The sequence below is a fragment of the Pholis gunnellus genome (assembly GCF_910591455.1).
Source record: "Pholis gunnellus genome assembly, chromosome: 18".
Lineage (NCBI taxonomy): Eukaryota > Metazoa > Chordata > Actinopteri > Perciformes > Pholidae > Pholis > Pholis gunnellus.
The window spans coordinates 15,186,122-15,294,313 of record NC_136545.1 but is presented as its reverse complement, the minus strand read 5'-3'; the positions used below and the strand labels follow the sequence as shown (position 1 = coordinate 15,294,313).

At 41.7% G+C, this 108,192-nt stretch overlaps 1 protein-coding gene across 1 annotated transcript; it reads left to right on the top strand.

The window, feature by feature from the left end:
* Positions 1-29,008: 29,008 nt before the first annotated feature.
* Positions 29,009-88,965, top strand: hcn1 (hyperpolarization activated cyclic nucleotide-gated potassium channel 1; the record flags this gene model as incomplete). Its single annotated transcript, XM_079179676.1, has 8 exons — positions 29,009-29,358; positions 35,670-36,093; positions 56,233-56,394; positions 65,642-65,860; positions 71,210-71,356; positions 74,917-75,157; positions 81,026-81,190; positions 87,842-88,965. The coding sequence occupies 8 exons, from the start codon at positions 29,009-29,011 to the stop codon at positions 88,963-88,965; spliced, it is 2,832 nt and encodes a 943-aa protein (XP_079035802.1).
* Between the last annotated feature and the right edge of the window lie 19,227 nt (positions 88,966-108,192).

The window sequence follows — 108,192 nt, the reverse complement described above, 5'->3', positions numbered from 1 at the left end:
TTTATTTTTTCCAGACTTTTATCAAAGATTTTATTTCTTTTCTTTAATGAAATATTGCATATTTTCCTCTTTGAGAAGCATCTAAAAGCTCGTTAAATTAAACAATCTGAGAGGGATTTATTCTTATTATTTAACTGCTCAAGTTCATTTCCACACGAAAGCTATTTCCTGTGATGAGGTGTCACATAAGCAACTATGCTAAAAAAGTTGGGAACTATACAAAGCCTGTAGTTTTGTATATCCCCCCCCCCCCCCCCATTTAACATCTACACTTGGACTTGAGTCACTTACTTTAAACTTTTGAATAAGATAATGGTTTGAGTTGTTGTAGATATAACACAAAAGATCACTTTCTGAATGATCTTTGATTAAAGACCAGGGTAAGTTTCATGTGTGTTGAACTTCTAAGTCATATTTAAGATTGTCTTGAGGTGAAAATATTGATCCGTTTCTAGGTAATTTGCTTTTAGATAACTTATTCTTTATGTTATCTGACTTTCAGGATGTGAAAGAAAGGCAGAATAGTTCTTGAGATTTGTTCACACCTGAATGCTTACATTTGGTTACATTGCTATTTGCTGTGTCATTGAAAATACAATTATTAAATAACATTGTATTTAATGGAAACTTATTGTTTAAAATAATGTCAGCAGGAACTGTTGGCCCTTGGGCATTTTCACATGATCAAATCTGGCCCTCTTTGAAAAAAGTTTGGACAGCCCTGGTTTAGAGAAAAACAAAATACATTAGAGACTTGGTCTCACCCCACCTTTAGCTATTAGAGACAGGTGATGCATTCACTTATAAATGTTTTAACTACTGTTAAAATGAGAAGAGTATTTTGAGGACTTTTTAGTGTTTATTCAGTGATTATTCAGTTATTCTTCGGGCTGAGCCGACCGGGCCCCATGGGCGAATGCCACCAGACACTCGCTGACGAGCTCCCCTCCTGGGTCTGGCTCCGGGAGGGTGTCCCGGTTTCTCTGGTCCGGGCGAGGTGGCTGAAGTCTGTGGGCTGCTATTATTATTATTATTATGCCATCATTTTTGAACCGCTCTTAGTCTGGGCTCTCCCCTGAGACCTGTTTGCCTTGGGAGACCCTACCAGGGTCCCCAGACAACATAGCTCCCAGGGTCACTGAGCCACTCAAACTCCTCCACCACGTTAAGGTGGCGATTCACGGAAGAGTGTGTGTGTGTGTGTGTGTGTGTGTGTGTGTGTGTGTGTGTGTGTGTGTGTGTCAGTCTGAGTCTGAGTCTGAGTCTGTCTGTGTGTGTGTGTGTGTGTGTGTGTGTGTGTGTGTGTGTCAGTCTGAGTCTGAGTCTGAGTCTGTCTGTGTCTGTGTCTGTCTGAGTCTGAGTCTGAGTGGTGGTGGATAGGGTAGAAGTGGGGATAGGATAGATAGAAAAGGGGATAGGTTAGATAGAAGTGGGGATAGGATACATAGAAGTGGGGATAGGATAGATAGAAGTGGGGATAGGTTAGATAGAAGTGGGGATAGGATACATAGAAGTGGGGATAGGATAGATAGAAGTGGGGATAGGTTAGATAGAAGTGGGGATAGGATAGATAGAAGTGGGGATAGGTTAGATAGAAGTGGGGATAGGATACATAGAAGTGGGGATAGGATAGATAGAAGTGGGGATAGGTTAGATAGAAGTGGGGATAGGGTAGATGGAAGCGGGGATAGATTAGATAGAAGGGGGATAGGGTAGGTAATCTTTTCTACTTCCTCCCCTTCTCTTTGTTCTCCAACTCTTCTTTCTTTTGTCTTTTCTCATTTTCTTTCCTCTCCTTCTTCTGTGTTTTCAATTCTTCTTTTTCTGTCTTCTCATTCTCTTTCTTCTCTTTCTTCTCCCTCTTCTTCTTCTCTTCTTCCCTCTTCTTCTCCTCCTTCCTGTCTTTCTTCAGCGTCTTTTCAGCCTCCTTCCTGTCCTTTTTCAGCGTCTTTTCAGCCTCCTTCATGTCCTTCTTCAGTGTCTTTTCAGCCTCCTTCCTGGCCTTCTTCTCCTCCTTCTTAAACTGCGCCTTCTCCTTGTCTGTTTGTTGGGCGAGCTCTTGAAGGTGGAGGTTATGGACTTGGAGGTCAGTGTTTTGCTGTGTCAGGAGTTTGAGTTCCTCCTTTTGGTTGCAACGCCACTCCTCCAGCTCTCTGCTCTGTCTCTGTAGCTCCTCCAGCTCTCTGCTCTGTCTCTGTAGCTCTTTCTCTCTCTGGAAGTTCTCCTCTTTTGCAGCAAGCTCACTTCTCATCTGATCTTCTTCCGCCTCGCTGTGGATGAGCTCGATGTCTTTCTGAGCGGCGTAACTCTCCAGGTCCAGGACGGTCTGCCTCACCTTTTTCTCCTCCTGTTCAAACGGCCTCTGTTTCACACTTTCTAAATGCAGTATATATGTAGCTGCAGACGTTAAGTCCTCTCCATTTTGTTGGGCGAGCTTTTGAAGGCTGAGGTTATGGACCTGGAGGTCAGCGTTTTGCTGTGTCAGAAGTTTGAGTTCCTCCTTTTGGTTACGCCACTCTTCCATCTCTCTGCTCTGTCTCTGCAGCTCGTTATGGAAGCTCTCCTCTTTTGCAGCAAGCTCGCTTCTCATCTGATCCTCTAGAGATGTGAGTTTTATTTTCCACTCTGCCTCGCTCTGGATGAGCTCGATGTCTTTCTGAGCGGCGTAACTCTCCAGGTCCAGGACGGTCTGCCTCACCTTTTTCTCCTCCTTTTCAAACTGCGCCTTCTCCTCTCCAGCTTGTTGGGCGAGCTCTTGAAGGCTGAGGTTATGGACCTGGAGGTCAGCGTTTTGCCGTGTCAGGAGTTTGATTTCCTCCTTTAGGTTGCGCCACTCCACCGCCATCACTCTGCTCTGTCTCTGCAGTACCTTCTCTCTCTGGAAGCTGTCCTCCTTTGTAGCAATCTCGCTTCTCATCTGATCTTCTAGAGTTGTGAGTTTTATTTTCCACTCCGCCTCGCTCCGGATGAGCTGGCTATCTTTCTGAGCAGCGTAACTCTTCAGGTCCAGGACGGTCTGCCTCACCTTCTCAAGGTCCTCTTGCTGAGTTTTCAGTTTTGCTTCAAAGTCCTTCTTCTCATAGTTCTCTCTCTTGGAACTCTCATGTTGCTTTTCTTTCCCTAAGACGTCCTTGATCGCCTTTAGTTCTTCCCTTAGTTCTTTTTTACGCTCTCTCTCTGACTTGAGAGCCTTCAATATCTTCTGCTTCTCCTGGTCCGATCTGAACTCCTTGGCGGCCATCTGTTCCTTCAAGGCAACAATTTCTGATGCCTGCTCGTCGATTTTGTGTAAGTCCATGTGGGCTGTTCTGAGGTTCTGCATTTTTACTGTGGTTTGAGAAGTTGTGTTACTGTGGTTTGAGAAGTTGTCGCTCTGTTGGATGTCAGATGATAAATGATTTTACCAGTGGATTCCAGCTACCTATATAACCCTCATCAAAGGCAAACAAACATTCCTTGCATCACCAAGGCGATTAATTCTAACAAACCATTCTATTACATCATCAAAGGCGCTGGAATGTCAATGACTGTTCCGAATGGTGGTCACATGACTTCACTTGGTCACATGACTTCTCCAGACTAAAAATAGCAAAATAGAAAAACAAAATGGGTTGCTTAGTGACAGAGAAAAACAAAATGGGTTGCTTAGTGACAGAAAATATATTGAATTAATAAAAGGTTTGTCTTCCTCTATAATCTTCCTCTATATATTCAAACACACAAAGTTTTACTTTTCAAACTTAATTACAACACTGCAGGCCATCTTTCTCTCTCTCTCTCTCTCACACACACACACACACACACACACGCACACACACACACACACATCAAATTTGCTTCAAAATGAACACTTACAAATCAAAGTTTACTAGATTATGGGTCAATAAATTTGGTCAACACACGTCTCTCACTTGTAGCACTGCCTGGTGACAGGAAGTCCCTGTCATACTGGAGAGAATTTATTTGTGAACTTCACAATAGTTGTACAGAACAAAATAAGCATTGATAAGAAAAGGAAAGTCCTCCTTTTTGTGTCCATCGCCCTCCTCAAAGCTGCTAACCGTGACTTGAAACGTCCGCTCGCAGGGCTGATAGGGCCGCTGGACACTTGGCTCGCAAATTGCTCCAATAATAGCTTGCTCCCTCCGTGTGTAGGTAGTATTATTATAAAATGCAGAATTTAACTGCACAATAGCAGTTCTCAAATTCAGTTCTCTGAGACACATCTGCAGACAGGACGCAGTTTTATCATTTCAAAATGTTTTTAAAATCATCAGTCTTGGAACAATAAGGGAAAACTTTGACCTGCTTGTGGCACTAGTATTTTTCTATAATATCACTTCTCAGATGTTAAACCTTTGCAACTTTGGTAGAATATAGTGAAAACAAACATTTAGAGGCCTTTTCATTACATTCCCATTTACTGACAGCCTCCGAATGGAAGGCAAATAACTCACAAAGCAACAACTTCCCTTATTACAAAACGAGATCTTAATTTGATTCTCCTGAGTCTAATGTTGTCCTGAGTCAGCACAGCTGGTGCGTCTGCAATTTGTCTGTGCTAGTGAGAGATGCGTCTGCCGTGACCTTATTACCCATCTGTTTCCCTGTGAGCGGTGTGGCCAGTAACGCAGAATTCAACCCGCAGTCAGCAGCCCTGCAGCTGAGAGAGTGGGCGCTCTTTCATTAGAGCCCTCGTTATGTATACATATAGCATCCAACAACTTAACAGGTACACATAGTTTAGAAATAGGCCAAGGCAGAAAAAAATGATGTCAAGAATTTGTTTCAAATATTTTGTGCGGCTGTAGTAAACTGAAGTTTTGCTGAAAGTGTGTGAATTCAGGTGTATTATAATTTCACGATGCAATTGCAAATGTGTGTCGACACATGATTTAGGGAGACTGGAGAGGACATTACCACACTAAGATATCCAGCCACACACATACAACCACAAACACAAATCCTGGCTAGAATTATATGCTGGAAAAATGCATTATTTGTGTCTGATTTAGACCTCGTTGGGATTAACTGGACCTGAAAAGGAATTTTGAACTCTCCGCTTTCACTTGTGGGTAAAAGGAGAGTAAGACATTACAAAAAGCGGATCTGGTTTGGATTGCTGGGAATAAACTGTAGCTTACTTTGAAAATAAACAAAATGAATCCTCTCCTGACAAATTCTCTGCCAGTGGTATCCAAATTACAGGACGTTTTTTTTCCCCCTCATTCAGATTCACTGAACAAAAGCACTGACATGGACAAGTCTTATAAACAAGTGGTAGCTCCTCACACAAGCCAAGGCCTTATTATTCATATTTTCCATAGACATATGCAATATTTCTGCCGCTGCAAACCTTTACTGTGTCTATGAGAGGCAGATCAATACTGTTGATGAACTGTAGGACTGGCTTTAGACTTGATTATCAAAGTGGGAACAGACCAGGTCATGATTATGCAATACTTCCTATTGCCACAGGAGGGCAGTCTGGTCGTTGCACTTTGATGTGCCGCTGCACAAAGCAAGTTCAAGAGAACATTGAGAATATAGGCAGAGACCACACACGCACACAGATCCTGTATTGCTGATGATGCACATCACTGTCAGCTAATCTCTTTCACCCTGTTTCTCCCGATCAGCTAATTTGATCTGTACGAATGGATGTCAACATACTGGATGGCAAACAGCACAGCACGTAGTCAAATTACTCCAATATGACACCTCCTTAAAACCTGAGAGCATTGACACATGCATTCTCTCTGGATTGAGATATGTGCAGCTGGCTTTAGTTTACATCATGAACTTGAAAAAAAAAGAAGAAGCAAGAACTGCTCGCGTGGCACCACTCTAACTAGGCCACCTAGGTTTGTTTCAACCCAGGTGCAATTCCCCCAAAAATGTGTTTGGGCGGTTTCAAAGAGGCACATGGGCATCTCCTAATTCATCCAGCGTCTTTCATACATTTAAAAAACTGCAGAAATTCGGTTTGATGAAGCCAAGACTGCAGGATGATCCTTGACCTGCATCACAGGGAGCAGTCCTGTAGGACGACATGTTTGTTATAAAGTAGGCTGCATGAATTAAGGCAGCACTGTGGAAAGAGAGAGAGAGAGGGATGGGGGGGGGTGGGTTGACATAATAATTGAGCGTGCTGCGTGGAAGCAATTCAGCATACGGACTCAATGAGAGTGAGTATGAGCTCTGCTGTTACACTAGCATATGTGAAAATTAATTTTCATGTCTTTCCTCATTTGCCATGCAGATATTCCTAAACCTGCATATTTCTACCCTACATCTACCACAGTGTCATCACGAGGCAAACAGCATGATACTGTGGCATTACCATGTTAAAGGATTAGTTTGACATTTTAGGAAATACGCATCTTTGCCAAAAATTAGATGAGAAGATTTCCACTCATGTGAAGCTTCAGCCAGACGGCGACTAGCTTAGCTCATAGCATAAAGACTGGAAACGGGGAAATGGCCAGCTTGCTTTTGTCCAAAAATAATTAAATCTTAGCACAGCTAAAGGTCACTAATTAACATGCTATTTCTACATTTGTTGGATCTGTACCATCACCAAATTGTAAAAATTCAAAGTGGTTTTAAATTGGGTTATCTGTTGCACTATTTCTTGGCCGGGAGCAGTGACTTCCTGGAGTCTCTGCTTGTTTCTTGTAAACCTCAATGTGAAAACAAGACTGCACAGGGTAAGGTACAACCTCAAATTGATATTTAGTCTCTTTGGTTTTGTACGAAGTGAAGAAAAGAGATACAATGTGATGATAAGTAAGCTTTTGAGGTGCTGGTAGGCCGATTTCCTTTTGGACCCTAAGCCTTTTTTTAGGCCTCTTCTCGAAAATTGTAACCCATACAAAAGAGACTACAATTCTGTAACTACAAGGTCTATTTTAAAAATGTTGATGCTTGAATAACACTAGGGATTGTGAGATTTGATGAGATGAGTAAATATTGTGTATATGTTACTGGTTAATAGTAGCTGAACACAGCAAACACAGCAAACAGGGAAAATTCCCAGGTTCGTCTGAAGAAAAAGCACTGTCATTTATTAAATGAGGCCCTGGCTAGCCTAAAAACATTCCCAATTCATAGCACAAAGGGTGCAGGTGCCTCACAAAAAGATTTGGTGTAAATAAAGTGAAGCAAACCCCAGTTATAGGTGTTTATCTAAAAAAAAAACATGCCAAATTCTCATTTTCGAACCAGAATTTGCAGCTGTTCCATTGTACTTTTATATACTTTATAATTATATATTTCACAATATTTCACTTTGTTAGTCACTCATATTGTACAATCTATCCTAACAGAGCTGTTTGGCATCATTTTGACCCATTTTGACCTCTCATATCTCGTCTCTCGTCTCTGTCTGTTTGTATGGAGCCCCTGCTCAGGCTCTGCCGGGCGGATCTTGTCATGTGACCACTCGTTACAACCAGGTGCTCAAAGCGAACACGCCCATGTGTTCCATTAAGTGATTGACAGAATTTTCAGCCAATAAAACTCCAAAACCGTGCCGCGGTCAGCCCCCAAGTCCCAAGCCCCGTGTATGATTCGCCGCCGGCATTCTGACCACCATTTTGGCTCAGATGAACGGAGAAACACCATTTTAAGTTCCAGATGTACCTATTTAGCAGACGAACACATTACTAATAAGGAATAATTGCGGATTTCACCGTTTTGGCCCTCAAAACCGACTCAAGGTATGATACAGTTATAATATTTCGCAGTGTGGGAGTTGTGCTTCCTGTGGCTTGTTGGCTGTAACTCCTGAACGCTTTGACGGAGAGTAATTTGGACGATACCGTTGAACTCTGTGTGGAATGCTAATGTTGTTATCGGTGTGCTAAGCCGGGTAAGACGCTATGGCCGAGATTTACGAAGCAGTCTCTGAGTTGTTGTCTTGCTGTAGAATAGTTTATAATGGTGTTTGCCGTGTGTAAAATGGTTAACATGATTACATTAAGGAGACTTTTTTCGATAAAATAAAAAAAATAAAATTAATTTCTTTTTTTAATTTCTTTATGAACTTTAATTTCTACGACGCTCTCTTCGATTAAAAATCTCGCTCTGTACCCTAAATGTACATGGGGCTCGCTCGGGTCCAAGAGGTCAGCTGAGTATTTGCTCACTGTGTCAGCTACTTCAATCTCACAAAAATAATGTCACACAAAACACATGAACTTGTACTAATTAAATCCATCCCACATTTAGTATTTCTTAAAATGTGACTGTACTCTATATATTTTAATGTTTTTGCATTTAACAGCTTCCCCTCTTTCTCCTGTGTTTTAGTTGTCTGATGAACACATTCATGCATTAACACAAGAGAACATCACATGTTCACAGTTACTCTCTTCTATTTCGTAAACATCTGACATCTTCGACTGTTTGCAATGAAAAATAGCCCCAGGCTTAAAAAACAGAATTGAGCTTGCTTCACTGAGCCTTCTATTATCTTTTGGATGTCCAGAAGAAATTATGCTATCACCAGAGGAAATACATTTCTATTTCTCTTTTCTCCCCCCCCCCGACACTCTATTGTTCTTCAGCTCTCCCCAGAGGATTTTTATGGAGAGAGAGATGGATCATTTCTTTGCATTCTTCTATAGACTCGATTGTCAATTTGACAACGACAAAACAGTTTTATGATGAAACAAAGGTTAAACAGTCCTTTTATCTGTAATAATGTGGGAACTGAAGAGGAACACTATAGAATATAACAACGTGCCGGTACAATGAAAGATTATTATGGAGAACCATAAAAGGTAACAGTGATTTTCTAAACTGAGCTCCACAGTTTGACAAATGTGGTCACTTGTGTTTTGTGCAGATTGTGGACCTGGACTAATTTAAAATGTCCAACAATATAGTGACAGTTTCATTTTCACAAAAAAAAAAGATTATATCTTTTTTTAATTGTTGTATAAATCATTTTCCATGCCTTCCGGAGAAAGAAGCAGGTCTCTCCATCCTGAATTTTTAATTGGTCAAAGAGGGTGCGACCTACATAGTCTCGCTGATGAGGGTTCCCGTGAAAAACACAGTGGATCGCTGAGGTGACACGGTGATGTGATGGGATGTGTGTCCGAGCTGCTAAAGGCTTGTTTGAGTGTCTGGGTGGCACCCTCGCTTCTCTTATTACGGGCCGGGACAGGCTCAGGCAGTGTGTGACCCGTGTACCTCGGAGACACCGAAGACTCTGGTGCAGTTTCAGTCGGTGATGTGATATGGACGTGTTTGTCTGCCTGCCAACAGGCATTCAGTCTGTTGTGATGAACCAGGTAGACGTCAGGAAGGATCTGAGGACGTGGTGAAAGGCTTTAAGTCTCAAGTGCGGTTTGCTAAATGTGAGTTCTTGGAGGGTTTACAGTCACATCCTGCACAGCTTATAAAGAAAGCATTTACAGAATACCTTGACATTTTGGGAAATATTGGCTTTCTTGGCAAGACTTGCATTACGTATTGATACCAATTTCAAATCTGTCCGTTTAATATTAAAGCTACAGCCAGGATTCTTAGCTTAGCTTAGCTTAGCTTAGCACACTGGAAGCAGCTACGGAAACAAGACTGAAGCTGTCTTCACGCAGGAATAAAAAGCTAATTTTAGCTTTGCATCATTCATATGAATATGACAGTTGAGCCTCCTTTGGGTATTCACCATAAACTGCCCATGTGCCAATTATACAGACGTTAGCCACTAGTTAGCTAGCAACGGACACACCTACCACATCTGTGGAAGCATGCCTGTGACTAAGATACAGCCCTGCTAGCAACTCAGTGTCTTTCTACATGTTTTTAATAATACATCTTGATTCATCTATGTTGTTGTTTTTATTGTTTAGTTGGTTTATTAGTTACTTTACATATATTTTCAATCTGTAGGGGAATCGTTTTAGAAAAGTCCCAAATAAATAGCCTTTATTAATTCATGTTAAAATTACTCTCATCTAAAATGACTGTTTTAGTCATGACTGAATAGATGTCGCTGCTCTTTAGTTGTGGTTCCCCTCCGACGGCCTGTGGAGTAAGAAGCTGAGTTGTGTCACGAGACTTAACCTGGTGAGACTGCTCTGGTTAATAATGCAACAGAGTCTGAAGGGGCAACACAATCTCCTTATACAACTGGACCTTTCTGGGATGGATTAAAATAGACTCTAAAATGCTTGCATCAGGTCCACCTGTTTAATTTATTAGGTTAGGTTCTTTTAATTTGTATGTATTTTTTGTGTATTTTCTCAAATACACTTGAATGCATCAGCTCTTACATTGCAACATTTACGGTACATTGTGTTTATATTCGTCTTTTCCCGCTCAATTCCATTACTTATGCTACAATCACATTTCTTTCCATGTGGGTTGTCTGACTAATCTCATCTAAAGAGTGCTGTTGCTCTGCCCCACCACTTCGGCTCTAATTCAAAGGCAGAGCATGAAACACTGGATGTCAAATCAAATGGTTAAACTGAACTTTAGTCTTGAGATACAAAATCTAGATTTATTCAGATCTAACTTGTGGATGCAGCATAAATCTTTTTTCTTTATTAAAGGTGCTAATTACCAAATTGAAAGCAGCAAACAACTATGTTCTATGTAAAGATATAGTGGCATCCTGAGCAGAGAATGAACTCACTCTCCCTCTGTGTGTGTGTATGTGTGTGTGTGTGTGTGTGTGTGTGTGTGTGTGTTGTAATCCGACTTTCTCCGTGCTTTGCTTATCATACATCATCAGCTAAATGTGTATGATGCTGAAGCTATAGTTGTTTAATATCTCTGGGCTTACAAATGTTGCACAGCAGAGTGTCCTTCCATCCTCCGGCTTACAGACAGTACATCGTCAATGGCTGCGGCTTTACCTCCGAGGCTGGCAATGGGCATCGGCTCAGCTTCATGCAGCCAAAGCTGGCCGGCTGCTCCCAGAGGTTGGAAGCCAACGCTAAACAACAGCGCTTTCATTTTCAATGAGCTATTGCGCAACAGCATCTGGGCAAGGGACCTTGCGAGACCAGCCCATCTAAAGCAGGGGTGATTACATCAGTACCCCCCCCCCCCCCCCCCAGCCCCCCTGTTATGGGATCAAAACATGAAGGGTATTCCTGTTTGCTTTGCTGATTCAGAAAAGGGGATTTCTCCCCCCCACACACACACACACACATTTCTCTCTAATTTTTTTATTTGCTAATGTTGTTGAAATCGGGAATCATTTTGTATACTCAGTAATCATGAACATCTGGTGTATGCCATCTGTCCATGTTGTTGTCCGATGAGCTTGACCATGATTATTACTAAAAAAAAAGAAAAAGAGACGTATAAATGTACAAGCTGGTTTAGGCTGAGCTATTTTTGCAAGATTAGTGACGTACTAATATCTCCAAGCACAGGAGGTGGCGTGTTATATGAATGAATGAATGAATACATTTTCTACTTTTGTTTGGTGATTTGCATATTTTAAAAAGTTTTGTTGTGTCTTGATTATTACCTGTGGGCTTAACGACCCTCATAGATACATATTCATGGACAACATCAGGCCATACATCTCCGTCATAACACACACAACCCAAAAGCTCACACATGGTAGGTTCGGGAAAAGAGACATGATGACGCAGGGGAGAGGGAGGGGCCAGATGTTGGTGGGGGACCTAGTTAGACTCCTTAAAATACCAAAAAAGGTAGGGCTGTATCATACAGTACTAACCTGACACCTGGGGTGATGCACGTGTAGCACAGACCCAACAGTATGCTACAAACTAACATTCATAAACATACAGTGCAATCAACTGTCAAGCAGTCTGCACCATGCAGGCCAATCACACAGACCAAAATAGCTGTGGCAACCTTTCTCATCATTTATATTCCTTTACAATCTACACCAGTGACTTACCTCTCAGGTTTATTACCTCAAAGACACCTTTTCTCTTCTGTCCCTGTGAGCACACTACTTGATCCATGAATTTTTGCTTCCTCATGAACATAAATTAGCAAACAAGAGTGACGATCAAAAGGAAAACGACAAAGTCTAATCACAAATGAAGCAATGAACCTCTTTCAAGAAGTGAATATCAAAGGCTTCGATGGGGAGGAGACGGCAGAGTGTTGCAATGCGGCCCGTGTATGTGCACACATGCAGCACCTGTACGGTCTGTGTGTGGCTCACACACAGACCGTACAGTATGTACTGCATGAATACATCCGTCACTGCAGGCGAAATGCAGCCTCCTCTGTGCTGTGAAAATACCTCGGGATCTCAGAACGAAAATGTTAGTAGCAGTGATGGTCTGTGTGTATGAATGTTGTCACACATTGTGAAATATTTTAGGCTAATGGCTTCATGAAAAGGCTGTAAATGTACATGTCTCCTGCACACAGAGCATCTCAGGCAGATGAATGGGTCTGCACTGAGTATTGGTGCAGAACACACAAGTGGCTGCTGCATCGGGCCATTAGCCTGAAGTGCAGGAAAGCAGTGATTGTCAAGAGGGCTCGAGATGGGCTGTATATTCACTTGAATGTGCACCAGCCAAATATTACCAACACAACTGCATGTGTGTGTGTGCAGCACAGAGGACGTCTGAGAAGTAAATGTGGTTGGAGCAACGTACTATAGGTAGAATAAATGTGATGGCAGCTCTGCATTAGTACTTAATGCCAATTCACACTCCACGTCCAACACATAACACAGTTTACATAGTACATAGTTTGGAGATCTCATCGGGGGTTTCCAGATGAAGGATCTTGGTGTGTGTGTGTGTGACTCCCTGTATGTGGAGTGAAAACCACAGACGTCAAGACAGCAATTTGTGTAGTGTGAACAGCGATCTTAGTTGTGATCGAAGTTGTGAACTTATAACGTAACTAATTAAAGCTGCAACCATCCACGAGGTGTTGCCCCCCCCCCCCCCCGCTCCACTGCATTGGCTCCACAACAAATGGTTGCCAGTTTGTTGCACAACCGGCATATTCCATGGTCAAGTGGAGTGAGCCTCAGACAGTCATGTCAAGTGATGAATCATTATGTGATGAATCATTATGTAGCTGTACGTTGGCTGTAGATTCAGCTTGCTTTGTGTGGTGTTTCAGGATTTATGTAACGCAGTCTATGGTAATCTCAGGATATGGCTAGCTAGCTTGAGGTAACGTAAGCAGTGACGTTGTGCAGGGTATACACAGATATACGGCATATATATATTTTTTTTTTTTAAGACACTGAGGATTTCTACACCTTTTTAAATGCTTCAGTGTTCTCTCTTTTGGAGAAATTAGATAGACCAAATGCAGACTAATATATTGCTGCCCCCTGAACTACCTACTGTGCAAAGGTACAAACCTTGGCTGATATATTGGATTGTTTTAGTTTGTGAAATAATTCCACTTTATTCCTCCAGATCTGATCTTCTACCGCATGTTAAATATCCATGAAAATACAATTTGTTAACCTGACCTACATATACGTCCTTGTGTACGGTTGTGCTAACATCAAAGCCTTGAAGATTATATTTTAAGAAGCGCCTGTGATTTATCTTCAGCTTCTTGGTTGAATGCAATATTAATCATACAGCGAACTGCGCCTGTGTATTATCTAAAACCGACAAATGTAACCAACTCTCCCCATGCCTGTGACGTTCTTGTTTTTGTTCGGGCAAGATAAAGACAAAAATACAGTGAATAATTCTCACGTTGCATTTACAGCTGATGTTACTGAAATTGTTCAAGGTACAATTTTTTTTTAAGCATTTGGCGCCTTTGGCTCTTCTAGGACAAATAGACCAACTCTAGATCAGAGGAAATGTAAATGATAAAATAAACATCATAATCCCAGACACTTAGTCTCGGATGGATTGTCCTTTCTTTGCACTCGAGTCGTCTGTGATCAAATGTTATCCTGCAGAGCTGGTGTGAGTGTTGTGGGTGCTGTTCTAGTGTTACACACAAAGTGTCAGGTGCCCTGGTTGCACACTTGTAAACACATCCCTGTTCGCGGACAAAGACTAGTGGCAGTGTGAAACTCGAGAGCTGGTTCTGCCCACCTTCCCAGAAGAGTCGTGAACGATTCTAGCTCACAGAGTTAAAGCTGGAGTGCGCGACTTTTACAAATACATTAACATCCTTTACATTTTAGCCCTCGCCAAACAAGCTCACACTATGCTGAATATACCCATCGTGGCCAGAAAAAACTCTCTGTGTGCGTCCGGGTGCGTCTCATACGGATGCTAAAGGGGGCTTTGAGTGTCGGTATCAAGACGCCACCCCTCCGATCCCCCTGAAATCGGGGGAGATGCGGCTAGTTTACCTGCAGTCGTACGTCATAAGCGGCTTCAACAGTGTGTGTCTCCCTGTTTAAAAATGAATTTTAAACAAGACAGACATTAACATTAACGCATCATGTAAAATGTGTAGTTTTATACTTAAAGCCTTTCACACTGTATGTAATGGAGAGAATAGGAGTACACTGATGCACATTCACACGAAGGTCCAGCGTGTCCGTGGAGACAGGAAATACGAAACACTTGTGATCATTAGCTCCCTCATTCATATTTAAAAAGTTTTTTTTACTGTGCTGTAAATAGCATTTCTTTACTGCCATAAGGTGCAGTACAACTTAAACTGTTAATTAAAATGGACACATGCTCAACATGTGCACATAGAACATATTCCTCCATCCACATTTTGTAGTTAGGCTAATATTTGTGCCTATGCTAAGATATATCTTTATACTGCCTGTCCATGCCTTATAGCGTGTTTTCTGAGCGGCAGCAGCTGTGGCTCAGAGGTAGAGCGGGTTGTCCAGCATTCTTAAGATTAGCAGTCCGGCCCCATGGTGAAGTGTCCTTTGGCAAGTTACCAAATCCCAAAACTGTTCCCGAAGACTGTGCCACCAGTGTGAATAATTAATATTTAGTGTGTTGGATGCCAGTATTTTACTTGGGTTTAATAATACGTCGTAGCATCATATTGAATACACATAGCAACTGAGTTAGATCAGCATGAAAAATCTTTTATATCTCTATTGGAAAAACCCGGAATCACCCTGAAGCATATTTATAGCAATAATTGCATAATGAGATGAGACCAGAGGAATGGTGCACAGCTGACCTCCCGCAGTACGGATGCTGGCAGAGGGAAGGTAGGAGGAGGAGGGGGAGGGGGAGTGGCTGCATTTGAACTGGTAGCTGGACCAGCTGTCCACCACGTGTTACACTGCCTGTAAAAGTGATATCTGTGAGCCACAAAGGGAAGAAAAGCTGTAGAAATGGCAGTAAGCAAAGGCAGACAGCAGGTGGACAATGAGTGCGTGATGTTTATTCGTGCATAAAGTACGTACAAACGTGTTTGTTTGTTTCGAGCTGACATTTATTGCTGGCACATTGTGTTCATCTAAACGCCATCGTTTGGGCTTTTCAATCACGACATAGCTCGTTCCCTGTGTGGCGGCCGCTCATGTCCCAGGCTCCAGACAGCTGCTGTTTACTTTTTTGCTGCTGCTCTGCAGAACATCATGTCGGGCGAGTTCATATCATCACTTTGGAACCCAGCATTTTGCCCTGGGATCCAAATGTGCAGCTGTATATGCACATATCTGTAGACAATCGGGCGCAGGCGCACACGGCACGAGACACGTGTCACTCTTGATTGATGTTACTTCGGACTGACCTTCTGTTGGACCATCTCCTGCATTGCGTGACAAGGACAAGGAACAGGAAGGAACCCTCCGCCCTGATGTCCATAAAGGTGGAAAGTTGAGAGCAATCCATCAGTGCCGATGCTCTGAAAGCTAATTTTCTTGAAAGCCTCCTCATGGTTATAACATCAGTTAACTGTGGGACGCTGCCAGCTTCCCGCAACTGCCGCCTCTGAAATACAGTGACAGTTTGTATCCACTCAGCTGGAGCCTTTCTGTATTTCTTGATAGCTTTCTGTCAATGAGGTTACAGCTGCAGAGCCAATGGTTTTTCTTTTTTTTTCAAAATATGATGCAAGGCTGTGTGATGTACTGGACTGAGTCATCCACAGTCTGTCTCGCCAAAGGAGATTTATTGCACGCTTGGGAGAGAAAGCAATAGATAATGGGAAAAAAAAGGAGCATCCACTGTCCTTAATAAACTGATATATTATTAATTATTACTGTAACAGTTTGGCACAGTGGTGAAACTGAAAGCTGGTTGACTTTCCTAAGATTACTTGTTTTGTATTATTGCTTCCAGGAGTAAGGACATTTGACCAGAACTGTATTGTTCTTTTTAATGACTGGGGGCCAACACTTCCTAATACCTCTGCACATTTTTAGATGGCAGAATATTTTGACCATAGAATGTCTTCAGACACTGAATTGGCGAGGACGCTCACAATTGTCGGTGCCGTACAGAGCAGGTGGAGGTTATAGCAGATGATATGACGCGGGAGAATGAACTTTTTTTTTCTGCAAATAAAAAAGAAGCACAGTTCCTGGACAGAGGAGGTGAAAGTATTAGTAAGAACGATTAACAAGTTCTTGAATGATTTAAATAACACCCCCAAAATAATCTAAAAGAGCATTGCAATGGAATGCTCTTTCTCGCTATCTGCTCAACGTTAACGAAACATTTACTGACAATTAAGCTCTGGTTTTGTCTGCCAACTCCTAGGAGTCTTTCGCCTGGCTTGATGTTCGACTATCTTCACCAGCCACTTGTTTATCTTGGCGCTCTGCCATTTCGTGCCGTCCAGGTAGAGTATAATCAGCTTGTATGAGCTTGAGGGCGGAGAGTTACTGCCCACAGCTTTATGAAACATTGTTTTGGTTTACCACAAACTCATATTTATACTGTGACCTCTCATTTAGGGGGTGGAGAAAAAAAGAGAACATCTCTAGAAGTAGCTGGCACTTCTCTGCGTGCTGCAGATTCACTGTAGAATTTATTCTACAATGAATTCTACAATCATCACATGACCTTAGTAGGCCTAACGCGGGATGTAATGTAGCTCATTTTAAAGTTGTATGTCAGCAAATGTTGCTACCGTACACGGCCACTGTTTCATCCCGTCATCCCCCAAATAAGTAGTTTCTCCCCGCTTCATATCCCTGTGCTAATCTATAGGTTAAACCGACCTGGACCACCTCATATCCTGCTGCCTGCTTCTCCAGCTCCGCTGTGTTGGCTCATTAATCTGCTTATAACCCGCTCATGATATTAATAGCTGTCGGAGTGCAGGCTTGTGACAATGACAGTGTAAGGTGTTTAGCCTTTTTCACCCACGCTAGCTGCATGGCTCTGGATGTTTGTGTCGTTCTGTTGGTCGGTCCACCACTTTTGGGCTATAGACTGAACTATTGTAGGGATCACAGTGATATTTGGTGCAGACATTCATGTTCCCCTCAGGATGAATAGCTGTAAATAACGTAACAATTCCTGCGATGCTAATAATATTCCCGTCATCCTCAGCTGGACTTTTTGTTTGGTGCTAATAGACAATTGTTAGAATGCTAACAAGTTAAACTAAGATGCATCAACATGTTAGCATTGTCATTATGAGAATGTAAGACACTGTATCAATGCTTGTGTCACTTTGAGATAATAATGTGACATCGGAACTTAATTTCTTCCACAATTTAATTTCTTATCTTGTATAAAAACTTATTTGGCTGCTTCTTTGACTTCCCAGCAGCCGATGTATTGGGTGGTTTGTATATAGTTGAAAACTCACTCCGGTGCAGAAAAAAACATGACAGACAGAGAAAAGGCTAAAAACAGAGTCGGCATTAGGCACCAGCAAATTACAGTTGACTAATAATGACACATGTAACAGACGAGATAAATCCACCGAGAGAGAACAGGGATTAAAAAGCAGTAAAAACAAGATTAGGTCAGTCAATCCAACCTCCAGCCTGTTAAAGTCGCAACATATTTTTCCCGGAATGAGACAAACGGGAACTGTTCTTCCTCTGGGGAAATAAAAGTTTCTGGAGATGACACCCAAAAAGCAGCTTCGACACCTCCAGCTAACACTTCAAGTCAACAGAGTCTGAAGTGCCGTTGGTTAAATGTTGCGTCTCCTGATATCGAGCCCGATGAGCTAAGTGAGTCATTAGTGACAGATTCATTAGCTTGAGATCGAACTGGGGCACCTTGCCATTGTGGCTTCTTAATTATTCATAAGGGTGAGCTCAAAGGTCTTAAACCTGGATTCAAAGCTTTGTCCTGAGTCTCTTTTGGTGCTAATGAATGCTGACAAGATACAGAGAAACAATGTAAAAGAACATTTTGCTAATAACGAATCAGATAAATCCCTCACAAAGAAATGATACGTTTAATCCGGAGTGAACTTGATTCCTAATGATCAATTAAACATTAAGGTATGGCTGTGACCCGCAGGTTACTGTCACACTTTCTGATCCCGGCACAATAAATAATGCATCGGTTTAGACTGCTAAGTAACACTGCTAGACAGCAATCCAAACTAATTGAATGCGTCAGTAAGAGATTAAAAGAGATAAATAGCAAAATAAATGGAATTCTCTGTACGTCTGCTTCAGGATGTTCTCTGGACCGATGCTTTACAGCAAAATGCAACTTTTCTTCTGTATTAAGCCCCTGATAGCAAGCAGCATTTCCCTTTTCACATTCTGGGACATAATAAACCAAATAAAGTCAAGTCATGTTTCAATATGGCAGCAGCATGTGTGTCACGTACACCATTGTGGTTACTCTGCTACTGATGCAGCTCATCATCGATTCAAGGCACGCAGAGACACATTGCACATTCAGGTCTGTCATTCGGTTTTCCATAACAATGAAAATGTGTAGAACGTTTACAATACACACTGTGGAACTTGTAAATGTAACTTTGATAGACAGCATCGAGGCCTGTGTTTGTGAGAGAAAATCAAATACATGGAGGCTGACTAGTAAATGTATTTATCAAACGCTGAGCTGTTATATGTTTATTGATTGTTGATAGAACACATCAATGAGCCCAATATAGTGAAGCATTTAAGATGAAGACAATCAGGAGATTGTGACTTTCTTGTCACAAGTTGAGCTCACAAATCCTGGTTTCTCCATGAGTCTTTACCCTGAAACGCGATCATTTCACTGGTGGTGGGGGGATTAAAAACTGGATTGAAGGCGAGACATTTCACAGATGAAGAGACTTTGTCACTGTGAAATGACCGCGGCTCCTCCTTGACCGCCACTGAGCCGAACACCTTCACCCTTATCACACCACGCTGATCTGCTGCAGTGCATTTATCTCGGGTTTGTGCCCTCGTGAGACATCTTTCGATTCAATCTCAACTAACCGCATTCATTTTACATGTATTTTTTTTCAATGCTTCCTCTCGATTTACCCTTTTTGTGTGTGATATGTATAATCAAGGTGGAAAACTGTCAATCTCCCAAGGCGAGAGCACCATGTGTGGTAGTGGATGGATCTGCAGGGACCTTTTTCTTTTTTTTGGGGGGGGGGATTTAACCTTGCTGTGCTGCTGAGGCAGCAGACCAAAACACCGGGATGCCTCACCGCCATGACGAAACGGGGAAAAAATATAGAGCGCTGAGTGAAGGGTCGGGGTTTAGGAAGGACAGATGACGAGGTAAGAGGTAACGCTAGGATAAAGCAGGTGGGAATAGGGGAGGGCTAGAGTGTCAGGACTGAAAATATGGGTCGGGAGGAGTAGTCGACAGGGAGGCTCAGTGTTTGGACAGGAAAAAGGGGGATAAGGCAAGAGGATGGATGAGGGAAGAGGTGACGTCACCGGTTACGTATTTGCGCCTGTAGAGTACCCTTCACTTCATTTCCTCAGCCTTGGACTGGGAACACATCGTATCCTCTTATACCCTAAAAGAGCTCTGTATTCATCCAAAGTAATTCCCTCCTCTCGTTCCCTGCCCCAAATGCAGACACACACACACACAGAAGGACACTTGTCTGTCTACAGCTGGCCGCGGTCTGGAAGCTAGAGTACTTCAGATCACCGTAGATTACTGTGGGATTTTCCCAACAGCCTCTAAAATCTCTGGCTTTCAACGTTTAGGCGATTTGACTTTTTGGAGCCATAATTAACATTTAGATTCCTCTCCTACTCGGCCAGCCATGACGTAGCCATTGTTTTACTCTGGGGTTTCTGTCACGGGGCGTGATGGAGGACTCAAACGCAGACCAGGCAGAGTAGCGTGAAGAAGGTATCTTTAATGAACAATATCAACCGACAGCAGACTTACAGGACACGATGGGGAATCCATGGACGAGACAAGAGACGAGGGGGGGGGAAATCCAGATGGACAAGGCAGGGTAGGCAGTGAGCCGGGAATAAGACAAGATGTGACTGACAAGAGTGACTGACAGGTAGAGTGAGGAGGGTGGAGTAACACAAAGACACACAGAACACAGAGGCAAAGCCTCATCGTGACAGTTTCAACTCGCTCATAGCATGGCAGACATGTATACACAACATTTCAGACACGATAAGGTTGAAAAGCCGAACCACATATATTGTATGTATCCTAAAAACAGAAAAAGTCACACTGTTGAAATAAAGTTCGGCAGTTCTCACTACTTATGGATGCGATACAAGCCACCGCTTAGTGCTTACATATTAAAGTCTCATTTATACCAAGAGGTCATTAGGACACAGATGATGACATCAAAATAAATAAAAGGGAGAAACATTTATACATTTTTCCAGCTCGGTTTGTTCTCTTATTATTATTGTTGAAAGTAAAAGACTCTTTCAGTAGTGAACTACACAGAGCTGCTTGGTCGTATAATAGTGAGAACATAAAAGCTTTTTTTCTTTTTATGACTCTTCTTATGTAATTGCTCCACAAAATTGTTTCCAAAGATTTCCACAGAGGTGGATCTTGATTTTCTGGGCAGAAACACAAAAGGCTGATGGTGCGAGCTATTACTGATGCATTAGCACTTTGAAGACAGATCCGTCTCGAAATAGGTAAGTGTACCGCCGTAGCCTGAGAAAGGTTTTTCAGATATTTTAAAGGTGGAATATCTCGTAATGTCTTTAATGTGTAAGTCAAATGAGAGTTTCTTCCCTTTTCAAATTGTGATTTCCTCAATTTAGCAAGTTGATCAAGCTAGCAACTGACAAACCTTGGTCTAAAATCAGTTTCCTACTACAGCATTGTGAACATGAGAAACGCAGCAGGAAAGCAAACTGGGAAGAGGAAACGACCGTCTAACAAACCAACATCGCTGAACACAACAAGGGAATAACCGTCAGTGTGAGGAGGTCCTCATCAGATTCTTTTTTGGTTTTCATTATGATGAGTGTTAGATAACGGCAACTTTCTTAGCCTAGAATGGAACAAAACCTGATTGCATTGCTCCAGAGGGTTTACTCTATTATTTAAGCACTGTGGTTGGGCCTGCAAGACGCCTGTGTGCGCACACACACACACACACGTATACGCATACTGGTAAATATTATGCTCAGCAAGGCTGGGGTGGTCCATGGCTGTTCTGAAAGACGCCTCCCATCAAGGGATCAACGGACGTCAGTAAATCCATCACTAAAAATACTTGCCAATCCTTTGGGATTACTACGCGTAGTGGACACTGTGTATTCCACAAATCTGGAATTAGGCAGTGAAAGGCTGTCAATGGGGCACCAACACCTGATCCACTGTCTAGGCATATGTGTCCTCGGCGGCGAAGGTGCCTGTAGCTGCGTCACGTCAACCGACCCGCAGCATATGTTGCACTACAATCTGTTATAAGAGTTACTGCATACGTACACTTTTATTTGAAATGTAATAGGCAACATTATGTGCAGTCAGAGGACTTACTCCAACAAATCTGGCAGCTTCTCCAATATATATTACTATGTTTTTGGAACATGCAACAGTGTTTCTAATTGGGCTGCATCTTCATCATGAGATGGGGTCCAGATTCCAGGGTATTGTCACTGAGCTCCTAAATGATTTACTTGTTATAGCCAACACTTATTAGTCCTCTAAGGTAATGAGGATCAGGTGTTTGGCCACTCTATTGTCTGAAAAAGCTGGGTCTCATCAGCAGCCCACTATGGTATCAGGACCTAACTCCTATTGTGTCTCAATTCCATTCTACATGGTACTAATACTATGCAGTATTTTACACATCTTTATTCCCCAATGGATATCAATTAACCTGCGCCCTCAAAGACAATCAAATTGCACAAACAGAAATTCAACTTGACTATCCAATTAGTTCAATTCATTTGGTTTATTTTTTCCTGGAGCTGTTTCATCATCATGAATAAATCAGTATCATTTTTTGCAGTTGTGAGGAGCTCTGCCATTTTCTTCAATCATTGTTCACTGTGGAATCATGACCTTTCTTTTCAATATAATTAAGTCACTTTTGTGAAAACGCTACATACTGCAAACCTGCTTAGAATTTGAATGTAGTGTGGAATTAGGGGACACAGCACTGCCATGCACACCACACCATCAATCTATGTTCACCAGTGTTTACAGTCCAATGAAAGTGTTTCACGCACTGGTCAACTTTTAAGATATTCCCCTCCCACCAAGCAACCGCTATAGCTACCAACTTGGCTAGGGAGGGAATAATCTAATACATCGTATTGCTGTTTATAGGCAAAAACATGGTTAAATTAGGGCTGTGTGAGTGAAAGTCTATTAGACGTCTCACTATAGCCCAAGTGTAGCCTAGGCATCAGTTAGACTGTTGTTGAACAACTGCATATAAGTCTCATAGGGCCCAAAATAATATCACTTTTTACTCAAATTGAACTGTGTCTGATAGCAATGTTGCGTCTAAAAGACATCTAAGGGCCGTCTGTACGTAGACCTGACGTCTAGGCTAAAATTCAGATATATTTTTGGCTGTCAGTGAAAGTTTAGTAGATGTCTAACCATTGCTTAAGTATTGCCTAGCTATCAAATAGACAGCTATTGAACGACTTTGTCTAATAGACATCAAGATAAAGGCTATAGGAAACTCTTTTTACTCAATGTAAACTGTGAGGATAATAATTACATCCATGTTGTCTCTCTCACTTCATTTCTCACTATGTTTCACACTTTTTTTACTCCAATTTAACTAGATCTGGTAACAAATATTATAGCTAGGGAATAGTCTAATATGGTAATTCTGGCTATACTAAGCAACTTCAGCCACCGGCAATGTGACAATACCTCGTTAGCGCTGAGGAACACAAACTCTCTTATGCAAGTGTTGATAAGCAGTAGATGACCATTAATTCATGTTACGAGCTTAAAGGTTAAGTGCAGCTGTAGACTCGTGGCTGCATAATCTGTAGAGGTTAAACAAGAGCTCAGCTGTGTGGATCTAATTATGATATGGTAATGCCAACTGTCACATTAACCCCACTGACATGGAAGTGGTTTACTAATTTGATTGATGCCTTAAGTCTCGTCCCCGCTATCCTGTTGCAAGTTAAGGACAGATTTGTTCTGCAAATGTTTCATTCCAACTTTGGACTTTCGATGAAATATTGCAAATTGTTTTTATATCGTGATGGTAGCGCTAGTTGACATATTGGTTTGTAGTTGGGGTTCATAGATGGGTAAAAAGACTCACTGGTGAGGAAGAGCAACAATGGGATGTTGTGTTTTTGTACACTCCATAAATTAGGTTGCTTGTTTTGATGTTTTTTTTATTATCATAATCATCTTGTTGACTAAGCTTGGTAACGCTCTCATTTTTTATTTTTTTTATACCAGTCAGTTTGCTGATTAAGTCAACCTTGGCACTCGGCTGGTTCCCATCCAATTCTCCCGCCTCATCCCTGAGGTCCATGATACCCTGATAGTCTCGGCTGGAAACGGACCAAAGCTTTCAATCCTATTACAACACTACCATCTTCCCAGCCCCAATCACGGTTTAATTAAAGCAGTCAGTCATGGGACAAGCGTCCAAAGAGGACAAGTGAATTAGTAGTCATGTCTGGCCCAGGAGGTGGAAGATTTGTCTTTTTAATTTGTGTCAGTTATTGAGCTCAGTCTCTCGGATGTTTCAGTGACACGGGAGGTGATTTACAACTTTTACCTCCAAAAATGCACTCTGTGATTGATATCACAAGACTTCTTAAACATTGGACACTACAGAGGATGTATTCCAGTATACTTATTATAGTATAAAAAGTAAACTTGGTAAACATTACTCTCAATGTTGCAGAAACAAAGACTCTCTGAATGAAAAACTCACTATACATTAAATGACTTGCAGAAAATGAAAAGGGGCCAAGGGGGGCATTGTAACACAATGCTGCCATCCTGGCTGGTGCTATTTGTGGCATAAGCGATGGCTGGCAGAGCGCGGGTATATAATGCCTCATGTCCAGATGAGGTATTGACTGTAAGCAGAGATGACTGGATGTGATCTTAGAGACACAATGCAATTTTCAGCAGGGCCAATGAGACCATCATAAGCAATCAGGAACACATTTTATCATGCAGGATGCAGGATATTTGGCTCACCATTTTCTGGATATGCTGAACTATGATATAAAGCAGGATTGACTCCCACTGGGATCAGCTTAAACGTGATACAACATAACGTATATTCAACTGTGTATTGTGAATTTCCAAAATGTGGGAGCTTTGAAATCTCCACTATAAATTATAGAGCATCACACCTTCCACTTCAGTGATGATATTTGACCAAACCTAAAATAAAGGGCTGCCCTACATTAATCTGTCTGACACATGTTCCCCTTCCGGTAAATGTATTCTTGTTGTATTTATTCCCTGACATCTGGGACTTTGTTCAATATCAGTATTACTTTAAGCCATAAATCTTATGCAACGTTTTTTTTCTTCTTCTTTGCTGTCAGTACCCTCCCTGCCCCCATTAACTGTGTAACTGAAGTTACACAAGCATTGTGTAGTGGGAATTGTAATCCAACCCAACACAAATCCAGCTGAGATAAAACAATAAATGCAAGGGATGTCTGTTTCACTTACCATACCATTTGGATCATTACATAATAATCCGCTACCAAACATGTAAAATATCTGAGCTAATGTCCTCTCTCGTGACGTAGGTTTTGTGGTTTTGTGTCGCCATGAAAAGACTGAACATGTGGGATCAGTGTGGTGATGCCGGCCTAACTGAACGGTGCTCTCTGACAGACAAGGATTTGATAAAAGCAGCTTCTAAATGGTTCAATATACAATTATTTAAAAGCAAGCTGGAATGTTAATGAAATAAAAATATACACCGATAAAGTAAAAGTATCCGTGTGTACCCTCCGACAGTGGTTGAACAAGTATTCAGATTCTTTAGTACAGCAATGGAAAAATACTCCATTTACAAGTAAAAGTACAGAAGTAATAAAATTAGTTCATTTAAAAAAACAATGCTCATTCATATTGTTCAAATGTTGTTATTGTATCGTCACTGATGCATTCATTTGTAAGCAGCATTTCATTTTAGTTTGTCAAGATGGAGCTAAATTTACTAATTTGTATGCTGTTGGGAAGTTTAATCTACAACTATGCGTTGTATTTTATGAATGGATCAAATGTTTTGTCTACAAAATCTGGAAAGTAACTAGTTAAAGCTGTTAAATAAACGTAGTGCAGTAAAAAGTGCAATAATTCCTGAAGAAATGAAGTGGAGGAGGTTGCATGAAATAGAAAGTCAAGTACACTTCTGTAGCCCGGACATTGAACTGTTAGCCGTGGGGATGCGTCCTTATTATTTGCCGAGGGAGTTCACGTCCGCCATTGTTGTGGCTGTGTATGTCCCGCCATCAGCTGACAGAGAAAGCAGTGGACATCATCCACTTCACTGTGTCTGGACTGCAGAGTCAACATCCTGGATTACTGGAGACTTTAACCACACCAACTTGGATAAAGCCCTGCCAACTTTCCACCAGTATGTTGACTGCCCCACTCGGAACCATAAAACTCTGGACCTACTGTATGCAAATGCTAAGGATGCATACAGTGCCACTGCCCTACCCCCGCTTGGCAGGTCTGATCACAACCTGATCCTGTTAACACCCAGGTATGTTCCCCTGGTGCAGAGGCTGCCTGTGACCACCAGGACTGCGAGGAGGTGGTCTCAGGAGGCTAATGACGCCCTGCAGGACTGCTTTGAGTCTACGGATTGGGATGTACTGTGTGGACCACATGGGGAGGACATCAACAACATGACGGACTGTATCACTGAATATATTAAATCCTGTGAACACACCACCATTCCATCCCGGAAAGTACACTGCTTCCCCAACAATAAGCCATGGATCACCAGTGACCTGAAAGCTCTTCTTAGCAAGAAGAAAGCAGCTTTCAGGTCTGGGGACATGAAGGAGCTCAGGACAGTCCAGTGACCTGAAGGTGAAGCTCAGGGAGTGCAAGGTCACCTACAGGAGGAAGCTGGAGGCCAAACTCCAGCAGAACAATGTGAGGGAGGTTTGGACGGGGATGAAGCAGATTACTGGCTTCAAAGTTGGAGGGAGACAACCAGGGGGCTCCCTGGAGAGGGCCAACGAGCTAAACTCTTTCTTCGATAGGTTTAGCTCACAGCCCTCATCTGTCTCCTCCACACACCACACCTCCCAAACACCTCCCCCTCTGTCCCCTCTATCCCCTCTGTCCCCCCTGGTGAGCTGCATGGAATCAGAGCCCTCCACTTCAAAGGGCTCTGCCACCACCGACACTATGACCACCACCCCCCCCCCCCCCTCTCTCTGTGACGACTGACCAGGTGAGAAGACAGCTGGAGAGACTCCACCAAGGCAAGGCTGCAGGACCTGATGGCATCAGCCACAGGGTCCTGAAGACCTGCGCCATCCAGCTGCCTGATGTCCTGCAACACCTCTACAACCTGAGCCTGAAGCAGGAGGAAGACGTCGTGCTTGGTTCCTGAACCTAAGAAGACGACACCATCTGGCCTCAACGACTACCGACCTGTTGCCCTCACATCACATGTGATGAAGGTGCTGGAGAGGCTGGTCTTGGCCCACCTCCAACCGCAGGTGAAATCATCACTGGACCCGCTACAATTTGCATACCAGCCTCAAATTCAACATCTGCTCTGTTATTTTATTGTACTGTATATATTGTGCATTTCCTTACGTTATATATTTTATTTGACTCTGTAAATTGCCGCTGCTAGGAACTAATCTCTCCCTGGGGATGAATAAAGTTTATATCTATCTATCTAGCTTCACTTGTAATTACTCATGCATTTCTCCCATGCCATCAACTTACTGGTGTTAAAAAAAACATGTTGTAGAAGCTGGAGCTATCAGGAATGTTTGGCATTTTCCTTAAGAAATGACTTAAGTAAACTAATCAATTATGCAAATAATTGCTATTTATTTTGCCATCGACTGACTAATTGATCTGTACAGTTATCTATTGTACATTCTCTGTTGCTGGACGACTCTCCTTTCTCTGTAAAAAATATCCCTTCCTCATGATCACTTCATTCCTCTGCTCTATGTTTTACTGCACTGCATTTGTCTGATAGCTTAAGTTACAATAGTTACTTTACTTTTGAGTTTGTTTATGTGAAAAAAATCATACAAAGTGCTCATGCTTCGTCATGAATAAAACTACCCAATATATATTTAGCTTAAAACGATAGTCGATTTATCAATTAGACTGATAAATAAATACATTTGAAATCTTTTGGTTTGGGAAACGTTGGGTTGGTTGGATAAAAACAAGCATATAGTAAAGGTGTCAAATTGGGTATTTGTGGTGGGTATTTCTCTTTTGTTGAAGTTTTACAAACCAAAGAACTAATCAATAGATCAATTGAGAAAGTAATTAGGAGATTAATCAATAGTAAACAGTTCAAAAATGAGCCTCAATAAACTACAGTAAGCCTTTGTTTACCTTAATGCATGAGTGATGATAATAGAAAGATGGTATTATGTGATAGTAACAGTCAAACGGGACATTTTTCTACTTTACTTTTATTACTGTGTACTTTTACTTGGGGAACATTTTTAATGCAGGTCATTAACTTGGAATGGTGCATTTTTAAAGTGCAGCTATCAGCACTTTTACTTTACTTTCACTTGAATCACCTCAATCCATTCTGACTGGTGCCCCTACAGGTGGCTGGGTTATCTAAACAGTGAGCTTCTATAATTCATTTTGTGAGATGTGTTGATTTAACAAAATGTTGGGATGTTTTAGGAGATGTATTGAGTTTGTCATCCCTTACTCTATATTTAACTGGTTTAATTGAAATGCACCATGCAGATGATTCTATTTAAAGCATGTTATCTCCTTACCATGCAGAAATGAAGTTTATAGGTTGCTTCTAAACAAACACGTGCTTATATATTGCATCTATATGGTCGGTGCAATGCATTCGGTGCATTCATGCTCTAAATGTTGGATCATATCTGCAACACCTTGTAAGGTGTGACTTCCACAAGATGTTCAACTAGTTTTCTCATATCACCAAGAGGCTCCAACTATGATCCCAATCTGTTTCACCGTGTTGTCTTCTATTATCACTACTCAGTAGGAAACAAACCTGCCGCCAGCCGAGCCACAGGAGGCACACATGTCTTGTCAAACGAATTATAAAACATATATATAACGTCTTTATTAATTTAAAATATATGCTCTGCTCCTATGATATGGGCTTCCTGCCGCCATGCCGGATCCTGGTGACAGGGGAGGGAAGAGGTATCATGAGCCACATTATGTAAATAAGGTGCAGGGGCATGTGCCAGTTAAACCGCAGTGCCGTGCGAAGTGAGACAGAAGCAGAGAGGCTTTGGACGGTAGAAGCCGGGGCCGTCGGTAGATGGCGGTAACCCAAGAAACCTGATCCACAGGGCTGTCGGGGACTCTGTCTCAGTTTGCAGCACTCCCACCGAAGGCAGAGGAGCTGAACAGTTTGAAGGACATAATTAAAAGCAGGCAAAAAAGAAGGGGAAAAAAACCCAGGAGAGCTCACAGCGGGTCCTTTCGAGTTTTGCGCGCAGCCCTCCCGGAGCCGGAGACGGAGACGGAGACGCTTTGCCACAAAGAAAAACGGGAAAACTAAAGACACCATGGAAGACAAATCGAATTCCTTCTCCAGCAACAAGGAGGAAAAGGCGGACGGGAATAATGTTTTTCAGAGGCAAGACTCGATACAGAAAAACAACACGGGGAGCCAGAAGGAGCACGGCAACTCGGTGGGCTTCAAGGGGGAGCGGGAAGAGGCCATGGTCGGTTTTGACGATCTGGACGCGGAGGCCAGGCAACATGGTTTTATGCAGAGACAATTTGGGGCCATGATGCAGCCCGGAGTCAATAAGTTCTCCTTGCGTATGTTCGGCAGTCAGAAAGCCGTGGAGAAAGAGCAAGAGAGGGTTCAAACGGCCGGATACTGGATCATTCATCCATATAGCGATTTTAGGTAAGGGCTGGAAAAGACACCTGCTCACCCCACCACCTCCTCCCTTTGTATCCACCCCTCCCGTCACCCGAGGGTCTGCAAGCTATACACTCTCACACATAACGCGCTGTCATCGGCACACGCACAGCCTGCCCCGAGGCGCATACGCTAATCTACCTCTGTATTTAGGCAACCGGGCTTCCGCTGTCTGAAGGCTTTACTGACATAAATGTGCCCAGTGAGTGTGTGTGTTTCATTGCGGCATTTTTATTATAATAGAGAAGGACGCGTTTAGGCTACAAAGGTGTATCCGTGAGATGTCCTTGGAAAACGGACGGTGAATGTCAATTTCAAAACACACACACACACACAGACACACACACACACACACAGAGACAGACAGACAGACACAGACACGCGCACCTTTTCTGATTGTTTCGCCATAACTGTACATCATGGTCCTCATCATTGCGACATCTTCCCGTGTAGGCTACTGCAGGGGCGACGGTACCTGGACACAACGTGACAATGCCATTGCACCATCCCGGTTGTAAACAATGTAGGCGGCGGTACCGGACGGCGGGCCTGTGTGCAAAAAAAAAAAAAATGCACAGAATGCGGTAAAAAATCGTGCAGCGAAACGATTTAGGAGGAAAATGGCCGTGTTTTGAATCGATCAGTCTTGCAAACATTTGACAGCACTAATGAATGAGTGGCGTGTTCGTTGAGGTGTGGGGGGGGGCGATGTGGTGGAATTTGTTTGTTTCAAAGGAGCCGATCATGCCACACTTCCTCCCGTGTTGTGCACTGCATGCCACAGTGACAGGATTGTTGTGTGTTTCTTCTTCGGCATGTCATTCTGTCACCTGCACAAGCAGATATCCTATTGTCCTAAAAAGAGTGAGGCTGCAAGTGAAAACTGCATTAAAAACTGATGATAGATGCATCCCCACGTGTGATAAGTAGTGCACATGAGTTGAGACAAACTGCTTCTAATTTGCTTTCATGTGTGTAATGTATCTGTGACACACAGTGCGTTCGGATGGTAGACAAATGAGAGCAGGTACAGCCAGGACTTGTTCTCCACAGGCTGCATGTTTACAGTTCACCACTCAACCAATTAAGCATGTCATCCTGCACCGCTGTCCCCTGGCACACAGCTTGATGGTGACAATCATCCCCGTTTTCCATTGAAGCTGTACGTGACGCGCCAGGACACGTTGATCCCGCCGCTCTAACACGGAGCTGTCCGTGGTCCTGAACCCAGAGCAGGCCTGAGTATGCAGCACGGTGCTCCGCTCTGCAGGGTTTATGCTGCTGCTCCCTCAGAGCTGCTGGAGTCTGCAAGCTGCATTCTAACCTAGACAACTGAAAGCTGCAATTGCGCTTATAACTGTGTAGCTTTTGCTTGACTTGACACTCACACAGATGTGCAATGACGGTGGGCAAGGATTAGTTGCACAACACAACAGTCAATGAGCTTAGCAATCTCTGTAAACAATTATGTAAGGAGAACAACCCGACCCCCCCCCCCCCACAAGATGGCCAAAGACAGGTTAGACCTAAACAATTCAAGTGATAGCATACCACCCTTTCACAGTTGGCAATTGCTTAGCTGTCTTGGGCTGTATTTGTGATCTACTTTATGCTAAACCTTTTTGAAAGAGATGGAAAATGTAGTGAATAATTGGTTTTGTCACTGTAGAATGCATACAGTATGTATGTCAGAGCATGTTCTTAATATGAGACATATTGGGCCATCAGTGGGGGTGTTTGCTATTTAACCTCTGCTCAAGGAGATTGGCCCTTATATTCCACTAACTCAGGCAGCCGAAGGTTCCCTAAGGTCCCTTCCTCCTGACATTTTCCAAAGGGTGTTTTTTTTCATAGGAAGTCCTTGTCCTCTAGCCAGTTTAACGACACAAACCCTTTTATGCCAGTGAGATTGCCTCATGGATTGTTCTGTGAAGTTATATATCCCCAGCGCTTCAAGCTACCATGCTGGTGCATAAATGATGGGGGTGCAAGGGTACACTTTGTTTGGCCAGGTCCCCTTGTACTGTAGCTTAAATGGTAATCTAGTCCTCTACTCTGGGGCTCAATTCATCCTCTTAATTATTACCAGCTGCGACAGTGTGTGGCTGGTTTTGTTTTCACCTTGTGTGTGTGTGTGTGTGTGTGTGTGTGTGTGTATGTGTGTATGTGTCGTCATGGCAAAATGTGGCTCCTGTAGCAGGAACTACCACAGAGGTTTTCAGTGCTTTGCCAGGTGTTTATATGTCAGATTGTGTCACCCTGATAGCCACACAGACCGTGCAAGATGCATTCACGAAACTTTACTGGTCTGTAGTTGGGAACAAAATGAAGGCCAACTGTAAAGATGGTTGTAGTCTGAGCAAGGGCGCCATACATAGGGTGATAGTAAGTGGGGAAGCTGGTGTGATCCTATCTGAAGTCGGTCTCTAGTTTAAGTTTGTCTCTAGTTTTTTGTATATAATTCTAATATATTTCTATACTGTGGCAGAACTTTGTATGACCAAAAAAGCAAACCCTGTATGGTCTTTTAATGAAACTCCTACATAGGGTCCATGAATGGCAGCACCCTTCACACAGGCTGTATATCGCTTTGTGGGAGTGTTTGAAACTCAATATCCAGGATATTCTTTGTACACAGTGGCTGCTTAAAGATTAATGGTAGATTAGTAATATTCATTATTCATAGATTTTCAGAGAGGCCTCATGCATGGCCTCATATACCTCGGGTTATGCTAAGGAGAGGCCTTTGTCGTAGTTTAAAAGACTCTCAGGGATGTTTCCTTTCAGAGTTTGTTCTAAAGAGGGTGCCTGTTTGGCCAAGGCAGACGAGTGCGCATCTGAAGTATCTGATGATCATAGTTAAAATGGCACATTGTTGTTTGTGCGCAGCATCATTTTTTCTTTTGCAACCTCTCCAGGTTATTTAAAATGACATGTTTACCTCAATTTGAGCATCCAGTGTAGCCGATTCAAACTAACATATTGGCCTCCAAGACACGGATCAATAGAAAATGATGTCTGGTCGACATTCTGTACTTATATGCTACGTTTTAATAACCTCATTGTCAGTCATAGATGACTTTGACCTCCATCTATTTGATCTGAAATCCCATTTTTATCATTGTATACATCAGTATACACCTCTTTGTAGCTTCTACAGCTCCCAGCTCCTGTTTTAGGGTGGTCCATCAGGCTATAATAGCCGAGTGTCAACTATCAACATTTGGCAAATAAAACTTACATGGCTTTCTGGTGTTGGTTTGTTTTGTCTTAAAGTTTTCTTTCTGTGATATATTAGGAATCACTCATTTTGTATTAGTTTCAGGGTGCATAGATTTGTCAGAATAAACCAATACTGTGTCTGCAGAGCCACGTTAATCAATCAGAACAGCAGTTCGTTGGTGTGTTAAAGAGCGGCTTGACAAATCGAAGAAGAACTCGGCACAACAAATGACTAGCAGCAGTGCAGGGTGCTGGGTTTATCTGGATGTTAATGCATACGGCTGGGGCAAAAAAAACAGGCTAAAGGTGAGTGTACTGCGAGAGCTCTGGGTGGATGTAAAGTAGGGGCACCAGTGGAGCTACCAAACCTGAAGCAGGAGTTTGACTGGTGACTTTAGTGCATTGCCAGAGTAGGAGCTGCATTTACAGCTGGATGCACATGCTCTCAGCTACTGGTGTAACAGGGGTTTGCGTGCATTCTCAGAGTTGGAGCATTGAAGCAAGAGCTTAATACAATGATGTAGCAAGAGGTGGATGCAGTCTTCGAGCTGCCGTTGGAGCTGACACTTTGCGACTGGATCTTTAAAATGAAAAGGGGGGCAACTCACTTAGTATTCAAACGTCTGCAGTGCTCTGTTTTTCAGGGATTCTTCTAACTTTGTGAACAACTTCTCTCTGTTGCAGTACATGTTGCCGTTTCCTGTTTTATAGTTTCTAATTCAAGAATTAAAACACAATGTTTTATTCATTGGATAAGTGGGTGTCTTAGAGGTCATGTGCAGTATAAATGCCACCTACACAAGTCATGAGAGAAACAGAATTATCTTCAAGATGTGGGCACTGAGTGGGTTTTTGATTATATTAATATGAGTGGAAAGAAATCACACATTTTCCATTATTTCAAAAATAGCAATTTAACAGATGTTAGTATTAAATTCTTGAGTGCTGTACGAATATTTCCGATTTTTCCTTTTTGAACCCTGATTTTGCATTTATTTCCCCCCAACAATTAATTTGATGCTGTTTTGTTAACACTCTTTTTTTAATATGAAAAGAAAAAAACTTTGTTCTGATTAAAAGCAGTTGCATTCTATTGATAAATGACTTAATTTTAGAGCTTTTATTTTTCTCTTTGTTCTCTTTTTTGACCACAGACTAATTGAGATATCTAAACTAATTTATGTTTTCTACAATGACCCCTAAAAGATCTTTATAATCACGGTTTAATCTTTTTTTTTTCAGTGTGTATTGTTATGAAGCATCTGAAAAGATGAATCATAGCGGATGTTGTCACTGCAGCCTCTTATTCTTAAATATGAATAAAAAGTCATGCCTCACACATATACTGTACTGTATGCACATTATCCTGGCACGTCTGCTGAAGGGGTAGCAATAGGCTGAAAGGTTGACAATAGTGTGTGTGTATTCAAAATGGTATGAATGTGTGTGTTTGTCGTAAGCTAAGTTAAACACAAATCTCACACCCAGTGTCATTGTTGTATAAGTATGTTTCTACCAATATAACTAAATGAATGAATAGCATAAATTAATCCAAAGTGCATCATGTTCTGTGCTTTAATGTCCCACTCAAGGTGTTAAGTCAAGGCTCTCCATATATGAAGAGTCCACTCCATAGCCCCCAGTTCAATGCCTGCTGGCGTAAAAATACCTACGGTGAATACAATGAACCACCTCGATGACCGCTGTTTAGTTTACGTAAAGACAATTATCAGACACATGATCTGGTGGATATTTATAAGACCAAGGCCGAGTCTTAATTCATTCAAACAGATCCATTACTGGGTTCCCAGCCAGACGGGCAGCCTGCCAACCAGCCAGCCAGTCCATTTCCATCCTCAACAGCAGCAATGGATAGGCAGCAGGGCAGGGCGCAGGCAGGCAGGCAGGGATGGCGTCAGTGGAGCGTTTTTAGCACGAGAGATAGGATTCCTGAAAGCATCTATTTTCATTCACGGTTGCTCGGCCTCTATCGAAGCCCAGGACACTTGGTGAAAAGAGCAGGGTGCTGATGAATCACTTCTGGCTCTGTTCGTCACAAGACAGAGGGCAGGGACATTAGGAGAGGGTCTTCTTCTAACAGGGCCCTGGATGCATACAGCAGGTGTCGGCAGCACATGTCTGGATGTCCTTGAATCATAGTTAGAAAATATTACATAAGAGATGTAGGTAACAACGCAAGCACATGTAGCTTTTAAAGCAAGTGAGGACTTAAGAGCCTCTGCACATGTACAGATCTTAGTCTTGGAAGTATTTCCCACTGATTATTGGTAGTTTTGATGATTATTGGTCGTAGCTGGTTCTGAAAAGTGAAGCCAATGCGTAAGCATTCTTTCTAATAGCCATCAGGGGGCGACTCCTCTGGTTGCAAAAAGAAGTCAGATTGTATAGAAGTCTATGAGAAAATGACACTGCTTCTTTGTTACCTCAGTTAACATTGTAACATGAGTTTATGGACCCAATCGCTATAGTTTCAAGTCTTCTTCAAAACAGCATGATGTTCATTTAATAAATTATGGTCCCATTCAGAGTAAAATAGACGATAAAGCAGGGTATGCCTTAGGGTGTGGCTATCTTGTGATTTACAGGTCGCTTCTAACGCGTGGTACGTTCTGGGAACTGAGCTGTCGCCCTTTCACGTTGTGACAATGTTCATCTTTCCAATATTTTGGTTTATGACCATATACGTTTCCAGGATTCTTAGTTGTACTTTGTGTTTAGTGCTAATAGCGAATGTTAGCAGGCTAAACGCACCAAAACTGAGATGGTGAACAGTCTCTCTTGTCATTGTGAGCATGCAGGACTTAGCATTCATCTAAAAGCACCGCTGTGTTTAAGTACTGCCTTGCAGAGCCGCTGTAGACCTGTGTATTCAGTCTTATACTTAGAGCCTTAATGGAGGATTTTAATGGACAAATTGGACAGCTTTATACTGTCAGACACTGTCAGTGGAAAAGTGAATACATCAACATCTACATGAATACACTGTCCTTGCATTAACTGTCTACAACATGTTGTCTACCATGCATAACTGATTTATGTGTGTCGCTTTGCAGGTTCTACTGGGACTTGATAATGCTCATCATGATGATGGGGAATCTAATCATCATTCCTGTGGGAATAACCTTCTTCTCAGAGCAGACTACCACCACCTGGCTGGTCTTCAATGTGGCCTCGGACACCATCTTCCTGGTGGACCTGGTCATGAACTTCAGAACGGGGATCGTCAACGAGGAGAGCTCCGAGATCATCCTCGACCCCAAGGTCATCAAGATGAATTACCTGAAGAGCTGGTTCGTGGTGGACTTCCTCTCCTCCATTCCAGTGGATTATATCTTTTTAATAGTGGAGAAAGGCTTTGACTCGGAGGTATATAAAACAGCTCGTGCCCTGCGAATCGTCCGTTTCACCAAGATCCTCAGTCTTCTGCGTCTGTTGAGACTGTCCCGACTCATCAGATACATACATCAGTGGGAGGAGGTGCGTATATGGATGTGTGTCATGTGTACATCAGTAATTGTGGTTGTTCATATTTCTCTGGCAGGGTTCTTTACCCAGCAGCAACGTTAACAACCTTGAAAGATTAGCGCTCAGATGTAATTAAGTGCACGTTAACCACTAATAGGTGCTGTCAATCACCACTGGTCAGAAGGCTCATCCATGGGAAACGAGTGTTAATGTCAGTTTTTAGCTTATTGATGAAGTGAAATTAATTCTAAATCAGAAATCAAAAGTAATTGCCTCCGTTCTTTCAGAAAGGTAAAGTATATTAGAGGGTCAATGAACTTCTCTCTTCATGTTTTGTTGGTGTGGTCTTTGCGAGATGACCCAGGTGGATTTTGTGTGAACAATCACACGGTTAGACCCCGCTGGACATAACGGAGAGTGACACATTATTACCCTCCATCGAGTCATCGCACTCCCTGACTCAGACTGTTTAAAACAAGCTCTAGTCTTCTCCTTCTCCTGGTAATCATTTCATTGCACACTGCAAGATCGTGCTGCTCCATATCACGACCGAACCAGCAGATGAATACATTTTTAGACATCGTGACCAAAAAGCACCGACATTATGTTTGATTTGAAATGTAGCTTTAGATATGCTGTAAGTGGCTGACCATAGCGCCGCCATTCAAAATGAGCCCGCCGCTCTGTCTCACCTCGTCCTCAACGTCCTTGCCCCTCCCTTATTGTCTGACTCCCCTGTTGTTATCGCTGCCCGTTATCCATGCCGTTTGTTACTCTGGGTGAAGCAAATTGTGTTGTTGTCAGGGCTCAACCTGAGCTTGCATTCACAGTGCGCACACGCACGCACACTGTATAGTTCAATGACATATCAGTAACAATGGCAGTGAGGAAATCGATTATTTACTAGATGCATTTGGCAAACATAGGCTTTCACAAGCACACTATCAGCGAAAGCCATGAACAGGATCCTGCCAGACCTTAGCGTAAATAGTACAGCCGGTTCCCAGCCCCCGTGCTATGGATCAGTGCACATTTATGGAGCAGGAAAACAGCATCCTCTTGGTTGTGTACCAATAACGGCAGGATACTTTTACAGTGTTTATGGTAGCTTATATTCTTCTGTCAGTGTGTGTTTTAAACTCCGTTATATTACCCTCGCTGCACAATGTGGCACTTGAAAAACAAAAGCATTATTCATGCTTCAGCAAAGCGTTATTCTAGCTCCAAATGTGGATTTACTCCTAAACACACGCACAATCAAGAACCATATTCTGAAAGTGAGCAGCATATGGATTGCAGTTGCAGGGTGTTATCTTGGCATGCACACTATGTGGGAAGTTGATTATTCATTTGTATATGATACTGCCGTTTAGTTTGCAGAGCTGCATGCAGTGGGAGGATGAGATGGTATGGACCAAGTTAAAAAAAAAAAAAAAACTCATATAGACGGTGCCGCAAGGTTAATGAAAATCTGCAGTGAGCATGCAGGGAGGCAGGGCAGTGCAGTATATAGGGATGTGTCATACTGCTCGGATACAACAGCAGACCTCACAGTCTCTCTCACGCTCACCCGGTCATTCTTCTTTTGTCTCAAATTGTCTTTCTGCTTATCAAACTCTGCCTGCCTGTTTCTTCTTCTCTGGTTCTTCTCTCTCTCTCTCTCTCTCTCTCTCTCTCTCTCTCCCCTCGACTGCCTTTCTTCACCCTTTCCACTCACGGCACATCGTCCTCCTTTAGCACCGTCTCTTTCTCTACATCTTTGTGGTGTCTAACCTTTGTATGCTTAAAAATACAGTACAGAATTGAAATAGTTATTCTGGTGTACCCGCAGTAAATTGACGCACTGATTAATGGTACAACAGCGAATCAGACACGTCCACAGGAGACGTGAGAGGAAAGAAAAGGCACTCGGTGGAAATATTCCAAGCTGTCGTAACATGTTAGGTTTAGGATGCAGGATTAGAGCTTTAATGGAGGGACAAATGCAGTCTCCTGCCGTCTTAATGGGTTTCAAGCAGTGAACCATCATTATATCAGCCTTAAAATGGACTCAGTTAGTTATTCAGACAGTGAGTTTTGACAATAAATCATCTTGCAGCCTGTATGTCCGTCATTCCTTCATCTGTCGTGTGCTCCCTGCCCCCCCCCCCCCCCTTTTTTCACTTTGTCACCATCATTTCCCTCCATCTGCGAAGTAAAGAGGGCCGTTATTTCATCAGTGCAGGCTGGCCCCGTCAGAACTGGGCTAAGTCAGATTTGTTGTTTCGCCAACACTATCTCTTGGTCTCATTCTGTGGTGTCTTCTTCTTCATACGTGCTCCTTTTTTAGCTTCACTTTTACCTCACGGGAGCAGAATATTCCTGCTTGGTGCGGTAGAAACCGGAGATGTAGTTGTTAAAAATATTCTAAAGAGTTCTCTCAATGCGCTGTTTCATGTCTCAATCTTCTCTGTGAATACTTTCCCTTGTTTAAAAGGGCTTGTGTCGAAACGGGAACCTACTTACGGACGGTAGTGCTGGGAAGTGGCTGCTGGGTGTCCAAGTGTAACGGCTGAGTGGCAACAGTATTAGTGCCCACAAAGGAACTGATGCATCTTATTTAAGCAACTCACTCCGATTGTCACTCATTAGAGAGGAGTAGTAGATGACTCCATCTGGCCGTACCAATTAGTCAGAAAAATAATGATGGCAAAAAAAGGGCTATATTCAACATTCAACGCAGTAGTTTGAATAAGCATTAGTACTATCGAAGATTAGCTATTTTTTGTTATACAGGCTCTGACCTCAGCCTGCTAGATGTTATTATTTCTATTTATGCATGTTTCTCTGTGTGTTTGTTCCGTCGCTTATTGATTTGTTTGCTCACACATAATTATTGCAACGCACGGTGCTTAGGGAAATTGCAGCATCCACTGTGAAGGTCACGCAGAGCAGTAAATATGCTTTGTACTCAAACGCCACAATTTCAACGAGCTACAACTAAACGGAGGCCGGTGCACTGTTTACACGTCTGGAAGGAACTCTTGTGATCATGTAATCACTTCAACTGCACATCTGAAGTGATTCTTAGTGGCATCAGCATGTTTTCACTGTATTGTATGTGTACAGCTCGACTCAAAGACGTGGAAGACCTTCACGCTACACTGAACGTGTTTTAGGCACTTTGTATATGCGCCGGAAAGAGAAATAAGAAACGTAGACTCAGTCACATCATGTGCCCAGGGAAATGCTTTTTCAAGGGCGTGTGGTTTTTGCCTCTTTGATTTTAAGCATTTTGGTCATTTGGTGAAAACATTTCTTTTACAGTCGTGTTTTTGTGTAACATTTTCTTTTTCTTTTTAGCTACAGAAAATCTAAGTTAGCGACTAACAGGTGAAAATAGTGCAGCATTTAACAACTTAAAGTTATACAGAGTTTGCCCTCAGGAGTTGGGTGGAGACTGTGGTGGAGCTTCGGTAACCGTAGCAGTGAAGCCTGGACTCGTATGCATCAGGTGGCCAAAAAGCACGACTTCAAATGAAACGCTTATGTTGCTACGCGTACGCCGAGTGTGCATGTATCCTCTCGCCATAGGTTCCTGCAATTCACTTATAGTGGCACACAGAAGAATTATATTTAAGGGCTGTGTATTTAATAACTCAATGAGATAATGAGACCAGTTCTCTGTGGCATTTTTTGCCCTTTCATCTTTAATTCTTCTTTCAAGGGCATTTCTGCCCCCTGCTACTGTTCATATTTAACCCTGCTTCCCTTACGTTTTTCTTATTCTTTCATGTCCTCTCAGATACAGAGATAATTATCCCAGTGACCTTAACAGCTGTTTTTTTCTCCAACCTCTGCTGTTACCTTTAGATACGTGCAAATGTTGGGAGAGATCTTCCAGGAATAGATTTAGGTACCACACCGTCCAGTGCTGATTTAGTGTCATTATGTAATAAATAAAAACACGCAAAAGCAGACTATGGAAAAGCACTTTTAAGCCCCTGTAGAGAATCCCCACAGCTCCCATTGCCACATCTGGCTCATCACAGCCACCAGGCCTCCTGCCAGATCCCAGCTCCAGCAATAGGGCTCAGGTTGGGCTTGTGGCAGCACACCAGCCCTCCAGGGAGGGTTTGCAACCTTTTCTGAGGCCCCGGGCAGAATTTATCTGTTACTCTACGATGGTTTAAAACTCAACAGTAACTGGATTACTTGACTTTATTTATGTCTCATTGTAAATATTAGCACATTTGATAATGTATTATTATCTAGCACTGCGCCACTATTTCTGTTACTGTGCTACGGTCTTTATAAGGTGCAATATATTCCAATTAAGTCGAAACATTCTCAGTGTTTTTAACTGACAAAAATACCAACATCGATTTGAATTCTACTTTACCATTTGTTTTATTAGATCAAGTATTTTTCCACAGATGCGTCATCAGTAATTGCTAAGACTTCTGTTGGGACTTAATTATTGTCTCTCTCTGTGATGCTGCATTGGAATAATGCCACTGATTACATTTTAATGATGTGTGTGTGTGTGTGTGTGTGTTCAACCAACCCCACTGTATTACACACTGTAACCTAACTCAACCATAACTATGAAATACCTACTCATAAAACATTGAATAGCATACGGTGGATGCATGTTTACACATTTCCCCTCCAATTTGTGGGTTGCTTTCTTGTTTATTTAAACAGATATTGAGGTGTATCACACTACATGTTGTCTGATCAGCTTGCAGAGTCAACTGTATGTTGATACTGCTTTAGCACACTGTCACACATGGTGAGTTACACAATGATTGACACCCCCTGTAGTCAGTATAAACATACTAGAGTAGCAGGAAATGAGGCGACGTCACCAGACTCACCGTATGATTATTCCTACCCAAAAGTGCCGAGCCACTACATTGATAAAGCATACAGTGTAGTTCCTGAGTGCACGTTTTCTACTTTGCATGTCACCCTGTGTTCGTGGTGATGAAACCGTGTCATCATCTCATGCCATCATGTCCCCACCAGAGACGGGTTTGTGACAGACATATGCCCTAAAGCGTCGTTTTTCAAGGGCCTCATGCCAATCAGATGCATGGCACACGGTCTTGATGTGGCTTCCCTGAATCAGCGTTGTTTGTTTATTTCATAATCTCTGGCATGCAATAACAAGCATTTCTTTTTTTTTTATGAGAAAATGAGCTGAATGTGCGTGAGGCACATTGCAACTGCCTGTAGCAAGCACTAGCCTCCCATGTGCAGCTCCACTTTGTCAACATCATAACAATCGAATGTCATGATAAATCAACATCAATGTGAGAGACTGAATCACTCCTTTAATATCAGATTGTTCTGATAATTTACCGCTAATGCCTGGAAAAGATACTAGTTTGTTATATATATATATATATATATATTTTTTTTTTTCTTTTTTACAAGAGATAGATAGTATCTGCAAGTAATCTGTTTAATTATAGCGTCTGTAGGGATGCCTTGTCCAAAGCAAAGGTGCAGGGTTGATTCACAGCTCAGGTGGTAAATTGATCTGAAAGGAGGGAAAATGTGAGCCAAATGGCCTGGGTGTCTAGTTCACTGTGCAGGAGAGGAGACTTAAGCTACGTTACGCTGACTAAATCTGTCCGCCACTGAAATAACCCACACTAGTCTACTGCGTGACAGTCCGACAGCAGACCTGTCTTCAGACACAGCATGTCAACAGACTGACAGCGGAGGTGTGAACGTTTGTCTGCACCTTTTCACAGCATCTTGTGGTCGTTTTTTTTTTAATCGCCATGTTGAATTAAAGCCAAGACCGAACTTCAAAGGTGTTTCTTAATATACATTTTTAAAAAGATAGCTTCTCTTTATGTACAGGGGAGATACGAAATTAGAGACATTCATCACATTTCACATCATGGTGACAACACAGGGGAAGGTTGATAATAGGGACTACGAGTAAGGATTACTTTCTTCGTGTGTATATTTATTCTTTGGCAAATACCCATGTTGATGCCTTTAAGTTGCAAGTCAAAGATTAGCAGTTATTTTAGACAAACAAAACTAAAAAAAGCACAGGCATCTAAGGAGATCACGATTAAGCGACTGTGAACTGTAATTTGCCACCTTAGAAACAGATAGTGTGATGTGAAAAGGAGATTAGGCGGCTTTGGTTTATAGACTCCTGTGGACTTCATTCACCTGTCTCTGAACAGGATACGCCAAGTCCTGGGTGCCTTCAGGCCTCCGCCCTGGTCCCATGCAGGGACACAGGTGCATACGCACACACACACACGCACACACACACACACACGCACCCAGACAGAAGGTGTGCTGAATCTTGATGTGCTGAGTCATGCGTCAGGTTGAAAGGGAGTGCTTGAAAGACAGATGGAGATGGAGAGAAAGAGAAGAAACAAACAGCGGAGGGCAGTGTGTGTTACATTTGATCCGTGTGTGTATCGCACAGCAGCAATAGTGATTCCTGTACTACGTTATACCCTGATTGATTTTCCACTGTGTTGAGCCTCTTTCTCTCTGTAATTACAGCTTGTTATTGGAATGACGACAAATGTGACCCGGTAGCGTTTTTTTTATTTTTCTCCGTTTTGCCTCAGTTCTGTTCAAGGCTGCACCTACATGCGATTTTCTCCCAGTTATTGCAGCGCTACCTCACACAAAGACGACACGAATCTGTAAGGCTACGGTGCATCCATCACAGATTACAGCCTACGACATTTATAGGAGGATAACTAAAAGGAGCCTGGCCTCATTACCATGTTCTCTCAAATGGCATTTAGTTGTAGGACACACATACAGTAGTGAGGAGGAGACCGGCTGCAGGACTCTCTCCTCTGCGTTGGAGCAGAGCTGTTGACTGACAACTGTTTCCTCTTATGTGATGTGATTTGATGTGAAGTAATGTGATTTGATCTGGTGTGATGTGATGTGCGAGGCTGGGGATTTTTTGCGGGAATGTGTCGTGTCTAAATATGTGTGTGTGGACATCTGGATATTTCGTACCCTGTAGCCTAGAGGTGACATATAGCAGCTTGTTAGCATAACCGATCTTTTCCCCTCCTGAAATGACTGTAAATAGCAATCTGCCAAGACAATGTGGGTGGGTTCACTGCAGCAAAGACTAAAAAAAATGAGAATAATGAGCCAAAATGAATATTTGAACTCTTAAACGTAAAGCACAAATGAATCAGATTATCTTCTAAGTGCAGTTTTAACGCTCCTTGAAAGACAAGAAATCTGCTTTACAGTAACTCTGCTGGGAAAGTTGAACAACCCCAGAACAAGTCGCAACTTCAGAGCAGGTGTTGGTTAGCCCAGATTCTGTGTTGCTGCCCCCGCACGAGGCACACCGAGGCTGCACAGCTGGTTGGATATATTTAATGTCCCCAACAGGGTGAACCTGGGACATTCAACGTTGTTTTGCAAAGCACACAAAGGTCTGGTTTCACTCGGGGGCGTGTTGAGGACACTAAAGGAACAACTTTCCTGTGCCTGCAGACGTACGTGTCATTTATCAAGCAGAGGCAGCAGCCTGTGCGTCACGGGGTGGAGTTTACGTTTCATTTAGTATGCGTATTCATTAAAGAAGGAAGGAAGGAGCTCTACAGATTGCATGAATGAACACACCGGTTTAATTAGATTTTCTCCACTTTTACTGAGAAGGTGCAAATGTTGCCGCTGCTCTAAACTTGATATGCAATTCACCGTGATATTTTGATGAGACATTTCTAGTGTGCATTAGGATACTTTTACGCGGGAGTCTGGGGAGACATCAATCATATCAGTTCCACCTACGTCCTGCATGCAGCTGTGATCTGAGCTTCTGTCTGGGTCACCTGCTTCTGCTCTGGTGCTTCTCCAACGTTTGAAGTGACTTTTGGCTGTTTTTATTCTGGGGGTTTTGTTCAGTATTTCAGATCATGCCCCTCCATCGAAAAAGACTCTTTAAAAGTTGAATGACTGAATAGATTTTACTAATACATTTATAAATACAGATTATTATTATTATATTGGGAATGGATGCCAAAGATTTCTTTAATGCTCAACACTTTATTAATAATTATCTATTTTTTCTGAGCCTGATGGACAAATTCAACCACTGGTCTGCTGACTTACCCCCCCCCCTTAAAAGAAGCAGACGTGTGTTGAACGGGCACTGCACTCGTATCTATAATTGGACAAACACATAGAAGCAAATGTGCTGTCCAGTTCCACTAGGCAATCGGCTACGGAACAGTGAATTCACTGTTTCCTCTTCCTCACTCTTGCATTTTTCATCAGCCTTCCAGCTCCATAGTGGTTGTTTGTGTTTGTGAATGCTTTATCCAATTTGGATGAGCAAGTCTCAAAACAGCAGCCCCCTATAAAGGAAAAAGCAAAGAAATTAGCATTTTCATGTTAAGACGGTTTGGATTTTTTTCAACCTGGACGCTATTTCCCATGTTTATGCGTCTAAGTTACTAATGGGGACAGCAATTTTTTTAAATTGATCTGGAATTGAGCGTGAAAAATGCTTCAGCCGTCAGCTGTAATGTATTCACTCAGGGCGAGTCCTCACAGTCGATGCATGTCCCCGCTATAAGTGCTTGTTAGTGGCTCAGTGGCTCAGATTGTGTCTGATAACATTATGGAAAAGGACCCCACAGAGATGTAAAATGTTGACATGTTTCTCTTACCTGTTGCTCGATCCATACTGTTGGTTGTTGTGTGTCACGAGTGTGTGTCGAAGCAGACCTTTTGTTGTACCTCGTGTGGGAGCTGCAGCCGGCGGGGGGGCTGAAGAGTTCTGTCACATGTCTTCATGTGTGACAATCTGCCTGTCGCACATTTGACATGCTGTGAGGAGTGGGGGGGGGGGGCCTTCCGCTGTGAATTAGGCACCCACGGTGTCACAGCACCAGCATCACTGGTAAACACACTGGACAAGAATCTGCTATTTTGTCAATGCGATAATTTGTGTAAGATAGAATACCCTAAAGATTTAGAAAATGTGCTTTTTCATTTCTGTTACCGTGCTCTAGTTGATTTATTTGAGCTTTAGATTGTGCGTTATCTTTCCCCCCCATAGATATTAATTTAGCACTGTTTTCAGATTTACACATTTGTTGAGGGTGCAGCTGGGCCTAAAGATTAATCTTTTCCAAAGACGAGCATTATCTCCCTTCTTCTCTAACCGTGGTTACGTTTGTATATTCACTGCAACTTTTCTTATAGGACGCCTTAACCGGCAAGTCTGTACGCTCCAAGATGGGATCCCTTCTATAAAAACAACTCCACAAATACTGCAAGGAAGAAGAGCAAGCAGCAAAAATATTGGGGGAATTTTTATTGTGAAAAAGGACATTACATGTCTTTATCCGCCGTTTTACAGCCACTCCTTTTTACCACGAAATCTATCCAACCACTATCCGACCAGGCAGGGTGCATTCACGTGTCAAGTGTGGACATTTGCAAACGCAGCTGAGTTCCGATCTGGTACATCCAAAGTTGCATTGGAAAGACAAGTGAAACCAACAGCCTCCGTCCATTGCTGTCTTTTCACCCTGACACACACACACACACACACACACACACACACACACACACACACACACACACACACACACACACACACACACACACACACACACACACACACACACACGCACACACAACAGCAGCCTAATGGACTCCTCCAGTCCAATTTTGTCTCGCAGACAAAAATGAGAGACAATGCTTTTTCCCCTCTCTCGTGCTGTCTGCGTTGTTGTCGTCTCTGTTTTAAGACACGGCTCTCTGACGATGAACATAATGTGCCTTGAATCGTGTTCTTGCTCAGCTCTCTGAGGGAAGCTCGCTCTTGGCCCGCGGGGTGGAAAATCCCAGACTCCACCGCCTGGAAGGAAGACTCCTCCTCATCCCCTGTAGATTTAACCCATTTTCCTCTTGCCAAGCCACTCAGCGCTCCTTCTGTTGCTGTAGTTGGTCTTGTTAACTGCGGTAGGGAGTGTTAATTGCTTGACCATATGTTTTAGACGACAGAGTTAATTGTCAGAACCATGGTGTTTAAGTACCGCGAAAAGTAGTAGCTTGAAATACACTGATTATACTGACACAGCTAGGCTTTATGTCTGTTTTGGTCAAATCAGAGACTGGAAGTCGTTTTACGCACACTATCAATAAGTGATGATAAAACTATTATGTCAACAGTGTTGCCTGCACAGCAGCTCCAATACACTGTTATATTCAAACGTATTGGTGAACTGAATGAACGTGTGGATTGGGGGAGGTGTGCAGGCGTTGCTCTTGATATATCAAATATTGGATGCACCACACATTCACTCAAAAAGTGCGTCTTGTAGATGCCTTCATGAAAAGATCAAACGAGGGAGACGAGAAAGCATTCGAGTGAGCGGAAATATAGGTTAAAAATAGGCTACTTTGTCAGCATCCATATGTTTCAAGCTTAAAATAAATAAATAAATCTCTTTGATGTGTCCATGTTGGGTCATTTTGTTGAAGGATCCAGTAAAGCTCCATTTTTTTTCTCCTATGTCTTAAAAAAATAAAATAAAAAATACTCTTTCACAAAATTTCTTTCACAGAGCTGATTATTTCATGAAAAAGTTGACATTTTTGGAGATGCATGATTTGGACAGCGACAAATTTACATTAACCAAACCATGTCCACCTCAATATACATCCTTTTTTTATCGTTTACACGCCTCTAGCAGTCAAACATATTTTAAATCTGCTGATTCAACGTTTGTCGAGACATACATAACTATTATACTTGATACTAGATAGAACTTGACGCATATTGTTAATGAAAAATGTCTTTTTGCCGATGTGCTAAACTCTGCTGTTGTAGCTTCAATTACAAAACTGAGGCCTAAGAGACATGCTGTATGCCCGTCCTGTATGCTGAGGAAGTTAAAGTAAATGAATACATCTATGTGATTCAATAAAAAAGATCACTTTGTGTCATACTGTCACTGGAAGCTGACGTATGACATTTGAAATGTAAACTCCTCCACTGGGAGTACCTCTATATCTCTGTCTCTGTGCTCTCATCTCTTGTACCGTCACTGTCAGTCTGTCTCTCAGTTCGGCCCGTTATTTGATACAAGATATAAACAGACGTGTCCGCACAGTAACGACAGACAGGCAGTGACACCGATAGGCGGACTGAGAAGAAGAACGAATCATCTTAGTAATAGTTAAGTATAGTTATAATAGTTTTTAAATCATGAATATTCTCTAAAAGGTAAATGGAACCAGGTCTTATGTGATACAAATGACTGAATCAGAGTAGTAAGCGACTGACGCACTGCCATATAACTGTTTCAGCAGCCCCACAGCAGTCAAACTAAATCAACCTCTGCTGCTTATTTTAAACTATATTATTTTGATATTCAGCAAAAATATAAATTTCAGGATTTGTATTAACCTTCTCCAGAGAGTGCTGAGTAAAAAAAAAAAAAAACAGTAAGCGAAAAGAAAGCGGCTTTGATGATCCGTCCATCCACTTGGGATATCCCCCCGCGAACACAAGTTGCCTTCTGCATGGTGTGCACAGTACAGTAAGCAGACAGATGACAGATATAGTCTTGGGAGGGGGCTGAAGTGATAAGTGGGGCGATTAGGCTAATCTCTGGTTATTTCTGTGCGCTGGGCTGTTGTTGCTGGTTGCTGTGTGTGTGTGTGTGTGTGTGAGGTATGTTGGGAAGGAAACCGACACATTGGTGATCCCTGGTAGTTAGCTGAGAAAAGCTCTTATGATCTGCGTACTATAGACTCTCCACGCTTGACTGACTCTCCATGAGGCACGTAATGATCCCTTGGTTACTTACAGGGGAGCATCATGGCAGGCATATCCCTGTAATGATGTCTTGTGAAAAAATAATTAATTTGTAACCAGTGAAGCACTTAGGGGTTCGTCTACTCTCACTTCCCAAGAGTTAATGTTGTAGCGGATGGATTTACCGAAGCACCCTTAATCCATCTGTCGTAACAGCAGCTGTGCTCATCTTTGGAAGTCTAGCTGTTAATGTGAACAATTTGTATTGTCTCGTATAGCGATGAGCTGTTGTTACGTCATAGGGAAGTGTTGTTATGGATGTCCATTTGTGACAACGGCACGGATTAGATGCAGCGTATCAAGTGTGGCTACTCATGATGCTCCAGCCAACAGAGTCAGAGGTATGTGAGACTAGATAATGCGTTGTCTCTCCACTCTGGGTTACATGACTGCTCATAATATCCTACCAGCCCCATATGGCTGTGTATTTACAGTATTACATTGCTACCGTTGTATAGCAATTAATGTTTTGCTGATTGTACAGGTTTTTTTTTTTTTTTTTTCCACATTATGCTAAGAAGAAACATGGCTTCTATCAGAGCCTAACATCTATGAGGCCATCTCCGTATTTGGGGTGAGCCCTCGCTGTAAAATGTGGCAGGAAGGTCCATCTTGCCGATGTTTGCCTGGACACAGCAGGTCACCCTGTGCAATCCAGGCAAATCCCTCAGCTGCTCTCACATGGGCGCTAATCTTCCCTGACTGCCTTCTTAGCGCAACCACAACTCCGGCTACAACACTCGCCCTACCTCCTTACACTCCTCTGTGACATTTAGAAAACTGCATCTCGCTTGCCTTCCTGCAGTATATTCTTTTGTAAATCGTTTACAAATTGCTTGTAAATTAAGCCTGTTTGAAATTAAAAAAAAGAATAATGTCCACAAGCAGTACAACACATTTCAAATGTTGATACTTGAACTCTTTAAAAGTCCAAAATGAAATGTAAAGTGTATTTCCAGAAACAGAGTTAGATGAGTAGTTCGATGTACCTTTTATGTGTATGTGTTACATATTGAGCGAGAGCCGGGAGTCAATTAGCTTAGCTTAGCATAATATGAAAGGGGTAACTCATAGTGATGAACCTACAGAGAATTATGGAGCTCCCCTCATCTTAACAGAGCTTTATAGTGAGTTTCAGCTCATTGTTTCGCTGTCTGATAACTACTGTTTTGGTTTCACTCTCACCGCTCTCACCAAACGTGAGACGCACACGGTTGGTGACTACATAGCCGGTGAACAAAGTGGAGCATTTCTCTGCTTAAGAGACAGATATTTTCCTCAGGAGATGGTAGAGACCAAAAACAGAGCAAACATTCATCAGGGGACCAGAAACACAACTCCAAAGCAAAGATGAAGTTTCTCCAAAACTGCATGATTTGAAAAATGTGAAAGTTCACCATATCGACTCAAAGGGTGACGATATGTCAGAGTTGTGTTCACGTTCTTCTGGTTGACGTATGATTCATCCAATGAAAGTGCCTGCCTTTTTTCTAATGACGGCTTCTCAAACTGGAAGGTCGCTGAATTCAAACACACTGTTATTGTGTATCTTTCTGAATATATTCAAGAGTTAACCTGTTTCTGTTTTCGGATAGCGCGCAGCAGCGCCTTGGATCGATGTAGCATGCCTCTCTGTTACCTCGGCTCCTCGCCCCTTTCCTGCTTTCCTCCATCATAGACCGACTGACAACATCATTCCAGGAATCAAAGGAGTGTCCTCAGTCCAACTGTCCTGATGAAACAGACTTGCATAACGAGACAGTTGGAGAGAAAATAGGTCATGTTTGGAAACAGTTGTTGTTGAGCCTACTGGCAAGTTTTTTGAACAATATGTCCCAACATATTCTTCTTTTTTTCTCAGAAGTGTTCTCATCGGAATGATGGGTTATCGACGCATCGGTGCTTGTGTTCGGAGTTATTAGCCATGTGTACATGTATTTCAGAGCTTAGCTGATGTTGATGCTTTGTTACCGCTGCTCAGGTTACAGGTACAAATCAATAGAACATTCAAACTCCTCCTCAGCCGTGAATACATTAGCTTGTTCCCCCGATGCACACTGAGCCGTTCCTCGCATAGAGCTGACTTTTATAAGCATTGAAAGACATTTCTAAAGAACGTGCATGAATTAACCGCATACATTAATCCCCATGTGGGAACATTATTTTGTTTAAAAAATGAAATGAAGGCTTAGCACGCTGTGTAGGTCACAATATATAAATACTGATAGAGGAGACGCAGTGTTGTTACACAATCCACCGATGAATTCCATGCAAAAACCCCACATAAACGTGACCCCTGTAGCTGTGCGAGCTTCTGCCCCAGAGCATGCTGCCTCCGCCAATGCAGCTCTGAATGGCTGAGCGCAGATTAAGGCAGAACAGTAGTGTTGAGGTTATCACGCTCACACGACCGAAATAGACGCAGAGCGGGTGAGACAGCGGGCAAGGCAGCTACGCTCGCAGTACAGTGTGATGTGATTAGTGGAAGAACCGGAGAATACTGCTGACGGACCCAGAAACGGTGGAGAACGGAGCGGATGAACTCCCGCAGGAAAGAGCTACTTGGGGCGGAAGGAGTCTTTATTTGAACTTGTGATCGACACATGACCAAGGGCTGACTTTCCCCAGTTAAGCGGATGCATTGATTGATGGTTGGTGTGGGCCAATCCAGTAAAGAACAGTATCACCATACCCTACTCTGCAACACCTCACCTTTTATTCATACATTTGTTTTGCGGGCTGGATATTAAATGACACTTCGGTGCAATAAGATTTCGGTGTAATGTGAGGTGTCATCGCTTCGACTCTATTCTTTGAGGCTCATTAGTGGCGGTGTATGTTTTATGGTCTTTGCAAGAAATGCTCTGAATTTGAGTGCTTGTCAAATGAATGTCGGTGAGCTGCTGAGATGTTGAACAAACAGGTCGCAGCAACTTTTAAATGGATCCAAATAAACAAGATGAATGAGTGGGATGGCCGGGGTCTGTGTGAAAAGCGGCATGTTAAAGAAATGTTTTGTACTTATGTCAACTAAATCAATACCGTGAGGAACAAAGCTGAGTCTTTTAGGTATTTATACTTTATTTATGCATGTCCATTTCATGCTACTTTATAAATCTATTCCACTTAATTTTAGAGGGAAATATACCTTTTTCTTACTTCATTACCACAGATTAGGCAGTATATAAAGTAGTTCATATTAACATCAAAATAGTACACTCTGAAAGTGGCCTGTTTATTTCTCATTACTTCTTTTACTTACTCATGCTTCACTGTGCATGGGCAGCAGAAGTGTATGCAGTAAAGAAATAATGACCGGTCCCCTGTTACATTAATAGCTCACTACTTGTTTTCTGCCTTTTTAAAGATCCCATTGATCACCAACTGCCTTTTAATTAAGTCTCTGGCTACAAATTACTCTTGGATCCTCATTACCTAAATGTACTATGTGCTACTGCTGCAGATCCAGAGCTTTTTTTCTGCAGAGAAACAACAGTTTTCACACAGCGGCAGTGTGGCTCGTAGACTAGTTTTGTGTATCAAGTTGCTGAAAAGATGTTCCATCTTCTCTGCTCTCCATCTGTAGTCTGGTCTATTCTAGTCTGCATTGTAGACAGATTTGCAGACTGATTAGCTTCTCACAGTATACAGCATGCAGCCTGAGGCACTGAAATAACGCCAACTCAAGTCTATATATCGCTGAGCTATACTTATATGAACATGGTTGTGCATCGGGCGTTACAGGCATGTGCACTGTAATTATTTCCAGCAAGCTGCTTTTCTTCAGGGGAGAAAACGGCACAGGAAGTCTTTTTCCCAGTGTGTATAAAATGTTCCATATCCAGCTTTATCTGCTAGGACTTTGTCTTCGGGAGTTTTTAAGTTTTTTTTTTTTTTAGAAATCAACTTTTTAATGGCAACAGCTTTTCTGCTATACAGAAGACGAAGGAGGAAAACGTGAGACTTGCTAAATCCCAGTGAATTCCCATTACATGATAATATGATTTTATAAAATCCAAGTTCCACTGTAATTTTGTGATTAAGCAACACCAAGAGAGATCCAAAAGGAGATTTGCAAGACGATGTTAAGCAGGAGAATTCCAGATTTGCCTGGAAGCAGTTTTGTCATCCCTCAATGTAATAGCCAGTGGTGGCTTTAATCCCCTGAAATTAGTCGCTCGCTAATCCTCAGTAACCTCAAACAGAGGTCACTCATGTCCAATTTGAAGATGCATAAAGAACACTTTCTAATTGCGTGTTCAAGGCCCACTGCTTGACGATGAGTAATTCTCCTGCGTGCTCTTTTTCGCTGCATATATCACATTCAAAAGTACATGCATGACAAAAGTTTAGGTGAGACGCATGTCGGACCACCGGACTAAGTTTTGTTTCGCCACGGTATTATAAAAACCAGTTCATAGAAGTGTATTTGTGAATGTAAACACACCTCACAGGTTGACATCCACTCTACCGTACTGCCCCGATGAAAAGATGGGGACGTGCCAAATTGTGAATGAGCGCCGTGCTGGCTGGATACGACCAGCGTGTAACCTCTTGTGTGGCTATCACATCACATCTTGGCTGTTCGGCTCTTCTGTATTAGAGGATTATGCTGACCTATGCCCCTGCCCTGTCCCCGGTCAAATTTAAGCTTAATGCACTTAATTCTAAGCCTATATTTTGCCGATGCCAACCAAGAGTAATGGCTTTTGGCTCTCAGTCAGTGCTACCTATTTCGTCTTGTCATGCAGTTAATGAGAGCTTATAGTGGCGGAGAAACGTTCGGGTGGACGCAAGGCTTGGTCAATTGTCGTGCCTAACTTTAGGGACGTTGTTCTGAAATTCCTGTGTAATTATAATGTGAGCAGGTGGTTAAAGATTTCACAAGACCCCTGTCACCCTGTGGCACACGGACACAATCGTGCAAATTCACAAACACTGCACCGAGGAAATAGAGATGTCGGATCATACAAGCTAGGCTTTGAAAATAAGTGGATGAACACAACAAGAGGGTGACAGTTACTAAATCAAATCAATAAATTGACGAAGGAACAGCACAACCACACCATCCGACCACCGAGCTGCAAAAGGAAGCAGGGTCCTGCACGGCAGAATACAGTGTAAGCTTGTGCTAATGCTGCTTTTGCAGAGCAGCTTTGCTCACATCTTCTCAAAAACAGTCAAGAGAGGCAACCAAACTCAGGGAGAGTATGACGGACTGGTACTGCAACCAATACTGCAACCCCTTCAACAAATTGTGAGGATTAACTGCCTGTTCTCTGTTTTATATCATTGTCAATTCAATCTATTTGGATTCTGGACTTTTGGTCATACAAAACAAACTATTTGAAGATGACACCTTGGAATGAATTAATCATGTAAATAAGTGTAAGTTGCAGTGTATTTCCAGGGCCAGAGTTCAGAAGTTGACTTCATTCAAGCTATTAGTTTATAAGTTGCTAGCTAGTTTTAAGTAACTTCCTCAGACGTTTCTTTTACTTGGGAGCAAAAAGGATCAGATATCGTCAGTGCTGTGGGGCTTTTGTATTAAACAAAACAGAGGCAGGCCTATATTTAAATCCTCTCCATCTACATTGTGTGCCACACAGAAAGACTCGGTCAGCGCAACTTATAAACACTCCGTCTGTTTTTGAGCGTCTTTAGTTCTGAGACATATCCTGAGCATGACATAGGACCCGCTCTCCACTACCTGGGTCCTCTGAAACCTCACTCCTGAACACCTTGTCTAACCTTCTTGTTTCTATCCTCACTGTGCGATTGATTAGCGTAAGAAAGATGCAGTCTGCTCATAAGAGTGTCACATATTCGTTATATTCTTTGAAATATTACAAATGACGTGTTGGAGACACAGTTTTTGTCCTAATTGAGTGTTATTTCAGCAGTGGGGTAAAAACTGCAGCACATAACAGCTTCAAATAGTTTAAATTCACCCCCATGTATCCACCCTGCTTCACAAAGAAGGTCATCCTGTATAATCCTGTGACCCGACCAGTGCTCTACACCGGGAGCCTCTATTATTAAGACCTGTATTAATAGACTAATACCTTGTGGCTACCTGCTGCCACTAGCAGACTTTTCATGCCGGGTGCCCAATGAAATACAAACCCAAACAAAGTTAATGAGTTTCTACATGTTTCCTCTCTGCCCTCGGTGACTCAGCGTGACCCAGAGGTTGCAGAGGCTCCCCGGCAAAGTGAAATGGTGCCTGGGAATCTAAACCTCACCACAACCTTCGCACACGTCACCTTATCCCCTTACCCCCTTATCCCCCCCCCTTTATTTCAGAGTCTCTTTTGTTGTGTTTTTTGATTATGCGTTAGTTAGTCAGTCGACCTTTTTTGATTTCTGCCTGGTGTGAATCATTTGCAATTCAAAGGGGGCCCAAAGAGCTACTTCCTGTTTACCGGTCTCATCCAAGAAAGTATACCTTTATTAGTCACCTCTCTGTCTTTGTTTTTCTCTCCCCCGTTGCTCTCTTTGTCTTGCCCTGAGCCTGTTCTTTCCTATTATGTCACCAAACTATAATGAATGTGAAGACACACACACCCAACAGAGGGAGAGAGAGAGTTCTGCTATATTAAGAATAAAGATGTAGGCAGCAGAAGAGATGTTGGGTGCATCGAGACAGCCGTCCTGTAAGCTAGTGGCTAATTTTAGCCCGTGAGGGCAGTGCACTGTATCTCCCTGTGGTTGAGTTGAACCATAGAGGGATCTGAGCATCAGCTCAGCCTCTTGTTCTCTCATCTGTTCTGTGTGTGGACACAGTCCTTTGTGCAGAAAGGTCAGAGGACAGACACAATAGACCGGCGTGGAGAGATGCAGATTCAAAGAGCTTTTAAAGCACCTGGATTTAGGGGGGGGGGGGGGGGGGGGTTACAGATTACATGTCAGTAAAACATGAATTTCATGCTCAGGCTCTCTTTCTGTTCTGGAGTGATTGCACTCTATGAGAGGAGGAAGTAAGTAGTCCTTGCAATTTGGTCAAAAGTGGACAGTATTTTTTTCCAGATTCTGAAGTATATATCAGCCAGAAATAGAACTGAGGAGCATAAAAGGCAGCCAACACTAAAATAAAGATTGTAACTGCAGTTAGATATAGAGTAAAATATACTTTATTAGAAAATAGAACTGATATAACAAAGTACTGCTCTTATTCATTTGAATAGATTGAAAATAGATGAACATAGACAGAACACAGGCGCATATTGTGTAACCTGCTTTACCGCTCTATTACTTCCATAACTAGATTCTTTTTTTTAATTCACAACTTTAAAACTCTTCTAACTTTTTACCACAAGTGTAGGAAAACATACCCTGAGGCCCAATTAAATTGCCATTACTGTTATGATTCTACTAGTTATGAGGTAGAATGAGCAGTTTACAGAGATTGGAGAGCCATAAACTTAAAAATAGATACTTATTACTTGAAGTCTTCCATTCAACAAATTGCGCAGGTTTATTATGCAAAACCCACCAACCAGAAATCAGCAATCTTTTTTTTTTCTTCCATATTTAACTTTTTTTAGAAGGAGAAATTGAGCTTCAGTGTCAGGGTGATTATGGAATAACTAACCTGGAAAGAAGTAATGGGTTTCTCACGCTAATGAGAAACTCTGAATTAGTGCTACAGCCAACCGGGCGTGAGTCAATTCTCTTCGCCCAGATCGAACGTGAATGAAGCCGCCTCACATTACACATATGCTTACTCACCCTGCTGATGGCTTTCTATTCTGAAATGTCCCGCTCTGATGGAATAACCACACCAGCAGTCATGGTATTTAAACACACGCCCCGGCAGATTATTCCAGGTGTGTGCACTCCCTTTATCGTTCAGTATTTCATTCCCTTCACTCGCTCATCATTACCTTCTCTGTGCTGTACGTGTGTATTTCCCTCATTGCTCAGTTTGTTTTGGAAAGCAGCCATGTTGAATAATGCAGCTTTGTGAGATGCACACACACACACACATTGGCGGCGACCAAATTCTCTGGTGGCCACACAGACACACCATGCCCTCCACTTCAAAGGTCACTTTGTACTTTTGTGAACGTTTTAAGTATCTTTTTAATCTTTTGAAAAGAAAAAAATCTTTTTTGTATCTCTGAAATACCAATGCATGTGATGTTTCAGGGACACTAACAGATCTAAATCAGGACCACCGTCTGTCTGCGTTGCCTGCTTCCTGTATATGTACTTTGAATTTGAATGTACATTTTCAGACAACAAAGATGGAGACATTAAAGATGCCTAACTGAGACCTCTCTCCTTCTTTCTTTCTCTCTCTTTGGCAGATTTTCCATATGACCTATGACCTGGCTAGTGCAGTGGTAAGAATATTTAATTTGATAGGGATGATGCTGCTTCTGTGTCACTGGGATGGCTGCCTCCAGTATCTGGTGCCTCTCCTCCAAGACTTCCCCCCTGACTGCTGGGTGTCCCTAAACGGTATGGTTGTAAGTATTACACACTCTTCTCTTTTGTTTGTTATTTTTGGCATTTCATGGCTACATACAGTACATGCTATTGTGCTAAAGACTGAGGCTAACGCCGCACTCATGTACAAGACATGGAAATAACAGGCGTGGTTCTTGTATTGCAGTGTAGGACTAGTCAGTCACAGTATTACAGTATGATGAGATAAATATAAGGTTAATTAATTCTAAGGTAAGTTGAAGGATGAACGGTTAGCTCAGGTACATTTGATCAGGTACAATATTGAGCCACAAAGAAACATGTCTTAAAGAGGCAGTGAGACTACTTATAATACTACTGTACAGTGCATGAATACCAATGCTACTGTAACAGCAATGTGCAGCATTTTTCTGTCCATTGTTTCATAGTATTTACACACTTTTTCTTTCTAATGTCTGGCCTCCCCGAATACCATGTGGATCTCCAAACGCAAAATGTCCTTGATTGAGGTCTTTGGGCTTTGTCTCTCCTCTCAGTGCTTCTACTGTAACTGTGTTTACAGCTTCTTCCATCTCTCTCTCTCTCTCTCTCTCTCTCTCTCTCTCTCTCTCTCTCTCTCTCTCTCTCGCTCTCTCGCTCTCTCTGAGTTGGGGTCAAACGGACTGTGGTTGCTCATCTCCGTGCAATGTGATAGTGTAGGAGTGTGCGCGGGCCTCCTGGGTAATGCTGATTGTAAATGCTCGCTCGGGGAAACTCTCCTGCCCTCTCATCTCTCTCTCTCTATCTGACGAAGTTTTCTGTGCTCCACATGCACACTGGCTGCTCGGAGGCATCGGGCTGGAGGTGCAAAATGCCAGCTTTCCTCAACATCACCACCCTGTATCCAACTCTTGTTTGTACTGTAAAGAAATGAGATGCCTAACTGAGCCCAAATGCCAGCTAACATGTGTTATTAATCCCAAACAGACATTATCCATCTGTGTTTGAAACCAAAATCAATTTGCAGTGATGGAATTTCCCACATCACTGTCACAATTCCTCCTTGCTCATGGTTATGTACGCAAACATGGGCAAACTGCTCCTTCATGTACTGCAGCGCCGCAGATGTTTTTCAGACTTTGCGCTGATCAACATTACCCCGGATACATATTAACTTGCAATCACTGAGCTTAATCATGAACGTGTATTTGCACTTGTGCTGCGTGTTGCCCCTCTTGCTCAGAATAAATCAGCTATATTCCCTCTCTTGTATGCAAATCCATACAAAATGGGGATCATGCAGAAGGCTAATTGGCTGCCCCCTGTGTGGCGGGATCATTTGCACTGTCAAAATCTATAGCCATAGCTGGGGATTTGCAAAAAGGGCCTCTGAAGGAAACAGCTGATATACTGTAGGATACCTGTGTGCTGGATGCTTATAGGCGACTTAAAGCAGCTGTGACGCTGGTAAAATTAAACTGGAATCATTTGTATGCAGTCTGTCAAAACAGCATTACAAAGATGTCTCCCAGCTCCTCGCAGATATAAAGTTTCTAGTGACATGTTCAGACTGCAGCTGAGACTAGCAGACCTATATATAGAACGTCACAGAGTTTGTCTGGAGGGACAATAATGCTTTCAAATCTCAGCAGTTTCACAACTTCTTGGATTAGGATTACCATACATTTAATGAATCTGGTCCTTTTTTGCTTCTTGTGTTCAGGTATGAAAATACAGACTGTGGCGGAGTTGAGGCTGCTGATAGGATTAGTCGATTTATTAATTAGTTGATAGACAGACAATGAATTTTGAAAAGCCAAACATTCTCTGGTTCCAGCTTCTCAGATGAAATGTTTGCCTGTTGTCTTTCACTATTAATAGAACCGTGAACGCCTTCAGGTCTCTGACTGTTGGTCAGACAAAATAAGCATTTTGAATAGTTACCTCAGACTACCTTTTAGCACGATGATTTGAGAGTAATCCATGATGTTCATAAATACATTTTCCAATTCACCAATCAATTTAAACAAATGCAAAAACAAAAGTAAAAAAATAAATGAACAACTATATATATATATACTTTTAAATGCCAAACCTCAAGTGAACAAGTTCAACAATCTTAAACTAAAAATCTGCAAAACCAGATCTGAAATCTTCTAAAAAAACAAAGATAATATATAATATATATATATATATATATATATATATATATATATATATATATATATATATATATATATATAATATACATGTAGTGTACATGTATTTAATCAAAGCGCCTGTACATTTGTCACTAGACCTTCATCAGGACAAAGGCTTGACAATAGTCTCTTTTCATGACATTAATGATAAAGTCTGTACTTTATAATGCACGTACACATGGGAAATACACTTCACAATTGTACTTCTTGATTACAAAAAAAAACTGTTGATAAAACAATACAGAAAGCAATCAGTAACTTAATTTTGATACATATTCATATCCAACTTGCTTTCTGTTTTAATTTCTCCTCTGTTGTTATGATGCCTGAATACTTGCATCGGACCGAAGTGTGCAGAACACAAGTAACAATCCCCAAAAACAATTGATGAAATCACGTGTTAGTTGCAGCCCTAAATGAGACATATTGGAAGCAAAATCTCTGTACTGTGGGATGTCAGCAGCTAACATAATGTCACTGACTGTGATGTGGTAGAATGAGCAATTTGTGGAATCTCATCCCTGTGGATCCTCGCAGAAGTAGAGGCCCGTGTGCTGACTGCGCTCTGGCAAATCCGAAGTGAAAAGCCTGGCCCACATGTGGGATTCCTCTTCTCACACCATCGCAATGCATTAGTGTTCATAAGCTCACAATCTTGATAAGATAAGATATATCACATTATATATTTTTCATACATAATGTGATTCTTCCGGCACTGCCAGGTGAAGGTCGCCTTCAAAGGTCGTGTCTTTCAGCTGCCAAAGAATGACTGCTTTAAATTCAGATTGCGTCATGTGTAGTTTCTGTCGTTGGATCGGTACTTTCTGTCTCCAGCTGTGAGAGGAAGAGTGGGGCCAACGAGGACTGCAGATACTGCTGAGTGGTGCAGCACCGGGGTGTAGGACCGCTATCTTCTTGACTAATGGCCTGAGAGTAGCTTCTTTCTCTTTAGAGGCTGCATTTACTCAATCACCAGACGAGATAATGCTGCTGTTGGCTCAGGTGAGAGGGTGATGGGATGTTACTTTTGTCTGCATGTTCAGGGTAAAGATACAGTATGTGTTTGGTAGCATGGAGGGACCATGTGTGTTTTGTGAGTGCTCACTGTTCCTGTCCAGTTCTCGTATTATAGAGACAGACAGCCGAGCAGCAGCCTGCTGAGGATTGAAGTCTTTTGATTTTGGTGGCTGACAGATAGACTGATAGCGGTAGACAGTGGAAAGAAAAACAGAAGGGCCTAACCATGCATAACTAGCCTTCAGCGGAGGTTGAAGGCTAGCTATGCACTACTTTTCCATTTATTTCTTCCCAACCTCTGAATGAGTCACTTCTAACAGCAGGGCTCAGTCCGGAGTTTATGAATTAATCAAACTTCTGTCATACCTCTCCTCTCTCATGGCTTTTTCCTCAACATGACAACGCATCGGTTCCCTCCGAGTAGGCTGCTTTTGTCCTGAAGCGAACAGCTGTGGCTCCTCTTGTTAATTACTTGGTGAAGAGTACATGTTGTTGGTTGACGTTGTTGGGTGTGTTGTTCTTTGCTGATAATACAGTAGGAGATTTCAATCACCCCTCTGGGAATCTCTTTGTTTAGTCCTCAGTTGTCAACATGTCAAGCGTGGTTGTTAAGGACAGCGCTCAATAACAGTGGGGCCGAGTTTCAAATTTGACAAGATCACTTTTGTTTAAAGGCAATAATCATCTGGTTCGGCCAAGCAGTTTCTCAATACCAGACGTGCCTTCTTTCATTTAACCTTTCTGATTCAGGGTGGGAGTGGCCGCTGCATACTTGGTTGCACATGATTGGACACCAAAATAAAAAGAATACGTCACCTCACTCCTCACAATGTCACTCTTGTTGTTGCATGTATTCATTACCCCTGAGATCAATTAGATGGGGCTTTTGCCAAGGTGACACAGTTTAGTCATATATTATTCAAAAAAGAAATATTGGGCTGTAGGTCCGACAAAATAAACATTCTTTGAGAAATTATGATGGTAATTCTTTACTATTTTCTGGCATTTTCTATACGAAACAATCAATCAAGAAAATCATTTGCAGAATAATTGTTAATGAAAGAAGTCGTTAGTTTCCTGAGGAAAGCAAGGGAAGCCAAAAACAAATAAAAAATACAATAGCAAATACAAAGCTTGAGCAGGCCAACGAGGACCCTTCATGAGGACGGCTAAAAAACGTACGAGACAAAAAGAAGCACAACCTTCACACTGAGATGCGCCACTGTGAGTGCTTTTCTTGCCAACGTACAGTTTGGTACAGCAGAGCCCTGCACTTGCTCTCTTATGGGTTCAAAGACTGTTGTGCCTTCTGTGCACTCCCAGGGTGAACAGCTTGTAGTTGGATTACGTAATTGAAAATGAACATTGTGCATCACATGCATGGGACAGCTTGCCGGGTTTTAGAGAGTTATATGATTGAGTAATTAAAACCAGTTAATGCGGATGTTTCTGCTTAAAGGGCAGCATTTACCTGGAATTAAACATGAAAATAAATAATACATTTGTTATGAAAACATACCCAAATAGGACAATCTAGACATGCACACACACTCCAAAAAATTCAAATGTTCACAATAATATGAAAGGGAATGTATTTTCCTTGGCTTTTACTTATTCACCAGTGTGCTGATAGCACAGATCAGTAACCACTCTATGTCGAGGGGTCAAACCCTGTTGTTTACATCTGTGCATTACGTCCTGTCAGTCTCATAATTACTCAATGGTGTCAACAACAACCAGCACCTCTGGGTCACACTCAACACCGGGCCGGCGGTGAAGATTCAAATGTCTTCCGCTCACATAACCAGACCCATCTTGTGTAACAGGACTGTTTTATAGAAACCTTTAAATTATATTTGAAATGAGTTGTACTCATGTACTTGTAAACAAAAGGCAGAGCTATACAGAGAGATGAATATGCAGTAGCTGATGTCACTTGTTTTGCTGCCTCCAGAGCCTAAATAAATGTAGAACTCAGAATGCATGCGCTGTGTTAGCCGCATTTATTACAATCAAGGGGATTGTAGAGAATAGGGGGAAAAAAGTAGAAGCTGCCTTTTCTGGTGGTAATACTGCAGTGACTCATTCTTCCCAAAGAACACGGCAAGAAAGTAATAAATAAATAATTCTGTCACTTTTTACATAATGCAGGAAAATACACGTTTATGTCTGTTCTTTGACTACTGCTTTAAACAGACAAAATCAAACCGGCAATAATGCTTTCGAACAAGTCCCCCAAAAGGTCCAGCCTGCCTACATTTAAGAGGCTGTGTAGCCCTTCATCAGCAGCAGGTCTCTGGGGTCATCAGTGTTGTAGCTCCTACACTCTGAAACTCTCTCCAATTGGACTTAAGATCTATGGACACTGTGGACTTGCTTTTGTTGATAGTTTTTTGTGTGTCTTGTTTGTTTGTTTTGCTTGATATCTGCATTTCATGTCTTTTAAAATCGCAGACAGGGTTTCTCTGCCACAGAGGTCAATTAGTTTCAGCGGCCATATGTATTTCCATCCCCTCCTCCCATGTTTTCGTCTTACAAGAACCCTCTACAACGCCAAGTGACGTCTTGTGAACTCTGCATTCAATTTGCAAAAGAGTTACCACTTCAACATGCATCCATTAAACCGATGTTAGTCTACTTTATGTGGGGTAGTTACTGCGAGTTACTGCGGGCAGATGAAAACATCCTCAACATTCGCTTGGGCATTTTACCGGCTCCTTTTAGATCTTCCTTCAAAAATATGTACTGAAGTGTGCCCCAAAATAGCGCCTGCATCATATGCTCTATATATATATAAGCAAACATCCGAAATATGACATACAGTGCAATAAGATGTGACATCAAATCCCAATCCCTATAACCTGTACTACAATAGGATTAGTTGGCACCCTCATGCAGTCTGTTTATCTTTGCACCAAACGCATACAAGGACAAATAGCAAAAGGCGCGGTGAGTCACCCCAGCTTATCTGTTTTCATCCGGCTAAACTACAAGTCTGTGCTTTTCAATGCACACGAACGTGTCGACACAAACATTCTGCTGTGTTGCCCACCATTTTAACCACATGCTTAAATGTACACATGTGAAATGACACCTAAGGCTCATGACCTTACAAATGGTATTTGTGCCAGCTGCATGGTTGGGTGGGATTGTTCTGTATGTGTGTGTGTAAATAGATTATAATGTGTATAGTGATACAAAAAAATTATGATAATTATAATAGAAAAACACATTTCAAAACACTGGTACAAATTGCTTTACAATAAAAACAGAACACATTTAAAACACAACAAGGTGAAAGAGTGAAGTAAAATAAAAAATGTCATGAAACACCAATAAAATCACAGAAAAAGTAAGTCTGTAAATGTGGGTTTTTGAAAGTGATTTAAAAGATGAGACAGAGTTTTTCGGCCCTGATCTCCTCAAACGGGTCATCCCACAGTCTGGGAGCTGCAATGGCTCTATCGCCTTCATGTATGAGTCTGGACCTTGGAATAACAAGGAAGGACGCAGCCAATGATCTCAGGGGGCAGGAAGTAAATTAGGCCTCTCGGGCCTTTGTAAATAATCAATGATATCTTAAAATCAATTCTGAAAGCAACAGGTAGCCAGTGTAAGGAAACGGGATTGGAGAAATGTGGTAATTTCTTTCTAGACATAGACAATCTGTATGTGTTGTGTGCCACAGTTAAATACTACTATTATAAAAAACAGTGGTTATTTGTCTGAAGACAGTTTAGAAAGAAAGAAATCGAAGCTGCCAGTACAAACAAACTGGACCCTAGTTGTTATTAAAACTGGCGAGCGTAATTACGACACAGTTTCTAATCAATCTCTGAAAGAATAAACTAATCAGCATGGAGATGAGAACTGGTGAGTCATCCAGGGCACATGATTAGCTGGAAATGTACTCATTTACCAAATCCCACTTGATGAACAGCGTGGAGTCGTGCGGAATGGCGTGACAAAAGGAGGCATCGGCATGTGAACATGATGGGGTGTGCTATATTACAGTGTGGCATGTGCAGCCAGTCTTAAGTGAAGACTTAAGAGAGTTTAATATATTTTCTGGAGGTTTTATATTTCTTTCATTAGCTACTCTGTTTTGGGCGAGATAGACATTCTATATGGAGCGCTTTCTCAGCATTTCTTGTTCACAAGTGGTGAAGCTATTGGAGGAGTCAGCAATTTGGCCGTGGTTGGGTTTCACAAATGTAGCCTCGATGGGCCGGCTTCGGGTTTGCTCACTAGAGATTTTGCTTTTGCAAAAAAGGCACACATTTGACATGTACTGTAATAACGAGGTGTCTAAATCCAGAAGACATGACTTCTCTAGAGGCTGACATCAACAAAAAGTGTGGATAAAAGAAACATGGAATGCAACCAGAAAGGTAGCATATTTCCAAGTCTTCTATGTCTGACGTGGATTATAAAATTGGTGTAGGGCCAGGTGCCCCAGGGGCCCTACTAAGAGCTACTAAGAGCTTCTGTTCGAAGAGTTCCCCGAAGGCCAGAGTGTGCTGGAAACAAACCAGTTTGTGCGACACATCATGCGAACACGTCTGATAGCAAAAGCTGCTCTGTACTGCTACTCTCTATGTCTCTGCTGCTGCAAGGCAATCATTGTGTCACACGTTTGTGCATTTGAAAAGTGACAGAAGTAGTTGTGGAGAGAATATAAAAAGAGAGCTGCGGGGAGATGTTCAAATCCTCCTTACTTTCTTACCTCACCACGCCGGGCTATTCGCTGCGTAAAGTGGGCGCTGTTATCTCATAGTTGGTTTTCGGAAAGTTAAGGAACTTTTCGAACGCATTCGCCCTTAATTCTGATGTCAGAAGTGTGTGAAAGGAGGGGGTTTCAGACGCTGTTCGATGATCCGACAAGCAATTGAAGCTTGAAGCACACTGACCTCCTAAAACATTCACTTTGAAGTTGTTACAAGAAAGCAACTTCAGAGGGAGGGTTCATTCCCTCACCACTTATGCAGGATACAATAACACATCATGGGCCCTCAAAATCTGTTGGAAGAAATCCTACAACTGGATTGGGTCACTTGACCACCAAAGATTGTGGGGAAGGCCTTTGTCGTGATCCATTCGTGCCTCACAATACCTCAATCTCACAGTGCATATTGTCAAATGCTAATCATTGACAAGAGGAGACATCGAAGCTGTTGTTGAGCGGCAGAATTACACGTCGGCAGCGACCAATCAGTTTCTTTTCAAACAACTTATTCTGAGTAATGGCGGTATTACAATGCAACACCATTAACCCAGCTGGACACATTATTGGATAATAAGGGCCTCACAAACCCGACTCGAGAGACTATCGTGTAGTAGTTAAAGACACACAAGGCAAAGTCACTTTGTGAGGAGAAAGCATGCTGTGAACGATAAAAGGAATGACTCTCACTTAGCGCAAATTACTCCCCTTTGTTTGTAACAAAGAGCGAGAGTTCAAGAGAGTCGTTCATGACTGGCTCCCTACATTTCCAACCAGGGAGACCGCTATACACTCGAGCTGATATGTTACACGACTGACGACCGCATGTCTGCGTGGACACTGCAGCTCTGTATTTCTGTTCCCCTGCATCCAACACGCTGAATCCCATTGCAACTCAAACCTGAGAGAGAGAGAAAGGGGGCACAGGGCTTTACGGAAAACAATTCCTCTGGCTTTTGTAAATAATGCAAGTTTGGGGCTTTTTTTTTCAGTACTTGCAAACATGAGCTGTTTTGCTCCCCTTGGCAAATGGTAAAAATGAATAAAACCAGGTAGGGCCCAGCAGAGAGGAGGGTGTTTAAAAGTGTTGAAATACTGAGTGAAGGAGTGGAAAGAAAAAGAATCAGGTAGAAAGTTCAGCCCCTCAGTGAGGGCATTAGGCTGTGAGGCATGAAGAGTGTGCTGGCAGATTCTTTGGTGGAGATTCAGTGATCCATCAAAGGAAAGCCTGTCTTTATATTCTGCCTGCTGGAGAGCCTTCCCGCCCTGCCTTGCCTTGCAGTAACTCCCCCCCACCCCCTCTCTGTCTCTCTCTTCCTCCCCCCCCCCCCCCCCCATCTCTCGCTCTTTCTCCCTTTGCCCCTGCAGAACGTTTCCTGGGGTAAGCAGTACTCTTATGCCCTCTTCAAAGCCATGAGCCACATGCTGTGCATCGGGTACGGTGCCCGGGCCCCCGTCAGCATGTCTGACCTGTGGATCACCATGCTGAGTATGATTGTAGGAGCCACGTGCTACGCCATGTTTGTGGGCCACGCTACAGCTCTAATTCAATCCCTGGACTCCTCACGCAGGCAATACCAAGAGAAGGTAAGCGCCAAACAGTGACATCGCAATGTGAAACACCTGAGATGATGGAGATTAGGTTATATTGACTGCTTGGTATGAAGTACAAATCTTTCATGTTTTGTTGTTTCAAGGTAAGTAATGCTAATAACCAGTGGGATGGTCTTAAATATTAATCTCAGGGTTTTGCTCTCTCCGACTGAATAAAATCCTGCTCATTGGAGCTAGGCTTAACTAAATTAGGCCTTCTCTCAGTGGCCCCATGGACCAATGGGCTGAGCTCTCACACACCACAATATCCGGGGCGATGACGAGGAGAGAGGATTTAATTTCCCCAAGCAGATCACATAAGACCAACGGGGTGAGGAGGTCCGTGACACGACCGACCACCTTATTGTCTATATGCTGCCAGTGAATACATTTTATTCTTCCGTTTCATTTCAGTCCCTCTTACGTCAGTTTTTTGTTTTTTTTTGCGTTGAGGGTGATTATCCAGCAGTTCAGCTGAGCCACCATCTGTGATGCCGCTGTGGGGCCTGGGCAATACCCAGACCACATGGCCATGACTGCGATCTGTGCTCGCACGCAAGGAACTGACTTTAACTCCCAAACTTTGCCTGAGCTTGCAGAATTCCATGTACTTACATACACTATAGTAGTGCAGGGGATTACAGTCCTCTTCTGTATGCCTTGATCCGCTGAAGGACGTAGTTATGATTAAAATGAATAGTCGATCTTTAACTTATGCGGTAACATAGATGACGCAATCGGAGACAGACTGATTTATCCAACATGTACTTCATTTAAGTGAAAGAGCAATAGACACAAATTGGTAAGGATCTGGTGTTGTAGTTCTCCTGCCGAACGATCAGCACAACCCAAAAACTGTCAGGTGCCATTGCCATATATATTAAATGGACATTGTATGACATTCTCCCCATTAATGAGAAGCAGGAGTTGGGACACTGCTGAGGAAATTGTCAGTGACGGGCCCAATCAGGTTCGGACAGAGAATCGAATCTCTTGTAGCATCCCGACTGTATTTATGTGAGCATATTCACAGACACACACACTTAGGCAGGACTGGACTGATACACAAAACACACTTCAATTATCGGCAGAGTCACCTTGGCTCTGACTATAACAAGACATGCTAAAATACCAGTTCATTAATGTACAACTTGCACATAAAAAGCATTTAGCTGTTATCAATTCATTCTAAAACGATGTCCCGACCTTGCCAGACGCTTCCGTGATCAATGTGAATCTAGAGAAGCAACCCCCCTGTTGTTGGTCTGTGGTTTTTGGTGCAGTGTTGTTATATACATGGCACTTAAAATTCATCATTAGGAGCACAAGCTTGTGTTCCTTTATGTAAAATACAATCCTAATTGCTGCAGTATCATTATAGTACAAAGTCAACCACACCTCATATTTAAAAAAAATAATAAAAATGTTGGAAAAGAGGCCAAATCTAGTCAGTGGAAGTATTAAGTTTCATCATCCTGTAATAGATTGAGAAAAATAAATAATAATAATAATAATAATCACCAGGTTTAGCCATTAATTCAGGTTTTGATTGACAAAATAACAGATCAGAACTATAAATGTTGGCAATTGGCTCGACGGTGTTGTATAAAACACGTCATATAATCTTGACAAAAACAAAATTCAACTCATTAAACTGTCTGCCAGAGTAGCAGCTGCTGAGTTGCGGACGGGTACAACAGTTTGTGTACTGGTAGTTCCTTTCCTGGCAATGGCAGTATGAAACAGGCAATAAAAGGTGTTTTGAAAAGGTGTAAGTCCCCGCAACCATCCGAAGACCTTGAGCATGCAGCCATAACTGGGCACTCAAAAATAATATGCTAGAGCAGTCATGGACAGACACACAGGTGCACACTCACTTACTTACTGGCATGATCCTCCTGTCAGAGATAATAATAAGTACAAAATAAAACAAGTCAGTGGAATGGGTATTTCATTCACAGCATGGAGCTATTTTTTTAATAAGCTTGAATTTATCATAATTGAAAACCTGATTATATGATAGATCATGGCCAGATACACAGATGTGACAGCAGACAGCAGACGACAGAGGGTCGCCCACAGCAAACAAATCAGCCATTCGCAGCCACTGTTTGAATTAGTGACGTGTGTCTTGCTCAGTATAGGATGTTCATCTGCTTCGCAGCAAATCTGCTTAATCTACATCCCACTTTAGCCGTTCGACATCCCTCCGGCATCGAACTGACAACTTTAAGGCTGTAAATGCCATGTTTGTGGTAACAGAGCCCCAGTGTGTAGCCAGATTCGGCTAGGGCAGATTTGCTGCATGGCTGTGCATATCAATGGAGCAGGCTGAGGAGCAGCAGGGATGGGTTCAGGGTGCTCAGCCTGTAGTCATTACATCTATCAACTCTCGCAGCCGGGGGGTTGGAAACATGGAGCGATGAACGTCGGTGTGAGGTTATAGACGTCGGCTAAGGACAGAGGATGTTTACGAGAAGATGAGGAGGGAAGAGAACAAAAGATGCAAGTAATCATTCTTGAAGAAATGTTCTACTTAAATTACAAAAGCCTTTTTCATGCTCTCAAGACCGAGGCCATCATTTGAAGAGATGGAAGGAAACAGATTAAGGGAAAGATATAGAGGAAGAGAGCAGGAGGGGGTGAAAGGAAATGACGGTGTAAAACATGGATGGTCTCACGACATGCCTGCTGTGATGCCGTGGTGCTGAATCACTGTAAGCCAGCACACAGCTGTGTGTCATCCAGCAGCTCTGCTTTAAGACGTATATAATCTGTGCCTTATTCATATACTGGGGTTTAGAGTGTGATATAAATCTACCTTAATTAACTACTTGTGTGCCATTTAAAAAAAAAAAAAAGAGTCCATAAAATACATTGAAATCTGGATGCACCTAAGTATGAATATTGTATTTGCTATATGCATATTTTTGCATTATAGAAGGAATAGTTCAAGATGTTGGGGAAATTTGCTTGTTCATGTCCGTGCTTTATGGAGCTACAGCAGGAGATGTTAAGTTAGCTTAGCATAAAGACAGGAAACGGGGGGCAAGAGGTAGCCTGGCTAAAGGTAACAAAATCCACTCATCAGCAACTTTAAAGCTCACTGATAAACACGTTATAACTTGTTTATGTTACCTGTATGTAAACCGAAATGTAAAAACGAATTGTTTGTCAGGAAGCTAGCTGCTACCACCTGTTTCCAGTCTTTATGCTAAGCTAAACTAGTCATTCTCATGTTACTTTAGTGTTTTCAGCAGCTTTGTAGAATATAAAATGGGTATTTCATCAAAGAGAGAGGCAAAAACATTTGATTGTTTCTAGATGACACACAAATAGGTATCAAATCCATTTGTGAACGATCCATTTGAGCGCGGAAAGCTTTCGATCTTGTCTCACTAAATTGTTTCTCATCTTAGAACACATTCACCAGCAGCAGATTTTTCGCAAGCAAGTGACACTTAATTGGGATTTACCAAATCGTACAGTACATGAAAACATTATTTTTGGGTTTATTTATGTATTGTTTTGCAGACAACAGAAGCCCCTCGGGCTGTATAAAATCATAAAATCAACAGGAAGGCCTGACGGTGCCACTGGCAAGAACAGAAGTGGGTTAATTTTGTACCAAAGGGTTCATTCCCATGTGAGCTCAGGACCGACTATCTTTAGAGAGAGAAAGAGAGACATGGATGAGGAGGAGTGTAGTCAGCATGTATCTAAATTGCTCCATTAGAAGGGATAACCAATACATTTACAAATTAAATCGTCATTATGACAACAGGGCCTAAAGCTGGAGGCCACATATCACGCCTGAAGTATCGGGGGCTGTCATGTCATGCTCAGTGCCTATAGGTGCAACACTCTCCAGCTTCGACTGTAAACTCATTCACAGTATCAGTATCAGTATCATCTTTCTGCAGCAGCGAAGGGAGTTAATGAAGGAGGCATTGTGGCTTAAGTGTCTTCTCTCTCACTGACAAATCTCATTTTGTGGGCCATGTTTGCATCATTAGAGCCTGCCACTGGACTAGACTCTCAACCACACAGCTACTGTTGGCTCTCACCCGCTGTTCTGTTGTGATTCCCAGAGGCAGTGTGGGAGACAGTGTTTATTTTCAGGTGTCAGGGCCTTGGACTGTCTGGGAAGATTGTTTTCACGACCCTGGCTCTGTCTGCAGAAAGGCCTGTGTGAGGAAACCGGCTGATCAAAATAGATTAGCTGAAGTGTTCTCTCTTTTTCCTTCTTCTTTGGGTCAATACATGCCTTCAGGTTAACGTGGATAGAATTTGAACTTCCACACGGATGAACTGAATGACCAGAAACGGGACAGTTCCCCCATCTCATTACTGGCGGTGTTGCACAAATGGAAAAAGTCCTGCGTCCAGCCATGCATGTGCAGTAAGAAAAAAATAAATAAGTAGAGTCACTGGCCATCTGGCTTTCTGATAGTGAGGCCACAAAATGGTTTTATCCTTTCCATTTCATCCATCCTTCTCCCTCCATCCCTCCATCACAGTAATAATAATAACAGCAATTATGTTTTCATTTCAATTCACCACCAACTCTTTGGGAGATACATCCCTCTAAATCCAGAGAACTGAAACACATTGCGCTTGGTACAAATTGTACGAATAGCACAACTAGTAGCTATTTAACCAGTTATTTAATTTAGAGTAACAATACCCTAAATTAGATTTCTATGTATTCAATAGTAGTAAAATCTGAAGAACAAATAACTGTTTAATTTTGCCTAAATCATTGATGCTAGTAGTATTAGCTACTAGCTGTAGCTGAGAGAGAGAGAGAGAGAATCCCTTTGGCGTCATCCTTGACGCTGAAATAAATACTGTACTCGGCACAGCTCATGCACTCAGAATTAAAGAAATCACAGCAAAATGTTCAAGAGAAATCATGCAAGTAATTATCAGCCATGCAATCTGTGCCATCTGTGCCAAAATCTCTCCAGGATATCAGGTATACCTTGCTAGTTCACATCAGATCATAGCTCGGTGGCCCAATAGGACTGGGCTTCCTGCATGGGTGAGATAATCGGAACTGCTACCTTGGTCTGACATAGCTGCGGGCCTGTACTTGTTCCTACTTTCCTTCACCACCTGCCTCCCTCGTTCTGTCTCTCCCTCCCCACACACACACAGAACCAGGACATGGCACTGTGACTGTGTGAGAGCATGGCTTGTCCTCAATACAGAGACACAAATACACACTCGGTGAAGAACTTTGCGTGTTTATCCAAGGTATACTCTGCAGCACTCCCATTAAAATATTTGGTGTACACACACATGCAGCAACTGTGTTTTTCTTATTCTTTGTCTTCCCAGTACAAGCAAGTGGAGCAATATATGTCCTTCCACAAGCTTCCAGCAGACATGCGGCAGAAAATCCACGACTACTACGAGCATCGCTACCAAGGCAAAATCTTTGACGAGGACAACATCCTGAGTGAACTCAACGACCCTCTCAAAGAGGTGAGACAACTTCTCTCTTAAGACCCTAAACTGAATCGAAACACTGGTTCCTTCACTTAATAACATTTATAAATCTTTTTGAGAGTGTTCATTTGAAGGTTTATTTTTGGAACAGGTAAAAAAAAAAAAAGAAACATCTAAAATCTAGGAAAAAAAAGAAAAGTTCTTGACAGGTAAGCTGTCACACAGTGGTTTTAGTTTGGGAACATGAATGAGTTTATTCCCTCAAGATGAAGAGTGAATCTTCATTTGGCATCTTCTTGTGTGCAGCACCTGGAACTGAAATACCAACACTTGTCATCTCCTAATGTCAAAGGAGAAAAACGGCAAAACGGATTCTCCTCAGCATCCTGGGTGAACCCGGACTGAGCATCCATCAGAGATATGAAAATGATCTGCACAGAAACGTTACCTGAGCCTCAATTTCAGCAAACAACCTGAGCTCCAGAGCTGTTTGTTTGATATACAATATTCACAAGTCATCAGTGTAGCACAGATACACAGCCACACAGCCTGAGGATCAGGTGTACTGTATATTATTCACAAAGAGAAGTAATGAGAAGGAATATTAAAGATTATCGTGGAGTCGGGGAACAGTTCTGAAGTACCTTGCTGACCCCCTCATAGCAGCAGATTACATGGGTAATTAAGCATAGGTGGATGAGAGAGGAGAGCACTAAAAAGCAAAGCAAGCGTAGGAATCGTGACCATCTTTCATGTAGCCCCATTAAGTCACCATGCAGGGGTGTGGGGAGCTGCTGCACCCATCCTTTTTTCTTTTTTTTTTGGAGGTATGACTTACTACACAGAAAATCCTACAGGCTTAGTCCGCCGTGCAAAGCAAGCAAAGTTAAAATCTGCATAGAGACAGCGTCGCACAATGAAAGCGATGCCCGTGGGACAGACGGGTAAAAACAAATCGGCAGAGCGAAACAGGGCGCGTGTACGAGCGTACGTTGCCATTTCAGTGGATAACTGTTCCGAAGCTATTTCAGTTATGGATTATTTCAACTCATTCAGAACAACTCATCAAAGTGTTTTCTGTGTTGCTCATTTTCTACACTCGCATTATTATTTTCCAATAAGCGAGCTCTCTCTTTTGCATGAAAAGTAATTTCCAGAGAGATCAGACTCTAATTGAAATGTTGTTGCAGGTGAAAGTAAAGATTTGATTAGTCTTCTGTTGTATTTCTGATTCAGGATCCTGTAGTTTCACTACCTTCCCTCTATGTTTTCTGGCTTTAGTCCACTTTATTTACTCTATTCGCTCAGTCTTTTTGCCCAGAAAGACATGAAAATAAAAAACCAGTTTGTACGGGTAATCTTTTGATTCCTGCTGCTACTGTACTACTGACTACTGTACTAAAATCCAGAACGTGTCCGAACAGTACAGTGAGTGAAACAAAGTATGGAAAGATTACTGAATGCTGCATCTATGCTGTGTTATCATCAATTACTGCCATGTCCTACCTTGATAATTTAGTATTCAGTTAACCAAATGCATCCCACCTCTCACCTCTTCTGCTCTAAGATCCTTTTAAAAAGTGAGATGAGTAATGTCGCCCTTCCTGCCAGTGCCAATGCCACTTTTCTAAATGAGCTTGCTTTTGCCAACTCCTATTTGAATCATATCAGACTAAGAGCAGCTGTACACTTTACAGACAGTGATACATTATAGCTTTCTCCGTTAGATACATCTTGTTTTATCAGTGCGCTGCAACTAATGGCGCCTTCTCCGCGAGGCTTGGCCTACTTGGCTTCTGTAATAAAGGAAAGGGACAGTGTGGTTTTGTTTTTCAATCTCAGCATCCATCGTCTGTACCCTGGTCCCTAACCAGTTAGCAGCCAGGAATCCATCAATGCAGCTCCATGCCAGGTAGACTGACTCCGACTGAGCTAGCTGAGTCGGGCTGATTGCCACTGAGTGTCCAGCACAATTTTGGGGGTGTTGACTTATAGGTCAATTTGGGATCAGAATCAGCTCCACTTAGCACAGCACTCCAATTCGCTTTGGGTCAAATGAGGGCCATGAAATCAGCCCAAGTGTACTTTAACTGATTCTGGCACATCATTTATCACGAGTCTTTCATGAGTCTTGCCAAACAGGTGTGCCAGATTGAGGCCGCTCAGGAGAGAGACCACCTGGGACTCACATGACAACTCTTTTTCAGTGGATGAAATATCTTTGGGTTTGATGTGTAGGTCAAAGGTAATGATGCTTAAAGGAAAGCCTTCAGTTAATCATCCTGGTGTGCAGCTATGGATAATGGTTAAATACATTTAAAATTCATCTGCTGAGACGTCAGACATCACATTAATGTTTTTTTTATATTTTAGTTTTACTGTGTCTATAAAATCTTTCCAAGAACCTTTTACTGGTTTGTATACGTTAAGTTCACTATGTAATTCAACCTGCAGTGACTTCACACCTGTTTGACCCAGGTAATACATCACAGTGAACAGTTGGCTGCTGTATTGCAGCTGTGGGGCAGAAACCACTTTAAAAACTCTCCTTGGTGTTGCTTTTGGGGACACTCCAACATCCAAGAGTTCATTGTTTGCTGCCACAAAGCATTTAATTGATCAGCTCTGGTCTTGTAATCTGGTCAACAGAGACAACGAAACATGAAGTAAAAGAAAAGGAAAAATTGCTTTGAATGTTTCGCTATTTAGCAGCTGATGTCCATGAATGCACCAACAGAGAATTGTGCAAACAAACTGTTCTGCCATAAAAAGTGAACGATTTTCAGACTAGTAACACAAAGAATTTCAAATATAACCCTGTGAAATCCATGCAGTTTGTCATTAATGAGCAAAAATATAACATAACAGTCAGACTGTTCTCTCTATTCCCCCCCCCCACCCTGTTTCCTTTCCTCTGTTTCACACTCGTCTCTTATTCTCCACCATAAGACAAATCTTTAAATAGGCATAGCCAAAGATTGTTTCCCCAAGAAGACTCCTGGCCGGGCATGAAAATTGCTTACTATCTAATTCATTAGTTCTAGTGCATGATTGAGGTCACAGCCCCGTGGCATTAGCTGACACCGGCATCTGAGGCTGAGCTTACATCTCTTTGCGAGCGTCACAGAAATTGGTTGTCTCTCTGTCAATGTCCTGTTGTCACTGGAGGAGAGTTATCCCTCACGGGGGGTCAACGACACACCAACGCAGATGCCAAGTGCCACGGCTTCCCGTCTGCACAGCAACAAAGATTTATGGGTAAACAAGACAACAAGCTCCTAATCTCCTGCTGGGTCTGAGGGGACAGGATGAGACCAGAGAGATGGCCGGCAGCCGGCACCAGAGGGCAAACTCATCAGGGTCTGTCTCGTGTGCCAAAAAGTTTCTTCTCAGGAGTGATGGGAAGTGCTTTAGAAGTATTAGGGATAAAGCAGCAATACGCATCCAAATCATTTATGCCGGCAGAGAAAAGCAGCAGAAATGAAGGATTTGTGGTGGTGTGTCAGACGACCCAACTGATGCTCATTTTTTTAAGTTGTAGGTGGAAACTATCATGGCATGATCTCAATTGTTTCGTCTTCTTTTTTCTCCACCAGGAAATTGTCAACTTCAATTGCCGTAAGCTTGTGGCCACCATGCCGTTGTTTGCCAACGCGGACCCCAACTTCGTGACGGGGATGCTGAGCAAGTTGAAGTTTGAGGTCTTTCAACCCAACGACTACATAATCCGAGAGGGCACTGTCGGGAAGAAGATGTACTTCATTCAGCATGGCGTTGCGAGTGTCATCACCAAGTTCAGCAAGGAGATGAAGCTGACCGACGGATCCTACTTTGGAGGTTAGAACAAAAACGTGACAAATGGAAATCCATCTCTTTTATTCACACATGAGGATACATACATTAATTGTATACGTGGGTACTGCCATGCAAGAAAACCAGTCCCGAATGCATTCGCACAGTATGTTCATACGGTAATATATTGAGACACGATTCTAGCCTGAGGTCTTGCGTTTGATGCTGTTTTAAGTTATTGTAGATGTAGATTCTCATTAACCAGTGTTGGACGTTAGTCAGCTTCTGCAGTTACGTAACCACTCATCTGGTTGTTGGAGTAGGCCAAAGCGTGGATCAGGCTTCCCTTAGGACACACAGAGGTTCCTCCCCCACCCTAACCCTCACATACGCACATATGCATGTACTATTCTCCCCCTCCATAAGTTCCTGCTGCATATACTTGGCACTAACAAGAGCAGCCAGTGTAAAATCATGAGCTATTCCCTTGTTCTGTTCTCTGTCTTCCTCTCTCTCTTTCTCTTGGCACGAGTCTTATTCCCTCTGCAAAACATTACAGTTATCATTAATTTTTTAAATGTCAGATGTAATTTCATTGCACGTTGTTTACTCAAACACGACAATATCTGCCTGCGGATTTTGTCAATGTGAAAGCAAAGTAAAGTTTCCCTTTTTAGAGGATCTTGCATATTTTATCTGGTGAGTTCATCCCCACTATGGAAGGAGGCTGAGGAGTCTAAGAATACCTTCGCTTTGGTGTGTCTTGCTGCATGCCGTTCATGTCTCACAGGCGAGCTGAGGAAGACAGCGAATCAAAAAAAGAATTGAGTCGTCTTTTTTTCCAGCTTGTTCAAACCAGAGGATTGTTGTCAGGCCACTAAGAGTGCAAAACGTCACAGTATATAAGGGATTGCCAGAGGAGAGGGTGCGTTTTGACTTCTGCATAGAGTGGACATGTCATACGGTAAGATATGTGGCAGTTGCAGTGCAGTTCAAACATTTAATCCTCTGCGGCTGCAGCTCAAGAGATATTCTGCTAAAGAATCATTGTGGCACAGAACAAGAAGATCTTGATTAAGAACCTAAGCTGAAATGTCAGGATAAAACCTTTAGCCAATAAGGCTCTGACAAATGGATCGTAATGGCAGTGAGCGGAGGGCATTTATCAAACAACTTCAGATTAAAACAAAGAAACCGCAGCAGCTTAACTGGCCACTGCTTCCAGTCAGAGGATGAAAAGTAATAATGGTAGTTCTAAGTCGACTGAACGGTGGTGGGCAATGCTATACTTTGATGGTTAGACGCTCGCATATCATCAGTTCAATTCTAAAGATCTTTGTTGGAACAACTATGCTTGCACTGCAGAGCATAATGTCCTTGTGACACCCAGGAAGCTAAAGTCTTGTGTATCCCCTGCTGGCCCTCTGGTGACTCTTACATATAATTAATTTACAGCGGCTACAACCAATATTCTTATACTAAACGTGTATCCAGTGACAATGTGAACGGGGATGGCTCTTGTGATTAGTTATCACTTGAATCTGCAGCTCCCCTCAACAGCTTTACAGTGAGTTTCAGTTTATTGTTTATAGTTTTTCAGCCGCAACCGTTTGGTTCACTCTCACAGCTCTCATGCCGGCGTTTTTGGCCGTTTCCTGCCAAAAAGCTAAACAAACCTCTCTGTGTGCTACCTGCTCAGCACCAAACAGTTAGCGGTTGGAGTATTTAGTATTTCACTCAGGAGGTGCTAGAAAACAAAAAACTGCTGAAAGAAAGAATAATATTGGACTTACAAGTAACAAGTTCACCAAATCAACTTCAGAAGTCTTGATACGTCAATGTAGAGCTGTAACTACTACTAACGATATTTTTTTAATATCAATTAATCTGCAGATTATTTTCCCACTTCATTGATAAACCCTTTTAGTCCATTAAATGTAACTCTAATTGTGTTGTGCTTCCTGTCTGGTGTGCAGACACTCACAAATAACAGTCCAGATTGATTCAGCAGAATGCAAAGGAGTTCATACTTTAAGTGCAGTAAGTAGTGCAGGAAGCTGAAGGAGAATGTTCGGTGAAACATCAGCATCTAAAATCCGTTCAGTGAAAAGAGAAAAAAAACATACAGAGAACACGGAGAACATACAGTCCATGTTCCCATTTAATCTTTTAATTAAAATATATGTGTTGCATCTGTCCAAATAATGAAGGGCGCACTGTTCTTTTTGCCGTGTTCAGTCCGTGCCGGCCCACCTGCTGTTGCCTTCAGCCCAGCTGGTATTCTCACCCGCTCGCATGGCATTAGTAGATGAGCCCAGAGTCGGGAGCAGCTGGCTGTACCAGGCACCTCACTCTTCCCCCTTTTCCTCCGAGGATTCACGCTCCCCCTTACAACCAGGCCGAACCGTGGCTAGAATGAGAAATCAGTAAAGGGGGGACTGAGACGGACACAGAGGGAGGCAGAGCGAGTAACAAAACCGAGGCCCAGCTACAGGAAACTATTAGCATAGTAATGAGCAGGATATCTACGAGGACAGCAGGTCACAAAGCACCCCCTGCGACGGTCAATGCGTGCTGCGAAGGTATCATAGTAATCACTCCTGGACCTCTGTGAATAGGATTACATATTGGTAGCACACAGCTCTGCAGTCACTGTGAGGCAAAGGGACTAGTAGAGTGTAATGTACTCATTGACAGACAGACAGTGCATGGAACTCCCTATTGGGCTTAAATGTCTTAGTCACATGGGACTCCCTCTCTCCTCGGTCACATCCGTTTAAGGAGAAGGAGAAGGGTGTGTGTGGGGGGGGGGGTTGCCATGGGAGTATGTCACACATGAAGTAATGGCAAATTTCCACAAATGCTCCTGGGGTCAACTGTGATGATTTGTTGCTAGGTGACGGACACGTGTCAAGCTGCATCATGTGAAGCGTTAACAGGGCCATGCATTACACACACACACACACACACACACACACACCTTGGAATACACATTGTACACAGACAAATGTCTTTCAGGTGACAGAGAGAATGTTTCCCTTCAAAAGACAAAAGTTGTGCTTAAAGGCTGTTAATGTATAAGTACTTAAAACATGTATCGAGTAGTCATCAAAGGTAGTTGAGTAAGAGATGCTGGTTGACTAGTTGAGTCCCACCTAAATACACAAATATGCACACATGGATGTTTGTGTTTTGAGAGATGGCTGGAGTGTAGCTGCACATTTTGATGTACGATGAACGTATATACCATGTGTTCAAACAGTGAACATAAGCGCCGTCTAAAAATACAGACTCTTCCTGCGCTCCGTCAGCTGATTATCAACGTTCATGTTCTCTAAACAGTCACTCACAGCTGGAGTTCATTGTAGTCTGACAAAATGCATTAGTGCAGTTGGAAAGCGCTGCTCCAACAGAGGAAAACTGGGAGGAGGAGCAAAATAGTTTTTGTCTCCCACTGTTGCCTGCTTCATTATAACATTCAGTTATGAGGATGTGTGGCTACTTGACAACAGGATCAAAGCGGAGCTAGCTAGCACATTGACCGTCTCACTGATGAATAAGCGGAACATGAAGGGCATCGCCACATTGGCCTGTGGTTCGAGTCCCGATATTGTAATGTCTGGGAAATACCTAAATGTTTCCTATGTTTGACGATTTTACAACGAGGCACGAATAATTAAGAATTTGTCGTAGACGGTGTTACACACAGTTTACATAGTTTCTCCTAAAAAACCCAAAAAAAGGTTATTTTTTACTGTATCATTGTTAAATTTGACGTGTTTACCGTCAATAAAACGTTTAGAACACGCTTATTCTCCTTCTTGGTAAAGGTCGATGGAAAGATTGATGCCACTCTGAAGTGTGTACGCCGAATATGCAGCTAGAACTTGTTAGTTTAGCATAAAGACTAGAAGCAGGAGGAAACAGCTAGCCGGGCTCTATCCAAACGGTAAAAAACAAGCTACCAGCCAATTAATTCTCACCGTATATCCCATTGTCAGGCAGCACTTTTACCTCTGGATGTAACTATGCAGGCTCGGGAATCGAACCCCTCGCTACCTGCCTGTGTATCTGCCTCTGTTTCTCCACCCTTAGTGAAATTACATTTAACGAGACAAAGGTTTTTCTTTCTCCCCCTCCGTCTCCTTTTTTTTTGCATCTTCCCGTGTTACCAGAGGTACCACTTAAAGGGAGCTTTTCTTTCCCACCATAACAGCACTAACACCTTATTTACACCCACAGCTTGAGAGTGTTGCTCTCACATCTTGTGCACACGCTCTGTGCTCTATTTTCATGACAGCCCGAGTCATCACGACAAGTTAACATTTAACGATTTAATCAAGATGGAAGTTGTGCTGTAGATTGGAAAAGAAGGGCACATGTGGGTGGAGGTTGAGCGGTGTCGGTGGTTGAACGAAAGCTAAGGGAAGTCGATGCTTAGGCGACGGCTTTTGTTTTACAAGCTTATAAAGAGATGTTGGCTGAAGGAATGGGGGGGGGTGGCTGGATAGACTTTCTGCCTTGTGTCAATGATTGATGAAGACACTGAGGAGAGAAGGCGATGTGAATGTCAGGTTTTAGCACACGTATTCATGTATTTACTGCTAGTTAGGTGAGGAAGTTCAGATTGGTTTGCACGTCTTTAACAACACTGAGAGAACACTGATATCAGAAGTAAAACATACCTTTTGGTCATTTTTGTTCTTCGGTCCCTTTGCTTTAGAATGTATCAAACAGCATGACATTCGCCTTTAACATGAGTTCATGCAATCGTCCAATTGCTCTCTAGTACTTGAGTGACTACAAGCAATAATAAGCGTCCTACTAAGTGAAAGTGATTTCTAGTCAGAGATGTGACTCTTGATTTATAATCTACTATACATTTACTCAAGCACTCTACTTAATTACAACTTTGAGGTACGTTACGTAGTAGTATTTCCACTTCATCCGACTTCTTTACTTCTACTCCACTACATTTCAGAGGCAAAATGTGTCGTTTTTACTCCATAAATCTGAGATTTGTATTCACCAGTTGCTGTTATTGTGACCTCTCGGAGAAAATCAGTTTCTAATTGGACCCCCTCATGTTTCAGATGTCTCAAATATCCAATATTTCACAAAAACAATGCATTTTTTGAATGCATACAAATTGACATGGCATTTCCAGCCCCATTAATCATGTGACCCTTTGGAAGGGCACGCCCCCGGGGTTGATTACCACAGGGCTAAACGACCTCACTGAGTACTTCTTTCTCCACTGATAATGACAACTAGAATATTTTTTGTATTATTTAATTGAGATCTTTAATCAAATCATTCATATGTGTGTATTACGGACAGGTGTATTGAGTGTGAACATGTAAATATAGTTAAACACAAATAAGAAACGAGATGTATGCTATGTTATTATCTGGTGTGACGGGAGCTGCAGGGTCATCAGGGTTTTTGATGTGTCGCTCTATTGATCTAAACCTGACACAAAGCAACGTGTTCTCTCTTCACACCTCTGCATGTAGGAAACTACAGGGGTCGAACCGGAATGCTACCTCACCATGCCGTCGTTTAGTTGTCCATTACATTTGAGAGAACGGATGCATCCAGTGTGATGCCTCACAGACTTTTCATTTTTTTGTAAAGCCGACGACTGTGTGGTGTTATGGGACCATTATCTCTCTGCAGAATGAGGAATTATCTTAGTATAATGCAGGTGACAGCACCGCTGATGGGCTTCTCATTTCTATGTGCATTCGCATTCTGCTCCTCGACCCTTTTGTACTCGAGATTCATCTGTATGGTAATCTGCGCTGCAATTGCTGGGATGATTTCCTTTACGTCCCTCTGCACTCTTTTATTTTTTTTTCCCCTGTTCTCACTCTCTGTCCTCCCTTGTCTCTCCGTGTTCCCGCCACACAGAGATCTGTCTGCTCACCAAGGGCAGACGAACGGCGAGCGTGCGTGCAGACACCTACTGTCGACTCTTCTCCCTCTCTGTCGATCACTTCAATGAGGTGCTGGAGGAGTACCCCATGATGCGACGCGCTTTCGAAACGGTCGCCATCGACCGATTGGACCGCATCGGTAAGACCTGCCTACATCTAATTCCTGTCCTGTCTGATTGGTCGAATCTCTTGCCTGTCATCGTGCCTTGTTGTCTCGTCTTTATCAGTATTCGTTTGCCTTCTTTCTTCATCACAGCATTGTGTCTGCCATCTTGTGCTGCATGACTTTGTATGCTATCTTGTTTTTTTTTCTGTTGTTGTTGTTTTTTACTTCCGTCTCTTTCTTTGTCTTAAATAACATTAAAGAGAATTTGTTGTAACCAGCATTAATCCTTCTAAAGAACCAAAGTCGAGTTTTGTGGTTGGATTAACTGGAAGGCAGTGCATGTCGCTGTCCGGGAGGGAGTCACTTCGCCCCCTCGTTGGTTTGGTGTTGACCCCCCCCCGCTGGATGTCAGCGAGTGGATGGAAGCTAACCTCACATGCATGTGTGTCTGGCCCTCTTTCCACTCATCTGCACTCCTGGGTATGAGCCGCACCCCACCCCATATCAGAGTTCTCTAAATCAACCAGACCCCGTAAAAAGAAAACAAAGAGCAGGGCCAGGTGACATCAGGGATTCATTCAGCTCCTCGTCAACAATGCTTCCTTATATGCACTGTCTGATTGGTAGAAGAACCTGGCCCTGACAGATTAGAGTTGAAATAGAATAAGTGATAATGGTTCAGACGCACATATATTTCTTACAGTTAAAAAAGGGGCACATGTATGGAATACAAACAGGGCAATAATTGGTTGCATTGACCGTTATGTTTTCCAACTCCTCAGTGAAATGTGTTCAGTCTGCTCTAATACTTTAATTGGAACTAAGACATAATGTGAAAGTGTTGTCTACAACGGAAGCAGTAGAACGTATGTCTTTGTCATCGCTTATGTTTTGCTGCATTAGCAATATGTATTTTTTGAAATATTATTTTTCTCCTATATTACTTTTGATATATGAATAAGTTGCCAATAATCAAACCGCACGTTTCACTGTCAGGTTTAAGTGATAAGCAGGATTTAGCGAGTATACTTTGAGGCTTATTTCCATCTTGTGTTGATATCTTCAGATTCTACTGCACATATTTTAAGATCTGGTACCCAACCCCTGTTTATGAGAAAGTGAAATGGCAATTTGTCAAATCCTTAAAAAGGCAGGTGTGAATAGCACGTGTTTGATTCTTAATTTGGTTTTCTTTGTAGTTGAGGCGCTACAGTAGAGTCTGTACATTATGGCTGCAATGCGTGTGGCAATCCTAATGTTGGCGTGCTACGAATATCTGACATGAGTGTAGAAGTTTGACGAGTGTACATCCACCTGTTACAACAACAGGTGGATGCTCTCTAAGTAAATGAATATTAGCTCGTAAGGCAACAGGTTGCTGGTGGTGAATAAAATAAAATAGTTTATGTTTTATACAATGCCTCGATCCACCTTCCTCCTTTGTAACACGGAAATATAACAGAATTGATGATGAATTTATGGCCTGTATTGTTTCGTACGCAGGAAGAACCGGAATTTGTGAAAATAGAGCACTTTTAAAAATGATATGATTGCTGCTATGCGGACAACCCGAGCAGCTCATCATCGTAAATGATCAAACAAACAAAAGCAAACTGTTATGGCTGCCGCCAACGCTAGAGGCCATAATGTTTGGTGCTTTGTTTCCCAATTACATTAACCAGAAAAACAATATCACCTTAATACAGAACCAGAGTTGAATTTGCATAGTGGCAGTGTGCCAACGTTGTCCCATATCAGTGGTTAAAGCTTGCAGTCTGTATCTACTTCTCTATCTGTTATTGTTGTTTCTCTTTGTCATGGCTTTGTATTTGTGTATTATTTTGCCGGACACAGGCACGTCAATATTGAATTGCTTTGCAACCCTCGCGTTGACTCAACATTGAAATACTGTAGTGTCAGGCAAGTCAGCAACAAGCAATGAGCAACAGATTATGAACAAGACCGTTCAGAGCCAGTCAAAAAAAACACTGTTACTGTTGAGACAACCTTTTCTCCTCAGAATTACGTTCGTATATATAATCTGTTTTTAAGGGGGGGACATGATGGCGCCTGGATGACCGGATTATATCAAAATGTCTGTTAAATCATACTGACCTGCAAATTTAAATCAAACAAACGAGCTAAATGTTCACCATCAGTGTTCATCCTGCAATGTCTGCTCATGACAACTGATGCAAGTGAAACTACTTGGTAGAGTTTAGAGAAAGAACGTGGTCATGTTTACATTTTTTCAAATGACCACGCAGGTTTTTCGTTTTAGTACGGGACACAAACCTCCGTCTCGAGCTTTGTGCTTTATTTAATCCACTCCGGCAGCCAACGCCCTCACTTCCCCACGTGCTACACGAATGTCCACCTACTTCTCACATTATAACACCAATAAGTCATTGTGAAGAAGCTGCATTTGAACGTAATTCACAGGAGACAAGGTTGCATTATTTTTCGGGCTAGCATAAAATAAAATAATCTTAATTTTGCCCTGTAGTGAAGTCCCTTCACAACATGCCTTTTGGCCTCAACAGTCTAAATCTACATTTGCCCTTTTTATGACCAGCTGAGTTAGCTTTACACCAAACGTTACAAACTAAAAGCTGCCCACTCTGACTGACACTGCTCAGAGTGATATAGATTTGACCCATCCTTTCAGACTAACCATGAAGGGGGTTTTGTCTCATACGAGGGAAGATACTCTGTCATGATCCGTGCTGGTTGTATCGTTTCTATATATATGAACTGCATTTGGTTACGTGCTTGTCTTGCTCTAAAAAGGAAAGAAAAGTAACCATGCTTTGAAACCAATAACGTGTTGCACATTTGACATTATCTTTTATTTATCTAAAAATTATTTGACCAGGAGTCCGTCTTGAGACGAGCACATCTCGTTTTCAAGAGTGTCCTGGCCGACGAGTAGGCATCAGGTAAACACTTTATTCCAATTCCAATATTCGAACAGGGACAAATTGACCTATAAAGGCTTGCTAAATGGATCCGGTCTCAAATTCATCCTCCAAGAGTTTGACCTCTTGCTGGAGGTTTGCATTATCTGTTTAGTTCCTGCATCAGTGACACATAAGTCAAGTCACCCACACCAGTCCTGCAGATGTTTTGATGGACACATTCAAAATGTCAACAACTAAGACAATCAATGAAACAAAAGATAACTCATTCAGTGTTACATGCCATGTTTATTTTTGTAAGAGATTTTCACAGAATAATTAACTGGATTATGACCACATGCTCCGCTCTATTGGTGTGACATTTGTATTTATTCTTTGAACCTTTTGTTCAAAGTGAATTCACAAACAAACTCATGTCTGCAGATTAGTAAAATCTTTACTAATGCAACGCCACACACACCTTTTGTTACATGCAGAAATCCCATTTCATGATTTATTCATGTTTTCACCAATATAATAAAAACGTTTGTTTCTGATTGTCTGGCTTGAAATATGAATTATGTCTTTTGTGTAAATGATTTGAGGGAAAATTTTAACTTTTCTGATACTAAACAAAGGAAAGTATTTGGACAGAGGTACAGTAATGTCATCTTGACTACATGTGGAGGGCAAAAGTTTATTTAATCCATTAAATCACACACATTTACAACACATATCCTCTCTAAAATAAGTTCTATCAATAACCCTCAACAAAAAGCAAAAACATTCCCTGCAGTGACTCATCAAAGAACAATTTATCACAAATTATTTATCAAATTGCATTAAGAGTCAGAATGAAAAATGTCTCTATAGAAAGCCTTGAATGCATCACAAAATGTGTGTATTTTAGTTTTTAACAAATAACGCCTTCATTATTTATATGATGTTTGTGGACATTATGATGTTTGTGTTCTGCTTGTTTTTATCTGTTTGTTTGGCGTGTTAGTTAGTTTTTACACAATTATGTTTTTGTTGTCAGATATGGGTTAATTACTTATAATTATTTTTCTAAATCATATTGATTGCTGATGTTTGTATATTGATCTACTATCACTGGTTCCATTGTGCCAGAAAAGAAGAATTGCTAACACAATACTGTAATTATATTATTCTCAAATGGTGACTTGACCCATAGCTGATACATTTTCTGTTTCAAAGTTTTGTATGTAAAAAAAAAAAAAGAAACATTTCTTTACCCATGAGTGATGTTAATGTTTTGTTTATGTTTTTGTTTGTTTGTTTTCATTTTGATTTCTAAGGATACCATTTTTTTTATTTTATTTTTTCAATCTTCTGATAGTGTTTCAAAGTCACTTTATAGATCAGGTTAAGTGCATTTTGCAGACATGCTCATAAGTGAGTTCTGGCATTCACTGGGAAAGCTGTCCAGGATATTTTGGAAATTAGAAAATATACAGTACAAGTTTAAAGTGTCTATTCTAGTGTTTATTATGAGATCTGTCTGTAGACATTTGCACTGTAACAAATATATTTTAACGGTCAGAGCAGGCCAGTGTTTTTTTATAACAATAAGGTGTTTATTAGGTACAAATCAAACTCGGTCTGTGTGTATATATTCCACAGAAGGACTCTGACATTTACCGTGATGTAGTTTAAGCAGCGCTAGAATGTGTCCAGCCTGGCAGCGGGTTAGTTAGTCACGTTCTTTAGTTCAGGGCTGCAAAAAAATGAAATGCATTAAAGTTTACCTTGACTTAGAATATTTTTAAAGTGCCTATAAACCTATTCTACCAAGGCACAATAGACTTCCTCAGCCATTCGGATAATGTTCTCTCTGTTGCTGGAGCTATAATGTAGCGTATGAAATAGCAGCTTTCTGGAGAAGACCTGAAATGAAATAATTATCTTCTTAAAATAGCTGACTTAGCTCTAAACCTCCGTTATATTGCTTTGATAAGTGTCCATTCATCTTTTGCACACCTTTGACTGGAAGAGAACAGGATAACATGTCAAAGAGAGATTAGAGGAGGAGAGAAATAAGAAGAAAGGGGCAGCGGGAAGAGACGGACGCTTGTTGCCCTGAAATCCTAACAGAAGCCCTTTTGTCTGACTGCCAGCAAACAGTCAGAACTTCACAGGTTCTATTTTTTGCAGGAATAATAAATATGTGTTGTCCTTCCAATCTACAGAGTTTAACTGCGCCGCCTTTAAAAATGCAATGACAGCAGCCTTGTAAGTGAACAGTAGTGTCATAGTCAGTACGTGATGCTAGTTTTAGCCTTCAACCCGAACCCACAGTGGCTGTTCAATGGCTGCAAAACATAACATCAATCCTGTCTGATAGCCGAATGCACGGCTGCTTGTTGGCAGCCTTGAGCAGAGAAAGCCGTCCAGCAAATGCTGCTCAACTGTAAACTCGGTGCAGAAATCTTCTGCCCTCAAGGACGGGGCTTAACGATTGATGGACTGTGGCTAAAGCCTTCAGCACGCTAAAAGTCAACTGTGTCTTCTTTACTGACAAATAACGCTTCACAGCCTGTCGATACACAAGGTCAGCAGTAATTACAGGAAAAACATCCTCTAAACACATTTGGACACAGTCATTCAAAGTAAAGATGTTAAATATGTATTAGTATCATTGTCAAATGTGGCAATTCTTTCTACAAAAGACCAGTTTCAAGACATCCTTCATGCTTTACCATTTTACCACAGAGTTGCTCCCAAAGCCCCCAAAAGTGGTCGGTGTTTAAAGAAGCCACCTGTCAAGTTTTTATTATCTCGGCCTGTGATTTGTGACTGGCTGGGAAAGATTTCCAGGCATGTGGGCACAAGATGGCCTTTACAGAGCAGAAATTAAGTACTTTTAAAATATTTTTTTACTGTATTATTAAGGGAAATGTTTTATTATTATTATTATTTATACTAAAGTATAAAAAAAAAAGTATTTTGAACATTTTTATTTGTGAAAAATAATCTAAATCTTCAGTCAATTCCATGCAAGATAACGTGGCATTCTGTGGTGAGATGAGTAAAGTTTAGTTTTCCATAAATGTAATTAATGTATAATTATATTCACAATCTGTACCCACTGTGGTAGTGTGTTAGGAATAGATCTGTGTCGTTTTCTTTGCTTGTTTTTATTGTCACTTTGTTTATACTTTTTTTTTTTTTTTTTTAAAGGTTATTCTAATTGTCCTTGTGGTGTGTTTTAGCCGAGTTGTTATTGTGATTTAAATAGAACGTGGCTTTTAATATTCTTAGTTTAGACTTATTGTCTTTGCTTCGACAAAATACTGTCCAGTAACGTGATGTGTGGGTACAACTCATCAGTATTCTTCTGTTTCATTGTCCACATCAGCACCTTCATAGTCTACGCTATCACGTCACACTTTCAGTAATCTTTGTCTCCTTATGTGTCCTTCATTCCTCTCAAACTGTATATTTCCCATAGTCATTACCATTCAGTGTCCTTCACACGTTATATTTAATGTGAGAAAAGTTAGTGGACGTGAAAAGATGCAGCTTGTAAGATTGAAAGAGTTTAAATTAGTAGTGAATTCATACATTTAGTGGATGAAGCTCCTCTATTGAAGATGTGGTGACAAAAAAAAATACAAAATGCGCTTTCAAATGTGTTTTCTTACTAAAACATACAAGCTGCATCTTTGTTACTACTGTCCTGTATCTTGCCCTCTTCCTGTGGTTTAGGGCAACCAGAGTTTGCCACTGCTGTATGTGCTCACCTCTCCTGACTGCACCCCAACAGGGAAGAAGAACTCCTTGCTGCTGCAGAAGTTCCAGAAGGATCTGAACGCCGGCGTTTTCAACACGCAGGAGAACGAGATATTGAAGCAGATTATCCGTCAGGACAGGGAGATGGTGATGATGGTGGACCGCAAGCAGTCAGTCACCGGGATGAACTCAACGCCAATGTCAGGAAACTCCATCATTAACTCACCTGCCCAGCCTCCCTTCCCCAGTGCCTTCGGCACCAGTCAGCTCCAGCAGTCCTCTGTTCCCCTGACCTACAGTGCTTCAGCTATTGCCAATGCCTCTGCTGCCCGCATGCTGCCAGCCGCTGCCGCCGCTGCGGTGCAGGGGGTCTATTCTGTTCCCAGTCTTTCCCACGGCAGCCTGAATTCATCCTCCATCAACGCACAGGTCCCACTCCAGCAGCAAGGAGCGATCATGTCGCCCTGCTCCTTCACTGCTGCTATGTGTAGTCCGCCCGTGCAGACCCCTCTGGCTAACCGGAGCTTCCAGTACGGCTCGCGCACAGCCTCCCAGCTGTCGCTCATCCAGCAGCCCATCACTCAGCCGTCCCTCTCCACACAGCAGCTCGCCCAGCAGCTCGCCCAGCAGCTCGCCCAGCAGCCCGCTGCGTCGACTGCGGCCGCAGCCTCCGCAGCGCAGCAGCAGCCGTCGGCTCAGCAGCAGCAGGTCCCTTCACCGCAGCGGGTCGACATCCACAAGAGCACACAGGCTCTGCAGTTGGGCAGCTTGAGTCGAGACATCAGACATTTATCGGCCTCCCAACCGTCATTGCCACATGACACATCTCTGGGGCCCCGGGTGCACCCGGCCTCGGGAGACTCTCTGGCCTCCATCGTGCCGACGGCGGCAGCGATCCAGGGAATGAGTCTGCAGAGCGGCATCCGCACCACAGTGCCCCAGCGAGTCAATTTATTCCGGCAGATGTCATCAGGAGCTTTGCCCCCGGTGCGCTCGGCCGCGGCGGCAGCAGCGGCGGCGGCGGCGGTGGCGGCAGCAGCATCATCATCATCATCATCCTCCACCCAGCACAGGGAATCCCCCGGATCTAGGAGAGATTCTGTCCTGAGCAGTACAGAGACTGAGCAAGACAAAATGCGTTTCGCATCAAATTTATGATCCCATTTTTCCCTTTTCATTTTTTAAAGTTTCAATTCATTTTTAAAAGTGGAGATACAACAAAAGAGATAAAGATGAGGAACTTCAGCGTTTTTGTTTCTCTCCAATTTTCTTCTAAGATAACCTCATAGAAACCCTGTACATACAATCCCTTGTATTATATTTTAGACACATTGTCTCCCTTAACTTAAGAATGTATATTATACAGATACATCTCTCTTTTCTTTTACGCCATATATATATATACATATGTATATGTGTATATATATATATATACACATATATACTGTATATATACCGCTGTGTGTATGGGTGTGTAAGAGTGTGTGCGTGCGTGCATGTGACCGTGTCTGTAAAATCCAACTAGAATATTTGGCAATGGCAATTTAAAAGCTGTAGTATAAACATGAGTCTTCCTTTCTGAGAAATATAAAGAATTATATACAATGTATGAAGTTTATTTTTTTTATTTATTTTCTTCTTGCTTCCTTTTTTTGTTTGTTTTTTTAACTGAAATGCATTGTGAATTCTGACGACTTTTTCTTTCTTTTTGCTTTTTTTTTTTTTTGTTACCATTGAGGAAGAGAAAATGTATATCTTCTCCTATTAAGCAGCTTTAGGCACCACTGTGGAACAATACATGCAAGCAACTCTGACAAATAATCTCAAAAAGCACACACTCATGAAATGAATCTCATACCAGTTTCCTGAACCCTCATTTCAGAAACCAACTTCAAGATACGGAACTAAGTGTTATGTTGCTCTCAGCGACACAATAACAGTATGCTGAGCCACCATATCCCCACAGCGGCTCACGTACAAACCATGACAGTGTTATGGGTCCAAAGGGAATAGATAATAGAAATGCTGCTTTCTTTGTTTATTTTCGAGGAGAATGGAGTGTGGGGAAAGACGTGGATGGATGCTGTTGTTTTCTATTTCTAATTTCAGATGGCTGAGATGTTACGTAATGTTGCTTAAAAATTCTGTGTATATTTATAATATTTATAAACTAAAGATTATCACCATTATGCAATAGACTGTGACATAAAGATTACCTATATGTGTGCTGTAAATAGTTTTGTAGAACTAGTATTTACAGATACTGTGTGGTGCATTCTCTATCATAACAATGTCTTACTTCTATCAGGAACCTGGATATCATCTATAGGAGAACAAGGTTTAGTGACAAAATACATGTTTCATAAGAGATAAGCAAACCTTAATGCAAAAGCTAGCACGACTTGATGCTGAGAATCGGCTGGTTGGAGGACGAGGAGGCTTTTCTCTGTATTCTATTATTCCTAGCACTCGTATAGTTTATGTTTTGAACATATATTTACCTACAATACACGACTTCATTTGAAAGTCATCCTATTGAAAGTAGATGCGTCTTTTTCTAATCGCCTCATTTCTCTAAAATCTGCAGAAGATCATTTTAAGAATGATTATTATACTACGGTCAGACTGATCATTTTATGAAATGTATTGTTCGGGGGACGGAAATGAAGCTTCTTTGTATTCATCACACTTTTTCTTTTTTTTTTTAAATTTGATCTGTTTCTTTGAGTAAAACTTGTACCGTACGCTGTCGCATCACACTAACTGTAGTCGAAGAGCCCGGCACGACGTTTTCAACTCGTATGTTTTGGGTTAAAGATATCAGCGATCCAGTCACTGAAGTGTGAAGGGGAGACATTCAGAGAATAGAAATGCTGGTTTTGCATTAAGGTTTCTTTCTCATGTAAATCCATTATGTGGGCTTAGGTACTCTAAACTGAGGCAGGGAAGCAAGGTCACGCCAGAATATTGTGACTCTATCATAAAATAAGAGCTATTTTAATCTTGCAATAATAAAAGTATTTGATGACTTAACTAAAATAGGCGGGCCGTTGCGGCTTACGGGCCATTTCCCTGCACGCACATTAGACGGTCTCCAAACAGCCGGTAAAATGTATTCTGCTGTGAGTCGTGCAGAATCACTATTTAGAGTCACAGTTTTCATGGCACCAAACATCCCATCAGTTCAAAGTGACTAAGCCCTCCGAGATGCCGTTTTTTAAAAAAGATTACTAGTCCTCGCTACAGATTGTGTCGATAGTGTACCAATGCAGTCAACCCACCAATGTCATGAAAGCATGCACTGTCACAAATACTTAAAAAGATACTATCTCAAAAATGTTGACGTTAAATGTAATGTTATGTTTTGTTCATTGTCTGTCTGCCTAGACGTTAATCTGTGTGTGAACAGGAGCATTGACTTTTCACATGGACATTCTTAAGTATTTGTGCCTAAACTATAGCCATGTTCCATCCTTTTTGTTAAGAGTATGAGCGCGGTGTGTACGCGGGAGGGGGGGAGGGAGGGGGATGCTTCTGCACACACCTGCGCGTTCATTCTTACTATACTCTGTGTTCTGTGTCTCAGTGTTTTTAGACAGGAAAGGAGTAAGCAACGATGGCCAAAATGTCTCCGTTTATCCAATTGGTATCTTTACTTACAATGTGAACTCCTAGAGGCAGGTTTTTTTTTTTTCTAACATTCTCGGTCAAGCTATATAGAATATTTAAAGAGGTCATGTACAGTTAAAATGAAGAAGATAAAAAAAAAAAGTGCAATCTTTTAGCAGTAATATCACGCTCAACGAGACATTGTACAAATTCGGAGCACCTTTCTACCTTTCTTTGTAGCTAGCCACTGACGTTTGGGTTGAATACTGATGCGTGGAAGGAAACTGGCCAAAGCGAAACATTCTAAGTCATTGTCTTTTGTTTTGAATTGCACTTTCTGATTTACGAATAAACAAAAAAGGTTACAGATTCTTTCAGCTAGGTTCAGGCGTCGAATGAGTTAGCGAGGGACCAGTATCCCCGGGAATTTGTGCTGCCCTGATCCTGTACGAGGTTCTAAATGAGGGGGGGAGATGTTCCACATACAACGGAAAACGCTTAATCGTGAATATGCCATAGTGTATAGGAACTAGTACACAGTCAAGATGGATAGCAGCACTGTTGCTTTGTGCTGTTTTTGATACTTGCCTTTGGAAGGGAGAGCTTCCCATCTATGTGCTTTTTTCACTATACCAATCACAGCTAACATACCGGAATGGGCATTAATGGTGATGTACAACACAAACTAACAAGCTTACATATTAGCAGTATAGAGACTCTCAACAAACCAGCACATATATTTGTATATTTCTTTTTAGTTTGTTTGTTTTGAGAAAAATAAAGGAAGAAATGCAAAAAGGAACTGAGACTAATAATGCCCAGAGAGGACAAAACCAAATGTTGATTTGTTTTTTTGATGACCACAGGTTTCATATGTTTACTGATGATATGTGGAGAGAGAGAGAGAGAGAGAGAGAGGGGCAGACGAGCTGCTCGGTCCTCTTTAACCCCACTCACATGGTCATTGTTCAGCTCATTAATGTAATCCAAGGCTTAGACAAAAAGAAATATCAGTTGGTTACTTGACACAGATGAAAGAAAGATTAAATGTAAACTTTCTTACAACAATATGCAGACAAACAGTGTTTGTCAAAAAATCTTTTTGATTTTTTTTTGTTTTGTTTATTTTGTTTGTAAATAATAAACCTTTAAAATATAGAAAATAAAAGACATATTGTCATTTAAAAACAACGCGTGTGTGTCATTCTATTGTGGAGCAGTTTGTGTGGCGATGGAGACGGGAGGCACTTTTTGCTCATTTATTTTGTTAGAGGGAGAAAGTGGAGGCAGAGATGGATCTGAGAGTATTCAGGAATAGTGTCTGTTAGTAGTTACAGGCGAGGATTTCTGTTTATTACCTACAAGTCCAGTTATCACTTAAGGTCACTTAAAGTCATACAAAAGACAGGTTTCTCATAGATGGGACAAGAAAATAAATGTTAATTTGTCTCTTTCTATTTCGAACTGAACCTTCTTCTTTTAAAGATACATTTATTTAGAACTAGATAGAGGTGCAAAGATTAGTCGATTAATCAATTATTCTACAACTATTTTGACAATCAAATAATTGTTTTAGTCATTTTCTGGCCTTCTTGTGTCATATATGTTAGTAGACTGAATATCTTTTCATACATACATGCACTTTAAGATGTCAACTCGGAAATTATAACATTTTTCAATGTCAAAACGAATAGTTGATTAATCGAGAAAATATTCCCCAGCTTTAATGTCCAAGGCTGTGACGTTTCCAAACATTTCTCAGTAGCTTTTTAACGCTTTTAATAAAATGAATGAGATCCGTGTACTTTACACTGTGAGGTTGTATGTTTCCTCTCTGCCAACTTGAAATTGAGCGCAGCTCAAATTGCAACGGTGGTTTGCGGTTACCCTTTGAAAGCCGGGCTCACCGGGGTTACACCAGGGTGACGCATGCTTCAGTTGATCAGTAGCTCCGTTAACAGAGACACGCTGCCCTCAATTAGGCATTTATGCTTCATTAAATGTGAGTAGTTGTGTTCAGGGGGAATTAATTTTTCATCTTGTGTGATGTGACTTAAGGTGACAACCAAAGTTTGTTTACTAAAGCCATCATCACAGGAGCGTCGTTAATGATCAGAGCCCCGTCACAGTAATGTAATACTAATAGAAATTGAGAATTTATTGATATGATTTATTTTTTTGTCCCTTTATCCATTTACTGGCATTTTCCATCTCCAGCTATTGGGAGTTTCCTCAGGCATCAACCTTGACTGAAATATGAAACTTAAAGTCTCATACTTGTATTTAAATCTGTTAAAAGATGTGCTGATGGGATTTGGTTGGAAATCTCTGGAAAAAGCTGTGGACCCAAATCTAAATCTGTGTTACCGCTCTGCGAGTTACAGGAACAAAGCACGACCATTCATCTTCCATTCAGCTGGTAAAACTGTTCAACTTCTGTTTAATTATAGAGATAGTCAGGCTTAATGGGATGAATGAATGGCCTGATTAGCATGCTTAAACACTGCTAATAGAACCTCAGCCAACATCATTACCCCCTTTAAAAAGAAAATAAAGAAACTGACCCAGAGGCAAAGTTTCTGGTTCTATTCTATCAGAATTTGTTTTTGTGACATGGACATGATTTTACAGAGAACCCTTAAAACAAGATTTTGAATTGTGTTTAGCTCTTTTAAAGGGGACGTATCGTGAAACAAACCCTTTTTTCAGTGCTTGTGCACATATCTTTAGGTATCTCAAGTGGCTACCAACCCACAAACTGTGAATTAAGACCACCCAGTCAGTTTTTTATGGGCTGCCTGAATCTGAAAACATGTGATTTAACAAACATGATTAGTTTTCCCTTCCTGTTATCACATACAGGCTAATGAGAATATACTGTCCACAGCTTGAGCACTATCTTTGTAAAGGTGCAACATATTTTTCTCACAAGCCAATCAGAGCAGACTGGGCTTTTTTTGGAAGGGGGGCTCAAATATTGTTTTGTGATTACAGGTATGTCCACAGAGACAGTAAATGAAAGCATGTAAACATCTAAAACAAGTATGAACCTGAAAAGGAGCATGATATGTCCCCTTTAATGTCCCCCGTCAGGATGATTAGGATGCCCTTTGGCCAGTGTCCAGTACACTAATTCTCCTGCCTGTTTTATGTGCAACCACTTTGACTGTATGACGACATGTATCCCTGAGCTGAATGACTTCGCAATACGCGCGAGTAAATAGTCCATGCTGCTCTAGAAGAGACTGTTACGTACAGCATATAGCACAACATACGTGAACTGCGATGTGACGTTACCTCGGACCAGCGGCAGGTCATGGTGTTGGCAACAGGAGCACCGATGTCTGTGCTTGGGACAAAAATAATTTAAAATCAATTAACATCACAAGCTCCTATTAATCCTTTCAAACCAATCGATACAATTTGCATCTTCTCAAATCTGTGAGATCTAAACAAGCAGACATTACACATAATACTGCCAGAATTACCACAACGATTGTAATATCTCCGTCCACGCAGTAAATCCACTTCCGTATAACTTCAGATCTTCTCATCATTAGACTTTTTCTTGAGTATCAAAAGTAAACCAGTGTTTTTTGTCTTCACAGGCATGGTTACCATGAAAACCAATGACTTTTTAAGGTGCAGATCGTCTAAAATGTGAAGTAATATAAGCTGAAATACAGCCAGGCTACAGCTAACTTATCTCAATGGCAACATACTCCGTATTCCCTAAATAAAGCATGATATAAACATTCCTGACAGTATAAGGTTCAGAATGTCCCATCAACATGGCTCTTACAATTAGAGAGTAATTAGGTTTAGGCAACAAAACCACAACCATAAACGTGGATGCATTTAATTTGTGTGTCCACCACAAAAATGGATCCTATTTGACTTTCTATTGGCCCTTATTTTGGTCCTGAGTGACACGAAGAAAGAGACAATTCGTGGCTGGAATAACCTTTTCTATTTTCAAATTAAGGGGGTAGAAGAGTTGGGAGGTTGCTCTGAATTAAACATCCAGGACCGCCAAGCTGTCGCAGCCCATCCAAGGGGAAGAGAGAAGAGCCAACCAGGGTGAGTCAAATCAATAACACAACACTTCCTTAGTTCTTTTATTTTCTTAAAAGCAGAACAAGCTATCATCCATTTGCTGGTTGTTACTTTGGATATGGAGAGACTCATCAATTATTTCTGTTTTGTTCTTGTTCAATATTCATTTTAGGGAAGTGAAAACAGCTGCTAATAGTCGGCTACAACATTTACTTGTATACTATTTTAGCTACACTACAGTCTTGTTCTTAATTGCAGGCTTCATTAGTCAGTTCATTGCTGGTTTGGGGTTTTTTTTGGGAACTATGACGTCAAACCAGGTTGTTATGCATACATGAGTACTAGGTCTAACTCCCGTAGCTCCTGTCAACATCGTTAAAACCAAAAGTTTCTGACTGGAGCAACCTTTCATACAGCGTTGCCCTCTCTTCCAGGCTTGTGCGTAAACTGTTAGGATTAGCGGGGTTTATCTCCTTTGAAATAAGACTAAAATAAGGTTACGGGCTTAAGCTTGACCCTCACTGATCCAGCAGAAACCTAAGGTTGACATGCGTTTGAGAGGCGGTAAGAATATGTAGACAATTTTACAATCATTATATAGTATGAGGTCCCTTAGAAAGTAACCAAGAACGCCACATCTTTTTACAGTATCCAGAAATGATCTCTGTACAAAATAGCTATCAATAATGCTGCGGTACTGATTGTATTTACTTAAATTACCTAAATTGACTGCTGAAACGTTTTCAGGTTGAGGTCCCTGCGTGACACCATCTGTGCATCAGTTCTGTGATGTTTTCAGCATTACCGAGGCAGAACGTGCGCTTTAACTTTGGTATGACCATGAAGTGACTTGTAACCTCCAACTGAATTTGCTCGTACTTTAGAATGACGTTAGCCTATATTGAATTACTTAGGATTGCATATCAAAGCATTTAATTAATCCTGCAGCACTGGGGTCAACAATCATGTAAGTTATATCACACCAAGGACATTAAAGCACAGTATGCTGTAGGGGGAAGACCACAGACGTGTGTGCTAAAGCATGTCATTGGAGACCAACAGCCATAGACTTAAATGTACAGTGCGGAGCCTTCTCCTGAGAAATAATGGATTTCAAATTGAATTACTTTCCAATTCAGATATATTTTAATGAGCCTGAAGAACAAATGGTCATAACGTTTCATGTATATGGCTGCGGTTTACCATTTATCAAGGGCTTAATGAGCTACTGTGCTTTACCCCACACCAAGTATTTTTATGGCTTTGGTGGCATCTCTGTGCTGTGCATTATGATACCATATTTCAGTGATTTGGAAAACCAACAGAAAAAGAAGTATAGCTACTGTAGTATAAATATGAGAATATTCAAGATGTGACGTTCCCCAGAATTCAGTTTACAAACTTTGTTATTACCGCTAGAAATCAAAATAAAGTTCTGTGGTTTAAGAGGTTAATACAATGTTACAAACTGCACAAATGCTCCTCTGTTATCCTTGTCCATGCATTTTATTACTGCGTGCACATTAACGCTTACAAGGCAGCCCCTTCAGTTTTTGTCCTGTTTGTCCCCGTGATCGAATTCCATCAGGAATCAGTGTCAGCGTATAACTTCCTTCTCTCCGCCACAATTAATTTTTTAAACAATCGCCTCAAGACATTTGTAACATTTAAGAACTAAGCAACTGTCCTTGGGCGCTCGCGTAAGGTCACACCCACCAGGAGAGACGACCGTGGTAATCCACAAGGTGATTTCTGACGAGGCCTGATCTGGTCATATTCATACAGCAGTCGAGGAATTGATTGTAGACTGTGTTTAGAGAAGTCACCTCATTTTCTGGTTTGTCCCGCACGGCCCCCCCGCTTCCTTCCACATCCAATGTTTCCCCGCTGTCCTGAGTCAGACTAATTTCGCTCGAACAGTGTGTGTGTGTGTGTGTGTGTGTGTGTGTGTGTGTGTGTGTGTGTGTGTGTGTGTGTGTGTGTGTGTGAATGTGTTTGGTATCTGTGCAAGCATTGATGAGATGCACAAATGTCCTGCCCTTTTGGCCGAGAGCCTCCTGGGAGCCAAAACAGGGAACTCTGATTAGAATGCAAGAGTAGCCTTCCTCTGCTGCTTTGTCTGTACCTGCCCAACTCATTCGCCTGAAGATTATACACACACACACACACACACACACACACACACACACACACACACACACACACACACACACGCACGCACGCACACAAACACACCAGTCGTTTAGGTTTATGACCTTTTGAAACCTTTGAACTAGGTGGGAATACAACTCCACTTCCAATATAGTGTCTTCTCAAGAACATATTTTCTGTATAAGTTGCTCTCTGTAGGACTCATTCAACATGATCTCGTCCCAACTCGCCATATTTAGCCGCTCACAATGATGAATGAAGTTGGGGGCCAGCCTTTTGCGTAGTATTCTCCCTACTGGCCAGCAGGGGGAGACTCTGGACTCCTCTGGTTACAAAAAGAAGTCAGATTGTATAGATGTCTATGAGAAAATGACGCTTCTTTTCACTTGATTTATTACCTTAGTACATATTGTGAACATGAGTTTATTGTCTCAATCGCTAGTTTCTTCAATACAGCATGAAATTCATTCAGTAAAGTAAACTATGGTCACATTAAGAGTAAAATAGACCATAAAGCGGAGTACGCTTCAGAGCAGGCTTACTGTGATTGGCAGGTCGCTACCGCTACCAGAGCCGTATCTACATCACCCCTCCGGAGTTCTAATATGGTCACTTCCATTCACTGGAAAAAGCCAAAATGGTGACGGTCGCAATCCAAGATTGGAACTCGAGCAAGTCCACAAACCAATGGGTGACAACAACTACTTCCACTTCTTATGTGCAGTCTATGATCATGTTGCTGAAGGTTTGCTGTGATGTGAAACAGTGGCAGTTAGGTTTAGGCATCAAAACCACCTAGTGAGAAAATCACCATCAAATCAGTACACTTGTAATGTAATTTAAGCTACGGACTCAACTTTTTGGTGTTATACTGGACATGAATGCCGGTCCCCTGAGTAAAAGTCCTTTTTGGAGAGCATTGCTCTGTCTCTCCGTTTGCCTTTGAAATACTTTTCACCACATATGCAAGTGTGCGAAGTTAAGGCGGTAACAACAAGCAATGTAACACAAGGCGACAGCTGCATTGCAGCCTACCGATATTAGAGAGCCACATGTGTTTTCAGTTTTTTTTAATTGTATCTGGTGCTTTTGTGGTGAAAAACTGAAATACGGTTTTGTGTCATGGTAGATTTAAACTAACATTTGCATCTGCCAGAGCCCAACAACAATTTTTTGATCCATCAAAAAGGACAAATCATGCTGAGCCGGACGCACAGAACAACAGACAACCCTTAATATCTATAATCAGTCATCCTAAATGAATCCTTGTTTTCCACCTTAGGTGCATCTTCTTCTGGCTGAAGAATGAGCTCCACTGTTTATTTTGCTATTCATCTCGATGAACACAACTTCTAATATTAATATAACGTTATAGTGGAAAGAAACACACATTCACATGCATTTTATTTTGCCTATTTTCTGGTAAGTTAGTTTAGATTTGAACTTCAGTTAGATGACACGGAGCAGAACAAAATCTTTCACACATTTAAGAAAATACAGTAACCAGCAAGTCATTGATAATTTTCTGTTAATTGATCAATTGATCCTTGCAGCATGCAACATAAACTGCAAACAGCAGGTTGCCTCTGCTCCCACAGGGATCACACTGTGTGTCTGGCAGGATTTATTTTTTTATTTTTCCGTTTTGTTCCTTGCGTGTGGTACCCAGATGTGCGGTGAGTCGCTTTAACCTTTCCCAAGCACCTTGCTGTCACATAACATTTAACCTTAGATATGAGTGCTGGACTCCTCCGCTGACCTCACGGTAGAGGTTAGAGGCTTCTTGTTATCGTGTTACTCACTTGCTCTCTCTCTCCTACACACACACACACTAACTGAGCAACAGCCTTTCTATATCCTGTACCATCAAAATATCAGCTAAAGCAAATTGAGAAGAAAACGTGAAAGTTTAAACTGAGCAACATGAGGGTGACGTGAGGTCAAATTAAATGTGAATATTATTCTATTAGTCACTTTGGCTCTTTATCTACCGGCGCTTCATCACTCCCACAACTATTGATGAACTGTCAGCAGATGGTGTTTGTCATCTCCTTCATGGAACACATCTTTCCATCCGTTACACATAAAGGATTTTCCCCATTACTGCATTTTTTTCTCCTCACTTGCCCCAAAATTTGCCATCAATACAGAAAAAAGATAGTCTGTCTGTGGAGTAAAGAAGCTTTTATAAGTGTGATTTATTTTATCGACGACAGTCCATAACAAACAACATTGCGTATTTGGAAATGATTAAATCCTTTCAGAGAGACAAATAATGTTAAAATAGAGTTAAAAGGTAAAAAACTGTATGTAAATCCCAATGGGACCACCTTTTAGAATGACCATAATTATTTGTTCATCAGTCGGATCTATTCACTTGCATTGCTATACACAACAACATAAACAACAAAATTAAATACCGTCAATATCTGCTCAATCTAAAGTGCCAGTATGCACACATTAGGGGACTAAAATGATTAGAAAGGCACAGAGCACCACAGGTTTACCTCAATCCAATTGAGCTTCACAATCTAGAGATAATGGCTGTATAAACTGCTGATTAACTGCAGGGAGAAGGATATTAGATCAGAAACACTAAGTGTGGGATGTTATTAAATCTACTGAAAAAAGTTCATTATGTGTTCTCTCTGATAACCATTTATCTTCATTTGCAGGCGCAAATGCGATTTAGACATCTTCTCCTGCTGGTTTTTGGAACGCCGTACATTTATACATGTCATCCAAAGATCCGATCAAACACGTGTGGAAGAGTAGCTCCATATCTTCAGCCTCTCATGTGAATCCCTGCCTCCAACTGACTCGTGGCTTTGATCCCACACACATGCAGCAGGGGTCCTCTTCAGGGGTCTCGATCAGCAGATTATCTTATGACTACATCAGGAACGCTTTACAATATCCCCTTACCAGACCCACTGTTCCGCTCTCCAACGTTAATCTGTCTGAACGAGCCAGGATTAAAACTTTCCGAGAAATGGCAGCCTACAATATGAACAAGTGAAGGGGCAAAGGGAGACACGGCATCATCCTACTGATCCACTGAAGGTCAAGGCCTCGCGCACAACAGATATTGTTGACAAATGTGCACCGAGTCTGAATCTGTCGTACACTGAACTAACCTACAGGATTTTATATCAAACGGAGAAAGGCATTCCAAAGAGGTCGGGAGATTTAAAATCAATCTATAATCTTCTCTATAACGCTGAATATTATTGAAGTGGATGCTATATTTTTATTTATGAAGAGTTTAAAAGTCAAAAACTCAGATTATATGCTTCATCAGGACTGTGAGAATACAGTTTGATCAGATTTGATTGACAGTGAAAAAGAAAAATCAACAATTGATGCCTTGATGCTCAAAGGTTGAATTTGTATGAGAAACAAATATTTGCACATAGATACGTATAGACTTTTTATTACTGAAAAAGTTTCAGCGTAGATAGATATTAAAGGTGGCATAAAAGACACTGAAGTTGGTCTGTTATTTTGCAGTTATACGGGTGTAGTACTTCCAATATCACAGTTTTGGAATTGTGTTATGTTCTCCTTTTGGTGGCAGATTACACTGTACAGTAGAATGGAGCTGTACCTCTTGTATAAGTATGAAAAAGTAAATATATTTCAGTCAACCGACTCACAGAAGGGATTTATTCTGGCTCTTCCCACGTTACTCACAGTAATAACACACCTCGCTAACTATGCTGACTCCCTCAAAGAAGCAGCTGTTGTTGGAGTCTTCTGAGTGGAGCAGTGGAACTAACTGTGTGGTGGGACGTCAGAGCACGAATATGTCAACAAAATCTACTGCAACAAAGTACCTCCAAGCAATGCAGGTGAATTGAAATGAATTAATGAACTAATTTTTGTGCAAGACAAACCTCCTGTCCTTAAAGTCATTTTGCAATATTAGCATCTACTAGAGAACTCAAACAACAGGAACAACCTGCAGGAAAATAAAGCCATTCAGTTCATATCTCTCACTATACTCACATAAGAGAAGAACCTTTCCTATTTCACCATCACTTTCTAAACCAACAGCATGAAATCATTAGTATGCACAAGTCTAACAACCACCAAAGGAGAATCGACCTCTGCCGTAATTACAAGATGGTGCTAATGCTCCTTAAAAGCTGGAACTTGCAGCTAGAAAATACTCAGCAGAGAGCAAGAAAACAGCCAGCAGGAGGTCTGCATCCTCATGAAAGGGTCCACAGCCCAAAATGAACACAGTCAAAATGTGAACTAATGATGCTCAAGCCTCTCGACGCAACCAGAAGCAAAGTTGCCAGAAGCCCAAGTGGAACACTTTTTTCCAACATGCTGTTCCTGTTTGTGGCCCTTTCCGATTTTAAACTGTTTATTCTAGACATTCATATGCGCGTGAAGGTAAACAGTCGCACGCTCAGGTAAAGTAGAATAGTAAAAAGCATGATGTAGCCTCTGAAATGTGGTTGTGCAGAAGTTTTAAGTGGAAATGTTCAAGTAAGTATCTCAAATGTGTCTCTACATGCTTGAATAACTGAGTGAATATACTTTCCACCGCTGGCATGAATCCTCACAACCTCAGTACTTGATTATTGATGTTTACAATATACCAGTATTAAATTCTAATGTTGTGAAAGCAGATGATATATGATTACATAAATTCCCCACAGATTATGACATTGTGTTACATCATCAATTTACAAAGGAAACGAGCAGCCAGTTGTTGAGGTCTTTTGTGATAAATCCTTTCTCTCAGAGAACTGCCTACAAAAATAAACAACTGCAGTGCAATATCGTTGGATTAAATTTGATCTGAGGGAATGACGTCGGCGTTGTTTTCGAGCATGAATGAACTGAGAATGGTCTGACAAATCTCACATGCGAGGGCATCCAATTCGAACACCGTGTACGGATGAAAGGTTTTAATAACTTAGTCATCAAAATATTTTGAAAATGTGTGAATGTTCAGTCTTACTTACCACCAGTCATATCACCCAAACACATTTTCCTGGTGTGTCTTGTTTGTTACTTAAAGTCTCAAAAAAGTAGTATTTGAGAGTATTTGAAACATGCAACAGCAGCGTCTCTTCCAAACATAATGACACGGTTACTGACAATAATCTGCAGACCTTATTTTGGACATTTTGTTCCACAGGGGTGTGCTGATCAGCTCGTCTTATTTCCATGCATATAGCAGTTCCATTATGTTAGCAAAGCGTGGGCATTTCTGTACCTGCTTATCTATGCATAGTCTGGGCATGGCTGCTGCCTAGATGGACTCAAAGCCTGGTCATTCAGTATCAGTTAGTCATCACCATAGTAAAGTGTAATCTGGTCAGTTGGAGGGCAAAAGGATGTAAGAGGTTTCCCTCTGATGTAGAGACCAATCCCAGACTCCACGGACATGTGACACCTAATACCTCCTGCGTAACAGTAAATAATCCTGTCATCGTTAAACCCAGCAAGATTAAAGAAAATCCCTTATGAATTGATTTTTTTTGTTGTAGTTTTCATAACCATATTAATGATAATATTATGATTCTCCCCTTCGTTTTCTCTGCCGTACATCTTCCCAATAAGGAAGTGAACAGAATGTTCAGAGCTGTTGTGGTCGGTGCATACAGGGAGCGGGGTCAGGCCCGTCGCACCGCAGAGAAAAAACATCGGTTATGAAACTCAGTCTGGCACGTTCACATGTACAAAACATGCATTTGTAATTTAATGGATTGAGAAGTGAATGACCTCTGCAGCCTGTTAAGTCTAAGCTGTGGAATCCTGAACCGTCTGTTAGACGACATAAGCTTCTTTTTTTTTTTCCCAAAATAAAATATGAAAGCGATCTGATGTAATGCCATTATGGTACTGCTACTGCTGCTATTTCCTCTGCAAGGGCTAGTGCTATTCATTCTACTGCTTCTAATGTCATTGAAAGTACCAAAACTACCACTTCTACTATTTAACTATGGTTTTATTGCTCCATGTTTTCCACATACACCTTGTCTTTAATACATGGAAAGTTGCTTGGAGTAGTACATTGAAGGAACTGTGGGCGACCTCAGTATTCCCAAGATTTGTATTTCAATTACAATCCCCAAAAAGTTCTCACCTGCAATAACTCCCAGTCCTTTTTTTTTACTTCTGTTGCAGCATGTCAACACATCTTAAACTCTCTCTCTCTCTTGACTTCCGAGGGTCAGCAGATTAATTTTCCCATCTGTGGCGTTCACGAGTCATATTGTTCAGTTTACTTGGCTGCTCGCACGGCAGATGTCGTATGCAATCCCAATATAATCTGGCATTAAGGTTGGACCAATAGAGACTTTGTAAATACTTCCCCTTTCTGCCATCATAGTAGTGTTGTGATAGTGCAGACCTCTGTCCATTTTAAGGTCCATAGTTTTATTTCAAATTATCTTACACACATTTATAATATTTATACATATTTCATAAAAATACTGGGACATATTTTTGACATTTTATAAAGAAGCAATATGAATGAGAGTGTTTGCTCTGGGCCCACATGAAGATGCTACAATCTTGCTGCCAACAAAGCAGCATTTTACGTATTCATGAGATTTCTGACGATATGCATGCCCGAATCAAATAGACCGCAATCTTCAAACAAGAACAAATGTTAAAGGAAATTGTGGTGTCAAGAGTATCATTTCATTTTTGGGAACATCATGAATACTACATAAAATATGATTGGATCCTCGCTATAGATGGGAAAGGCCCTTTATATTAAAAACAAAACAAAAAGCCATCTGCGTGACCTGCCATCCCCCCCTCCGGACTTCGCTGCTCCGACAGAAGCTATGCGATAATCAAATGGTTTCCTGTGTCATCAGCAGGAAGTGTTACATCACAGAATGATGGGACATGTACAGATGTGGTGTGAAAGTGACCAACCAGGCACTGATGATCAGCCTGAAGTAATAAGTGGCCATGTGGCTGTTACGCAGTCATTCAGGCCACATCAGCAAGGTTGCACAATCATGAACCTTAATAAGAGGGCTGCGACAGTCTGTTTGCATCATGCAATCCATCCGATACCTCAACAACTGTCAGATGGATCGCCATGAAATGTTGGACAGACGTTACTTTGGTGACCCCTTGACCTTTTCTCTAGCGCCACCATAAGGCTTGCATTCATGGATTTTAGGAAAATATTTCAACCTCGATTGAATGTTTGCCAAGTTTCTGATTTTGAAAGTTTTAAATTGAGACTAAATTTGCTCCATTTATTTTTTATAAATCAACCAACTCCTCACAGCGTTTTCGATACAAATTCTGTGAAGTAAAAAGATGAACTAAATAATCATCAGCCGATGGTGCCTCAGAGCTTCTTTGGATACAAAAGTGGAAACTCTGAGCTCTCGTTTCTGTGTGTTGTCATCTTATTCACACCCCGTCCATTTATATGCACCCAAGCGTGCCATGAGGATTTACGTAGCTGCCAGCCATTAATCAGGTATTTGCTTGTGTCTGGGAGTGGTGATAAGACTGAGGGTGAATGCCGGTGGGGATGAAACACATTGTATTTTTTTCCCCTTTACAGTACAATTCTCATATTGATTCAATCGATTTACATCACTAAAAGACCAGGTGAGCTTTCTCCCTATGTTTCGATGTGAGTTTGTGTATTCTGTGCTCAGATGTTGCTCTGGGAGGTTTCTATTTGTCATCCTGACATTGGAGGAAAGCTATTTCTGGATCAGTGTTTACTTTTGACTCCGTTGCAGCATCCCAGAGGTCTTATTGACGAGAGGGAAGCTGTTGGGTTACTTGACATACACTACGGGCCAAACCTCAAATGACATGAACACAACGATCGCAGTGGAAAACATCATCGATTATCATTAGACATGTGAATCATTTCATGGACGGCAGATTCTTATTTTTTAAGGAGATAAACAGAGAAAATTATGTTATTTTATAATATATTGTCTCATTCTTTTTATAAACCATCTCTTTTCAATATTTGCCTGACTTAAAGCCAGCATACTGCAGTAATTTAGAGATTTGTTCTGTAAAGATGAAATAAGGATGAAGTCCTGTCTAGTTTCGTCTTTACTGAGGACTGACCTCTGAGAGGACACTGCACATTTCAAACCGCTCCACTTCAATCACTGACAATCACTTTCTTCTTCTCTTTGTTGATTCTCTGCCCGACAAAGTGGTGACTATAACGCGTGTAAAACTCTTAGTTCAGGTCGTCATTGTCCCTCAAGAGGAAATTATTTTTGCAGCACGGCAGCATAAAATCACAATAAAAAAAAAAAAGGAACGCAATGAGAAATGAAGACATTAAAAGGGCTGATGCAATAGGCACGCGAATGCAGAATATAACAATGGCTTGGGTGATAAAAGCAAAGGAGAGCAGTTAGAAGACAAAGTGCTAAGTTGTACGGTGAACTAAGAGGCAGGTTATGGTCTATCAAAATTGATTCACTGCACGTATATAATGGTTTCTAATTTTCTGCAACGGTTAACTCTAACCAGATGGGAAGGGATGTTAAAATCCTGAAAGAGAGGAATGTGTGGATTTGCTATTTAGCTTTTCGTGCTATTAGGTGGCTAAAAAACTCAAACAAAGAAGGCTGCTGCTGACCAATTATTTAACTTGTTATTGTTGTCCGGTAGAATCCTTTGAATCCCCCGTACCAAGACACAATAAAACATTTACAGTAACCTCTGGAGGAAACACTGGGTTGGTTGCCCTTGCATATTGCCTCAATTACTTCAATCAATAACTCCAATATACTGTAACAATTGTCTGAGAAGGTGGAAGTGATGTTTTGCGTTAAGTCAATAACTGTGTCTTTGAGAGTGTTCATCACATTACATCGGTAGATCACTGACCACAGGCCCAAGTATTCACTCATTTCCTTGAAGCAGATTGACAACAACTCATCTGCAAATTTAAGAAATTGCCTGATGTTGTATTAACTCGTGTAGATATTAAACAGTAGTGTGGACTTTTCGTCCTGTAATGCTGAGTCCAGCAAGTCGCCAGTGTGCGGCAACACACACGGCATGAGTCAGAGCTTCTCAGAGCTCGTGCTATTGACTTGCTCAGCAAAGTATCCATCCCACAGAACAGAGCAACATTTCATTTTGTTCTTGTCATCTTGACATTAGGGAGAATAGAAGTTATAGAACACAGGGAAGAAATGTTTGGTCCTTGGACAGAGCATGGGATTATTGATAGTGTATAGCTCAGGGTTTATAATGCCTCTGATCCATGTAATTAACTTATATCTAATTCCAAGCAATAGACCAACTTTGATCACTAGTGCGATTGGTCCTAATCTATCATTTCCCACCGTTGTCATCCTTATAATAAACTCTTACTGTATCTACAGTCACACACACATCAATTCTTTAATTTTGTAATCCTTCAGGGTCACTTGACTTGATTGATTCCTGGATGAAGTCACACGCTGGTACATTATCACTTCTGGCTCGAGGCAGATTTTTTTATTTGCCTTTTAGCTCGAAACCTTGTTGTTGTTGTGTCTCGTTTAGAATACATACAGATTTAATTTTGGCATCGTTCTCTTTTTCCCCGCCGTGCAGAAAATCAGCAGTAACCGACTGGGGATTCATCCACAGGTGGATGGCAGCAAGCTGTTGCGGTGTGATTGCACAGGAAGCGGCATCAGCAGAGATTGAGCAAGTCTATTTGAGATTTTAAATAGACTTTCCAGTTGGTAATAGCACTGCACAAATTCAGCCAAGACACGGGCAGGTCAAAACGCAGAGCCACTTAAGTTGTCAGGCTGATGTTGCTCTGCAGGCTTGTTTCGTTTGAGCACTTAAATGCTCTATTTGGATTTTTTCTCAGCACTGTTCTGTCACGCTAAACACTGTAGGGATATTATTTGAAGCACACAACCCTGGTTGTAATTCCGACAGATGTCATGCCAGGTTAATGTTACAACTACTGTGCTGTATGTTAAGTGCAATAGTGCACCAATCTATTGCCCCCCAACAAAGAGAAAAGGGGCAAACCAGGACCTAAATTCATCAAATCCAGCCTTTTGATAAAACTAAAATATGCAAGATATAAAACTAAGATGGTGAAGAAAATATTTAAATATTTTGTGAAACATGGAAACAGCTTCCAAAGAAATAAGACATGTAATTATTACATTGTCCATGTCCACTGTCAGAAACGTTCTATTCACTGTTCACCTTGTATTTTCATGATTATTTTGCTCCCTCTGCAGCCATAAAGAGCTTAGAAAAGTTGAATAAATCTGCATCATCTTTTAAATAAGTCCATCTCTTATATGAATTTATAATCTTTTATTTTTAGATTTTGGAATTCATTCTACAATAGATTATATATTTCTCTTTTTTTTTCATGTATTATGAATCAAAAGAACAGTTTCTAAATTCGGAGGATTTATCACCATCATGATGTAGAAAATGCCGCACTAAGAGAGACTCCCCACAGGCTGAATGCTCTGGACCATAAACTCCTGTACTTCATACATCAGTCATCCATAGTACCATGAAGAGAGCATGTGCCCTCAGACCATCCTCGCCATAAGTCAACTC